Below are 144179 nucleotides of genomic sequence, written 5' to 3'. Positions count from 1 at the left end.
AAAGCAGTTATGGTATTTGGAATGTTTTGGCCATTGCATGCACCATTATATTGTTACTGAATGATTACAATCAAGTACTTTAAATCCGTACATAATATGCAATTAATTTCAATATACTGTATTTGATAAATCCCGTGTCATTTATATGAATCTGAAAAATGGGAGACCACACAGAAGCTGGCACTGCTTTGACACTGGGTTCCGCCAGTTTGCAAAACCAAGCAGAAACTTGCGTACGCAAGAAGGTAGCCTGCCATGAAAATGTGCGTGGCTTTACACCAAGTTTAGTTTTTATACATCTCAAAGTGTGTGTGAAAACAGGTGTATGCAACATTTTTGTGCCTATGCACCGTTTATACAGTACATGAAGCCCCTGGTCCAATGATGAAACACAGCAGACTGCAAAAATCCCAGTTAAATGAAACAATTCCAAAGACAGTTATCATTGAACATACTGTAGGTCAAACTGTTTTTGAAGGATAGGAGGATAAGTGCTGTTTTTTGCTGTTGACTACTGACACTCTATGCATACCAGCCTGACCTTCCAGGCAGGCTCTTTGATCGTGGGGCTGAATACTCCAGGAGATACCACTCTTAAATCCCCCAACATCAAATTACAGTACTTAAACTGAGCAATATGCCAGCATTGGCCTTAAACCATAGTGAGTGAATTTCTAACAGGGAAGTCACAAATATTATATTGTGACTCTACAGCTCTGTAGCTCCTTGCTCCTCATCTTAATTCATCCTTGTAACACAAAGGGTCCCTGCACTTATATATATTCACTTCATTTCTTCTTTCAAAAGAAATTATGTACTTGAGTAAAAATGTAAACAAATGAAAATCGTAAACAGCTAATAATGATAAGATATATTCAAATTTCACATTATTCCTACTGATTACTTCTTTTAATCTAAAACATACACTTTCCTGTAAAATTGTTTTTCAATGATCATCAACAAAAGCAAAGTCACTAAGAAAACATCTAATGCAGGAAAGTTGTACTCATGTAAAACTAGGTATAGCATGTTGAAAATCACTTATTATTTGACTGATGCCTTTACTCGAGGTGACATACAATACCTGAGATGCAACTGGTTACATTTTCTTTGATTTTCAATTGGAGCAGGCAGGTGAAGTGGCATGCTCATTGTCACACAGTTTCAGTAGCAAGATTTAAACCAACAACCTAAGGTTTGAAGTCCAAAGCCTGAACCAGAACACCACCCTGCCTGTCAATATTAGCCCTTGCTAGAAACAAAGAAAAAACTACCAAAGGTGTGCGTGGAAAAACAGTTACTTAGTAATTCTGATACACCCAAATAAATCTATCTATCTATCTATCTATCTGAACCGGAGAGTGATTTTTCCTTTACTCATCTGTGACGATGCAGGTTCGATAAATGCTCCCATTATCTGTCCGGGAGCCCTTCAACCCGTCACCGTCGGTAATGTTACTGATGAGCTAAGCAGTGAGGCAACAACACAGCAAGGGGATGGCGAAAAAGTGCAAAAGTGCTTTTATTTAAAACAATCAACAAAACAGTGTTCAAATAAATAAGTTGCAGTGATTCAAAAATCTTCTTTAAATAAATAATCCATAAAACACACGTGGAGGTTTAAAAATCAATAAATAGAACAAAATAATAATCCTTTAAAAGACGATGAGGTTAAAACTCTTCTAAACACAAAGCCCAGTGTGTTTGTCTTACTAGTGACTCCCCTGCTTCTCCCTATTCAGGCTTTACAACAGGGGGAGCCACTCTACCTGCAGCTGACCTTCTTTCTCTCATTCGCACAGGTCTGGAGGCCTCCTGATCCCTGGCTTCAGTTGTGCACTCAACCCAGACCGGGACTTAGCTTCTCTCCAACTAGGGGGCTCTGCCCCCTGCTCGCTTCGCTCGCCAACCCCTGGTGTTGGGAATGACAAAGAGCGTGATGTATGAATGAGATATAGAATAGTGTGACGGTGTAGATGATGCACATAGAAAGCAAACAATAAAGTGTGTGGCACAGTGTAAAGGTTTATTGGAAAATTTCTTTGTACACGCCGTTTAAGTGTAAAAGGTAATTCCAGCTCAGAACTTGTAAGGTCAATGAAGATGGTTATTGTTGTGATCAGAGTCAAGTTTGTCAGAGCTTAGAAAGAGTTGTGTCTCTCCAGGAAGTAATGGAATGACTTGGGTATTTATGTTTTGCACATTCATATTTTTTGGACCTAATATAGTGCGTTGTGTTAAAAGGGGCATTTGGTCTAATGAGATTGCTGTTCCAAATCTCTCTGTAACTAAGTTGTCGCAGATAAAGGCTTGAGGAATTGTAATAATATGTGGCTGAAGTCCATCTGTATTGGTGAGTGTACCATCTCTCAGTTGTAATAAGCAATTGTTATGATCTTGTTCTGGACATCGTATCTTTTTTACTACCTGTATCTTTTGAAAGCAATGCCAATTGTCTGCGTATTTTAAGGTGCACTGAACAATAGCTGAGTGCATGGCATCTGGAAGAATAGCTAATCACTGTCTAAAATCTCCTCCTCATAAAAGTACCTTTCATCCAAATCGAATATTATTATTCATAAACGTTTGTAGAAGTTTATGAATGGTGTTGAGTAAGTGACTTCATGCCATTGTACATTCATCAATAATTAACATTTTTTCAAGACGGATGTCACGTGCAGTGCCACCGTTAATGTTCATAGTGGATACCGATTTGTAGGATCTAATGCAGTTGATAAAGATTTCACTTTCAGGTACATCGTTAGTTAGAAGCTTTTGTAGATATTCAGGATATGAATGTAAAGAAGGCAGTCTAATTTGACCCTTTTGACAACAACATGTAAATGTATTACTTGTATTGCCAGTTGTTTCTTCAGGGAAGTGAACTGAATGACAATGATTGCAAATGACATTCATTAATCCGAATGAATTTTCCTGGTGTATGTTTTGCTTGTGCCGTTTGAGAGGCGCGTTGTTGCATGTGTAGTATTTGGGACGTGTTGTTTTGGAGCTGTAATCGATTTGCCTGTGCTGTGTGAGAAGCCTGTTGTAGCCTTCCTTGCCGTTAACGTATGTCTGAGACGGGAGGTGTTTCGTTTTGAATCCGTGACTGTTGCGATGCAGCACTTTGATTGATAGCTTGCGTCATGTGGATCTAGGATGTAGATTTGTGCATATTTGCGTTGTTGATTTGTTTCAGGGTGCACTGTTCCAATGCGATGCAGTATTTGTGCACATATGGGAAAGCAGTACGGGCCATTGCCTTTTGGTGGCCTGATATTTACTCCGGTAGATGCAAAAGCAAATGAACTATTGTAGGATCTAATGCAGTTCATAAAGTTTTTACTTTTAGGTACATCGTTAGTTAGAAGCTTTAGTTGAGCTTTGCGTTTTTGGAGTCGAGACATTTTTTCTTTTAGAAATATGGATAAGTAATAAGGAGTATTGCACTCACTGTTAATATGGAGCCTTTTCTGCAGTTGAATGGTTAATAGTGCCTTATTGTAATGAGATCCACTTATGCTGCATAGCCGTCTATTTTGTTGTTTCTTTTGTGTTCGTGTGTTTGTTCCTGTTATCCTTTCCTTTTCGTTTTGTACCCGTGACCGTGTATTCATGACTTGTTTCTTTCTCAGCATGCGAAATATGGATAAGTAATAAGGAGGATCGCAGTCACTGTTAATATGTTTCCTTTTCTGCAGTTGAACGGTTAATAGTGCTTTATTGTAAGGAGATCCACCAATGCTGACACCTATGCTGTCTAGTGTGAAGGTGTTGACGTTCACTTTAGAATATGTGGCTTTGGGTGTCACTTCTTATGGATGTGTGTGTGGGGGGGGGGGAGGATTGTTGTTGCGCGAGCGTCTTCTTTCTTTTTGTGTTCCTGTGTCTTGTTGAATCCCCCTCTTTGTGTGTGTCCCGTCCCTTGCTTGTAGGGTCTGTGGGGTGGTTTTGTGTTCTTTTTTTTGTGTTCCATGGGCTTGTTGAATCCCCCTCTTGGTGTGTGTCCTGTCCGGTACCCGTAGGGGTGGGGTGGGGTCACCTTGCTGTTGTGCGCGAGCCTCTTTTTTTTTTTTTTTTTTTTTTTGGGTCTAGTTTCGTGTGCAATGTGTTTCGTGCTTTGCCTGCGTTTGACTACTTTTTTATGTGCCTTTTCCTTTTTTCGGTGCTCGTTGCGCGTCATTTCTCCTTTTTTGTCTTTTTTCTGTGCTCACTCCTTTTTTCTGTGGTCTTGTCCGTCTCTCGCGGCCCCTCATCCGCCTCTCGCGGCCTCTTTTGTCCCCCTCTCGCGGCTCCTCATCCGCCTCTCGCGGACTCTTTTTGCGCCTGCGCAGTACGTCTTTTTGCAGCTACGGCCCATGGCCAGATGTGCCTGCGTCCATCATCCGGTTTAGCATTCTCGGTTAGTAATATGGATGGCCAAGACTCTCACACTGGAGATTATCTTCCTAAGTATCCTGACTCCCACTGTCTTCCACAGCGAGTCACCCCCCTCGCTAGTCACTCCCGCTCCTCTCTAATTGCTCAGCGGGAGTGACCACAATCAACTGCCCTAGGTGTTACATAAACACCTCGCTAGGACCCACAGTCCAGCTGCACTCAAGCCTGCTCTCGCTCATTTGCTCGATCTCCATCGCTCTCTCTCTCACACTGGCTTTCTCCTCACTTCCTTCCAGCAACCTCCGTCTTTTTTTCTCTTTCCGTTCATTTTTTTTTCCTCTAGCCGACTCACGCTTCTATATATCGAGAGGGCATAGCAGCTGCGGCACGTTAGCAGCCCCAGGATCAATCACGGATGTGGGCAGTCTCTCACCTGTGCACTTAAGTGAGAAACGCCCACACCGCAAATCGCCCTGAGAACTGCTTCAGCCACACAACCACCATGCCCCCTCGCTAAGCCGCGAGCGCGGTGATTATTTATTTTAAAAACTGGCCTTTGCTGAGAGCTGTGGACCCACTATACCACATCGTTTAGTTTGAATACATTCTTGTTAACACTATTGTAAGCACAGTTACCATTTTTGAAAATAAACTGCCTATTTTTTGATTATATGTGTACGGGACACCAGCCCATCTCAAAAAACACGTCCAAGTAAAATCTGTTATAATAGTGTACAGTAACATTACATAACAGCATAGAGATTGATGGTTTTTGGCAAGGATTATGGCATTTCTTGTAAAATGTATACTGTTCTCAGAAGTCAGTGTTCCCCGAGTTTTAACTTATTCTGATGCCTGAGTTTCCAGCCTCTTAACTAGTAAATCTAACCTCAGATCAACACCAAATGTCTGCACATTTTTGCCAAAAAAACTATCTTTCTATATTCTGTATTCTAGTCACATAGCCTGTTTTATGGATAAGCCTCAGTTCCTTAGGAGCATTAATATGCGCCTTACCGGTAGTAATAAAATGTTGCAAACTACAGTACCGATTGAGTTGGTAGTTCATGAATTTAGGAAAAATCTGTAAACTTGGCCAATTCTTCGACATCTCCAGCACCCATCGCTTATAGCAGTGGCGTTTTTTGTTGGCAGTCGGGGCATCACCAAATTATCAGTGCAAACAATCACACATTTTATTTTGCTAAAATATTCATTTGTTGAGACATTATTCACAGTTAAATTGACGTGTTCATGTTTCCACGGTCTAAAGTGGCCCCTTTAGCATGCGTCACATGTTTAATTTTCTGCCGCTTGCACCTCATGGCCACCGTGTTTCCCTCCAACAGAGCATAACTGTATAACCTAACTAGTTCATTCTTTAAGATACTGGTTGATAGTCTGTTGTTAATGTTGAATGATATTAAGCAACCGTGACTTGGTCAAATTTAAAAATCATTCTTATTTTTAAACATCAGTAGTAAAAATACATCCATAAACTATATACGCCTTCTAAATACTCTTAAAGAGTTAACACTTATGGTGACAAAGTAACATTGGTGATTTTGCCATCTAGGCTTATAATTAATTGATTTTGTATTCAAGGATGATGTATGCAGCATAGGTTCATTTTCATTAAAAATATTTTGTAAAAGTCACGTTGCAAAACAGGGCGTGCTAATGAGAAAAGCAAAGGGGCATAGGCGCAGGTGTCATTTCAATTCATGCATTAATGTTTTAACACAAATACATTCAATTATTTGAAGAGTTACAACTGACGTTTCACACCAGAATTGTTTCATAAGAACCAGCAAGTGACCCAAAGTAAGGTAAAAGCCACTGGTACTCAGCATTTAATTACATTACCAAATAATTTGTTTTTACTACTACTGAACTGGCTGTTATTAACTCTTACTTCGGGATAACAACTTACTGTGTCCATGTTTAATTTCTGGTACTTTTTTTTGTCCTCTTTAGGTAACACCTATGAAATCAGACAGCTTGTTACCCCTTCGGAGCAGCCCGCGCAGTTGGGGAAACCTTCTTCATGGGTGTGGTGATGTCGTAGCCACTGATTGGCTGGACCCTGGTAGTCAAACAGTTTGCATTTTTTTTGTTAAGCATTAATGGGGGAGTCTAACGAGTGTTTTTATCCGAAGTTTTATCCGAGGTTTGAAAGGCATATTCATAGTGCTGCCATCTTTTCTATAAACTGTGCAATAATGAATGTAGTAATTGTAAACAGAGGGCTGCAGAAATGCTATTACAAAATTGTGCCACGATGATGTTACTGTTACACTGATAACAATAAACATCAGCAAAATAATGAATGAGTGGTGAAATGAAATCAACATTAAAAAATGTACAGAAACAAATCCAGAGGACCGAAACCCAACATCGGGACAACCAATGTCAGCTGTAAAAGCCATCCTTTAATTTTAAAACAGTAACATTGTCATGAAAGGATGAAGGGTTTGGGTTTGCTTGATTATTGCCAGATATAATTGCCCTAAATTTTGCCCCTATCCAATTTTTCCTCTACTTTTATACATATTGCCATACATCACTTCTACTCCTGTTGTTTTTCTGCAGTCATTTTGTTCATAACCAACATTAGCCATAGTGTTCAGGCATTCTCGTACCTGTACCCATGGGAGTACTGGGAATACCATTGAGCTGTACTCATGACCATACAAATGCAACACTCTAAACACTAGTGAGATGCCCATGTTGAAACAAGTCTGGGTGCTGTTTTGTTTAATGTGTTAATGGATTTTATGTGCAATCTGTTATAATAGATCATGCTGTTGAGAGATTGTGGTAGGAATTGACATTTTAATTAAAGAAAGAAACACATCCTCTAACAGGACAAATCTGATAATCCTTTTAGTCAGTAATCAGACAGGAGAAAAGCTTGTCCATCAGGGTCATTTATTGCACTGCAGTACCAGGCTGAGGAGGAAGCATCTCTCACAGCAGTCTATTAAAGTAGGATGAGAACGGTCACAGAAACAAAAGATAGAGGTTCATTTTATAAACTATTGAATTTACATACAGTGTCAATCAGTGTATACGATGTATACATACAAGAGAAAAAGAGGAAGGCCTAAGAGAAGGTTTAGATAGATAGATAGATAGATAGATAGATAGATAGATAGATAGATAGATAGATAGATAGATAGATAGATAGATAGATAGATAGATAGATAGATAGATAGATAGATAGATAGATAGATAGATAGATAGATAGATAGATAGATAGATAGATAGATAGATAGATAGATACTTTATTAATCTCAAGGGGAAATTCACATACTCCAGCAGCAGCATACTGATACAAAAAAAAAACTATATTAAATTAAAGAGTAATAAAAATACAGGTAAAAACAGACAATAACTTTGAATACTGTTAACATTTACCCCCCCCAGGTGGAACTGAAGAGTCGCATAGTTTGGGGGAGGAACAATCTTCTCAGTCTGTCAGTGGAGCAGGACATTGACAGCAGTCTGTCAGTGAAGCTGCTCCTTTGTCTGGAGATGATGCTGTTCAGTGGATACAGTGAATTCTCCATAATTGATAGGAGCCTGCTGAGCGCCCGTCGCTCTGCCACAGATGTCAAACTGTTCAGCTCCATGCCAACAATAGAGCCTGCCTTCCCCACCAGTTTATCCAGGCGTGAGGTGTCCTTCCTCTTTATGCTGCCTCCCCAGCACACCACTGCGTAGAAGAGGGCGCTCGCCACAACCATCTGATAGAACATCTGCAGCATCTTATTGCAGATGTTGAAGGACGCCAGTCTTCTAAGGAAGTATAGCCGTATACTTTATAAAGTATAAAGTATAGTTTATGGATGTGGTGAAAGAGGACATGCAGGTGATGGGTGCAACAGAACAAGATGTAGAGCACAGGAAGATATGGAAGAAGATGATCCACTGTGGCAACCCCTAACAGGAGCAACCGAAAGAAGAAGAAGTCAATCAATGTATACATTTCATACAAAGATTAGTTAAAACACATGAGATGTTCAGCACAGAGCACAACCAGCCTCAATAACAGTCTTTCTCCATTATATCCTTGTTCTTCAATATCTTTAATTTATTTATTACCTTTGAAATCTCCATATATGTGACAACTGTCCAGTTGTATTGTTTACAGCATATTTGTTGATTTCTAAGATTTACATTTGGTCTATGTGGTGAACCAGGATGTGGTGGTCTGTGTCATTGAAGATACCTGGTGTTCTGATGAGGACATAGAATGAAAGGGGTACCTCTTAGCTGGGATGATTGGATTTATCTATTTATATGCACCCAAAGACACAGTCTGCTTTTAAGGTACAATTTTATCAAATACATTTTATTGAATTATTTGTGAATTGTTCACACATTTTGAAGTACTGTACTTCAGTTGTCATTGTTTTATTAAACTGCTAATTTTTTTAACATAAAGTCTTTCATGTCTATCCTCGATTCATGGCTATCTATTTAAGTTCAAAGGTAGGCAGCTTTTCACATTTTCACTAATTTCACTGAGGTATATTTTGGAATTGGGGATGCGGAGACACTTATGGCCTCCAGATGGAATTCTGGTATGAAGGCCGAAAGACTTTCAAGTTTTATTCCTCACCCTGGAAGTTAGAAGATAGTTACTATACTGGTTACCTATGTTATTTAGAATTGACTTTAAAATACTGCTTATGGTTTACAAAGCCTTGAATAATCTCGCTCCATCTTATATTTCGGAATGTCTGACACCTTACACTCCAAATCGTAACCTTAGATCTTCAAATGAGTGTCTACTTAGAATTCCAAGAGCTAAACTTAAAAGAAGTGGTGAGGCGGCCTTCTGCTGTTATGTACCTAAAATCTGGAATAGCCTGCCAATAGGAATTCGCCAGGCTAATACAGTGGAGCACTTTAAAACACTGCTGAAAACACATTACTTTAACATGGCTTTCTCATAGCTTCATCTTAGTTAAATCCTGATGCTGTGTATATTCAATTAATTATCATTATTATTCATGGTGGCTCCAAAATTCGTACTAACCCCTACTTTCTCTTCTGTTCTTTTTCCGGTTTTCTGTGGTGGCGATCTGTGCCACCACCACCTGATCAAAGCACCGTGATGTCCTTACATTGATGAATTAAAGGCCAGAAGTCCACATGACCGTCATCATCAAGTCCTTCCATGAGAACCCTGAATATCATGAAGACTGATTGAGGTCATTTATGTTAAGTAGAATGCCTAGAGGGGGCTGGGTGGTCTCATGGCCTGGAATCCCTGCAGATTTAATTTTTTTCTCCAGCCATCTGGAGTTTTTTTTTTGTTTTTTCTGTCCTCCCTGGCCATCGGACCTTACTTTTATTCTATGTTAATTAGTGTTCCCTAATTTTAATGATTTATTTTGTCTTTTTTCTCTTTCTTCGTCATGTAAAGCACTTTGAGCTACATTGTTTGTATGAAAATGTGCTATAGAAATAAATGTTGTTATTGATATCTCCTCATTGAGGACTGTGCTTAAGGCTGCCAGCATGGGCTATCACAACCTAAAGTACTTCACCAGAACATTAGGTGGCAGCAGAGAGTTCTTATTTAGATCGGTTTTGGCACAGTTGTGTATATTATAATGAAAGGTAGGCAACTTTTCACAGTTTCACTAATTTCACTGAGGTATATTTTGGAATTGGGAATGCAGAGACACCTATGGCCTCCAGATGGAATTCTGGTATGAAGGCCAAAAGACTTTCAAGTTTTATTCCTCACCCTGGAAGTTTTGATGATTGTCCCAAATCTCAAGATGGGAGTTTAAAGTAAATTTGTTACTAGTAGCAAATTAAATTTGGTTGGAAGCTGAGTTGAGGTAAAAATGTGAATGATGGAAGTAATCAATATCAGAACATAAAAGACAGAGAGAAAGAAGCAGGAGGTGGAATAATAGAGATTGGTTGTGTGCCGCACAGTGTTTGGTAAATGAACACGCCGTGCCTCCAGGTAGACAGGCACTTGAACCTATGTAAACAGGCCCATAGAGGCAGGAGGGCTTTTCTTCTCTTTTGTTCATTGCTTGTCACTTCATTCTTTTTTCATATATTTCTTGTGGGTTTTTGTTGTTTCGTATATTTGGCCTCCTTCTTATCATTTTGGGTTGGAGGTTCAGTATAATTCTTGAGATATTCTCTGATGATATCTCTGCAATATTTAAAAAACAAAATGTTTCCGAGCCTGTATTACAATGTTTATTTTTTCATCTTCTTTGCAATTCCTTATGGTTATTCATTATAGTGACGCAGAAAACTAGAGTAATAGCATCACTGAGTTAATCTTACCGGCATATCTCAAAACACCATTAACAATCTGCAAAGCTTTGTTTATGTATTTATTTATTTGTTTTGTTTTAAGCTAGTAGTGTTCTGAAGGCATTGTTGATATGAAACAAGGAAGCACTGATGTTAACTTAACATTGAAAAAGGAACGACAAAGATGTCATTTTGAAATGCTAGTGTTGTCTTTGGATTTAATTAAATATCCTCAGTATCCATATATCCTCAACTCCTTACGTGAGTTACACTGAGTAACACAGACATGCTTTCTGTGGTTTAAAAAAGTCTAATTTTTCTACAATAACAAACTGTTCTTGGTTAGTCCAAAATAAACAGGAAATAGCCTTGCCCATAGTTGGCACCGTTGTTTTTGTTATAGCCCTGCTCTCACTGGTATACATGGAATAGTCATGTAATTTATTTTAAGGAGTCTTTGTTGCCCATCTTTACCATGACAGCTCAGTGTCCTTTCATGATGGAGGGTTACTTATATTACTTATACCTTATATATATATATATATATCTTGTGACAGACATCTGGGGACATTGCCCCACCGGGACACCAGAAGAAGCAGAGGAACCGAAAATGGGGCAGTACTTCCCCCAGAGCGCCTCCCTGGACTGTATGGAGGTCGCGGAACTGAGAAGCTCAACCCTGTCAGAGGACGCCCGGACATTTATGGAAGCCTGGATGGCAGCACTTCCACCACACCAGATAATGCTGCCAGAAGAAATCCCAGGGGCATTTATTATAAAAGGGGCCGCCTCCCTCCAGTAGACGAGCCATAGTTGGGAGGAAGGGGACGAAGCTTGTGAGGAGGGGAGTAGAGGCAAGAGAGAAAGAGAGAGAAGAGAAACAGTGTTGGTGCTTTTATACCTTGTGAAAAGAGAAAAGGAGAATAAACGTGTGTTTCGGACATTCTGGTGTCTGGAGGCTGACCTTCCACAATATATATATATATATATATATATATATATATATATATATATATATTCACGGCATTCGTAGTCTGTGTCACAATCTGATTGTATGGGTGGTTACCTACCAGGTAACGCTTGTGGTTGGCCAGCAATCTGCTAACATCCGCCACGGTGCCCTCAGTTGTGAGAAGCAGATCATAGAATGGTTGAAATAGTTTACTGTCAAATAAATGCAAAGAGTACGCGACACGGGGTAATTACATTCACGGCATTCCCCGATCTACATGCTGTCAAATAAACAAACCACACACCGTGGCGCAACGTTAGGGGCATCGCCTCTGGCGCTGACGTCCGAGGTTCGATTCCCGAGAGGGAGTGCAGTGGAGTGTGTACGCCTGATGAGCCCAGAATGAGGGCGAAACACGTGTCGCGTACTCTTTGCATTTATTTGACAGTAAACTATTTCAACCATATATATATATATATATATATATATATATATATATATATATATATGACTACTGTTATGGACTCCAGCATATTTGTGTTATCTGTGAATCATCAAAAAGATTTATTTTCCACAATATCACTAATGTACTTATTTTTTTGTTTTCCTCTTCTCAGTGTCAATTGTCTGGTTGGTCATTTAGATTGATCTGTATTAAATTTTACTTAAAACTTACAGATTTTTCATTTAAATAGATATATACTTACTATATGCATGTAAACATTGCCCAAAGTGTAAGTTTCGATTACTGTTTGGCATTGTAACTCAGAATAAGTGCTCTGAAGCTTTCTACAGTGAAGACATATGGAAGAATACATTAAATTTTGCTGAACAGGGATAATAATCTGAAATTACTCTATGGAAGCATAGTTGTAGCAACGCTGGTTAAAGTTCTTACAGCTCCCAGCAGCCCTGGTAGTATTACAATACAATACAATACAATTTATTTTTGTATAGCCCAAAATCACACAGGAAGTGCCGCAATGGGCTTTAACAGGCCCTGCCTCTTGACAGCCCCCCAGCCTTGACTCTCTAAGAAGACAAGGAAAACTCCCAAAAAAACCTTGTAGGAAAAAATGGAAGAAACCTTGGGAAAGGCAGTTCAAAGAGAGACCCCTTTCCGGGTAGGTTGGGTGTGCAGTGGGTGAAAAAACAAAGGTGTCAATACAATACAATACAATACACAGAACACAACAAATTCTCAATAAAAAATAAAAAATTTTTTAGAAGTAAAAAAAAAATAAACATTTTAGAAGTACAGAGCAGAATTTAACAGTCGATGATATCACATAAGATTTGGATATTTTTACAGTCCTGGAGACATCCATCAAGCAGCCTCCCCCATTTGGCCATTCCACGGCTGAAACAGCGCTGGGCCAGCCAATCCGATGAAAGGACCCCTCCTTCCCATGATTCCTGCGATCCTCCATCAGGGATGACTTTATCTTAGGCAGGCAAAATAACTTGGCAGGTGGGCTGTGGCACCAAGTGCCACATTTGAGTACCGAGAAGAGAAACAGAATAGATGAGGGTTAGTATCCAATTATAACTATCATGTTACTTATGTTTTAGTGCTAATGACTAACAACAGAGATGCAGTCTGTACAGTTAATCAGCAGCTCTAGTCAGGATATGCTAAACTGAAGCAGTGAGTCTTCAGCTGGGATTTAAAAGCTGAGACCGAAGGGGCATCTCTTATAGTAGCAGACAGACCATTCCACAGTTTAGGGGCCCTGTAACTAAAAGCTCGACCTCTCATTGTTATTTTATTAATCCTTGGAACCATAAGCAGACCGGCATCTTGAGATCTTAATGTGCGCTCTGGTTTGTAAGTCACGATAAGTTCAGACAAGTAAGCCGGACCATGGCCATTTAATGCTTTATATGTTAAAAGGAGGATTTTGAAATCTGCCCTAAACTTAACTGGGAGCCAGTGTAAGGATTTAAGGACTGGAGTTATGTGTTTGTATTTTCTTGTTCTTGTAATAATTTTTGCAGCCGCATTTTGTATTAACTGGAGGTTGTATATAGAACAGTTTGAACATCCAGTGAACACCGCATTGCAGTAGTCAATCCTACTAGAGATAAATGCATGAATTATTTTCTCAGAATCCTGTTCATTTAGAAAGCGCCTTAATTTCCTAACATTTTTAAGATGGAAGAAACATGATTTGGACAACTTTGTAATATGTGCTTTAAATGACATGCTAGAGTCAAAGATAATTCCTAGATGGCGGGCTGATTCAGTAAAATTAATTGGGATTCCAACTGAGTTAAATGATGACAAAATAATTAACATCTCTGTTTTATCTGTATTTAAAGACAAGTAGTTCTCATTCATCCACTCTTTAATTCGCTAACACAACTAATTAAAGACAACATTGGAGAAACTTCATTTGATTTAAATGAAAGGTATAACTGGGTGTCATCTGCATACGAGTGAAAATTAACATTGTTTCCTAATGATAGATCCCAGTGGAAGCATGTAAAGTGAAAACAGTAAAGGTCCCAGTACTGAGCCCTGCGGGACACCATATTGAACTTCTGTGTATAATAATGGAGTACTGTCAGCACATTTCTGTACATATTGGAATCGATTTGATAAATAAGAACTAAACCAAGTGAGCACGGTGCCTGTAAGCCCAACATCATTTTCTAGCCTGTGCAGTAAAATAGAATGGTCGATGGTGTCAAATGCTGCACTTAAGTCCAACAACATAATTATAGTGGAGTTTCCTTCATCAGAGGATATCAGAATGTCATTTACAACCCGTGTTAGTGCCGTTTCTGTACTATGACCAGTGCGGAAACCAGATTGAAATTTCTCAAATAAATTGTAATGTGTAAGGTGTGACTGAAGCTGATTGGCGACTACTTTTTCTAGTATTTTAGAGAGAAACGGTAAATTTGAAATAGGCCTATAATTATTTAGTATGTGTGGGTCTGTGTCTGACTTTTTAAGTAATGGTTTAATGACTGACACTTTGAGTGTATCAGGTACTGTGCCATGCAATAATGAACTATTGATAATGTTTAGGATAGGCGCTGCAAGAACATCCATTGCACTTTTTACTAGTTTTGTTGGCACTGGATCTGGGGAACAAGTAGTGGGCTTCATTTTAGAAATTAAAGTTAAGACTTCCTGCTCAGTTACAGGATTAAAATTACTAAAGTGCTGAGTGCAATGTGAGGCAGGGTCTGCTAAGCTAGTATTTGGTTTGTACTGTGATGCTGAGATCTGGGATCTTATATTTTTAATTTTCTCATTGAAGAAGTTCATAAAGTCTGTACTGCTAATATCTGTTGGTATTTTGCACTGTTGATCTGAATTTCCATTTGTTAATTCAGCCACTGTTCTAAACAGCACCCGAGGACTTTTATTATTGCTATCTATTATTGTAGAATAGTATTCTCAGCGAGCTTTAAAGAGAGCTTTTTTATATTTATTAACACTCTCTGTCCATGCAATTTGAAAGACATGTAGCTTTGGTGTTCTCCATCTGCGCTCCAATTTTCGACACTCTAATTTAAGAGCTTGAGTGTTGTCATTAAACCAGGGAGAGTGTCACCCTTGGGAAGCTTCAGTGTGGCTGGGGTTGCTGGAAAAGAAGCTAATAAGGTGTTCTCTTTAAAAAGGAATCAAAAAGACGCAGAGAGAATCACAATCATCTGTGTTTATTCATTTCTACACTTCTCGCCCCACCTCTGGAATACAATCACCATTGGATTACAGTTTCATTCTGGATTTATATGCTTGTCCTGTGCTTGCTTGTTTGTGCAATTTCATTTAGGTTGATAAATGTATTTGTTCAAAAAGTCTTAAAATCTTCTACAGATCTTCACACAACAACTGGAACATGGTAGGACAAAACTTTCATAGAGTTCAGGGAACTGTTCCCTTGGCATTTCAATTCATTCTCACCATCATCCTCACTTGTTGTACCAGACTGTGCTTTGGACTGTGTCATGGGTGTTGATTGTTTATCATCTAGTGCAACATTTCTCAAACTTGGAGTTGTGACCCCAAGTATGGTCACCTGATATGCTAATGGGGTTGTGAGAAAACATTTTAAAATTGAAAAAAAACATTAAACAATGTATTGGATAGGAAGTGAATGTCAATATTTCAAACAGCTGGGGTCACAAACTCAGATTTAAAAATGGGGTCACAAACCAAAAAATCTTGGAAATGTCTGCTATATTGCATAGTGTTCAGTTCAATTTGTGCAGTGTTTGTAAATTATTATTGCCATCAGGGTACTGGGGAGGGTTTTTGCTTGTGTGTTGTTTATTTAACATTGTTTTATTTTTCCCTCTTTATTCAGCCTCTTTATAAGTGTCTCTGTGGCAGAGTGTGTACATCCCAGGTCAAGATTGAATGTGTTCCTGGGGCCCCCATAATAAAAGAAACATATCGCTGTCATCAGGCATTATGAATCTTAGCATTCTTGCAACTGCTACATAATTTTATGTCTTCTTTTCTTTGGAGATCAAAGGCAGTTGATAGTGGAGTTGCAGTCATTGGAATTGTATTCAGCTCGGAATGGTAGTTCCTTGGGAATTGAGTTAATTAAAATAGTAGTGAAATTACTCCCTCTCCCCCACCAAGCATAAACCGAAATAGAAAGCTATAAACATATCCTTTAGTGATATTTTTTATTAGAATAAATTGAAAAAGAAACATCCAATTTAATGCAAATTAAAACTCATATACTGATCCTCCCCCACACAGCCCTATGAATAGACAAGAAAGAGAGGGATAGGGAAAGTTAGAAAATGTACACTTGCCATAACATTCAGGTGTTTCAAGGGCTGTGCGAACACTGTAGCCTGTCAATGGACTGAGTTCAGTAGCAAGGTTCTAGGACCTTTTCAATCCATTTTATGGTGGCAGGAGCCATAGGCTGTCTTACCAGGATTGGGAAGAAATGGCTGAAAACGGGCCTGGATAGGACTCTAGGCTATCACAAAGGCTGCTGTCACTCACACACACATAAACACATACATACACGCACACACACACACCCCATATTCACACACAGTGACAGTTTGCAATTGGCAATTAACATAACTTGAAAAAATAAAAAACTTTTTCCTTGTTTGCTTGAGCGTGTCTGACTATAGTCATTTTCATGAAGAGGGACTTGCAAAGCTATTCAGTAGTGACAAATGTTTGTGAATAATGTAAGTAAAAGGCAAACGTTAATACAGAGACTGGTCACTATGATGTTAAATTATAAGGTAACTAGATTTCTGAGACACTTGTGTAGCATGTATGCCTATGCATAAAGCTCATTCATTTAATAGCTGCTTAAAAACATCATCAACAGCGAAAAAAAAACACTTTCACAAATGAACACATATAGTTCCACACAAATTTAAAACACGCTTTCCCCTTTGTAGTTTTTGACAGCGCTATTAAACCTATCATCAAACTGGAGGCGGAGCAATGTTTTATAAAAAGGGCAGCCTGATATTCTTTAGTTATTTTTTGGGAAGCATAGCCTGAAATCTCTGTCACCTGGGGCCTCATGTATAAATGGTACGTACGCACAAAAATGTTGCATAAGAACATTTCCATGTTCAAATCACGATGTATAAAACCTAAACTTGGCATAAAGCCATGCACATTTCCACGGTAGCTCATACCCTGTCATATGCAAGTTCTCCGTTTGGTTTTGCAGACTGGCGGCACCCAACGTCAAAGCAGTGCTACTGTTCCTGTGTGGTTACCCTTTGTTTTTTAGATCCACATCCCTGACGCAGCTTTATAAATACACTGAAATTAACCGCATATTGTTTATTAGTTTAATGCATCTGATTGTAATTAACCAGTAACAATATAATGGTCCACAGAATGGTCAAACTATTCCAAATACCATAACTGCTTTAGCGTTGTTACTCTCACTGCACCTTCTTCTTCTTCTTTCAGCTGCTCCCGTTAGGGGTTGTCCCAGCGGATCATCTTTTTCCATATTTCTCTCACTGCACCACTCGGAGTATTTATATCATATTACTCTCACTGTACTACTTGGAGTATTTATATCACTGTATCTGAGTGTGACTCACAGCTGTACAGCAGCTTATCGGAAAGAGAATTATCGGTATACAGCATCAAGCACACACTGCCTCAGCCATGCTGTCTATTTGAGCTGCTCTCATGCTTCAGAGCCTTTCCTGTACTGACCTCGCGGTTCAGAAACAGTTTCATCCCAAGAACTCTAAACGCACTCAATCAGTCCATCAAGTGCTCCTTGTAGAACTGTTCATACTTATAAGTACAATTACCTCACTGTAAACTTGTGATACAGTTATAATATTGCACAACCTGAGCCACTTTATAAAGTGCGTATTTATTTATATTCTTGCTGGTGCTGGTGCGACACTGGAAGGATAGATGGATAGAATAATTAAACATGTACTACGAAAATATTTCAATGTTCCTTAAACGTTTTGAAGAATCGGCGTTCTAAGCTTACAGATGGCTTAATGTCTATTACAGAGCTGATTGTGTGGCGATTGGGTATTTGGAGAAAGAAAAGTAAGGACAGAAATTGTGGGTTAGTACGTTTGAAAGAGACAGTAGTGCTACAATAAATTATTTCATCGAGGGTCACACCTGGCGCAGCAAGCATCTTGCGTGAGACATGAACAATCACTGCGCCACCGTGTTCCCATGTTTAATAACACGCTTTAACTCCTATCAGAATGAAAATGACATCACGTACACATCTCAGTATTTGAATTATTCAGAGAGCTATAATATTACGAATGTAATGGATTCAGTGTCCTGTCGTGATTCTGTGTGCCTTTTTTTTCTCTGTACCCTAATAAGCTTCCATATGACACTCAGACGGTGGGCTACGACTCGCCTTTTCACTGCGACTTTGATATGCGACAACTTTTTTATTTCGGGCACTCTGCAACTTTGTGAACGTGAGCTTTCGAGTTTCTCCGACATGCTATGTCACTCGATCAACTTCCTTTTGTTTTTATACCACTGTTCAAACCTACAAATAATCATTTTTTCTTTGCCTCTACTTGGTATTCGCTGAAATTCTTCAATTTTCCCTCTTGCTTTTGCCATTGCCTTTTCACAGAAGGCTGAGCTTAAGGGATATTTATATTGATTTGCATATTCAAAGAGGCGTAATTCTGTGAGGAGTTGGGGCGGGACAGAAGGCGCATGCACGTGCGTTACTTTTCACGCTGACTGGGATTTATGGAGAGGAAGAATGTGGGACTTGGCATTCGCACAGATTTATGCATCTGGATTTTTTTGTGAGTAAGCACATTTCTGCTTTTGTGCTTACGTCATGTTATAGTGCAAATTCTATGCATGGCGTTATGCATGAGGCCCCTGGACATCTAGCCACCCTATCAAATTATAGTGACAATGAAATAGTGAATCATTTGAACATGTGAGGATGGTTTAGTGTAATGTAAGTATTACTGCCTAAATGTTTATTTTCTCCGTGTACAATGGCACACACCACAGGGTACTTCATTTATATGGATAACCGTTTGTTCTCTTTGCTTGCATTTTATACTTTTACGGTTAGTAAGATCACTTAATTTACCTATTAAAACTTAAATCATTGGCAGGATGAAGATAGATGCAGCAGTTTCTGCACATTGCGAGCTGGACTTGCTGCATACCCACGCACACAATCTGCTGGCTTTTCATTAACATGTATTGGGGATCTGTTTGCCATTAGTAGTGGCTATCAAGGTAAAAAAGAGGAAACTATACAAAATATACAAGTAGGTGTAACCACTCTCAAGAGAAAACTGAAACAATTAATTCATTTATAATTGAAGTTGTACAGAATGTTTCTCCATTTTAAAATGGATAATTTCACCTATTCACAGATGGTTTTCAAGCGGAGATTTTGAAATTGTAAAAGTTTGTGCATTGCAGTCTATTCAAGATATCACCGCAAAAATGGAAAGGTCTTGACGAATTTCCTTGTAGAATAAATATGCCACATTAGGGGCAGGCTTGTTTCATATGGAGAGACAGACAGATGGACATGGCTATCGCACTAGGTGCTTTGCACATTAAATGCGAGCACACCTAAAAAACAGTAATTAAATCACAGCTATCCAGTTTTTCCAAAGATGTATAAAATCAAGCCTTTCTTTGATCACTGCATTTGAAAATTTTCTGGAAGTTACATTCCAGAGGGAGAGCTTTTGATCGATGGAAGTTTACTGCTATGGAAAGGCTGTCTAGGGTGGAACGTATACATTTAGAAAAAAAGATTACGTTTTGGGATGTAATCCTTCCCCTTGGAAATATCTTTCGTAAATATAACATTAGCTTCCACTGTTATGCTGATGACACCAGCTCTATCTCAATAGCAAACCTACTGCTTCCTTTCCACCCTCCTCGCTTTTTGATTGCATTGCAGAAATCAAATCCTGGTTTTCTTCAAATTTTCTTAAATTAAGTAGTGACAAAACTGAGGTTCTCCTCATTGGTACAAAATCAACATTATCTAAAACTGATCATTTTTCATTTGTTATTGATAATTCCTTTGTCTCCCCTTCCCCACAGGTTAAGAGTCTGGGTGTCATCTTTGACAGTACTTTATCCTTTCAGTCCCACATCAATAACATCTCCCGGTCTGCATATTTCCACTTGTGTAACATTTAATCGTATTCGCCTCCCTCACTCCCCACACCACTGCTATCCTTGTTCATAGCCTTGTCACTTCTCGTCTGGATTATTGCAATTCCCTTTTCTTTGGTCTTTCTCACAAATCTCTTTATAAACTTCAGCTGGTCCAGAATTCAGCTGCCCACATCATTACTGGAACCCCCTCTATTCACCATATCACTCCCGTTTTACAACAGCTTCATTGACTTCCAGTTAAGTTCCGCATTCAATTCAAAATTCTTCTGCTAACTTTTAAGGCTATCCACAACCTTGCCCCTCCATATCTGTCTGACCTCGTTCATGTTGCCATTCCATTCCGTACCCTTAGATCCTCTTCCTCCATCCACTTGACTGTTCCCTTCATCCGTCTTACCACTATGGGGAGCAGAGCATTCAGTTGCACTGCTCCCCAGGGGCCTTATGTATAACGCCGTGCGTAGAACTCACACTATAACATGGTGTAAGCACAAAAGCGTGATTGTGTGTACGCACAGAAAAATCCAGATGCAGGAATCTGTGCGCACGCATACTTTCACGTTCTTCCACTACATAAATCCCGACCAACGTGAAAAGTAACGCACGTGCACGCGCCTTCTGTCCCGCCCCAACTCCTCCCAGAATTACGCCTCTTTGAATATGCAAATCAATATAAATAGCCTTCTGTGAAAAGACAATGGGAAAAGCACAGGGGAAAATATAAGAATTTCAGCGAATACCAAGTGGAGGCAAAGGAAAAACCTACTATTTGTTGGTTTCAACAGTGGTATAATCAACAAAAGAAAGTTGATCGAGTGACAGAGTGTCGGAAAAACTCGAAAGATCAAATTCACAAAGTCGCTCAGTGCCCGAAATAAAAAAGAAATCACATATCAAAGTCGCCGTGAAAAGGCAACTCGTAGCCCACTGTCTTAGTGTCATATGAAAGCGTATTAGGGTACAAACAAAAAACATAGGCACACAGTGGGAAAAAAGCACGAAATGTCAACTTTAATCTCAAAATTTCCACTTTAATCACGTAGTTTATTTTGCCATTAAAGTAGAACATCATAAACTTCATCTTAAAATCATTTATTTTACTAGTTTCTCAAGTAGCAGGTTAAATGCTTTGTTCTGTGTTTTATCTTCTATGTGCTCTGTGTGTGTGAATCACTACGTGCTTCCGTTCTTTCTCTTTCTCCGACAGGACACAGAATGCATTACATTCGAGATATTACAGCTCTCTGAATAATTAAAATACTGAGATGTATACGTGATATCATTTTCATGATGATAGGAATGAAAGCATGTTATTAAACATGGGAACACGGTGGCGCAGTGATTGTTCATATCTCACGCAAGAGGCTTGCTGCACCATGTGCGACCTTCGATGAAATAATTTATTACAGAAGTACTGTCTCTTTCAAACGTACTAACCTCCAATTCCTGTCCATACTTTTCTTTCTCCAATCGCCACACAATCAGCTCTGTAATAGACGTTAAGCCATTTGTAAGCTTAGAACGCCGATTCTTCAAAACTTTTAAGGAACATTGAAATATCTTCGTAGTACATGTTTAATTATTCTATTCGTCTATCCTTCCAGTGTCGCGTCAGCACCAGCAAGAATACAGCGCAAGGCAGGAGCTATCCGTGAACTAAGCTATACGCTGCGGCACCATGTCTTCACATGTTTAATTATTAACAATACAGATTATTTAAATGAGGTTAAAGTTTTATCTGTATACTATAAGCAACATATTTTGCTGCATTTCATCTTAAAAATGATATTGTCATCATACGCGCTTTATAAAGTAGCGCAGGTTGTGCAATATTATAACTGTAGTGTAAGTTTACAGTGAGGTGATTGTACTTATAAGTACAAACAGTTCTACAAGGAGCACTTGATGGACTGATTGAGTGCGTTTATAGTTCTTGGGATGAAACTGTTTCTGAAACGCGAGGTCCGTACAGGAAAGGCTTTGACGCTTTTTTGAAACTGTATACCGATAATTCTCTTTCCGATCATCTGCTGCTGTGATTCACACTCAGATACAGTGATATAAATACTCCGAGTGGTGCAGTGAGAGTAATATGGAAAAAGATGATCCGCAGTGGCAACCCTTAACAGGAGCAGCTGAAAGATGAAGAAGATGCAGTGAGCGTAACAACGCTAAAGCAGTTATGGTATTTGGAATACTATGGCTATTCCCTCTCCCGTTATATTGTTACAGGTTAATTACAATCAGATGCATTAAATTTATGAACGATATGCGGTTAATTTCAGTGTATTTGATAAAGCCGCCGCCGTGGATGTGGATCTAAGAAAGAGTAACCACACAGGAACAGTAGCACTGCTTTGACGCTGGGTGCCGCCAGTCTGCAAAACCGAGCTGAGAAATTGCGTACGCCAAGGTATGAGTTACCGTGGAAATGTGCGTGGCTTTACGCCAAGTTTAGGTTTTATACATCGCGATTTGAGCGTGGAAAGGTTCGTACGCAACATTTCTGTGCGTACGCACCGTTTATACATGAGGGCCCAGCTCTGGAACTCACTACCATCTGAGCTTAGAAATATTGAATCATTCTCAGTTTTCAAATCTAAACTTAAAACTCATTTGTTTAAGACTGCTTTTTCTCTTTGATTACAATTGTTCTGTCTGATTTTAATTTTTGTATTTTAGTTTTGTTTATAATCTGTGTTTTGTCTATTGTTCTGTGTCCTTAAGTATTTAGATAGATAGATAGATAGATAGATAGATAGATAGATAGATAGATAGATAGATAGATAGATAGATAGATAGATAGATAGATAGATAGATAGATAGATACTTTATTAATCCCAATGGGAAATTCACATTCTTCAGCAGCAGCATACTAATACAATAAATAATATTAAATTAAAGAATGATAATAATACAGGTGAAAAAAAAAAAAAAAAAAAAAACAGACAATAACTTTGTATAATGTTAAATATTAACGTTTACCCCCCCTGGTGGAATTAAAGAGTCGCATAGTTTGGGGGAGGAACGATCTCCTCAATCTGTCTGTGGAGCAGGACAGTGACAGTAGTCTGTCGCTGAAGCTGCTCTTCTGTCTGGAGATGACATTATTTAGTGGATTCTCCATAATTGATAGGAGCCTGCTGAGCGCCCTTCGCTCTGCCACAGATGTTAAACTGTCCAGCTCCATGCCAACAATAGAGCCTGCCTTCCTCACCAGTTTGTCCAGGCGTGAGGCGTCTTTCCTCTTAATGCTGCCTCCCCAGCACACCACTGCGTAGAAGAGGGCGCTCGCCACAACTGTTTGATAGAACATCTGCAGCATCTTATTGCAGATGTTGAAGGAAGCCAGCCTTCTAAGGAAGTATAACCGGCTTTGTCCTTTCTTGCACAGCGCATCAGTATTGGCAGTCCAGTCTAATTTATCATTTAGAAAGGTGCCTTCAAATAAATAAAATGTATTATTATTAAAAAGTGGATATGTGTGGAATATGATGATGTACACGGGAAAAGATACAGATCTTGTAAACGATATAGGACAGGTTGATGTGCATAATTTTACAAAACTGTCGTGGATTGTGCTAACACTTGCGGGGAAGCTAGGGAATCAAGGTTATATGATAGGACTATGCAATTACTATAGCAGTCCCGAGATCTATGAATTTTTGAATTGGAAAAATTCAAAATGGAAACTGACTCGGTACGAACAGTAAGAGCAAACAGAAAGGACCTACCAAAATCTGTGATGACAAAAAAAATTGAAACCGGGAGAAGTTGCCACTACATTCGGAAATAAGTTGATAGCTTTGAAGTGGAAGGATAAGAGAGATATTTGCATTCTGAGCAGACATCACTACACATCGTAAGAGATGTGTAGTGTGTTTGTCACACAAGCAGATGAGGGAAACAATATACTACTGCAGAGACTGCAATGTTTCACTCTGTGCTGCTCCGTGCTCCTGCGCTTACCACATGCAAGTGGAGTACTAAGTGAAAAATATGTACATAGTATAAATAAATCTACAAAAAAGAGCATGAAATTAGATTATTGTTGCTAACAAGAAATTGTTTTGTTTGTAGTTAAAAATGTTTTTCTTCCAACAATTTAACTCACATGTCAATTAGATAATATTTCAGCAAAATTCAACCATTTCTATCTCAGATAAAAAACTCCCACCAGTGGAGTGACTACTGAACAAAGGCCCCCCATTAAAGGGGTTAATCTGGGACACAGAAAGTTTCAAAAGGATCTCATTGGTAAAGTTTTTGTGCCAGCAGTTTGTTGGGCCTGGCATTAGATACATAATGACCAGCCCTTGTGCAGTTGACAACAAACTCAGCTGAAGGAGAAGAGAATTTAGTTCCATCCTAGTATGTAAAATTAATAGCTCATGTTTTTTTGTGTGTAATTAATAGCTTGTTTCATATGACTAAACTGAAAATATGCACTTATTATGATTTAATCCATCCATCCATCCATCCATCCATCCATCCATCCATCCATCCATCCATCCATCCATCATCCAACCCACTATATTCTAACTACAGGGTCACGGGGCTCTGCTGGAGCCAATTATTATGATTTAACATCCATGATTTTAGATTCTCACTCAGAGGATCTGTGCAGAACTTTTTCAGAACCTGGCAGGATCTAATCAATAATATTTTAGAATAAGCTCTTAAAGCACTGAGGAAGCAGATTCTCTCCCCATTTCCTTTTCTTCTCCATTTATCTTTATCTGCTTATTAATTCATCAATTTACTTATTTTTACCAAGTTTTAGTCCGTTGGCCATGCTCTCTTTTTCAGGGATGGGGGTTGATTTGTTTTCAATCCTATTTTTTTGTAAAAATTGATCTATTTGTAATGGAATGATGACAATAAAATCCATCCATCCATCCATTATCCAACCCACTACATCCTAACACAGGGTCACGGGGGTCTGCTGGAGCCAATTATTATGATTTAATTCAGATAGTAAATGAGTACATCTGGAATAAGTACGTTTTCAAACCTAAGAAATCTGCAGATTTGTTCTAGCCATTTCATAAAGTAAGAAAGGAATTTAGAACTTTTCTTTGTAAAATATTAGTTATATTCATTCTGTGTTAGCCGTTTTAAAGTTCTCTCAGAAATTCCTTTATCTTTTAGTTTTGGTAGTCCTTTGTAACACAGTTAACCGCTCGGGTAAATATAGTACATATTTTACAATTAGCATTAGGTGTATTCTGTCTTATTGATAAAAGATTGCAGTTTCTTTTCTCATAAAAATGTAGATTTTAAGAATGTTGCTGAAAACATCTAACCAGCCCAGACCTTATGAAATTCAATGTATAGTTCTAAAAGCATCTGCACAACATATTAAACGCATTTAGCTGAACTAGCTGAACCCCCATCATGTTTGTCCGCTTATGGTAAAGTCATCTCTGATAAAGGAGCACTGGAATCATTGGGAAGAAGGGTCATTTCATCAGATTGGCTGGCCCAGCTCTGTCTCGGCTGTAGAATGGCCATTGGGGAGAGGTGGTTTGTTGGTTGAGATCTCCAGGACTCTGACTGTGTCTGTCTTATCTGACTCCTTTTTTGCAATCTGGCAGAAGTTCTACAATTAACTGATGGGCAGATATTTCCTTGATGTTAATTAGTTTCTACTTTGTTTTTGATGTGTTTTAACAAATCTGTATCCTTACATGTGGTAGTTCTGCATTTAGTTAGTGGTATAATCTGTTCTTGCATTTTGCCTTATAGTTTGTACTATTATATTGTATTTCTGAAGTGGCAGTGATAGGTTGGCCATCTTGCTCTGTGAAGAGGATTACTTTGTGTTCTGTTTTGTGTGTTGTATTTACCCCATTTTCTGACTTCCACTGTATTTACAACTTTCCTGGAAGTGGATGTGTCTCTCTGATTCGCCTTTCCCAAGATTTCTTCCTTTTAATCCCTGAAGGGTTTTTTTTTTTTTTTAAGATGGAAGCCCTTGTCTTCTTAGGGAGTCATTTGTTGTGTGATTTGGGGCATTACAAGAAATAAATTGTTGTTATGGGCTTGAAATGGCTTCTCTGGCCAAGCAGCATTGGGGTTTGCTTTCCAAAGTATTCCTTACAGGTTAAAATCTAGGTGGGCAGCACTTGTGCTTCACAGCTCCTGTTTTCTTTAGATAGGATAATTCCTTAGATAAATAGATAGTTACTTTCTTGATATAGAGTATTTATAAAATGTTCTCTTGGTACATTACATCTCACATAGCTCTATTGTATACAGGTCAGATTAACTGATCAGTGTGAGGGCGAGTGTACCCCTTTGGGCTTTGTGTTACCAGAACATGATTTAGTTTCCTATGACACTGTTATAGAATAACCAGGATTAGAAAATGCATAGCTGGATTAAATAATCCAAGGCATTGGTTCAATAAAATAACTTCATATTGAAAGTTGATTCATTTTTTATGTTCATTAATTCAATCCTCAGTCAGAAAAATGGGAAAATTCTTTTAAAACCATCAGAACCTCTTTCACTATCTTCCTCTATGTTGGAAAAAATATTGCTGAGTTTCGAGAACTCAGACAGCAGCATCTCTATAATATATAAAACCATTTTACAGTCCCTCCCTTTCAAAAATCCAAGAGGACAGTGGGAAAAGGATCTCTCACTCAACATTTCAGAAAAGGAGTGGAAGGGAGCAATGCAGAGAATTCATTCGAGCTCCATATGTGCAAAGCATACAATTATTCAACTAAAAATTATATAGCGAGCACATCTGTCTCACTTGAAACTGTCCAAAATGTTTCCAGGGCAAGATCCAACCAGCAGACACTACAATGAAGCTCCAGCCTCACTGGGTCACATGTTTTGGGCCTGCACCAAATTAACATCATTTTGGACCAAAATCTTTCAATGCCTTTCAGACAGCCTTCGTGTCACAATCCCTCCTAACCCACTAACAGCTGTGTTTGGTGTTCTTCCAGATGGGCTTAAAGTGGAGAAGGACAAACAAACTGTGATTGCCTTTACTTCACTATTGGCACGCAGACTTATCTTGCTCAACTGGAAGAATCCTAACTCTCCTCTTTTAAGTCAGTGGGTAACTGATGTTTTATATTATTTGAAATTGGTAAAAATCTAATTCTCACTTAAAGGATCCATGCAGAACTTTTTCAGAACCTGGCAGGATCTAATCAAAAATATTTTAGAATAAGCTCTTAAAGCACTGAAGAAGCAGATTCTCTCCCCATTTCTTTTTCTTCTCCATTTATCTTTATCCGCTTATTAATTCATCGATTTACTTATTTTTACTATCTAAGTTTTAGTCCGTTGGCCATGCTCTCTTTTTCAGGGGTGGGGGTTGATTTGTTTTCAATCCTATTTTTTTTATAAAAATTGATCTATTTGTATGGAATGATGACAATAAAATCCATCCATTATCCAACCCGCTATATCCTAACACAGGGTCACAGGGGTCTGCTGGAGCCAATCCCATCCAACACAGGGCACAAGGCAGGAAACAAACCCTGGGCAGGGCGCCAGCCCACCACAGGGTGCGCGCACACACACACACACACCAAGCACACACTACAGACAATTTAGGATCACCAATGCACCTAACCTGCATGTCTTTGGACTGTGGGAGGAAACGCATGCAGACATGGGGAGAACATGCAAACCACTGTGCCACCGTGCCGCCCTGACAATAAAATCAATAAAGTTAAAAAAAAAATAAACCCATCAGTACTAAATACTACACAATACTAATACCACCAAGACTAAATGCTGCTCAACAGGTGAGATTGCCTATTTAAAATTTAGACAGTGGTACCAGCCTGGATGTCTGCAGCACACAGTGAACAACACTGGCATGTTATTTTAGAGGTACAGAAAAGCAACTTACAATTCTCTTAGTTTAGACTACTAGGTCCAGAAAAACCTTTCCATCCTCTTGCTGTATGATTCCCTTGTGTATAAAATTTAAGGGTACAAAAGCTGAGTTTCATGTGAATCAGGTACCAGTGATATTTGTAGCACAGCAGCCAATGTTTAATAGGTGTGGAGCCTACATACGCAAGAAAACCGGAATTTGAGAAAGTGAGGGAAAGGATGACAACAGAAACATTTGCAAAGAGGAAATGCCTTAATTGCATGTAATGGCGGTGACAGAGACTTGACCTCGGGGCTTGTTTTCATTGCTCCATTCATAAGATGCGTTTTTTGCTTGAGATCTGTTAGATAGTGCACGGCTGTTTAAAAGATATGTTCACTTCTTAGTATGAAGATGTGGCAGAACTTCCTTGGTTCACAATAGAGAATGAACTTTGGTACGTGTACATTGGCACACAAACTGTCTTATCTATCTTAAAGCAGATGATCTAGCAAGGGGAACTGAGGATAACAATTTAGCATATAATGCCTTCAGTGTTATTTTTTAGTCAGGAGTGCAGCCCTTAACTGCTTTTGTTCTTTGTTTATTTAAAGGTTTTGTTGCTTTTCAAATGTTATTTGTCCTTTTTATATCATTAATGAAGTTGATATTAGTGTTTTCGTAATCTATGTAAAATTATGTTTTTCTCTGATTTTGTTTTCTTACATGTTTTAAATTTACAACTTTTGTGTTTCTATGTGTAAGTTAATGTCCTCTTAAGAAGTCTTAACATATGCCAGTCTCAAGTAAGCTTCAAGTTCTGACCTTCAAGTTTTATGTTATAAAGATTTCATTCAAGTCAAGTCAAGTCATAGTTGAGAGGACTTGAGTGAAAATGTACTTACATTTTCACCAGTGTCTGAGTTAATCTAATTATGGTAATGTATACTAACATCTAGGTTGGGAATAAGTTGCACTTTCTCAGAGGAAACAATTCTTAATAAGAAATAGTATCGACTGGTATGTAAATGTGTTTTACTTTGAATTCATTTACATATTTATCATCAATGATACACAGTTTTATCATAAATACATTGTGTATAATACGCACGGTATTTAAAGAAAATAATTTTTGACGGGCTGTGCCACTTCAGAGTATAGTTATATAATCAATTCTCATTTTAAAGTAATGTCTTTACATAAGCTTGGATATTTATTAATTAACTAAACATATTGAAAATCCTCAATGCATTTAGAATGCATTAGAGTTTCAGAAAATCAAGTTTGATCACTTATTTGTGAACAATGTGGCCACATTATCACCCCTTCATGACTAAACACCTGCTCAGCAAGGCAACTGGATGAAGGAGCTCCTAGTATTCTCATTGCCATTTTAAAAAATGAGGGAGAGTCAGTTCACTTACAGCCCATAATAGTACTGTAGGGGTGTTTTTTTTGCTTTTTATGGTAGTCCTGATTCTCTGTTCCCCTGGCTTGGGGTCATGTTCTTTATTTAGCCACATTCATTAATGTTAAATAAAACAATACACCTTAAATTATAAAAGTGCAATACCATACAAAATGTACATTTTACTGCACACCTCCGGCAGTGATTAGTATAATGTTTGTTTTTAAGTAGGCAATTTCTTTCTCATCTTCCATGAAACAAATCACTTACGCCACGTTACAATACAACAGCATAAGAGTGGCGAGTGCAAGCTCTATACACTGGAATGGAGCCAATGAATTAAAGACTTAAAGCAAATTTAACTCTGAAATCACTTCATTTACGTTAAGCATTTAAACATCTTAGCCATCTAAACATTATCTAATTCATGAAAAAAATCTAATAGCTGCAAGCTACAGACAGGGCTTCAATTTCATCCATAACACCAATAGCTTTGCACAGCACTTATTGAATAGCACTTACGGGACTTACTGTATATGATAAAGAACTTGTGACGCTCTCCTCTGCAGCATCCCTTTGTGTGCCTTTGCTCACTTGGATCAGTAGTTCACAGAGATGGGGAAACAAGTACCCTGTGCACCAGACTCGCCCCCATTGTGAGATCAGGGTTAGAGAGGGGCACTGTGAATTGTGGTCCACATAGCTGAAGTACCGCTGAGGAACGGCATATTCATTGAAACATTGACACACCATTCACAGTACCTGCTCTCTAGGTAGTGTGCATTTCTTATGAGTCTTGAAATGATCAAGTTGAAAGATGTTGTTGTTTAACAAGTACATATTCTTCATTTACAAAGATTACCTGGTGGATTGTTCAGCTTCATGTAGAGATTGTCATTTTACTTTTAAAAGTACTGTTTTAAAGCAAAACTGAAATGAGACCGCCAGATGCATGGAGTCGTGAATATCAAGGAAGCAAGCAGTGTATCCTGTGCGACCTCATAAAATCTTTTGGAAATAAATACTTACCGGTTTTAAATTGACTAGTTAAGGAAAGAGAGGTTAAAGCTTTTAGAATTTATTAATACTTGTTTGAAATATTGATTTTTATAAAGATTACAGGCACAGTGTAAGAGACTGTTGGCATCTTTTTATTTTATTATATCACTTCTTTACCAACCAATAAAAGTCTGTACATTTTTCATTAATTTATGGCCTTTAGATAGATAGATAGATAGATAGATAGATAGATAGATAGATAGATAGATAGATAGATAGATAGATAGATAGATAGATAGATAGATAGATAGATAGATACTTTATTAATCCCAATGGGAAATTTAATTTTAATTATAACCTCTTATATTAACTTTTATTAACTTTTATTAACTTTAATTATTATTATTATTATATTAACTTTTATTAACTTTAATTATAACCTCTGGTTTATTTTTAAATAGATATCTGTATGAGTCCATAAAATACCTTTACTTATGATTCTGCCTGTTGTCTGCATCCAAAATAATAATTAACTTTTGTCTGGTGATCTGTGCCACCACCACCTAATCAAAGCACTGTGATGTCCCTACATTGATGGATTAAAGACCAGACGTCCACATGACCGTCATCATCAAGTCCTTCCATGATAACCCTGAATACCATAAAAGGAGCCAGCAACCACCACTCAGGGCCAGAATCGGGAGGAAGAGGACGAGATTACCTGGAAGGATTGTTGGTGGTGCCAGAGGAAGAGTGGGTCTGTGACTTATTTGTGTTTTGGGACTGTGTTGGGCCTGTGGGACACGGAGAAGACTTGCCCCACGGCTGAAGAAAAATAAAAGATTTCTGTTCCTTTGACACGTGCCTCTGTGTAAGTCTGTGCCGGGTCGGGGTATACAGCCCAATACCACAATATGAATTTATATATTTTATTTTTCTTGAAGTATTCCTCCATAATATTGTGGTCACTTCATCAATTCAGGGGATAATTGGTTCTGAGAGACAACAGAAGAAATATAAGTGGACATAAAGTCTTTAGCTTCATTTAATAGATTTTAAAAAAACCTGTACACAAACATGGACAAAAATGCATAGACCTAGTAGTCTATTCCTGTTGACAGAAGGTAAATCCGTGACATGTTCTTAGGCATCATTAGATATGTTCTAGGTAGCAAATACATGGCAGACGTGCATAAAAAGACTTAAAGAGATAAAATTAACTTAAAGGAAAAGTACAGAGTAAAAAAAATCAAATGAGTTCTCAAAGGAATTCAGAAGGCCTTAACCTTTGTGCACATGCTTAGAACTTTCAAAAATATCTGTGTGTGTGTGCAAGACTGTAACTGTGTGAACTGCTTTTAATATGAAAGAAACAGTAGAAGCTGCTATAGTGTATGGCCCACTGACAGTACAAATTAAATCATCCAGTATTACGTTTCAGTGCTGAACTCATGATATTCAATGCCATTAAAGGATTAAAAATAGATTAACAATTCAAAAAGGAATGTTGTGCACAAATTACCGTATATACTCGCGTTTAAGTTTAAGTCGGGACTTGATTTTACCGTATAATTTCCGGTATTTTATAATGTCGGTCGTATAAGTCGAATGCGGAAAACTCACGCTATTGGTCCAAGAGATTATGACATGCTGACAGAGTATCCACGGAGCACATGGCCTTATTTTCTATGTGGGTGTGGCAATGCGCTGTATCAGCGTGCGCTCCTAACCTCTCTCTCTCTATCTTTCTCTATTGTGCCTACGTGACCACACGGTAATACCCAAACGATTCCAAAGCGACATTTGCACTGATTTGTGTTTTTTGTGTCTCACACCCTTATACACCCAACTCTGTGCTATAAGAAATTACTACCATATATACTTGCAGATAAGTCGAGACTTGATTTTATCATATAATTTCTGGTATTTTATAATGTCGGTCATATAAGTCGAATGCAGAAAACTCACGCTATTGGTCCAAGAGATTATGATATGCTAACACCCACCTGAGAGAGTAACCACGGAGCACACTGCCTTTTTTTTCTTAAGTATTGTGCCTACGTAACCACACGGTAATACCTGAACTATTCCGAAGTGATGTTTGCACTGATTTGTGTTTTTTGGTGTCTCATACCCTCATACACCTTTATCATAAGAGCATCCCTTATCTATGATGGAGTGTTCGATCAGAAGAAAATATGAAGCTGGTTTTAAATTAAACGTCATTGAAGTGGGTGAAAGAAATTGGTAACTGTGCTGCTGCAACAAAATTTAATGTGTCTGAGAAACTGATGTGAGATTGGAGGAAACAAAAAGATGTAAAAAAAAAAAATTAGAGTTGCATTTTTGAACAGGCGTATAAGTCGGGGTCTGATTTTATGATCGATTTTTCGGGTTTCAAGACCCGACTTATACACGAGTATATACAGTACAAGACATTTTGATCCTTTTACTGCACCTGCGGCTCGGTCTATAACATATTGTAAAATAGTCTGTTGCCCAACAAAGCTAAAATGAATACATATTTATTACACTGAATACACTCCAAGAAACAGTGATTTTAAAATTAATTAAACAAAGGAGAATCTTGCATATGAGCAAGTAGTGTCTCTGCATTAACAATAGAGGGCTCTGTTGTGGAAAAAATTGAATAAAATAAGTAAGCTGTAAACTTGCCTTAATATCCATCTGTGATTTCTCCTTCCTAACTAGCCCATCTAAAGCAGGATCATGAGGAAGCTGGAGTCCATCCTATAAAGCATCAATACATTAATACATTACGGTTTTAATGGATATAATATCCTCCAACACTGCTGATCCGTCTCTGATCTACCAATGGCTCCAATGATCTTATTTTCTTCCACAACCCCTGCCTGCATGTTCATGGTGATCCTTCTGCCTCATACCACTCATCTGCATTCACTTACCCCATCTCTGTGAGCTGATTCAAACCAGGATTCTTCCTGGGGCTCACCAGTGGCCACATAAGCAAGTCAACGGAATTAAGCAGATGAATGGATGTCATAGGTTCTGATTTTTAAATGCTTGATCATCTCTCTCTCTCTCTCATACACGCACTCTCTGCATAGGCTCATTTTATGGCCAGCTTCTCAGGATGGCTCCATCCCTTCTGACAACATCCTCATTCTCAGGCCAGAGCCGTCCCAGCAGAATTTTCATGAGAAAAACGCCACTGCATTTCATTGTGGCTAATACGTGATTATTAAAGAAAAAAAATGAAACTAGTATTTACAGTAAACACAAAAGTGAGTAAAAGGGGTGTACTAATAGTACTAGTGGGCTATATTATAAAGAGGATTCTTAATAATTCAATTGAGTTTTGAAATCAGTGATATTAAGAATTCTCTTTCTGTGAAGGTTTGCGTGTAACATCACATTGCAAATCAATAGCCTGTTCCTGACTGACAACTTGGTATGAGTGAATGTGGATATTAATGTCCAGATGTTCTGCAATTAGGGTGGCACAGTGGTAGCGCTGCTGTCTCGCAGTAAGGAGACCTTGGTTTGCTTCCCGGGTCCTCCTTGCGTGGAATTTAATGCTCTCCCTGTGTCTGCGTGGGTTTCCTCTGGGTGCTCCAGTTTCCTCCCACAGTCCAAAGACAAGCAGGTTCGGTGCATTGGTGATCCTAAATTGTGTGTGTGTGTGTGTGCCCTGCGGTGGGATTGGCTCCAGCAGACCCCCATGACCCTGTGTTAGGATATAGCGGGTTGGAAAATGGCTGACTTACTGTTCTGCAATTAACTGCAGGATTGTTTCCCATTTTGTGTTCTTTGTTGCTCTGTGCAAATCAGATTTCCTTGTACTTTGCGTGCATTTCATGTGGCTGTAATTTTTTTCACTGCAACTAGTATATGCTTCTGCTGGAGAACTGGACAAAGTGAATATCAAAGATGGAACTGTGTGCGCAGTTTACTTTAAAATGAATGCAATTAATGACTGGGTATATGTCTGCAAAACATTCACTATTTGTTAAAGTGTAATTACTTCACATATTTAATTTATGTTGGAAGCACTGTCTCCGTTTCTCTGGAAAAGTGACAACAGATCCTAAAATCAAAACATCGTGATACTAAGCATTTTACCTGTTTATTAGTTTATGGGATTTTTGGCTGATCCTGAATGTAACAAGTCAAAAGTGACTTTGCTTCCCTCCTAGCAGTGCTGTGGTCGGAAATGAGCAGTTGCTTCTGTGTGGGAGCAGGGAATATTAGAAGAGTCCTGAATTTAATCCTTGATTAGATCTGGATGGAAGATAATGACTCAGCAATGCTTGTCATTACATCTCAGTACAACATTGGCTTTAATTAATGTGTCCTGATTAGATTAGTCATTAAAATTCTTTTGGGAAACAATCAACTTTTTTGAGATAGAACAGGGAAAAGAAAAACGTGAAACTAATAAAATAGTTTGTTTTTTATTTGTGTAATGTCTATGGAACAGCCCTGAGAGACACAAATCCTCAGGAGTCAGTGAACTTTCAAATGGGAATGCATTCTGTGCTGAATGAAATTAGTAAAATTTTCATGTGCTATAGTCTTCAGAGTTTATTGAAAATGTTGCACTGGAGAAGAGATGTGTAGTGTTATGAGTGACGTTTTTTTAATGATAGAGAAGAGAAGCAAATGGCCACAGTCACAGTAAGAGTGAAGCTAACAGAAAGACTACTGATACTTAAACTTTACAGTTGCGGTGTGCAGAAGGGTGTGGGTCTTTAACAGAACAATCATGAAAGCAAGCTCTAACATTGTGGAATGTAGCTTTTAAAAGAGAAGCTCTCCTTTTTAAATAGGCAAAACCCAAAATGTCAGTCCAAGAATTTCCTCTATTGTGCATTACAAGCATGTGCCACGACTAAAATGCAAATGAGGAACCTTTGGGTTACAAAGACAAAAAGAATGTGTTTGCTTTGCAGAGAGCAAGAGAACAACCTTCCACCTCCCTGCAGATGGCTGCAGGGTTTAAGCTGCAAGAAATGTGCTTCAATGTGTGTGGCATCAGGCTAAGCTCTCTCCAAGCCATCCACTTAATATGCATCACACCCATTTTGGGTATTTATCTCTTGTCATGACATAGGTGGTTGCACATAAAGAGCTGAACTGTTGGTCCATAAACCTACAACAATTTAAAGTTAAACTCAAAAAAGGGACTCACCACTTTAATACAGATGAACTCTTTTGTTTCTGTAATCTCATTGTCAAATACATCCAGATCCCTGGTTCAGGGTTTGGGAGTTGAGGGAAGCTGCTGGCATCATGTCACAAGCAAAAGAGAAACCTGCCTCTTGTAGGATGTGACCACAGTAATACATGTTGGTAGGAGTTTAAGGTGACACAGCTGACTAAACAACCTCCAGTTTTCACCAGCAGCAGAGGTAACTTCAACCAACTGGAAAAGCTGAAATGTCTTTAAGCCACAACTTGACCCTCATCTGTCCAGATCCCAGCGCTCCTCAAACAGTGGCCTTACTAGCTAAGACAGTCACATTTTAGACCAGATTTGAAAGCAGGCAAGAGGTATCTGCAAGCTACTTGAAGAAGAATCCTGACCATTAGGTATTTTTGTTCTCCTTTTATTTTCATTGCAATAATGAAACAGGGAGGTCCGTGGCACACCAGTCCCTTTTATGACATTCTTATATTTTATTTCCCAGGGCTCAAAAAATGTGTGTGTATTGTATACATACACAGATAATTGGGTGAATGTCTGTGTATGTATTTATATATACACAGCATGGATATCTATTTATCTATCTATATGTATATTTAGTGTCACACACGTGCGCATGGGAGGCAGCTAAAGGGCTTGAGTGACGGCAGTTCTGAGATATGCCGGGAGGTGGCAGAGTGCACGGACTCTTTTTCTTTCTTGCCTGCAGACCATTCCCGGGAGATTCCACCTGACTCTCGTGACATCATTTCCGGGACCGAGCCAATTGAAGGAGTCCTTACTGGCTCCGGCTCCTCTGACGTCACGTCCGGGTCCGAACCAATGGAGAACGAACACATCCCTGATCCTTATGACCTCACTTCCTGTCTCCCCCTTTAAAACCCTGCCCTTTGTCCTTATTCCTCAGTCTTGTTTTGGACTCGATTGTTTGCACACCAGTGCTATTTATTTCCAGAAAACGACTTTTGCAGCCAGGATACCAGAATATACAGGTGGCTGCCCCAACCCTTTATCTGTGTATGTCTTGTGTTTATGACACTGGCGTAGTCGGCAGGATGGCGAAGTCCTGGAAGAGAAGGGGACAGGATCTGCAACACATCCAGGTGGGAGTGTACCGGGACCGAGTTTCCAGGCAGGGAGGTTGTCCCGTAGTGCGGGGTGACCCGGTGCGTGCTCTGCCTCCGGCAGGCTCCATTAGGCAACCAAAGCAGGCCGGGGAGTGTGCAGGAGGGGCTCACAGAATTGGGCTGCTTCGGAAGCGGGACGCAAAGAGGGCTGTTTGTGCTCTCTTGGGAGAGAGTGCTCGCCTCCCTGTAAAGCCAGAGCCCCAATTTCCACCTAGGGGTGCCCCAGACCGGCAGGTGAAAAGAGTGAAAGCCTGGCGGTTTGACCCAGAGAGGCCGACCCCTCAACAGACCTTGAACCTATGGATGAAGGTAGGGCTGTGGCTACGGCCACATGAAAACACGCCCTACCAAATGCTTGAACAGGTGGCTTGCTACCTGTTTTTAAACTCACTACCTCAGCGCTTCACCCAGCCGGTTTGGGGTAGAGATTTCATAGATATGGCAGGGCTCATAGAGCTCGTGGAACAACAAAGGGGGGCCTCCCGACCTGGGAGAGCCGAGCCGCCCCTGGACCGACCTCGACCGGAGTACGTCCCAAACCCTAGCCTCCCTCTGTACAACCCAGAGCTTGCACCGACGTCCCCGGCGCCGCGGGCGCACAAACCACTTGGGAATAAGGTGGAATGCGGGTGGAGGGGGAAGAGGGGTTGGTGTGCTCTGACAAACCCGTTGGCGGTCCCGCATACAGACATGGTGATCGTTAACGGATATAAAACATCTGTATTACTAGATACCGGCAGCAACATATCCATTGTTGCCTGCCGATTTGTGCTACCGCAACAGTGGTTAAAATATAAGACTGGTATAACCTGTGTCCACGGAGACATCCGCTGGTACAGGACCGCCGTTTGTGTCATCAGCTACGGAGGTTCAGTTCGGAAGTTAACCATGGCTGTCCATCCTGGGCCTCCACACCCGGTGATACTGGGGCGGGACTGGTCTAAAATAAACAGCGGTGAGTCACATACAACTCCTGGGGATAACTTGGGCCTAATTATAGACGGGGACGAGCCTTCTCAAGCTGCCTCCACGCAGTGTAATCAGCCGGCAAAGAGAGATGAAGCAGTCGGCCTGAGTGACGTGGCAACTCCCGGGCCGTCGCGTGCCAATACGTCATCCACCAGTGCCGCGGCGGAGCGGGAGGAAACCACGACCCTCTCTCCCTTTTACGGTTTCAATTTAGAGAGACGCCGGCTTCCTTTAAAAGGGAGCAGTGGAGTGACGAATCCCTGAAATTTGCAAAAAATGCAGTAGTCCATGTTAACGGTCAACGCACAAACCAGTCCATACCACAATGTCCTCACTTTGTGTTGGAAAACGACCTTCTATACCGTGTAGCATTGCATGACGGGCAGGAGAGAAAGCAACTGTTAATTCCATGGACCTTCCGGCGGCAGGACTGTGAGTTAGCACACGGCCATCTACTAGGTGGCCACTTAGGCACCGAAAAAACCCTGGAGCGGATTAAGCTCCGTTTCTACTGGCTGGGAGTCAATGAGGAGGTTCGTCGTTTTTGCGCTTCCTGTCCAGAGTGTCAATTGCAACAAATTCCAAGAAAGGACCGTGCTCCTCTCATTCCCATTCCCCTGATTGATGTTCCCTTCCAGAGAATTGGGGTCGATATAGTCGGACCTCTAGAGCCCTCAGCCCAAGGACACAAATACATCTTAGTCCTCGTGGATTATGCTACGAAATACCCCGAAGCTGTTCCTTTGCGCTCAGCCACTTCTAAAGCAATCGCACAGGAATTACTAGGGGTCTTTTCGCGCGTGGGTGTCCCCAAGGAAGTCTTGACAGACCAGGGGACACCTTTCACCTCGGAGACGTTCAAGGAGACTGCTAAGTTACTGAGAATAAAGCATTTAAAGACTGCGGTGTACCATCCTCAAACCGACGGTTTAGTGGAGAGGTTCAATCAGACTCTCAAACAGATGCTATGTAAGGTGGTCAGCGAGGACGGATGGAACTGGGATCAGCTCCTCCCCCTCGTCCTTTTTGCCTATCGGGAAGTCCCTCAAGCCTCCACAGGGTTCTCCCCTTTTGAATTACTGTATGGGCGACAACCCCGGGGCATATTGGATATTTTAAAAGAAGGATGGGAAGAAGAGGCTCTTCCCTCTACAAACATATTAGAGTATATCGCGCAGTTACGCGATAGATTTGGAAAGATACGGCCCCTCCTTAAAAGTCACATGGAGGAGGCTCAAACAGCACATGCCCGTTATTATAACTGCGGCACGTCTCTCCGGGAGTTCCGCCCAGGAGATCGAGTCATGGTCCTAGTGCCTACCTTCCACTCGAAGTTGCTTGCCCATTGGCAAGGCCCCTATGAAGTTAAGGAGAGGAAGGGACTGGTCGACTACTTGGTGAGTCAACCGAATCGTAGACCAAAAGAGCGGGTTTATCATGTGAATCTGCTGAAACTGTGGAAGGACGGGGATCCCGATCCCTCCTCCGGCCAGCCCCGCTCGCTCTTCGCTCACACCCACAGCCTTAACTTCGGGGCGGACTTGAGTCCCCGCCAACGGCAGGAGCTGGAAACAGTTATCCGGGCCATTCAGGAGGTAGTCAGTGAGAACCCCGGACGGACCTCTCTGGTTGAGCATAACATCATGACAGAGCCCGGGGTTATTGTCCGAGAATGCCCATATCGTCTTCCCGAGGCAAAAAGGGCTGAAGTGGAGCTTGAGATCAAGCGCATGCTGGAACTAGGAGTGATTGAGGAAAGTTATAGTCCCTGGTCCAGTCCCATTGTGCTGGTCGGTGAGCCTGACAGGAGTTGGAGGTTTTGCAACAACTTCCGTCGGCTTAATCAAGTCTCCCAATTTGATGCCTATCCAATGCCACGAGTGGACGACCTCCTTGAGAGACTTGGACAGGCTCGATATTTGACCACACTTGACATGACGAAAGGGTACTGGCAGGTTCCTTTAACGGACTCCGCTAAGGAAAAAACGGCGTTTAGTACCCCTAGCGGACACTGGCAGTATCGTGTCCTTCCATTTGGGTTACACGGGGCCCCTGCAACCTTCCAGCGTCTGGTGGACAAAGTGCTCCGGCCTCATAACTCATACAGTGCTGCCTACCTGGATGACGTGGTCATCTATTCCAGCACATGGAAGAAACACCTACAGCATGTCCAAGCGGTATTGCGGACACTTGGTGAGGCCGGGCTCAGGATTAATCCCAAGAAATGTTTCTTCGGATTAACCGAAGCCAAATATTTAGGCTACCTGGTGGGTCGGGGTACCGTAAGGCCACAGTGCTCCAAGGTAGACGCCATTTTGAAATGGCCCCGTCCGCGAACCAAGCGGCAGGTCCAAGCCTTTCTCGGGTTAGCGGGGTATTACCGCCGGTTTGTACCCCGGTTCTCAGAGAGAGCGGCGCCCTTGATTGATTTAACAAGGAAGAGGGCCCCGAACATTGTGGTATGGACTGAGAAGACAGGCGCTGCATTTAGTGACTTAAAACAGGCCCTTACGTCCGCACCTATTTTGATGGCACCTAACTTTTCTTTGCCTTTCATCCTCCAGACGGACGCTTTGGACACAGGCTTAGGAGCAGTGCTGAGCCAAAGCGTCGATGGTGTGGCGCACCCCATCATGTACCTGAGCCGGAAACTGTTAGACCGGGAGACCAGGTATGCAGCGGTGGAAAGGGAAGCCTTGGCGATCAAGTGGGCGATTACTCAGCTGAGGTACTACCTGTTGGGCCGGGAATTCACCCTTGTCACGGACCATGCACCCCTACAGTGGATGGCCCTGCACAAGGAGTCAAATCCACGGGTCACCAGGTGGTTTCTTGACCTGCAGCCATATAAGTTTTCGCTCGTTCATCGCTGAGGCTCTCTCCATGCCAAGACTGATGCTCTTTCCCAAGTTCACGACCTCTCGGTTAGGGTCGCCTGACCCGACGGGTCTGGGCTGAGGGGGGGCCTTGTCACACACGTGCGCATGGGAGGCAGCTAAAGGGCTTGAGTGACGGCAGTTCTGAGAGATGCCGGGAGGTGGCAGATTGCACTGACTCTTTTTCTTTCTTGCCTGCAGACCATTCCCGGGAGATTCCACCTGACTCTCGTGACATCATTTCCGGGACCGAGCCAATGGAAGGAGTCCTTACTGGCTACAGCTCCTCTGACGTCACGTCCGGGTCCGAACCAATGGAGAACGAACACATCCCTGATCCTTATGACCTCACTTCCTGTCTTCCCCTTTAAAACCCTGCCCTTTGTCCTTATTCCTCAGTCTGGTTTTGGACTCGATTGTTTGCACACCAGTGCTATTTATTTCCAGAAAACGACTTTTGCAGCCAGGATACCAGAATATACGGGTGGCTGCCCCAACCCTTTATCTGTGTATGTCTCGTGTTTATGACACTAGATATAGGAATATCTATAATATACTAGATATATAGGATATCTAGTATAGGAACCTAATCAAGGACTTTGTTAAATGGTGCGACTCAAACCACCTACAACTGAACACCAGCAAAACCAAGGAGCTGGTGGTGGATTTTTGGAGGACCAGGCCCCTCATGGACCCCGTGATCATCAGAGGTGACTGTGTGCAGAGGGTACACACCTATAAATACCTGGGAGTGCAGCTAGATGATAAATTGGACTGGACTGCCAATACTGATGCTGTGCGCAAGAGAGGACAGAGCCGACTATACTTCCATAAAAGACTGGAGTCCTTCAACATCTGCAATAAGATGCTGCAGATGTTCTATCAGACGGTTGTGGCGAGTGCCCTCTTCTACGCGGTGGTGTGCTGGGGAAGCAGCATAAAGAAGAGGGACACCTCATGCCTGGACAAACTGGTGAGGAAGGCAGGCTCTATTGTAGGCATGGAGCTGGACAGTTTGACATCCGTGGCAGAGTGACGGGCACTCAGCAGGCTCCTGTCAATAATGGAGAATCCACTGCATCCACTGAACAGGATCATCTCCAGACAGAGGAGCAGCTTCAGCGACAGACTGCTGTCACTGTCCTGCTCCACTGACAGACTGAGGAGATCATTCCTCCCCCACACTATGCGACTCTTCAATTCCGGGTAAACGTTAAACGTTAACATTATACAAAGTTATTGTCTGTCTGTATACCTGCACTGTTATCACTCTTTAATTTAATATTGTTTTTATCAGTATGATGCTGCTGGAGTATGTGAATTTCCCCTTGGGATTAATAAAGTATCTATCTATCTATCTATCTATCTATCTATCTATCTATCTATCTATCTATCTATCTATCTATCTATCTATCTATCTATCTATCTATCTATCTATCTATCTATCTATCTATCTATCTATCTATCTATCTATCTATCTATCTAACTTGGCAAGTGTGAGTAAGACCTACAATGGGTTAGTACCTTGTCCAGGATTAGTTTCTGTCTTGTACCCAGTGCTATTTGGATAACTGTCCTCTGTGATTCTAAATTTGATTTGATTGGTTTGAGAATGTTATACTGTATATATTATAGAGTTATAAATAATTAGTTGCAAGCAATTCTTTTTAAGGGCCTTTTCTATATCCAAGTTCTTGACTTTCAATTTTACTTGAGATTCTTGAGTTTTTGTCATTTGCAAAGTAAATGTTATAATATTTATAAAAGACACAGCCTTTTGTGATTAGAAAAACAGAATAAACTAATTTAATATTGATCAATATATACACTATACTTTTGCAAACATCAAGTAAAGTTAATTTCAGTACTTATTGTGCCCTTAGGCACATGCTCACAACCAACACTAATATATTCTAAATAATGCACATCCCAACCATATCTTCTCTTGCACTGCGAGCACCTAACATTGCTTCTTAGGTAAGGAAACTGAGCCAGGAGCTCAGAAAGTATTTTCCCCATTGAGCCTGGCAGATGTGCCATAGTGAGATGACAGATCTAAAGAATCTACCGGAAGAACATGCATGGCAAGCAGATAAAGCAAATAGTATTTTTTAATTTAATTTATGATTGAGTAGGTAGGTTTTAGGGTTAATCAGGCATTAGGTCAAATGTAGTCAGGGAAAAGTCAGGGAACATGTAATGGTAATCAAAAAGACACAGTAGAAAAACAGAATTCAAAATACTACAGAGCGATTCAAAAGCTTTTGCACATGTATTAAGTAAAATGCTAGAGTAAAGACTCATGCTCCTCCTGTCACATGATTGAAGATCTTTTAACGTTGCTTAATAACAGGGAAATATGGAATCTCTAAGTTCCATTGCAACATTTTCAGAAGGCAGGCGCTACCGGAATCTGAGTATGTGTGGATGTCTGGGCCACTTACCCTGCTCAGCAATATCTGTCTCTTTCCTCATCATCTAGGTCTATGCCTCCCATTCCAGGTTTATGTTCCTCTTGTCTGGAGAGAAATCTCTAGACTCACTGCTCTATTTGCATTCTCAGTTAGGTGAGATAGATGGGCAGATAACAAGACAAGGAGATGATATAAGGAACATTAATAGCAAACAACGAGGAGACTATAATATTTATATTTGTTTTTTTGATGTCTGTACAAATGTCTGAAATAGTCTGTCCCAGTGGGTGAAATAAGGAGCATAATTGCACTTAAACTGTTGATGATGCAGATTGTGAAAAGGAGCCCCTCCCAAAAGTCCCAGCGGTACCATGCGGTGAGATGCCCAAGGGAAGTCATAGCCAGAATGAACCTCTACCGAGAGCCAAATGTTCAATAGGTGAAAGCTCATCTCACTCAGTGGGTGACAGTGCAACAAGGCGGTACAGGAGAAAGCAGTCATTTGTAAGATGACTGCATCCCAAGGGCTGGAGTACTGGGCCACTAGAGCAAAGGTCTCCTGGTATTGATGGTGCACACTGTGAACCTTCTGATACAGGTAAGGTACTCTATAAAAAGAAACAAGACATAAGATGAGTTATACATACAAATGTGCAAAAGGCATATAAAACCATCTACATTAATCAAAGTTTATGTAGCTACCACTTCAGTGCAAGCTGAGTTAAAAATCAAAAGTGCCTATGAAAACCATTTCCATTGGAGTACGTGTAGAGGATGTGACTTACTCAGGGTCACATATAGAGATAGTAGCAGCAAAGGAGTTGATGGTAAAGCTTCATCCTAGCATTCTACAATGAACCTCTGATAAGACACCATTTGGACACAGTTGGCTTCCACGAATAAAGACGAAGGGGGGATGAGCAGGGGGATGGGGGATTTGGTCTTCTCTATTTGCCAAAAACGGAAGCTTCAGACACCTGTTTACTAAAAAATCATATTTTACTGTGTTTTAATTTTTTTCCAGGATAGCCTGTGCTTTAATATCTTACATGGAGATCCCCATAGTACCATAGCACACAACACATGATGTACCTGCCAAAAGAGCAACTATAGCTGAAAACTGATTCTCTATATGGCCTACTGAAGATGTGGGAATATGAACTAAAGAGCTCTGCATCTGCAACTAGTCATGCAAATTGCATGAACTACAGAGGGGATTTCATGCACTTGGCTTGCTCAACCAAAACTACTCGTCCAAAATCTCTTCCTTCTCCAGTAACATTAAGCAGTTATAGCACATCGCCAGAGGTGTATGAATGTGACAATATTTGCTTACTGGTCTGGGAGCAGGGACATGTACATAGGCTATAGTGATTCAAGACCCTGCCCTTTTACCCTGATCGGCCAAATTGCCCTGTCCATCCATTCGGACCTATTTGATCACTTCTGAGTGCAAGTGTGCCTCCTTTTTATTGTCCATCCATCCATCCATCCTCTTCCGCTTATCCGAGGTCGGGTCGCGGGGGCAGCAGCTTAAGCAGAGATGCCCAGACTTCCCTCTCCCCGGCCACTTCTTCTAGCTCTTCCGGGGGAATCCCAAGGCGTTCCCAGGCCAGCTGGGAGACATAGTACCTCCAGCGTGTCCTGGGTCTTCCCCGGGGCCTCCTCCCGGTTGGACGTGCCCGGAACACCTCACCAGGGAGGCATCCAGGAGGCATCCTGATCAGATGCCCGAGCCACCTCATCTGACTCCTCTCGATGCGGAGGAGCAGCGGCTCTACTCTGAGCCCCTCCCGGATGATTGAGCTTCTCACCCTGTCTTTAAGGGAGAGCCCAGACACCCTGCGGAGAAAACTCATTTCATCCGCTTGCATTCGCGATCTCGTTCTTTCGGTCACTACCCATAGCTCATGACCATAGATGAGGGTAGGAACATAGATCGACTGGTAAATTGAGAGCTTTGCCTTATGGTTCAGCTCCTTTTTCACCATGACAGACCGATGCAGAGCCCGCATCACTGCGGATGCCGCACCGATCCGCCTGTCGATCTTATGCTCCATTCTTCCCTCACTCGTGAACAAGACCCCGAGATACTTGAACTCCTCCACTTGGGGCAGGATCTCGCTCCCAACCCTGAGAGGGCACTCCACCCTTTTCCGGCTGAGGACCATGGTCTCGGATTTGGAGGTGCTGATTCCCAACCCAGCCGCTTTACACTCAGCTGCGAACCAATCCAGAGAGAGCTGAAGATCACGGTCTGATGAAGCAAACTGTTCCTCCTGAATCCGAGGCTCGACTATCCGACGGACCCTCCTCTCCAGGACTTCCGAATAGACTTTTCCAGGGAGGCTGAGGAGTGTGATCCCTCTGTAGTTGGAACACACCCTCCGGTCCCCCTTCTTAAAGAGGGGGACCACCACCCCAGTCTGCCAATCTAGAGGCACTGTCCCTGATGTCCATGCGATGTTGCAGAGACGTGTCAACCAAGACAGCCCTACAACATCTAGAGCCTTGAGGAACTCCGGGCGTATCTCATCCACCCCCGGGGCCCTGCCACCAAAGAGTTTTTTGACCACCTCGGTGACCTCAGTCCCAGAGATGGGGGAGCCCACCTCCGAGTCCCCAGGCTCTGCTTCCTCATTGGAAGGCATGTTAGTGGGATTGAGGAGGTCTTTGAAGTACTCCCCCCACCGACCCACAACGTCCCGAGTCAAGGTCAGCAGCGCACCATCCCCACCATACACAGTGTTGACACTGCACTACTTCCCCCTCCTGAGACACCGGACGGTGGACCAGAATCTCCTCGAAGCCGTCCAAAAGTCATTCTCCATGGCCTCCCCAAACTCCTCCCATGCCCGAGTTTTTGCCTCAGCAACCACCGAAGCCGCATTCCGCTTGGCCTGCCGGTACCTATCAGCTGCCTCCAGAGTTCCACAGGACAAAAGTGATCGGTAGGACTCCTTCTTTAGCTTGACGGCATCCTTCACCGCCGGTGTCCACCAACGGGTTCGGGGATTGCTGCCACGACAGGCACCGACTACCTTACGGCCACAGCTCCAGTCAGCCGCCTCAACAATAGAGGCACGGAACAAGGCCCATTCGGACTCAATGTCCCTCACCTCCCTCGGGACATGGTCGAAGTTCTGCCGGAGGTGGGAGTTGAAGCTACTTCTGACAGGGGGCTCTGCCAGACGTTCCCAGCAGACCCTCACAACACGTTTGGGCCTACCAGGCCTGACCGGCATCCTCCCCCACCATCAAAGCCAACTCACCACCAGGTGGTGATCAGTTGACAGCTCCGCCCCTCTCTTCACCCGAGTGTCCAAGATATGTGGCCGCAAGTCCGATGACACGACCACAAAGTCGATCATCGAACTGAGACCTAGGGTGTCCTGGTGCCAAGTGCACATATGAACACCCCTATGCTTGAACATGGTGTTCGTTATGGACAATCCGTGATGAGCACAGAAGTCCAATAACAAAACACCGCTCGGGTTCAGATCGGGGGGGCCATTCCTCCCAATCACGCCTCTCTCACTGTCATTGCCCACGTAAGCATTGAAGTCTCCTAGCAGTACGAGGGAGTCCCCAAAATTTATGCCCTCTAGCACGTCCTCCAGGGAACTCCAAAAAGGGTGGGTACTCCAAACGGCTGTTTGGTGCATAAGCACAAACAACAGTTAGGACCCGTCCCCCCACCTGAAGGCGGAGGGAGGCTACCCTCTCGTCCACCGGGGTAAACCCGAATGAACAGGCTCCAAGTCGGGGGGCAATAAGTATGCCCACACCCGCTCGGCGCCTCTCACCGGGGGCAACTCCAGAGTGGTAGAAAGTCCAGCCCCTCTCAAGGAGATTGGTTCCAGAGTCCAAGCTGTGTGTCGAGGTGAGCCTGACTATATCCTATAGTCCTATATCTCGACCTCGCACACTAGCTCAGGCTCCTTCCCCTTCAGAGAGGTGACATTCCACGTCTCAAGAGCCAGCTTCTGTAGCCGAGGATCGGACCGCCAAGGTCCCCACCTTTGGCCACCACCCAACTCACACTGCATCCCATCTACTTGGCCCCTTCCATAGGTGGTGAGCCCATGGAAAATGTAACTAACTAAATTCTTTTCTTTATACAGTTTTTTGGTTTAAATCCATCCATCCATCCATTTACCAACCCGCTGAATCCGAACACAGGGTCACGGGGGTCTGCTGGAGCCAATCCCAGCCAACACAGGGCACAAGGCAGGGAACCAATCCTGGGCAGGGTGCCAACCCACCGCAGGATTGGTTTAAATCAAAGGCTAATATTATTGGCAAGCAGTGTGGTGCAGTGGTTAAGGCTTTGTACCTAGGACTTCAATCCCTGAGGTTGTGGGTTGAAATCCTGCTACTTACACTGTAACCACGAGCAAGTCACTTCACCTGCTTGTGCTCCAAAACAAATGAAATGCAACCAATTGTATCTCGAATGTTATGTCACCGTGAATACAGGTCTTAGTTCAAATAATAGGTAATAATATTAGGTGACTGGATCTGCTTACTGTTGAACAAGCTATATAAAATTGCACATGAGTAAAACATTCTTGTATTAGATCAATTCCTGTATTTCCTCATGACTTGACTTTTGTTGATGGTTATTGCAAACCACAATTTTGCAGGAAAGTGCACTCTTTTGAATTGAAATGGGTTATCAGTTGGAATGATGCGAAATTTGAGTATATATTATCCATCCATCCATTATCCAACCTACTATATCCTAACTACAGGGTCACGGGGGTCACAGGGCTGGGATTGGCTCCAGCAGACCCCCGTGACCCTGTAGTTAGGATATAGCGGGTTGGATAAAGAATGGATGGTATATATTATTATTTTAATTATTATTATTATTATTATATATATTTTTTTTTTTCTCTTTTTTAACCCAGCCACAGAGGATGCACAAACCAGTGTGTTTCTTTGTGCCGGTCCCAAGCCTGGATAAATGGGGAAGGTTACATCAGGAAGGGCATCTGGTGTAAAATTTTGCCAGATCAACATGCGGACAACAATAGAGGTGGAGATATACTCTAGAGAGGAGAGGAATGAAGGTCAGTAGGAACAAGAAAGAATACATGTGTGTAAATGAGAGAGAGGTCAGTGGAATGGTGAGGATGTAGGGAGTAGAGTTGGCAAAGGTGGATGAGTTTAAATACTTGGGATCAACAGTACAGAGTAATGGAGATTGTGGAAGAGATGTGAAAAAGAGAGTGCAGGCAGGGTGGAATGAGTGGAGAAGAGTGTCAGGAGTAATTTGTGACAGACGGATATCAGCAAAAGTGAAAGGGAAGGTCTACAGCAGGGGTCCCCAACACCTGGTCCGCGGCCCACTACCGGTCCGCAGCCGTCTGACAGCCGGGCCACGAGAGAACTGCCGGCAACGGCGACTCACTCAGACTTTTCAGAACGCTTGGCGGGCGGGGCTTTGCAGCGGCGCAGAGAGAGGAGAGAGACCGAGGTGAGAGAGTATTACAACAAAGTATTGTTACGGTCCCGACAGTTTCCCCATATGACACGAGTCTATAGAAATCACGTTACTACGAAGTACATTCAACAGATGCTTTCATTACAACGAAGTGAGCTTGAAATGCTTGAACGAATCATCCACAGAGCAGTTAGATCTGTGGTCGCAGCTCAGTTGTGCACGCTTGCATAACGATCCCCAAACAGAAACACTAAAAAAATCTCTTTCTTCGAACTTTCCTCGTACTGTTTTTTTTTTTTTTTTGGCAGTTTTTGTTGTCTGTGGTTTTCATTGATTCCTTTTGCTTATTGCTTGTCAACATTTGAAAAACATCCATTGGAATTTAACTCATTGTCACCCTCCTATTTAAACGGCAGACACGAAAAAAAGATAGCAGTGTTAATGTTTCTGATGTGCAATCTGTTGGATTGGCAAATGTAAAGCATATGTTTTTGTTATATGCAAAAAAAGAAGAAAAATCTCAGATTGCAAACGTATGCGAACTGCTTAATAACTTTAATAATAATAGAAATGTTATGTAAATTGTGTATAAAACATAGAGTCTCAGGGCGATCTGTGGTGTGGGCGTTTCTCACCTAAGTGCACAGGTGGGAGACTGCCCACATCCGTGATTGTTCCTGGGGCTGCAGCTGTCGTGCTGCAGCTGCCATGTCCTCTCTGCATATATAGAGAAGCCCGAGACGGTTAGAGGATGATAAAGAAGAAAAAGATAACAAGGTGAAAAAAAGAAAGACGGAGGTTACGGGAGGAAGCAAGCAAACAAAAGAGAGAGAGAGAGAGCGTCCGCCGGTACGAGTGAGTGAGCGAGCGAAAGCAGGCTCGCGGCAGCTGAGCAGACAGCCTGGGGTTAGGCCGACACCCAGGGCGTAGTAGTGGTTGTCGCTCCCGCAGAGTTTGTTTCGGGAAGGACGGGAGTGACCGGGAGACAGGTGACTCTCCGCATGATGCCGCGGATGGCAGCGGGAGTCTGGACATGGGATATGATGTCCTCCATGTGAGAGCCTTGGCTGTGGGAAGAAGTCCCTAGTCGTTGTCTGGAGGAGCCGACCAGAGCCAAGAATCGGTGAGGCAAGTCTGACAACAGTAGCAGGAGGAGTAGGCAGAAGGTCAGCTGCAATGAGAGCGTCTCGCCTGTTGCAGGGTCCGCATGGGAGAAGCAGGTGAGACGCTAACGCTAACGAAAAGAAGCACCGGTCTTGTTATTTGTTTTTAAAGACTGCTTCCTGATGAACATTTTAACCTCATTTTAAAGGATTGTTGTTTTTGTGTATTTTAACCTCCACACGATTCTTTTATTGGATTATTTATTGAAACTTTGAATGAACTGCACAGCACTTTACTTTGAACACTGTTTTGATTGTCTTTTAATAAAAGCACTTTGCACATTTATTACATCATCCCCTTGCTCATTGTTATTGCCTCACTGTCTAGCTCATCAGTGACATTACCGACGGTGTTGGGTTCAAGGGCTCCCTAACAGCCGATGGGAGCACGGAGCTGAACCCACATCGTCACAGTCAGCTCAAGTTGGACGGTTGGGAGACAAAGTCAGAGAGGCGAGATTACATTGGTTTGGACATGTGCAGAGGGGAGATGCTGGGTATATTGGGAGAAGGATGCTAAGGAAGGAGCTGCCAGGCAGGAGAAAAAGAGGAAGGCCTAAGCGAAGGTTTATGGATGTGGTGAGAGAAGACATGCAGGTGATAGTGTGACAGAACAAGATGCAAAGGATAGAAAGATATGGAAGAGGATAATCCGCTGTGGCAACCCCTAACGGGAGCAGCCGAAAGAAGAAAAAGAAGATATAATTTTCTCTATTTTGGATCCGAGGACAGCACTTCCTCCTCTACTTCTAGCAAAGCAACACTAATGCTCACAGCCACAGTGTCTGGCTCTGGCATTAAAAGCTGTATAGTGCTCTTGCTAACCATTGAGTTTGCATTTTTCTTGATCTTCGCCAAACTTTTTTTTTTCAATTTATACATGACTGTACACTGCAAACGTGATCATGTCTGGTTTTTCCTGTCCAGGTTAGTGCAGCTGTCAATCATTTCTGCTGCATCATTCATTATTTTGTTTTTCTTTTATAGGAGCTATTTTTACCCCTAAGTATTGATATATGGAAATGTCCTGTATTAGCGGATACGTACTGACTTAGATGTGCAATCATGCCAAATTTAAGCTTTTTAACTAAATGGGAAATAATGTTGTTGTTGATGAGTAATTTAGTGAATGAATGAGTCAGTCAACTTTCAATTTTAAGCATATATATTAGAGGGAGAGAGAGATTCCATTTTTTTTTTACTTTATTATGTTAATATTAGGTATTTTAGTTGTGGTTATCTACCCTTTCTACTTAAAGTGGATCCTGAGGAAGCAGGGCCACCTAATAGTGCAGCTTGGGGAACTATCTCAGCGGTTTGAACAGAAAGTTCAGCATTGCGTTTTGATTTTGATTAACGATTTTGAGTTTCTAGTTTTGATTGTTGATTTCTTGCATTTTTGACCCCTGCTCTTGTTAAAGGTACTCTCTTTGTTTTCTAAAATTGGATTTCTTTGCAGCAGAGGCAAAACCTTTATTTTTGAATTTTTCACATATATTCTTTAATTATAAAGAAACTTTGTTCTATTATTGTGGGCCTGAGGTTTGACAGTGATCTTCCTGCCTTTTCTAATAATATATTTAGGTATTTTTGAACTTCTAAAGCCGGTGTCCCATTTTAAGCTTAGGCACAACTGATCCCTACCATTTCTGTTGAGGCCTGGTGTAAGGGCAACCCAGTGGGCCCAGATCTGAAAATAGGGCGGGTCTGGAGTTTTTGGCGGCCTACAACAGTTTTTGGCTTTGTTGTGGCAATTCACAAGTTGGACCTTGCTTATCAGTCATTTTAACTTACCGTATATACTTGCGTATAAGTCGGGTCTGGAAAACCGAAAAATCGATCATAAAATCAGACCCCGACTTATACACCCATTCAAAAATGCGACATTTAAATTTTTTTTTTACTACATCTTCTTACCTCCTCCAATCTCACATCAGTTTCTTAGAGGCATCGAATTTTGCTGCAGCAACGCAATTACCAATTTCTAAATTAAACCAACAACATTTAATTTTAAACCGGCTTCATATTTTCTTCTGCTCGAATGCTCCATCGTAGATAAGGGATGCTCTTATGATAAAGGTGTATGAGGGTGTGAGATACAAAAAACAACAAATCAGTGCAAACATCACTTCAGAATAGTTTGGGTATTACCGTTTGGTCATGTAGGCACAATACATAAGAAAGAAAAGGCAGTGTACTCCGTGGGTACTCTTTCAGGTGGGCGTTAGCATATCATAATCTCTTGTGCCAATAGCGTGAGTTTTCCACATTCGACTTATATGACCAACATTATGAAATACCAGAAATTATAGGGTAAATCAAGTCTCGACTTATCTGCAAGTATATACGGTAGTAATTTCTTATAGCACAGAGTTAAAAATGCCACACCAGAACAAGATGTACAACGTTTTTCACTTGCTTCATTCACAATGTTACCCTGATCAAGTTATTATGCTGCATATGCTCCCAATTTTTGCAACCCTCTGCATATCTACATGTAGTACAATATATATGTATAAGCGCCTTGAGCATGGGAAAGGCGCCCTATAAATAAAATGTATTATTATTATTATTATTATTAGTGAGATCAAACAGCTATGTTCCCTTTTTTAATTTGGGGTCAGCTCGGGACCACATACAAAATAAAATTGATATTGTACAATAATGAATCATGTTATAAATTACTTTTTAAGACAAAATTTACCAAAAACAATTCCTAAAGAGTACAAAAAAGTTGCTTTACCTATGTAGTAGAAAATGACAGCAGAAATAGAGGGCATCGAACAGCAGCAGGCACTGCACAACCTCAAATGCCAGGCAAAAACATGAAGGGGCCTTGTCAGGCAGTCTCTGTGGGCGTAGATAGGTGCAGAGCAGAGAGACCGATGGGATACACACCACCTGGTTGCTGGCAGTCTTCCACAGGCATTCCCATAGTGCTTTTGTGTTTCTGGAATCTTGACTACTTAATTTATAGCGCCAAAGACAGGGAACATGAGGTTCCATGAAGTCCAACAAAATGAAGTACAAGCAAGCCACCAAATGAGCAAAGAAGACAAAACATGTAGGAAAGAGCTTGGAAAGCAGCAAGTCCTCGTGACTTCGGATAGCTGCCCAGATGGGTTGCAGGAGGAAATTATCACCGGGTTGACAGGTGCCATTCATTGCAGAGCTTTTGAGTGAGTAAGATGTTTCCAGAGTGCCCTTAGAAGAACTTTTGTTTCAAACTACATGTGCGCTGACAGGTTCTGTCTTTCTGCTTTAAATTCACATCTGAAAAATGCTGTCCTCTTTTTTTGTCTCTGGTCGTCTTGAAGCACTAATAATCTCCCTGAACCCACCAGTTATAGTCTTCCATCTGACATAATGGGACTTTCCTAGTTTCCTATGAAAGCCAGATAACTAGGGAAAAAGAAACAGAGAGAAACAAAACATTTAACAAACCATATGCTGACTCACAGAAATTCATTCCAGTAGTTTCTTTTAATTACAGCCTTATTAGAGATACATAAAAGCAAATTAGACTTTTGCCTTATTGTATAATTCAAATTAAAATACAATTTGCTCTGTTGCAAATTCAGATCCGGTTACTAAGTTTCAGCACACACTATTTTATGGTTCCAATCATACGTTACCTGAACCCACTTTAACCAATACTGTGGTCCAGGGAGCTTGCATTTATCCTACATTATTTGGCCGTAGGCCCTCTTACACCCACCAATTTGCAATGCCAATTTACAATCAAAAACATGCCTTGAGAGTCCACTCATTCACTGTCTCATGTAACCTAACAGGACAGACTACTGCACATGCACAAACGAGCACAAAGACATTCACGGTCAGCACACCAGATGTACGGAGCCTCGTAGGTGTCAGGCAAAAGAAAAAAAAGTCTGAACAAATTATTTTTATTTCCGTAAGAAGCATATGCCTATTGGACGCATTTTATTTTGCAAGCCATCTTGGTTAGGGGTCTTTGATTCCAAAGCCCTTTTTTTTTTCTTTCATTATTTAAAACTCTCATACAGAAAGTATGTACAATAATGACAACAAGGTTAAAGCAATGATAAAGCGGGACAAAGACGCTGTACCTGCATGTACATTGCAACCATTCTATTCATACATACATCTGAACTGACCACTGTTGGGTGAAAAAGAAAAAAGAAAAGTCTTTTGGCAGCTATTTTAAAAAAACACAGGAATTCAGACAAGGCAAGTCTCTGCACTCTGCCATTGAAAGAGATCAAGAGCTACCTGATGATACCTGAGGTGGAAATTGATGTAAATCCACTTGAGTGATGGAAAATACAAGAAGTACCGTATACTGTATACTCGCGTATAAGTTGGGTCTTGAAACCTGAAAAATCGATCATAAAATCAGACTCCGTTCAAAAATGCGACACTTAATTTTTTCTTTTTTACATTTTCTTGCCTTCTCCAATCTCACACCAGTTTCTCAGACACATCTAATTTTGTTGCAGTACCACAGTTACCTTTCGCTACTTCAACAACGTTTCATTTAAAACCAGCTTCATATTTTCTTCTGATCAAACACTCCATTGTAGATAAGGAATGCTCTTACGATAAAGGTGTATGAGGGTGCAAGACACAAAAAACATCACTTCGGAATAGTTTGGGTATTACCGTGTGGTCACGTAGGCACAATACATAGAAAAAAAAGGCAGTGTGCTCCGTGGTTACTCTCTCAGGTTGGCGTTAGCATATCATAATCTCTTAGATCTATAGTGTGAGTTTTCCACATTCAACTTATACGACCGACATTATAAAATACCGGAAATTTTACGGTAAAATCAAGTCCTGACTTATCCGCAAGTATATACGGTACATTTCCCTAAATTGGGAAAACTTGCAAAAAATTACCTGTGCATCCCTGCCTCAAACATCCTTTCTGAGAGGGCTTTCAGCACCGGAGGAAATATTCTAACATGTAACTATGCTGCTCTGAATCCAGATGCTGTGGACAGACTGGCGATTCTGTTGCACAACTTGAAGTTTCCTCAGTAGAATTTTACAATTGTTTAATTTTTTATGCTATCCATCCATCCATCCATTATCCAAACACATATCTTTGTGCAATATTGGACAGAACTTGAAGTTAGTAATTTGTTTAAAAATGTTATAGGTTTGATTTTTTTGTGTAATTCACCTTAAAGCAGAGCAGTTTATGTTTATCCAAACTGTGATGTTCATGCCCTGTAGTTCAGTTTTGATTAGTATTTGTTCCTTTTGGATTCATATCTTGTTTTCATTAAGGGTATGAGTCTGTTTAAAATGCTTTAATTATAATAGTTTTGTTAGTCTTAGTGTATTTTTTGTGTAAATCCTGTAGACCAGGGGTAGGCAACGTTGGTCCTGGAGTGCCACAGTATGTGCAGGTTTTTGTTCCAACCCAGTTCCTTAACGAGAACTCAATTATTGCTGATGAAGCACATATTGCTTAAGTGACATTTTAATGCTTCATTTTAGTGGTCTCGCTTGTTAAGGTTGTCCAACCTTAATTGCTTATTTCAATCTTAAACTGCTGCATTCAGTGTTTTAATTGCTCCTTATTAGCAATAAGATGTAAAAGACAAAGCAGCCAGCAGTTCTCCAGCTAACTTTTTCCAATTACATCTGTGTGTGTTCATCATGCACGGTTTGATTTAATAAAACACTTAATAGAAAAATGTGACAGACTGAAAATGATCTGTTTTAGGCTTCAAATCATTTGGATGATATCCTTGGAAAGGAAAAAAATCTACGATATAAAAGCCTTACATTGCTCAGACTAACAAGCCATAAAATTAAATAAGGTCTGAGATTGGCAATGATTGGTTTCTAAGTAAGCAATTGGGTTGGAATGAAAACCTGTAGCCACTGCGGCTCACCAGGACCGACATTGCCTACCCCTGTTTTACATCTTATTGCTAATAAGGAGCAATTAAAACACTGAATGCAGCAGTTTAAGATTGAAATAAGCAATTAAGGTTGGAGAACCTTAACAAGCGAGACCACTAAAATGAAGCATTAAAATGTCACTTAAGCAATATGTGCTTCATCAGCAATAATTGAGTTCTCGTTAAGGAACTGGGTTGGAACAAAAACCTGCACATACTGCGGCTCACCAGGACCGACGTTGCCTACCCCTGCTGTAGACCACTTTGAAATGGTTTACTCATGATTGTACTGTTTGATCTCAATAATACTTTGACTCGTGATTTTAATATTTTTGTGTTATTTTACTTCGGTTTAAAGTAAATAAATAAGACCTGTTTTCCTCAACTGTTGCTTCTATTAATCTCATTACTAAGCTACAGTTAATATCTTATTAACAAGATCAAGCTAGATCAACAAGACTTTTACAAACACAGTTTTAAAGGATGCAAAATATTGTCAAAGTCCTAGAAAATATCAAGATATCATTGTTTGCCAATATCGCACACCCCTACTAACCAGTGTACCACCCTATTATTGAACACTTTAAATTAGTACATCAGATTATTATTGTTTTATATAGGAACTAGCAAAATACCTGTGCTTCGCAGCAGCGAAGTACTGCTTTAAAATTTTTATTAAGAAGAAAAGTAAACCTTTTTAAGCTGAGGGAAAATATACCAATAATTATTTGTTAAGGATCTCTTTGTATACCACGTTGTCAGTTTGGCCCTCCGGTTGTAATATGACCAAGCTGTGCGCTGAGCTTACTCTTGAGCATGCAACGTATAGTTGGCCATGTGAAAAGCAATCTTGCCTCAAATCAATGCCAACCTTTTGTAGGGTCTGTCCCTGAGACTTATTAATTGTCATTGTGAAGCAGAGCCTTACTGGAAATTGGAGGCGTTTGAATTGAAATGGGTTTCATCGATAACTTCGCATCCAGCTTTTGAGAGTTTAAACATTCATAAACATCAAAGTGTCCACTACTCAAATCGTCACCTGTGAATCTAAGATGTTTAAGAGGCATTGGCGGTTGTCCAAAGGTGTAAAATATTTGGCCATTTCGGTACACTTGAAAGCGACAACCAAACAATTCAGCGGCAGCCATCAACTCACATGCAGAACCACAGGTGAAGGGCTTAAGCATTTCACTCTTATAGTGCTCCTGTGTAGTATAATGATCTCCTGTACCGTCATCAGTCATTCAATACATAAGACACAATGTTCCTCCGGATATCAAGAGTGAGCCTGATATGGCCATGCAGTATGTAACACAGAGAATGGAAAAGGCAGTTGCCATCTCCGGGCATGGAAACCACTCGGTAAGTGACAGTTGTTTGAACCAATGGTGATCACCTCCATAAACATGTTAATGGGAATACGGTTAGAATGATAAAGGAAATGAGTACCTGAACAATGTAAACTAAGTCTAAAATACCTACACAATAACTATAATCGTAATAAACGAACAATAAAACAGCAGAGAAGCCGTGGATTAAATAAAAAGGCTGCAGTTATCAGCAGGGAGACGTGAATACTGTGGCGAAGCAAGGAAGGGAATGAAGAGACCGGAGCGACGGACGGCCTATTAGCGCACCGCATTTCTGCTTCCTTTTCATTGTCCCGACGAAATAAAGTTGCAAAAATGTGTGTTCCTCAGTCGGCATAGGTAAAAGACTGCCAATCAAGTGATACACTTGTTCCTGGACTTTAAATGAAGGCATAAAATTTCCCTCAACGATTTAGTTAGCACCAAATGATGTCATTTGAAATGTGCTGTTGTACTTTCGACTGTTGTTCAAGAAATGCTCACTTTGAGGATGTTCGCCATTTAACAGGCCCTCAAGAAGGTCAGGAAGCTTACGTAAAGGAGTGAGAGAGACTTTACCACCGTTACAGCACAGACCAGGAGACTCTCATTTCCACCTATGAGCTTGAGAATACTCACAGTCAACATCCATGGATCCAATGTGTACTGTTTTGTTGTTTTCGTATGAGCCACTTTTCATTATTGGGATCATACCTAGAAACCGAAGCTCTATTAACTTGTGGATTTGCCTGCGAGTATTTAGCGACAGCGTGTCTATGAACTTGTGAATTTGCTTGCGAGTATTTAGCGACAGCGTGTCTATGAACTTGTGGATTTTTCTGCGAGTATTTGGTGGCAGCGTCACAAAGTTGTTTCCGTCTAGCTGCATCAGAAAATGTACCACGACGTCTGACACACCTCCTTTTTACTGTTTTCTCACAGCTTCCGAAATAAGTACGTACATCGGTTTCGGTTAGCGCAGGGAAGCCGCCTACTACATTTCGTGAAGATGGGGCCATAAATACGAAAGTTTAACATGGCGGACGTTGTTGACCGTTATGACCGTTATCCGTAGAATTTCGAAATGAATCCTGCTTAACTTTTGTAAGTAAGCTGTAAGGAATGAGCCTGCCAAATTTAGACTTCTACCTACACAGGAAGTTGGAGAATTAGTGATGAGTGATTCAGTGAGGGCTTTGCCTTTTATTAGTATAGATTCTGTTTATTCAAATTTCCTATTATGCAATGTGGTACTCAATTTTTTGGTCATACTGGAAAGGTAAAACAAAATGAAATAAGAATGAAACATACACGTTTAGACAAAGACGTGCATAATTTATATACAGCCCCACTTCCAAAAGAAGCCTGTGGTTACACTGGGTTACATTACATTTTCTTTTAATAACATTCAGTAATCACTGGGAGACTGAAGGCACTAATTGTTATAATGTTGAATGGAGGATTTTTTCCCATTCTTGTATGATGCCCTAACCCCAACACAGACAGGCAGGACACCGGTTCTGAACGCAACACACACCTTTATTTACAGCTGGGGAGTATTTTTCTCTGTTCCCCACAGCACAACACAGTACAGCAAAGCACCAACACAGTCCCTTTGCCGCCCCTTCGGTCCTCCACACAGGCTTTGTCCTCTTTCTACCGACTCTAGCCCCTCAAATGGAGTGAGTCGGCCCCTTTTATAGGACACCCGGAAGTGCTCCAGGTGCTCCCAGATCATCTTCTGGCAGCACTTCCGGGTGTGGTGGAAGTGCTGCAACCCAGGGTTCAGAAACTGTCTAGGTGCCCCATGGTGGTGGCTACGGGCCCCAGCAGGGTTGAGCTAAGCTGTGAGCCAGGAGGGTTGCCCTCTCGTGTTCTGGGGAAGGTATTGCCCTGAATATGGCATCTCCCCTGGTAATTCCATTACAGGGGCAAGGGCCCTGGCCATCTGGCACACTTCTTACAAGACTTCAGCTTCTCAAAAGTCCTTGGTCTCTGCAGTTTACAGTTAATAATGCGTCATACATTTTCAATGGAAGACATGTCAGTCAGTCTAGCACCTGCACTCTCTGACTGCACAGCCATACTGCCTTGTTGAAACAACCAAGGGTGTGTCTGAAAATGACATAATGTCCATTTTCCCCAAAAACATTAACAGGTAGATTTATCAGACTGCAGCACTTATTTCCACTTCCAGTTTCAGCCCATCTCAGATGAACTTTAGCCCAAACGAATTGCTGGTATTTCTATGTTTTGCTGATATATGGCTTCCACTTTGCATATTATAGTTTTAGCTTACATTAGTAGGTACTGCGAGAAACTACTGACAATGGTTTTTCGAAGTACTCCCAAGTCCATATAGTTACATTCATCACAGGAGAATGAAGGCTCAAAGATCATAGGCTTCAGTATTGGTTTGTGACCTTTACTCACACTGATGTCCCTGGATTCTCTGAATCTTTCAATGATTTTATGGAACTTACATTTTGAAATCCCTAAATTCTTGCAATTGTTAGTTGAGAAATGATTGTTTTCATTTGCATTGTATTTTATTCGAGTGGTAGAGAGTCCAGCCCCTCGTCACAGATTGTCCATAACGAACACCATATTCAGGCATAGGGGTGTTCATATGTGCACTTGGCACCAGGACACCCTAGGCCTCAGTTCAATGATCGACTTCATGATCGTGTTGTCGGACTTGCGGCCACATGTCTTGGACACTCAGGTGAAGAGAGGGGCGGAGCTGTCAACTGATTACCACCTAGTGGTGAGTTGGCTTTGATCGTGGGGGAGGATGCCGGTCAGGCCTGGTAAGCCCAAACGTGTTGTTAGGGTCTGTAATGAACATCTGGCAGAGTCCCCTGTCAGAAGTAGCTTCAACTTCCCCATTCCGGCAGAAGTTCGAACACGTCCCGAGGGAGGTGGGGGACATTGAGTCCGAATGGGCCATGTTCCATGCCTCTATTGTTGAGGCGGATGACTGGAGCTGTGGCCAAAAGGTGGTCGGTGCCTGTCGTGGCGGCAATCGTCGAACCCGTTGGTGGACACTGGCGGTGAGGGATGCCGTCAAGCTGAAGAAGGAGTCCTATAGGACCCTTTTGTCCTGTGGGACTCTGGAGGCAGCTGATAGGTACCGGCAGGCCAAGCAGAATGCGGCTTCGGTGGTTGCTGAGGCAAAAACTTGGGCATGGGAGGAGTTTGGGGAGGCCATGGAGAACGACTTTCGGACGGCTTCGAGGAGATTCTGATCCACCATCCGGAGTCTCAGGACGGGGAAGCAGTGCAGTGTCAACACTGTATAGTGGGGATGGTGCACTGCTGACCTCGACTCGGGACGTTGTGGGTTGAGGGGGAGTACTTTAAAGACCTCCTCAATCCCACTAACATGCCTTCCAATGAGGAAGCAGAGCCTGGGTGAAGAGGTCACCGAGGTGGTCAAAAAACTCCTTGCTGGCAGGGCCCTGGGGGTGGATGAGATACGCCCGGAGTTAGTCAAGGCTCTGGATGTTGTAGGACTGTCTTGGTTGACACGTCTCTGCAACATCGCATGGACATCAGGGACAGTGCCTCTGAATTGGCAGACTGGGATGGTGGTCCCCCTCTTTAAGAAGGGGGACTGGAGGGTGTGTTCCAACTACAGAAGGATCACACTCCTCAGCCTCCCTGGAAAAGTCTATTCGTGGGTCCTGGAGAGGAGGGCCCGTCAGATAATCAAACCTTGCATTCAGGAGGAACAGTGTGGTTTTCGTCCTGATCGCGGAACAGTGGACCAGCTCTACACCCTTAGCAGAGTCCTGGAGGGTGCATGGGAGTTTGCACAACCAGTCTACATGTGTTTTGTGGACTTGCGGATAAGCGGAAGAGGATGGATGGATGGATGGATTTTATTTGAATTTTACATACTGTTCCAACTTTTTGGGAAATCTGTACTGCAAACAAGTAAAGGCAGATTTGCAAGTGTTATTTTATATACTATTTCAGAGCACTGCACATGATGTGTACAACATGAAATACATTTTTGTTGGTAACACATAAAATATAAATGACCTGAGAGGGTCGCTGGGCAGTGACACAACTTTGTCCAGCTCCTTTGTCTCTAGACTTGGTGGACAGTGTGAAAGTTCAGTAATATTACCTCAATTTCAACCTGATATGTCTGATGAGGGCTGCGGTATATTACTGTTTTGAGCATACAGTTAAATGGAGTTACGTGAATTGCTAATGATGACTGATAAAATTTGTGACATAAGGCGTAATTCTGTCAAATTTATAATAGCTGAAGTGAAGCCAAGTTTTAAGAAGAATGTGCAGTTAAATATCAGAGAGCTGCTGTGGCCAAGTAGGTAGAGCAGGGGTGCCTGACTCCAGTCCTGGAACTAATTTTAATTGACTTGCTCTTGAAGACTCAGACCCCTCGATTGTTTCTTTTTCCTAAATTAGCAGCCAAACAATAATGAGATACAAAATGAGCCAAAACAGGGCCAGCAAACTGTGACCATCATACAATATCTGAAAATAAAGAAAGGTGAAGGTCTCAGGAATGCTGATCTGCTCTTAGAAAAGAGAAAGTCCACAATTTCGGAAATGTCTGCTATTGCACAATGAGAGCAGCAACAAGCCATGGAATTAAAGAACGGATTTAATTAACGACAAGACTCAGCGCCTCATTAAGCAACTGGTTGAAGTGAAATTGGTTGGAGTTTGAGGCCCTGAATTAGTTGGTCTTCAGTTGGCTCACTCACTTCACATTTCACTTCTGTTTGGGTGCCATTTAGGGAAAGAAATGAAGCAATTCAGAGGAATGATGAAGAAATTCAGGGAAACATTTTTTAAAAACCAAGTTAATTAAAATTAATTCAAAAGAAGCTAATTAGCAGCAAAAACAAGATCACTAATTAAGGAAAGGGTTAGAATGAAAACCTGCAGCCACAGCAGCCCTTCAGGACTGGAGTTGGGCACCCCTGAGGTAGAGTATTGAACTTTAAACTAGAAGGTTTCCAGTTTAGTCTCTACCTCTAACTCACTTAAAGTTCTGCCATTCCAGCTGTAAAAATATACCAATTATACTCTGCATTCATACTTGTGAGGTGTTTAAAAGATGGAAATGGTACTCTTTAAGTAAAATGTATCATTATCCTTATGATCATATCCACTTTTGTGTGCTGACTGACATCAAATTAAACGAGTGACTTAATTCCTTTGTGTTGTTACTTATGGTATTCATAGTTCTAAGGATTTCGAATAATACTACACTGAAGATTATTTCTTCTTTTTATAACAGAGGTCACTTGGAGGGACGCAAAAGCAATACTCACTCATCCTCACAAAGATTTTCTGAGAAAACAGATGGAAAACGAAACTCAAAGAAGCCAGGGCTTTCATATGCCTTTGTGTTGTTAATTGTGGTATACACAGCATTTGTAGTGACGATTGTTAGTTTTCATCAGGGAGGTCACATGAAAGGATTAAAGCAATACTCACACATCCACACAAAGAGTTTCTGAGAAAATGTAAGGTGAGCCAAACATAAAAAAGCCATGGCTTTCATATTTCACATGGAACAATATCAAGTGTCTCCTGACTTTGTTATGTTCAGCACTTTCAAAGCAAGAAAACACGGCAGCAGACGCTTACTCACCTCAACACGGAATGTCACTTACATCAATCACTCCAGCATTTATCACAGAAATCCGACCCCCTTCAGGAACTTAGCACGATGATTTTATTGTAGCCTCTGGAGGTGAAGTTTGAGTGGGAAAAAATAAATTGTAAATTATAATGAATGTCAGCGTGGTGTAGTGAAATATCCGTTCAAACAAATGTGACCACTGTTTGCTGAAGGTCTCGTCCGCTAAAAGATCCTTAAATGATTTTCTGTGCATGGAATTAGACACAGGCAAATTTTGGCAACCAACTGTCTCCCACGCTTTTACTTTGTATAGTTACTTAATACTCTGATTTACAGCTCTCCTCACTGGTGATTCACTGTACATTTCAGAGAAGGAATTCCGAGGAAAAAGAATGGCACTGTTGAAGAATCAAGTCAAAGGGACAAAGGCCTGAAATAACTTGCACAGAAAATGGTAGTTCCATTAGGATTGCTACAACAAGATGCAATAGAAGGAAATCTTGGCCTGGAAGGAAGCAACACCAGAAAAACTCAATTGGGAGCTCCTGGGCTATTAGATCTCTGTGCCTCCTACCCTCACCCAGGCTTGGTGAAACAGCACAAAAGAGTTGGAAAAATAATATAATGGCATAAATAAAATAATCAACCAAGTAACAGTGATATCACAAATGAAATTGAAGCACAGAAATTGTCAAGCTTAAACCTGAACAAAACCAAACATTTAAATGTATCAAAGCAGAGTCTCATAAATAAACGTAGCTGAGCAGACCCTCGTTTTCATTGACGCGTTTAATCAGCTGACCTTTAATGTCTCATAGCAGGTCATCAAGGTGTCTCAAATTCGTATCACAAACCGGTGGATTTTTTTTCATGACGGTGAACAAACTTATCGCCGCATTTGCAACTTTACTTATTATTGCTACAGATGTACAAACGAGGCTCTCACCAGCTGTGTGAGGCTTTTATCACTTGGCGATTAAATACACCATTTGTGCTTTATTAGAAATTTTCCTATTCTTAGTTCTGATTTCCCTGCAGACTGTGCAAGTTGCTGTCCTTGAGATAAGAGAATTCTGTTATTTTTTTAATGTGTCTCAGATGTTTTTTCCCTAAATAGCTCTCAAAGTTATCATATTTTAAACTGTCATTGGTGAGTATAATGCACACAGCGGATAAACCTCACCTTCAATAAGTAAGCTTGTTATTCCATGGTGCAGAAAATAAGCTTGACTTTTGAGCTTTTCACTTTTGTCCAGTAAGTGCTTGCTTTATTAATTATTATATCCTTCTGCAAACCATTTCAATCAATCTATTAGATCTGTCACTTAAAGATGACATGTAATCTTTTATTAATTTAACAGAAGCCACTTTGCTGGGTATTTATAAAAGAATTGTTGCAAGAATGTGTGAATGTCTATAATGAGTGTACCACCACTATATATGAGCTGCCATAATAAAAGTCTTAAAGAAACAAAGTGTTACTGAACCACTGTCTGCTGTTGCATCACACTACTCCATCCGCTTGAACAGAAGAATAAAACCACTTCAGGCCCCCTCACAAAATTTCCCTCATGCTTCTTATTTTGAGAACCACCAAGTTGGACTACAACATGAGTAATGTGTTGGTGGATCTGTAGATACAAAAGTGAATGGGGTTTGCGTGAGTTTTCACATTCAAATTGATCTGAAATGGTTAAACCAATGCAATAGTTCTGTGTTATTCTTCTTTGTTTTGTTTCTTCTTATATACATGGGTCAGTTATTGTATGGTCTCTGTCCACATGTAGTAAAGAGAGAAGGGACCAAGAGGATATAGTATAAAGGCTACTCTGTTACTAACAATTCTGCAAAAACTGGAACATGCCAAGAGGTTATGAGACATATTTACTTCAGTGACTATTTTAAGTATAGAAATTATTTGGGAGTAGGTGTGATGCCTTTAACCCAGCCACAGGGATGCACAAACCAGTGTGTTTCTTCGTGACGGTCCCAAGCCTAGATAAATGGGGAGCATTACATCAGGAAGGGCATCCAGTGTAAAATTTTGGCAAATCAATATGCGGACAACAATACAAATTTCCATACCGGATCAGTCGAGCCCCAGGTTAATAACAACCGTTACCAGTACTGTTAGCCAACAGGGTGCTGGTGGAAATTGGGCAACTGTTTCCTGAAGAAGAAGAAGGAGAAGAAGATGTGGAGGGAGATGTGGCAGGAGGAGAGGAGGAGAGAAGGAAGGTAAAGAGAGTGGAACTGAGGGTAGGAACTTTGAACTAAGGGTGGCAGTATGACTGGTAAGGGGAGAGAGTTAGCAGATATGATGGAGAGAAGGAAGGTTGACATATTGTGTGTGCAACAGACTAAATGGAAGGGGAGTAAGGCTAGGTGGATTGGAGGTGGATTCAAATTGTTCTATCGTGGTGTGGATAGGAGGAGAAATGGAGTAGGAGTTATTCTAAAGGAACAGTATGTCAAGAGTGTTTTGGAGGTGAAGACAGTGTCAGACAGGGTAGTGATTATGAAGCTGTAAATTGGAGGTGTGATGATGAATGTTGTTAGTGCATATGCCCCGCAGGCTTGGTGTGCAATGGATGAGAAAGAAGATTTTTGGAGTGAGTTGGAAGAAGTGATGAACAGTGTAACCAAGGAACAGAAAGTGGTAATTGGAGTGAATTTCAATGGACATGTTGGTGAAAGGAACAGATGAGATGAGGAGGTGATGGGTAGGTATGGTGTCAAGGGAATGAAGAAGGTCAGAGGATAGTGGATTTTGCCAAAAGGATGGACATGGCTGTGGTGAATATGTATTTTAAGAAGAGAGAGGAACATAGGGTTAGGTACAAGAGTGGAGGAAGATGCACACAGGTAGATTACATCCTATGCAGAAGAGTCAATCTGAAGGAGATTGAAGACCGTAAAGTGGTGGCAGGGGAAAGTGTAGTTAAGCAGCATAGGATGGTGGTCTGTAGGATGACGTTGCAGATCAAGAAGAGGAAGAGAGTGAGGGCAGAACCAAGGATCTAATGGTGAAAGTTGAAAAAGGAAGACTGTAAGGTTGGGTTTAGGGAGGAGATGAGACAGGCACTGGGTGGTAGTGAAGAGTTACCAGACAGTTGGGAAACTACAGCAGTAGTAAGCATGACAGCAAGAAGGGTGCTTGGCGTGACATCTGGACAGAGGAAGGAGGAAAAGGAAAACTGGTGGTGGAATGGGGAAGTACAGGAGAGTATACAGAGGAAGAGGATGGCAAAGAAGAAGTGGGATAGTCAGAGAGATGCAGAAAGTAGACAAGAGTACAAGGAGATAAGTCGCAAGGTGAAGAGAGAGGTGGCGAAGGCTAAAGAAAAGGCGTATGATGAGTTGTATGAGAGGTTGGACACTAAAGAGGGAGAAAAGGACCTGTACTGATTGGCTAGACAGAGGGACCAAGCTGGGAAAGATGTGCAGCAGGTTAGGGTGATAAAGGATAAAGATGGAAACATACTAACAAGCGAGGAGAGTGTGTTGAGCAGATGGAAAGAGTATTTTGAGAGGGTGATGAATGTAGAGAACGAAGGAGAGAAGAGGTTGGATGATGTGAATCAGGAAGTGCAACGGATTAGCAAGGAGGAAGTAAGGACAGCTATGAAGAGGATGAAGAATGGAAAAGTCGTTGGTCCAGATGTCATACCTGTGGAAGCATGGTGTTGCTTAGGAGAGATGGCAGTGGAGTTTTTAACCAAATTGTTTAATGGAATCTTGGAAAGTGAGAGTAGCTTGAAGTGTGGAGAAGAAGTGTAATGGTGCCGATATTTAAGAATACGGGGGATGTGCAGGACTGTAGTAACTACAGGGGGATAAAATTGATGAGCCACAGTATGAAATTATGGGAAAGAGTAGTGGAAGCTAGGTTAAGAAGTGAGGTGATGATTAGTGAGCAGCAGTATGGTTTCATGCCAAGAAAGAGCACCGCGATGTTTGCTCTGAGGATGTTGATAGAGACGTTTAGAGAAGGCCAGAAGGAGTTGCATTGCGTCTTTGTGGACCTGGAGAAAGCATATGACAGCGTGCCTTGAGAGGAGCTGTTGTATTGTATGAGGAAGTCGGGAGTGGCAGAGAAGTATGTAAAAGTTGTACAGGATATGTGCGACGGATGTGTGACCGTGGTGAGGTCTGCGGATAGGAGTGATGGATGAATTCAAGGTGGAGGTGGGATTATATCGGGGATCAGCTCTGATCCCTTTCTTATTTGCAATGGTGATGGACAGGTTGACAGACGAGATTAGACAGGAGTCCCCATGGACTATGATGTTTGCTGATGACATTGTGATCTGTAGAGATAGTAGGGAGAAGGTTGAGGAGACCCTGGAGAGGTGGAGATATGCTCTAGAGAGGAAAGGAATGAAGGTCAGTAGGAACAAGACAGAATACATGTATGTAAATGACAGGGAGGTCAGTGGAATGGTGAAGATGCAAGGAGTAGAGTTGGCGAAGGTGGATGAGTTTAAATACTTGGGATAAACAGTACAGAGTAATGGGGATTGTGGAAGAGAGTTGAAATAGAGAGTGCAGGCAGGGTGGAATGAGTGGAGAAGATTGTCAGGAGTGATTTGTGACAGACGGATATCAGCATGAGTGAAAGGGAAGGTCTACAGGACGGTAGTGAGACCAGCCATGTTATATGGGTTGGAGACGGTGGCACATCAGAAAGCAGGAGACAGAGCTGGAAGTAGCAGCGTTAAAGATGTTAAGATTTGCACTGGGTGTGACAAGGATGGAGTACATTAGAGGGTCAGCTCAAGTTGGACGGTTGGGAGACAAAGTCAGAAAGGCGAGATTACGTTGGTTTGGACATGTGCAGAGGAGAGATGCTGGGTATATTGGAAGAAGGATGCTAAGGATAGAGCTGCCAGGCAAGAGAAAAAGAGGAAGGCCTAAGAGAAGGTTTATGGATGTGGTGAGAGAGGACATGCAGGTGATGAGTGTAACAGAACAAGATGCAGAGGACAGAAAGATATGGAAGAAGATAATCCGCTGTGGTGACCCCTAATGGGAGCAGCCGAAAGAAGAAGAAGAGTCGTGATACCTTTGTAAAAAAATGAATGGGCTACCTTGAGTGCAGACGCCATATGTGAGGAAATGTACTTTTAAGAAGTTCTGGATTACTGGAGAAAAACCAACTGAAATGTAAATCTGAACTCACATATGTGGAAAAGAAGAAAAAAAGTTGGATATAAATTTAATGTCTGCCTAATGTGAGTTTATAGAGTAACTAGAGCCAGCAGAGTTTCACGTACGTTTTCAAATTCTGTTGCATGGTGTTATGTCAATGGTGAAGCAATCACCAAGAAAAATAGTGATAAAATCTGTAACTGTGAGCCAAGCCAAAAAATGTAGTTAACAAAAAATACATTCTATCTTAAAAAAAAGCCAAGAATTGTATTCAAAGTCAAAAAAATAATGCAAGTATGTTTTTATTCAAGAAACATGAAAACACACACAAATGAAAAAGGCTTTTCTTTCCAAAACCAGTTACTAGAACAGTGAGTAGTGCTGACCTTTATACTGTTGACATGTTGACAGGTTCATGATCTCCAGTCATCACATGGTGGCAACAGCACACCAAGATCCTAGAAAATGGCATCTCCCTAGAAAAGCAAAATGGCGTAGGAAAAAACATAAAACAAAATCAGCATTGCCACATGCTAATGTCATGTGAAGTTCAAGCGCATAAATGAATTCTGTAGTGCTGAAATGCCCTGATGGAAAAAAGAAAATTCCAAAGAGAGATATAACCAAGAACAAATTAAATATGAAACCCTATCATGTCACCTTGTTGTGTGTCAATATCACAGCTTCCCGAGTTCTGGAGTGGTAAATAGAAAGGAACATCTGCCTTACATATACTGCCATCTTCGCCTCTTCAGTTTAAAGGGATCTTCTACACAATTTCCATATCTACCTTAAGATTGCTGAGATGTATTAGCACATTGCATTGTACTCCTTTTAAAATCTAAATGAAGAAGTTTAATCAGCAGTCAACATGTGTAAAGCTGTGTAGGCTAGACACTTGGTCAACAATATTCCACCATACCTTGGCTTGGATACCAAGATCGTTGCTTTAAATAAATAATTTGTTTATGCCCGTAAAAACCTCCACAAGGAGACATCCAGGAGGCATCTATATCAGATGCCTGATCCACCTCAATTGGCACCTTTCTATGTGGAGAATCAGTGGCTCTACCCTATCCTCTCCTGGATGTCTGTGCTTCTAACCCTGTCTCTAAGGGAGAACCCAGCTACTTTGCAGAGTAAGCTCATTTTGGCTAGTTGTACAAATGATCTTGTTCTTTTGTCATTACCCAAAGCTCATGATCATATGGGTGGGTAGCGATATACATCAACTGGTAAAGCAAGAACTTCACATTCTGACTCTGCTCCTCCTTCCCCACTACAGATCAGCATAGTGACCGCATAACTGTGTTCGTTGCCCCAGTCTGTTGATTTAACCTTCCCTTTTCCCCTCACTTGTGAACAAGACCCCAAGATATTTAAACTCCTCCAACTTAGGCAGTAACTCATCTCCCACTTTGAGAGAACAGTCCACCTTTTTCCTACCAAGGACCATGACCTCAGATTTGGAGGTACTGATCCTCATACCTGCTGCTTCACTCTTGGTCTCAAAATGCCCCAGGGCATGTAGGAGCTCTCAGTCCGTTGAAGCCAACAGAACCACTTCATCTGCAAAGAGCAGTGATGTAATTCTAAGGTCACCAAACTGGACCCCCTCCCCTCCCCAACTGCACCTTGATATCCTGTCCATGAAAATCACAAACAGGATAGGAGACAAAGCACAACCCTGGTGGATTCCCACACCCACTAGAAACAGTGCTGATGTTTTTCCAAGTATGCAGACACAGCTCTCACTGTGATTATACAGGGACCGAATAGACTGTATTAGGGGCCCAGCACCCCCACAGCATTCCAAGCAACACTGTCATATGCCTTCTCTAAGTCCACAAAACACATGTAGACTGATTAGTCATACTCCCATGCCCCCTCCAGAATCCTCATGAGGATAAACAGGTGATCCACCGTTCCAAGGCTTGGACGGAATCCACATTGCTCCTCCTGGATCTGCGGTTCCACCACTGAGGGGGAGTCTCCTTTCTAGTACCCCAGCATAAGCTTTCCCAGGGAGGCTGAGGAGTGCAGCCAATAGTTGAAGAATACCCTTGAAGGCAAAGGTTTTAAGTGTGCCACTGTGATCTGCGAAGGTTATTCATAAACATTCAACCTATGGGGTGAATCTGACAGGGAGATGAGATGAGTCAAGTATTACAATGCTGATGTGCCATGATCGATATTTTAGTCAGGGTCGACAGCTATTTCAAGGTTGCCTAAGCAAGCAACCTCTGCAGTAACCGTGCAATACTTCTTAATCATGCTTGTCAGCAAACACATTGTACCCATGTTTGGAGGTTGCATGTTCAAAGAGAAAGTATTAAAATGCAGACAACTGTACGGGACCCCAGAGTTCACCTATGATTGGATGGAAGACATCACTCCAGCCTGTGCCTAGGACCAAAATTCTTTCCCACAGTCTGTTTCGAAGTTGGACAAGCACTGATTGCAGGAAACCCCAACTGCATCTTCTTTAGCTGAGTATTGCTCTTCTTCGACTATTATTTTATTGTGTTAAAATGATATTAAACCAAAGCTAAAGTATTATCTTCCTTTCATGTTGCTGATTCTTTGTTCTGCTTAGAATTACTGCCGTACCACTAGGGAAAGATATAAAATATATATGTATATTGTTCAGTTAGTAATGGCTGCAATCTCTAATGAGCCTCTTCCCAGGCAGCATGCATTCCCTGCTGGATACAACACTCTTGTCCCCCTTTTAAAAATGGGAACAATCGCCCCAGTCTGCCATTCCAAAGGTACACCTCCTGATGACCACGCAATACTGAACAAGCGTGTCAGCCATGACAGTCCAACAATGTCCAGAATGTCCAGAACCTTCAGCATTTCTGGGAGAATCTCATCCACCCCTGGGACATTGTTTCTGTGGAGCTGCTTAACTACCTCAGTGACCTCATCCTCACTTTTTTCCCATCAGCTTCTGGCTTTGCCTCCTCCACAAATGTATATCTGTTAGGTTCAGGAGCTCCTCATAGAGAGGCACCTATGACTTTCAGGCCATAGCTCTATGCAACCGCTTCCACAATGGAGGCTTTGAACCAGGGCTGTGGAGTCGGTAGATACATCCTTCGACACCTTAATTTCTGATACTTCTGACTCCGACTCCTCTGTATTTAATATGCTAATGTATTTTCCATGTTGATTAAAGGAAGGCAACATACACGTCATTTAACCACCGAACTACTGGCTAGGAAGCTGATTCTCTACCGTATTGGCCAGTTTAAACAAAAGACAAGAACCCCTGAACACACATCAGGCCATAGAACAGACCTACACCTACATCATTACACTTGCTTACACTCAAATGAACTTGTTAAAAAACATTATATCTGAAATAAAATGAAAAAAAAACACTTTTTGTAATGTATCATAATCCAGATTACAATATATGAATGTCAAGTTGTATAATAGCTCATCTGAACTTTACACTAGTAGTAACACAACTATGCACTGAGCTTAATCCTACATCAGAGAAGTACTTAATTATGACTATTGTTTGTGAAATGGGACATTTGAACTTGCGGTATTTTTTTCTTCATTACAATTTAAACTTATTAGGAGTTGGAGTCGGTACAATTTTGCTGACTCCGACCCCGACTCCAGGTACCCAAAATTGTCTCCGACTCCACAGCCCTGCCTTGAACAAGGCCCATTCAGACTCTATGTCCGCAGCTTCCCCTGGAATGTGGGAAAAGCTGTTTCGGAGGTTATAGCTGTCTTCTGGACACGGTCCTCTCCCAAACCTTCCCAGGCCACCCTCACTACTCACTTGGGCTTTACAAGCAGGTCTCCCACCACCTGACCCAACTCACCACCAGGTGATGATCAGTTGACAACTTTGCCCCTTCTTTATCCGAGCTTCTTGAACATACGGCTGCAAATCTGATGGTACAATTATGAAACTGATCATAGATCTTTAGCCCAAGGTGCTCTGCTAACAGGTACACTTTTGAGCCATCTTATGTTTGAACATTTTGTTCATTATGGACAAACCATGCCAAGCACAGAAGTCCAATAACAAAACACCACTTGGTTTTATATCAGGGAGGCCATTCCTTCCAATCATGCCTCTCCAGATGTCTCCATCATTACCCATGTGGGCACTGAAATCACTCAGCAGAACTATGGAATCCCTGCTGGGACTCTTTCCAGGATACCCTCCAGTGACTCCAAGAAGGCCTGGTACTCCAAACCGACATTTTGTGCATAGACACATATACAGAGTCCTACTGTGTGTGACCTTCAGCCACACAGAGGCAGCCCTCTTGTTCTCTGGGACAAATTCCAACATGGCATAAACCAAGCAGGGACTCAATAAGAAGCCACCTTCCACTTGATGCCTCACCCACCAACTGCAGCTCCCATGTGTTTACCAAGACCTCTGCATTCAACTGCCACCCAGATCACATTGCACCCAGCCCCTATTCCTCCTGCCGGTGGTTAGTCCACAGGAGGGCAGTCCCATGTACCATTTTCAGGCTGTGCCCAACTAGGTCCCATGGTAGGTACAGCCGCCAGGTGCTCGCCTGCATGCACTCCAGGAGGAAGCCCGGTAAACCCATACTAGGCAGAATGCTTTTTTTTTTTAATTTACAGGTCTGTAATATTAGGGGCTTTGAATCTGTCTTTGTCTGATCCTTCACCTCGGATCACTTTGTCTTGGAAGGACTTACTAAGAGCTTCTGCTCCAGACAAAATTGCTTGCAGGGTCACCCAAACCTCTCCACTATGATAAGGTTGTGATTCCACCTCAATAAATGTGAACATGTGCCATGAAACATTCTTTTGTTGCCTATTTGTGTATTTAATTATTTCTTTATTTATTTCAATGACAGCATAAACTTTAAATGAAAAGTTATTTTCACCCTTCAAAATTGAGAGGGTGGGCTCTAGCAAGTTCTGTTTTGACTGATGTATCATCAGAAGAGTGGACACAAATCTTCTGCCATGACAGGCTACACATATAGCAGGCACTCAGAAGCAGACTCCTGATAATGAACTCAGAGATTCTTGAATTAAAGTATCCACCCCATGCAGTAATTATGGATTGATGTAGATACATAAAGTCACAGCTTCGAGCTTGAGCTTCACTGATGATTCACCATTCAAAAACACAGTACTTGCTACAGCCCACTGACTCAACTTTGATGGGTGAAAATGACAGTTTTCATTTCAAAGCATCTTTCATGTTGTGTGCAGTGTCACTGAAATAAATAAAGCAGTAAATAAGTACCAAAATAAATAATCAACAAAAGCATTTCATAACACATTTAGTTATGCTCACATATCCTTTTATTATTATTTATTGTTACATTTCACAAATTATTTTCCTCCATAATTATTACTCTTTAATGAAAGCTCCAGCTATTTCTATTTTCTAGATCCACTTTTCCAGTGGAGAGTTGCAGGAAGCCATGACCTATCTCAGCAGCTTCATGCGCAATGCAGGAACCAGTTTGTGGAAAAGACACCAGGCCATTACAGATTATGCATGCACAATCACTCACACCCTAGAGCAATTTACCCAATATGATGATCAAGTAAACAATCTTTATTTTAAATAGTACCTTTTTAAAGTGAACTCCATTACAAGATGCTTTACAATTACAGATACATAGTATAACTGTTTGTATTTTTTTTTCTCTATTTTATACTGGGGGCAGAATCATATTAACTGACTTGCACAGAGTCACAAAACAAGGCAAAGACAAAACTGGTCACCTTGTGGTTTAGAATCCAGTGCCTTAAGCCAGTAGAGCCCTAAGACAACAAACATCCTATGGATCCTTGCAGTTGCTTTTTCTTACCCAGTGTCCCTTATTTATAAAACTGTCATAAAAGTGTCTCGATGCATGCTCAATAATCCAGGTAAGGAAATTCTAGAAAGTTGATTCAGTTTATCTGGACATAGTTCTTTTCCAGGGAGATACGTTACATCACTCATCCAAGTGACTTTCCTCAGTATCTCCCTGGAAAAGAACTAGGTCCAGATGAACTGAATCAACTTTTTAGAATGTAATAAAATGATTTTGTGTGCAAGACATTCATTCTTGTGTTATATATTGTGTACTACAATTTATATTTTATATTTAAACACATGCTGCTAGTCAGTATTTCTCTTTTCCACTTGCCTTTGTTGTCCACACCCTGTAGAGTCCCAGGACACCTACTGTACACAATAATGAGTACATGAAGGCAGTGAGTTAATACACTTTCAGTGCCTGCACTTTCAATCATGCCTCATCTGTGTGGTTCCCCAACATTACGTAAAAACAGAATAGTTCTGAGCTGTTCCAACATTTGCACAATTAGAAATCATAGAAATAATTTCTCAACAAACCACCTTTAGGCTCATTTCTTGTAGATGTTTTTATTTCTAATAACTTTCTTTATGAAAACATTCAAGTCTTTTTATATTAAGCAGTTGAAAGAATCATTGGTAAATATTCATAATTTCTGAATCAGTTTCCTTATATTTTCTATATAAAAACAAAACAGTGCATCTTACAAAAAAAATAAATATTACATAAATATCTCAAAGGATATTTATTAAGTGATTAAAAATAACTCCAGACTTGGTCCCGATACCTAAACTGAGTACCATGTTACTGAATATTAGGAAATGTCCAAAATTATCAATACTTCCACTCAGAGCCAGCACTGTTCATTTATATGAAAAACAGGTTTTAAAATATTTTAATAATATAGCAAAATGCAGAATCATTCAATTTTTAATTCCTGGGAAACTTGACTAATTTCTACATTGTGACTGAAGAGGGGAAAAAAATCCATAATTAACTGTGACATTCCGTAAATGACATTCTGAGGCCAGCCTGGAAAGTACCAATATAACTGTGCCTATTCTTTGGAAATCAAATGTTTGGAACTGCAAATGAAAGATGAAAAGTTCTGTTATTGGTACAAACAGATAGTTTGAACATTAACTAAATCAGATTTGAAATAAACAACACAGTTAACATTTAAATTCTGTTACCCAGAATAAACAGATTTTCAAAAACAGCTTATTGGGATGCAGTATGTAAAATTCAAAATAAACGTGAAGTGTGGATGATCATGAATATGAAGACATTATTTAGAGGAGGAAGTTGGACTTAATAACTGGACAGTGTATGAAGTGTGGTGGTTTTACATTCTGAGCTTAGACAATTAAATTATGCTGAATCATCTAATCATGTGAGTAGGAGCCCAGCACAAATGAGGTAATTTAGGTTATTGAAAGCAGTTGACAGTTTAAAGAACAGAATACAGAATTCACTGGAATTTCTGCTGGCATGATAATATTAATTTGGAACAGGCCAGGTACAACGTATAGAGAAAGTGGATTTTGAATGAAGGCCTTGCAGCATCCTAGAGAACTGACATATCCTACTTGTTTCCTTTTGCAGTATATAGTCTTATAGTTTCTATATATAGTGTTTAAAGATCTAGACTGCTTTATAGTTGAATTCTAAATCTGTACAGTCTACTAATACTACGCATTTGGATCTTGACTTAAAAACACAATAAAATGTACTATGGTCACTGTCACTATTACTACTAGGGGGTATACATTTTATGTTAAAAACAAGCTGAATCTGTACACTTCACTTACCTCCTTTGCAAGCCTCAAACTTCTACAAAGAAGTGACATATGCATCATATTACATTCAACAGTTACAGCATTTTCTTAAGGGAATTTGAGACGTGTTGCTTTCACACAGATTCTCATTGATTTCAAGTATAATCTTGGTCAAACATAACACAAAGAAACTAATGAATAAAAAGCATATTGGACTAAAGATATCATAACCGCACTTCATATTTTTCTTATTTTCATTATCTTGAATGTGAATATCTATCTATCTATCTATCAGTGTCTTTCAAACACTGTTAAGTCTGCATTTGTAATGAACCAAAAGTGGGCATATTTTTCATTTTACAGACAACAGTCTGCTTTATTTTTACACTGGCATATGAGCTATTTGTGGAAAATTTCCTTCTTTTTATGAAATGTTTTTCTGTTAATCTCACTGTTTTGGCATTAGTTTCAGTCTGTCTTTCTCATCATTTGCTTTAATTCCAAACTGGGAACAAAGTTGTGTTTATTAGTTGGTATATTTTTCTCAGAAGTGTGTGGCCTAATCAGATCACCACTGGTGACTGTTCAGCTCAGAGCACAATGGACTATTCAATATATGCCTATTTTCTTCCTGGAAGACAGTAAAAATACTGATCTTGTACTCTTGAAAAATAACAATTCTGGTCTTGTTTCTCTGAAGATATCCTCTGAAAAAAAACAGATGAAGCAGTCCTGTACACTTATGTTGTTGAATTATTTAATGCTGTCAGTTGCTGCTGACTCAGGGATGCTATCTGCAGCAGGAATCTGTTGACATGGGGAAATTGTGTCAAGAAACACATTAGGGATGTCACTCCCAAAGTAGATCTTGGAATTTGCCGCTACTGCCTTGAACTTCATTAGCTGCAAGTACTCAGGAGTCAGCTTCAGCTATAGTGGGAAAGAAAAGATAAAGACCGGAGAAATATTCAGAGTGTGAACTTCAACATAAATGATTTCACTGAAAGTGGACAATATAAGTGTAAAACAAACTATTAATCTCAATTTATTCCTTCCATTGTCAGATCAAAGTTTACCTAGTTTTGTGTTTGGATTCAGCAATAGCACCTTATATGTCATCTGTGCAACCCATAAAAACATTGTAAAATTCATCTGTTCTCTGAAAATTAGGGTTAATCGGTATGACAGGTTAAGATGATCAATCAATATAAAATATTTTGGATTGAAAATTTCATGTCCAGAGTACCTAAAGGGAAGTTTTAGAATTGGGTCAAAAAAGACCAGTGAGGCACAGCACTGGGTCAGCAAATGAACACAGTGTAAGGATTAAGCTTCATGCAGATTTCATTATCTGTCTAGATACACACAGTAAATAAAAGTGTTGTCCAATTTACTGGGAAATATGCGTTTTAATTGGAAATATGTGTTTACAGTAACTGAATTCCTGTAGGTGTAGCACTGTTGTTCAGTGGTTAATATTGCTGCATCACAGTATCAGTGGCCCCAAATTTGAACCCAAGCACTTTGTATGTGAAGACTTCAAATTCCTCTGTTTCTATCTTGTTTACTTTCACATTCCCAAAAATTTACAGATCGGCAAATGTAAAGATTGGCTGGTATGAGACGGTAAGAGTGTGGATGGTTTAAACCTATAAATACTGAAATAAATATACTGTCATATATAGCTTGTGCCTCCACATTCATCAGTATGGATATGGCTTTATGGTAAGATCTGACAAACACTATGACAGCTCATAAACTGGCTACAGTAATTTCTGGAGTCTGGAAAGATACAAATTTACTCTTTATAGCAAGGAGTTAAATAAGTAATTAACAATAATAAGTAATAATTAATAAACAATTAACATTTAATTTCCAAAGTTTGGAATATCCTCATCATGGGCAAAAAAAAAAAAAAAAAAAAGTATTTGGGAATATAACTGGAAACTTCAAGCAACACATGCCATCTTGCTGTACTTAAAGCAACTAAAGTATCATATATGTTTCATTTTTTATGAGTTTATGAGTATGCCATACAACTGACTGGCATCCCACATGGGCTGGTTTTTACCTTGCACCTCATGCTCCCTGGACAGTCTCTCTCTTAGCAACACTCTATTAGATTAAGCAGGCTTGATGATAAATGCAGAACATGAGGTGCTCACATAATTGAATGGTACCTGCTTCAATGAACTTCCATCCTGGTTCTCATTTATTTGCAGCAGAGATATGTTTGCTGTCTAACTATCTATGTATATTTTTCATAGGGATACTCTACTGACCTAAATCAGCCAATTTTCACTAAAAAGGTCTCGATCAGTGATCATTTCAGCCCTTGCTTTTCTAAACTTTATGGTAATTTAGATGCAGTGCTCTTTTATGCAAGTTTTTTTTTTGTAAACCTCCTGTAGTGTAAACAAACAGCAGCAAGTGTTTTAGCAGTACAGTCTCTTCAGCCTTTAGTTTAAAGAAAGTGGAGTCATAAACTGAGACAAAGGAATTGAAGGAGTCATCATGTGCAGTTAGACAAATGTCAATTGTTAATCAATTCAGACCTTTTTATTTTGTCCTTTAAATTAAAATGGACACTGTTTCAGTTTGGTCAGCGAGATAAGTGTGACTGTAACAGCTTACATTTTTAATTGGAAAAAGTAAAGGTAAAGAAAAATTTGAAATTGCTGCTTAGTAAATAATAGGCTTGTTAGCTTAACAGCAAAATGTATCTTATACTTATAAACCAGTTAAGCATGTTAGTCTTGTGTCTTCTTGATAAATAACTTAAGAATATTTGTTACATTTGCAGCTTTTTAAAAGATTTGTACTGTTTGTTATTTGTTGCTGTGTGTCATACAGCTTAAGTTTTGGTAAGAAACAAGTTCTACATAATTAAAATGATAATCCATATTTATAACAACACCTTAAGAATTACCATGTCTAGCTGATACACTGAAGAAAAAACACACCTGCCTAAATATAGTAAATGTATATTTTAACAGCAAAAAAGATGTAGTGCAATTAAATGATTTAAAATAATTAAAATCTATAAGTGCAATCAATTATTTGATTGTGTCAGAATATATATAATTTTTTGTTGTTAGAGTAATGGTGAAAACTGCTTTTTTAATTAAGCCTTGTTTCAGATAGGTACATTATAGAAAAATTAAACAGTATGACAGCTTGTAAGTAATGAGAAGCATTTTATTTTCTTTTATGCCATATTATATATATATATTATACAGTGTATGTATAGATATATATATATATATATATATATATATATATATATATATATATATATATTGTGGTACCCGGATGGGGGTGGTACCCAGCTGGGACACCCGAGAAGATTGGAGGAGGGCTTGTGCCTCCTCCAGACCTCAAGGGGGCGACCGCCCTGGGGGCTGTGGGTACAGAGCTGGGAAGCTCGACCCTGTAGGGGCCCGTGGTCACCGCCAGGGGGGGCCCTAATACCTGGAGGATCCTGGACCACACCAGGAAGTGCTGGGGGGAAGAGGAACAGGGACACCTGGAGTGCTTCCGGGGAGACAGCTGGCACTTCCGCCACACTGGAGCGTGTCGGTGGGAGATTGCCGGGAACACACCTGGAGCACATCCGGGTGCTTATTTAAAGGGGCCGCCTCCCTTCAGAGATGGACTTGAGTCGGGTGGAAGAGTGGACAAGGTCTCTGGAGGAGAGAAGGAGGCGGTCTGAAGAGACAGACAGACAGAAAGAGAGAGAGAGAGAGAGAGAGGAGGCATTGTGATAAGGCCTGGACTGTGGGGTATTGGGGCTTGTGTGAGTAACTTATTGTAATGTAGACCCTAAATAAATGTGTGTGGGGTAATTTAAACGTGTCTGCCACTATATATATATATATATATATATATATATATATATATATATATATATATATATGCTTAACACTTATTTTATTAGTTAAAATATGTATTTGAAGGAAACTTTATTTATTTTAGTATTTTTATGGTAACTGAGCAATAAGCCTAAAGAATTTCATTTTGTTAATAAAAAGTGAACAGTTACCACCTATGGTTTATAGTTTAATTCTAGAAAAATACACTTCTGTACAGCACATAAGCCTTCTATGTGTCTGGTTATGAGGGCCTTAGTGTAAAATGTTTTTTAAAGGGATAAGGGGAAAAAAATCAGAATCGCTCAATCAAGTAACATGAAGTCGGTGATCAGTATCAGCCTTAAAAAACCTGATTGAAGCATCCCTAATTTTTCATATTTGTTGTGTGTATACATTATATATATCCCCACCTCAATTATTGGCACCCCTGGTAAAGAGGATTAAGAAAGGTTCTAAAAATTTACACCTTTTGGTGAATTACCTTAATCTCATACTGAAAGAAATGAGAGAAGCCAACCTTTCACTGAAGTAAATGTATTCTGAGAACAAATAATGTATCATCAAGAAATGGCTTCAAAACATGTATAACATCTTATAAGGGTGGAGACTATAGAGGGAATCTGTGACAATTTCCCTTTACAGAATCTCTCCATATCATCCAGGGTCCTAGGTTGTCTCTTGTGAACTCTCCTCTTCAGCTCTCCCCACAGGTTTCCAATGGGGCTTATGTCCAGAGACTGAGACAGGCATAGCAGAAGCTTGCTTGGTTTTGTGTCCTTTTAACCATTGTTGCAGTGACTTGGACATATGTTATAGATAACTGTCCTGGAAGATCCAACAACGACACAGTTTTAGTTTCTTGGCAGAGGCATCAGATGTATATTTAAAATCTATAGGAATTTCATGGAGTCCATGATGCCAAGTACCCTAACAGGGTTCCCAGGGACTTTGGAAGAAAAACAGCCCTACAACACCACAGAACGTCCACCACTCTTGAAGGTGAGAATCTGGTTCTTTATGCCCAACCAACTTTGAGCGATTGTTGCCAAAAAGCTCAATTTTTGTTATGTTTGACCATAGGATATGGTTCAAATCAAAGTTCCAGTAGCTTTTAGCAAATTACAAGTGTTTATGTTTGTGGTTAAATGGCAGGGAAGGCTTTTTCCTGGAATGCCTTTCAAATAATCTGTTGGCATGGAAATGACAAAATGTTACTTTTTTCTGCATTTCCCAAAAATGGTCCTGCAGGATTTTTTTTAACCTCTTCCTTCAATGTGCATGGAGGCAAAATAAACCTCGATCTTCTTCCAGGTAAGCTAGTAACAACAGTTCCAGTTGATTTGAACTGTAGATACAGGCATTTTCAAGCGAGTAACAACTCTTTATTTTATAACCATTCCCTGACTTATGAAGGTCAACACTATTTTCTCTTATTTGAATTGTGTGTTCTCTTGTCTTTCCCATATTGATGATTGAATAAGGGAATTTCACCTCTGTGCCACCACATTATTTATACCCCAGTGAAACAGGAAATCATCAATTACTGCTTCAAAGTCTTACCATACTCTTATCAACTTTAAAGAGTAAGATATAAATGGAAAAATGCTTCAGTTACACTTTGTTCATAAGAATTTTTAGTGTGCCAATAATCATGGCATGTGATTTTGTTAAAAAAAATAATTACTTCTTGGTGAGAGATTATGTTTTCTTAGGATAAATTAATTCATATTACACCCAATACAGTGCAAAACTCTTAAGCCACCTAAAAATATATATTTTCAAAAACTAATCATCTAATGGACTGGCACCTTGTCCAGGGTTTGTTCTTGCCTTGCGCTCCAGCCAACAACAAACCAACCCTCCCCCCTGCCTCCCGCGACCCTGGTCTGAATTAAGCAGGTTAGAAATTGATACGACTAGTCAATGTGGGAGTATGTGCATATGTTCTCATGAAATACTTTACAACATTAGAATAAATAGAAATAAACATTGATACGATAAAAAGAAAAAAACAGTTGCTTGTGTTTCCAAAAATTATATCAGCTTATAATGAGACTTGATATACCCTTGGTTCCTAAATCTATCCTTAAGGCACCATAAATATTCTGTGTATTTGTTAAATACCAACAACACCACATAGACATATAAACAATATTTTATCAACAAGCACATAGTCAACAAGCAACAACATATAAAATTCTTATTTTCAAGACTTGTTGTGCAAGCTGTTATAAAATAATCTGAAAAAACTGGGCAAGTGAAAGACAGAATACAGTGAAAGATCCACAAGTTTTAAAATAAATGAATTCCATTCACCATGCAAAAAATAATATAAAGTAACTAGAAATGAAGAAAAATATATATACATATGCTGAAAAAGATCCAATCACATGCTTGTGAGGGCTATACCTTGTTTGCCTCAGCTGTTCGGTGAGCTGTGTAATATTCTGCATCAGCCCGTGCCTTCTCCCTTGCTACATAGGCAGCATCTGAAAATAAAGAGTTGGGCAATTATTGTGAATAACTATTTTAAATATCTTGTTCTGACATATTTACCTTTTATTTTATAAAGCTTACTTTTTCCAGTATTTAAGCTATATCCAAATTCAGCTTCGACTCTTTTTTTTTTTTACTAGTAAGGGATATGAAACCCTATCATCTCCTTATTTGTTAAGTAGACATTCAGCCTGGGAATCAGCTAACATCAATTGTTAAGTAAACTTTGGAAAATGCCCTGAAAGTCACTATATGAATTTGATGTTAAAGTAATAAAACAAAAACACCCACTTTCACATTGACATAGTGGTAGAGTGGGTAGTGTAACTACTTTCCTGCACCTAGTCAACAAATGCCAAAGTTGCTAGTGTGAGAAACTTTTATGTTTCTTTTTTTGGGGGATTTTATTAATCTGTGCTTCTCCCTCTCCAGGTGCTCCGGTTTCCTCCCACAGTCAAAAGACATGCAGGTTAGGTGCATAAATTGTTCCTAGTGTGTGCTTGGTGTGTGGGTGGGTGTGTGCATGTGCCCTGCGGTGGGCTGGCTCTCTGCCTGGGATTTGTTCCTGCCTTGCACCCTGTGTTGGCTGGGATTGGCTCCAGCAGACCCCCGTGACCCTGTGTTAGGATATAGAGGGTTAGAGAATGACTAACTGACTGATTGGTATTCTGTTAAACACTCTATGACTGCTAGACCAGAGTAGTTCAAAAGTATGGTGGTATAGTTAATCAAATTTAAATAATGAGCAAACAACTTACAAAAGCAGTGGTCCACATATTTAAAAATTACTAGCTTTCAATTGTCATGTAGTCTTTTTCTTGTAATATTACTATAAATCTAATATCTGCCAAGTACTTGAAACCACACTTTTGTTCACTGTCTGCACCAAAACTAGACCTCAGCTACTGATACTTGCTGCAGATGACATTTCTGTTTGCCATTCAGTTCCTGTAGCTTGCAGCAGCAGAGATTTAATTCCTTGTTGTTCTCAGAACAAAAAATATGGCACACCTTCAATCTCTGAGATTTTCTTCTCTGTCTCCTTCTCCATGACTTTCTGGCTGAACTTGATTTCTGCTACCTGAGCAAGTTTCTCAGCCTCTGAAAAATTTTTGAAGATATTTGATTAGTTAATCTAGTAGCCCAAACAATTTAAAAAATGTAGAATGAAACAGTAATTATAATCCTTCAACTCTACAATGAGAGCGAACATAAATGAAAGCACAGTACCATTTTAATGCAAGGAGTGCATAAGGCAGTTACGTGTGTACTGTATGGTTGGAGTGATTTACTTTTTCTAGAACATTTTAGTGATAGAAAGTGCCTTTTTTAAATACAACAAACAACCTGGTGAAGTGAAATGTCAGTATTATAGTACAATAGTACCACAGAAGCTGCTGAATTGGACTCTGGAGATTTGAAAATGATTGAATCGATATTTGCATTAAATATTCAGAAAAACACAAAAGAGTCTAGTGGTGTATTTGTTGCAGTCTCATTGAAGAAAAAAAGAAAGACTGTATCTGTAAATGTATCTACCCATCCATTGATGACAGTAAAAAACAAAATTAGTGTTTTTTCCCTTTAGTTTTATGGAAAAACCTCTTGCTATGGGTCCCCTAAGTTGCAGAAATTTCCATTAGAAAACATCCTCATTTGCCTGTAAAATATCAAGATTCCATTAAATTTAGCCTAGCTAAATGTCAGCCATTTCATGACTGTTAGTTTCCCTCTATACTCCTTGAAATCTACCTGTCAAATAAATTATGCAGTTACAAAAAATAATCATTTTAACATGTGAAATAGAGTATCTACCTCATCTGGACTGAAAAAAAATAGTAGGATACCCTTATATGTAATATTTGAGTTATTAAATTATTACTGTTCACAAATGACTAACTTTATAGATTTCAACAAGTACAATTCAGTTGAAGAAGACTCTAATACAAACACAAAAACACCTGCTTAGTCTACCACATTTTGACATGCTGTAACAACTGAAAACGTTTCTCAAATTTCAAACAGTAATATTATTAATGTGTTACAAAGTAACTCAATAGGACATACATTATTTTAAATACTATCATTATTTTCAAATGATTATTTTTTTTTTACAGTGGTAGTATTTTAGGAACAATCTGTGCCCTTTTACAGAAAAGATGCCAAATACCACAACTGTAGAACAAGACCTCACCCTAACGATAAAGAGAACCCTCTCTTGTCCTGCAGTGATACAAAATTAAGTTAACATATCTGATAGACAGACAGACATTCATACATACATACATACATACATACATAATCCCAAGGGGAAATTCACATATCTGGAGGATCTACTTACTCTGTATAGCAGATGACTGAAAGTTATTGACTCAAAATTATGCAAGGCCTTTGTTTCAGAAGAAATCTGAATACATTTAAGTACATTTTATACAATCATTCAGAGCCACACACATAATGACTTAACGCTCATCATTTCAAGCACATATACACACAACTACATCTGTTAGTGGTATTTTCAACTATTTAACTTCTTTTTTAAATGTACTAAGTATATTGTTTGTCCGGCAGTAGATCTGTCAGATTTGTTTATTGTTTAAGCTGGTATGACAAAAATTATAGGAGTACAGAACAGTTGTTTTTTCCAATGAAAATAAAAGAAGCCATGGTCTAACCATTCAGCAACTGGCACATGGTAAGAAGCATCATTTACATACACATTATATTGTACCCTGAAGTAAATTATAGGTATTTATCTGTAAGCACATCTATACCTTAACCAGTAAAGACTGATATATACAATATTAATTTAACTCCCAATCTCAAAATAATGTGTGAATTAACTTTGTTTTTAACATTTCCCATTGCTCAAAAATTAACCACTGATCGAGTCAGTGCACTCCCTGCCTTCCATTATTTCAATCTGCTTTTTTCAGCAAGCAGGTGCATATCTACTTTGTTCATAAACAAGGGTGGTTTTATTTATGTATAAAATATTGCAGCTGTCAGTATTTGTATGTTTCACAAACATTTTGTGTTTTCATTTACATCAAAAGTAGCATCACTGCTTTTGTTCAGTTCATATGTTTTATACTTTCAAGGACAAATAAAACTACTGTCAAAGGCTGAGCCTTCAGCTACAGTGCAGCAGAGTTGTGTAATAATTGGTCTGCTTGTGTACGGAATGCATCATCAATCACAGCATAACAACTAGACTGGCAATCCCTAATTAGAGCAAAATATTGAAGCCTGGTAATAAATATGAACTGTTACTGACACTCCTCTGTTCTGTTTTTACTACTGGTATCTTGCTGTTCCCCTTGTTGTCACTAGAACACTGCCAAATTAAACTACCCATAAGAAACGGCATTTGAGATATTAATATCATTGTGATCAATACAAAATGATTTAATCGTCTTTTTACCTTTGGCTGAGTTTACTTATGATATTGAAATAATGTTTGGAGGCGTGGGGTACATAGCCAATTGGCTTAGATTATCAGAGGTATGACTGCCATTAACTGTAAATTACTGTAAACTGTAAATTTTCTGTTATAATGAACCATAGAATCCCTACCTCATAGGTTTATTTTTGTCTAGGAATGCAATCAGGTTTTGTTTTCCTCTATCCTATTGTTTCTCATTTAAAATGGACTTTATATTGATGTACATCAATATAAAGTCAATTTTAAATTGCTATGTTTACACTGTTTAAAAGTAATTTGTGTGTTTCATGTATATTAATGTTGCAAGACTGCATCATAAATGTAAATTTCTACACACTCTCTGAACTTATAATCAGTGAAGGACACTACACAAAAAAAAAATCTAAAAAATTGAAAGCACACATATTTTATAGGATGTCTTATTTTCTTCTTTGATTTTCTTTTTATGCAAGACAGTAACTGACATATGACTAGAAATGTTCTTACATTTATGGCATAAAATGAGTTTTCACAGAATACTATCAAATGGTGGGGCTAAATACAATTGCGCCCTGCTCCAGATTGCTGGAGCTTGATACACAAGAAAGACAGAAACTGTTTATAAAACCCTAAGCCAAGAATGAACTCTTATCATCATCTTGAAGTAAGGAATGAATATAAGAATATGGGGTCACAATGCAGGTTCTCAAGTTTATTTGCATTAGAAATATTTTCATGTTCTGCTTAACTCACCAATCACAGCTCTTTTCCTTTCTGTTTCAGCTTCCTTTTCTACAACCTTCTGGGTCTGTGCAGCTATCAGCAATTTGGTTTTCTCACTCTCCCTAGATGGAGGCCAGGACACAAGAGTTCATCAGAAATGTGACAAGCCAACAATAGCTTGTGCTTCTGAAAACAGAAAATAAAACATTGCAGAGATTGTGATGGAGTGCAGCCCCATGAGCATGAGACCACTCGATTTTTGGCTGTATTTATATTTCTGCATACCTCCCCACATCAGTAATATATTTAACCTATAATGTAACTTTGTTTTTTTATGATATACACATTATTTTACATATTTGTTTATGCCAACTCTAACTTACATTCACCACTCTAGTTATTTGAATTGCATTACCATTAACACTGTCAAGATTGAATTATCCACATCTTTTAATCAATCGAGACAAGCACACCATGGGAGGATACTAGGTATTAACCCAATTCAGGCTTACTCTAAAATGGCAACAGAATAAAATAAATGCAACAGAAACACTCACATAATTTCATAGTTTCTGCGAATTGCCTCAGGAATGTTAGGCTTTGTGACTCGAACTGCCTGTAAGAAAAAGAAGGGCTGGATCTGTGTATTCAATGTGCTATAATGCACTAGCTTAAATTAAGAGGTGGTCAGTTTATTTCAGAAGAACCTTTTGTGCCAAATTTTAAAAACCTGCCCAGGGGGACCCACCTAAAATGAGAACAAGCTGAAAATATAAAGATGGCTGATGCTTAAAAAAAAAAACAAGCAAAAAATTGTAACAAAAATTCTAGCCAATGCATAGGCCGAAAATTATGCACATTCACAATTTGGTTTTGCATTTTATATTTAGGTAAAACTAAACAAACAGATAAATAAAGCAAAACAAAAAATTATCAATGCGTATTTTTAGCAACAACCCTGGTTATAGTGCTGTCATTTAAATGTATGAAATTAGACATAGTTTATTACATAGTAAGTGTCACGAGTAAAACATTCCTGATATAGATGAATTCTTGCTTTTCCTACTTACTGACCTTTGGGTTCTGTTGATGGTCATTGCAAAACTCAATTTTTAAGGCAACTGCATTCCTTTGAATTGAAAGAGGTATTCAGAAGGAATAATGTTAATTTTGGGCATATGTTACTATCATTATTAACTATTTACAATTTTCATTTGCTTCACTCAGGAATATCTTTTTGTGTTTTTAATCAGTAGTTCATGCTTCAATTTTATACATTTTTTTTTTATTTGTTTTTTAAATTTTATTATTATGGATTTACTCATAAAGCCATAGCCAAACACTAGCTCTAATACTGAATTATATTTTACCTTAACCTATTACAAACAGCAATAACGTTTGCAGGTTGCACATTCAAGCGGCCCATTCAATGCATTGAAAGCTTTTAATTTTGAGGTTGTTTTTTCACTTTGAATATACTGTAGTGACAACCCAGGGAAGAACTTTTACTAAAGGCGTGAGGCTGAAAAACAGAAGAGAAGTAAGGACTAATCAGAAAAGAGCAAGTGAAAACAAGTAATATCGTGAACTATGTATAGTGTCCACCCCCTCTCTCTTCTGGCCGTAGGCTAAGGGAATCATTAACTGAGCTGCTGTAGCATTTAAACTGAACAGGGGATGCCATTGCTCCAGGCCTCTTTTGGACCCAAGGATTCCACATCCCCCACTACTTCTTTCTGCCTTCTTTTTAACTTCTGGTGAAGCAACACCTGCAGTCACAGTCACAGTGCTTGGCATCTGTACTTGAGATTTGTAGCACATTTACTAAGCAGATCTTCTTTGAGCTTCACCACACTTTCCTCCTCCTATTTCACAACTCACTCTAAATGCCAAACTGATCTCTTTTTCCTGACCAGGAGACTTCCCCTTCTGCCATATTGGTGAGTGCCATCCTTTGTGTACCCTGCCCAGCACTTTTGCTGGCAATATTAAGGAAACCAATATTACAGGACCTTGTCCAGTTATATTTGGGTGGTAAATTCTGTTAATTTTCTTAAGTGAGTTTTTCATGTCTCAGTTTCATGCTGTACTGTAGTTGAATATATTCTGGGAGCAAAATGCTCCTGTTTATGGCAGGACACACAAATACACACATGTATAATGAGTAAAACTGGTCCAGTTTAATGTTGCCAGTGACTTAATAGCATTCCTTTTAAATTAATGCAAAAGAAACCCAATTTTCTCAGTCTCAGATTTAATTACATTCATATTAATTGCTTCACTAGCAAAAGTAGTAAATTTCAAGTGGAAAGGGGGGATTTATTCAAAAGATATATTCACCCTACAGATGTCATCACACTACCAAACTTGACATCAAGCCATGAGGTCATGTCATATTTAACTACTGCAGTTGCTTAATCTTGTTGCCTGTGTGGGTGTTAAATTATACCACTAGAAATAGCTGAGGGAGATTACTAGGAATTCTCCTATTGATTAGCCACCAATCAAAATCGGCCCATTTTCACTAAAAAAAGACTCGATCTGTGATAAGTAAAAAGGCTGATCACAAAAACTGATATTTTCAGCTCATGCTTTTCTAAGCTTTACGGTACTTTAGTTGTAGATTTTAGAATAGATTAGAAGCCTTTCTCGTCATTACACCATGTATAACAATTTACAGAGAAGTTACTCCTTTCAGATGCAATGAAAAAAAAATTGAACTTTTAAATAAGTAACAGCAAAGTAATACATATAAAAACATATGCAGTATGTCAGCATGCTCTCTATGGAGGAGCGGTAAAAGTTTATTAACAACTTTTAATACTGATTATTCTTGCTAAGCAGTCTCATGAAGTGAAGTTACTGCAGTGCCTTTTTAATGACTTCAAGATACCCAAGAATTTGCAGGCTGGAACCCTCTCTATGCAATCACCATTGATGTAGAGGGATTCAAGGTGTGCAGTGTCAGGTTATTCGTTGAGCTCCAAACTGACAGTTTCAGGATCTCCACTCTGGAGGCAGACTCATTTCATTCCCCTCTGAGATGAATCCAATCACTGTAGTGTCATAAGCAAACTTGATGGTGATCTTACTAGGGTGGGTTGGCCTGCAGTCATGGGTATAGAGGGCAATCAGCAATGGTCTTAGCACGCAATCTTGAGGGGAATCAGTGCTGAGTGAGCGAGTTGAGGAAAAGTGAGGGCCGAGATTCACCATCTGAGGTCAATTGATAACCTTTATGCAAGGTATTACTGTAGTTCAGCCAGTGACATTTTTTTTTTTTTGCGTCAGACTTCCCACAGTGTAAACAAAGAGCAACAAGAAGAAGCTTGTTTTATCAGTGAATGGGAGCAATTGGTGAATTAGCCTTTACGTTAAAGAAAGTGAAGTAATAAACTGAAAAAAGAAATCAGAGAAGTCATCCTTTGTAACTAGACAAATAGCAAGAAAAGATGCTTTAAGGAATTCAGACCTTTATTTTGTCCTTTAAATCAAAACAGATACCACTTAAGTTTGGACAGCGTAAAATGTTACACTTTTAATTGGAAAACTAAAAGATAAAGATGAATTTGAAATTGATGCTTAGTGAACAATAGGCTTTTTTAAAGATTTATGCCATGTTTATTATTTGTTGTTGTGTGTCATAAGGCACAAGTTTTGGTAAGAAGCAAGTACTGTATTAGAGTAGTAATCCATCTTTTATAATTACACTGCAAGAATTACAAATGTCTAGTTGATACAATGAAGAAAAAAAAACACCTGTATAAATGTGGAATATGTATATTTTAACAGCAAAAATCTGTAGTTCAATTAATGGTTTAAAATGATTAAAATGTATAAGTGCATGTATATTTACATTTTAAGTAGCGTTTAGTTGCCCATATCAATTTTATTTACTTCAGTATTTTTATGGTGACTGAAAAATAAGCCTACAGAATTTTATCTGTTAATAAAAAATGAATAATTAACACCTGTGGTCGATAGTTAAATTGAAAAAATATACTTTAATATGTGACATAAAACATCAAGTAACATGAAATTGGTGATCAGTATTGGTTTTAAAAAACTGGATCAGAGCTGTCTCTCATGTTGCATCCTAATGTTACTTCATTCTGGTAGCCGGTCTATATAGAGCACACTAGAATAAACCAGTGTCTTGATAGGTCTCTTTCCTTTTTCCACTCTATTGTGGTATGATCAACATGAAACATCAAACCTGGTGCCTCTCCTTTTTCTTGCACAGCCCAAAATGTTTGCTTGCCTCCTCTTACAGTTTTTATATTTGTCATTGTTTGTATGCAGTGTTGAATATTACTTTCAGGCAAGCAAACATGGGATGCTAACTCTCACAGACAAAACAGCCCTGCCCTTTATGACTTTCTACAAGAAAAATTAAACTAGTTTGATTTTGTTATAGTGAGTTTCAGAGACCTGTAGTGTCATGACCGAGTCATACCAAGCAAAACCAAGGAGCTGGTGGTGGATTTTAGGAGGCCCAGACCCCTCATAGACCCAGTGATCATCAAAGGTGACTGTGTGCAGATGGTGCAGACCTATAAATATCTGGGAGTGCAGCTGGATGATAAATTAGACTGGACTGCCAATACTGATGCGCTGTGCAAGAAAGGACAAAGCCGGTTATACTTCCTTAGAAGGCTGGCTTCCTTCAACATCTGCAATAAGATGCTGCAGATGTTCTATCAAACAGTTGTGGCGAGTGCCCTCTTCTACGCAGTGGTGTGCTGGGGAGGCAGCATTAAGAGGAAAGACGCCTCACGCCTGGACAAACTGGTGAGGAAGGCAGGCTCTATTGTTGGCATGGAGCTGGACAGTTTAACATCTGTTGCAGAGCGAAGGGCGCTCAGAAGGCTCCTATCAATTATGGAGAATCCACTGCATCCACTTAATAGTATCATCTCCAGACAGAAGAGCAGCTTCAGCGACAGACTGCTGTCACTGTCCTGCTCCACAGACAGATTGAGGAGATCGTTCCTCCCCCAAACTATGCGACTCTTTAATTCCACCAGGGGGGGTAAACGTTAATATTTAACATTATACATAGTTATTGTCTGTTTTTTTCACCTGTATTATTATCATTCTTTAATTTAATATTATTTATTGTATCAGTATGCTGCTGCTGAAGAATGTGAATTTCCCATTGGGATTAATAAAGTATCTATCTATCTAACTGTAATGGACTAACAAAAATTAAAGGTGTATGCTGTCCACAACTAAAAATTGTTAAAAATTAAAAAAAAAAAAAAAAAAAAAAGTTCTTCCATTAGCTTGGTCTAAGCCAGCCTATATTAATTAAACTTGCCCTTATTATTTCAATGGATATGAAAAGGCTAAAAGTAGGAAATAAAAAGATTAAATGAAAATAACACTTGTGCCTTACCTGGATAATAAGTCCTGGTGCCATTGTGGTGAGATCCTGCTGCAAAGCTGTCTTCAGGTTTTCATCAATTTGATCTGAAGAGTCAGCAAGGAGGAGCATCATTAAGACTCATCCTCATACCAACACGAAGATAGACAAATAGCACATATGCTTCAGTCTCCAACCAGAAGTTAAAATTTGCCTAAATATTAATTTTCCAGCTATAACAGTTCACTGCAGGATATGTTTAAGTACACTAAATAATAAAACAGTATGAATTGCTGTTTTTGGATTTGTTAGTAACTTAAGTAAATAGTTTGTTTTTCCTCTGTAGTTAGGGGTCAAATATATTTAATAAAATAAATCTGATAATAATAGTGTAACACATGTGACTCAATATGTAGCCTTATATTTTAATTATGAAACTTTGTAATTTTTTCCACAAAAATCCATGATAATGTTGGCTTATAAATGCAGTTTCTTATTTATGGTCAACAGGCTGTCCATTTATAAAACTGTAGTGCCCCCTACTTCTGTTCTGGAACACTGCTTACTTAAAAAATAATGCTTTCTTATACTTTATCATTATTGTTGTTAGATCTTTCTCACCTTAAATCTAGAATTTATGACATAGTACCACTGAACTAATTACAGATCTTACTGTAATTTAACTACCTTCATGCTTTGTTCAACAGATCAGACAAGTAGATGTAAAAGCTAAGTGGCAACTGTAGAATATAATCATCCTACAGCATCAACAAGTACAGTAACAAAAGTATCATCAATTAAATTTCATGTTTTTCAATATTGCATAGTTTCTCTTCTTTTTGATTATTTTCTCATTATTGCAGTTTAGGTTAATCTAAAACTTCTAGAGTATTCTTTGCAAATATATATACTCATTTTATGTGTTTTTTGAAAGGTCCTATCTTCCTTAATATTTTTAAAATATTCTACTTCATATGTTTTTTTCTGTATTGAGTATAAAAGCACCATATACTATATGCAAGCTAAATGTTTACAATTATAATATGTTGTATAGCCTATTTTGTAGTTTATCCCAAAAAGTACTTTTTCATTGTAAGGCATTAAGCAGTAAACCAAGGTTTGGCCCTACAACTGAGATAACCTACAACAAGATATAATACAGAACACCAATTTATACATTTCAAAAATTAAGCAATGGCAGAATATAAACATAGAAAGTGCTCAGTTAAAAAAGGACTATAGATTATTATTATTATTATTTATTAATAAGTACTTAAATTTTCTGTGATGGAAAGGTGACATACTGCCCCAGAATCCTAGGCTTGAGTACCAAGTACCTTGAGTACCTAGGCCAATGTTGAGTTTCCATTTTCTCTCCATGGCTGTGTGGGTTTTTATTCTTCAACTGTGTTGTTCTTTCCAGATTTTCCTCCATGTTAGGCTAACTGGTAAGTCTAAACTGGCCTATTGAGCGAACATGTCGGATGATGAGCTGTTGTCTAGTCCCATGTTGGCTCATGTTTGTGACCAATTCTGCCAAAATAATGTACATCACCTGTCACTATCAATTGTCCTTTGGCTCTGCAGGTGGAGCCCCGACAATTCTCCTGGCTGCTAAAGTGTATTCTGAAGAGTGTGTTTCTCTCAGGTCAGTACCTAGGGGCACTACACTATTATTTCCACAGTGCACCAGTTGAAATACACTTGTATAGAGTATAATTATCAAGTCGTTGATAAAAATGAACAATTGAGGATAGTATTTGCACCGTTTTAATACAGTTTTAATGTATGCCCATTTCTGAGATGCTTACACTTCCAATTAAATCAGTCTTTAGCAGTGCATTCAAAATCTACAATCGTTTCGACCATTTAGTTTTACTTTGAGACGTCTGTGCTTTATATACTATGCCAGTTTGAGAATTAACACAAGATTATTTTGCTGTTATTTTTTGTAGGTGCTTATAATGCATTGGCCTCATTTTCTTATAACTTTTTTTTTTCCAACTTACCTTTTAGGAAGGCATTCAAATTCAGGTTGTACTTTCTCAAATAATATTTTGTTAAAGATTCAGGTTTAAGGTCATTATTCAAGTGTAAGCTATGCTGTTAATTTTTTCCTTGTGTTAATTATATATTATTTTTGTGACTTCCTTCATTATTTAAGTACTTATTTTATGATTACATGTTTTAATGTTAGATGCGATTAATCAGAATTAATTACGTACAATGTATGATTCATTTCATTTTTATCGATTCCCAGCTTTAATAAATATATATATACACAGTATATATATATATATATATATATCTAAGGAAGGTGTAAATGAAGTGTAATATCTTTAAATTTAATATATATATATATCTTTATATATAATCTTCATTTGGATCTTGATCTTTGTTTGTCCGCGAATTCACTGCCTTGTGTGGTGTTCCTGCTGTGTTCAGTAGAGGGCAATAGTGATGGAGGAGGAGAGGAAGTGAGGGGGAGGATCATTGGATGAGGTTGGAGTGTGGTGATTAAAGAGGACTGAACTAAAGGAGACTACGTGCTGTTTGTAATGGCTGAATACACAACACCTTGGATGTTACTTTGTTTACAAACACTGTCGATAGCACTCTTTGTGTTTAGATCTGGCGTCGACACCTGCTTCGTTGTCGAGACTGTGGTTTTTTATGTTTCTATCGACCGTCGTTGGCAGCACTTCGTCCAAATCGAATGTTCACCCACTTCTTGGAGTCGGCAGCCAGAGTATATAAGTCGCACACTTCTGTGATTTTCCATCAGTCGGCGTTTGGAGTTCAAGAAAGAAGCATTGCTTCTTCCTTACTCTTTGGATTGCCACACAGCAAACTGCGAGATTGGAGAAAGGTTGAGAAGAGATCGTGACAGGAAACGACAGCGTCATGAAAACGAGACGGACTGTGAACGGAGAGAAGCAGAAATGCTCCTCCATCACCACATAATTACTATTCGGACAGTGATTTTGAGTAGGCCATTCCTATCGAATCAATGTCCAAGGGTTTTGTTTTCTAATTTTGTTTCCCTTATAAAAAATCATAATGCTGTGCGACGAAGGGCCCAGTTCACAACTGGCAGCCGCGTTCAAACAGGGAGCCCTTCACAGACAACTTTAACACGCGCAACGTAGTTGGGCGCACATGGCTAGTATATATATATATATATATATATATATATTTATATATATGTAAAAACAATGGAATATTCTGTCCCACTTACAATGACAGCTTGACAAAGTGTCACATCAATAACTGTCTATAGCCAAAAAAATGAAATTTATATCTTCTCATGCTTTTCTTACCAAATAGACCAATATAGACTTCCTGAAGTGTATGCACACTGCAAAACTGATTCAGCTCATGATGAACCTTATTGAATATTAGTGACTTGTCATAATCCACTGTGTAATTCTTCACAATTTCATACACTGGACAGAAAAAAGAACGGGAGGGGTTTAACAGGCAAAACATAACAGGGAAGAATGTTTGTTTTATAAATATATGCATAAAAAAGATAATTACTAGCTATAGAGGAAACTCAAACAAGAAAACTATTACTAGCAACATAACAACATACTTCCAAAATTTAGAGATATTTCCTTTAAAAAAATGGCATTCTGGCATTTCTAAACTAAATGCTGCTATGGTAGAAGCAAGTTAGGAGATGAGAGATACATTTCAGTGCGGCTTATAGACTACAAAACTATGATTCTAGAATTAAAAGACATTAGATATTTATAGTAAGTATACATATATTAGTTGTTATTATTACAATTACTTTTTTATCTCTATTTTAATGCAGTATAACCATAACATACAGTACAACATCAATAGTACTCAAAATCAGCCATTCTTTATCATCAATATCTAGAAACATTAACATTGTAGTGTAACATTATCATACTTAATTCAGGAACACAGTGGTCACAGACTATTCAAAAATATAAATTATGTTTAAATTAAATAAATAAACAATGTAATCATTCTTTTTACACAAAGAATATTAAATTCTACTTAACATATTCAAAAAAGAAAGCAAATAATTTGTTGGTCTGAATGATCAATATCTGAAAAGTTAAAAAAAAAATGCATCCAAATTAATTTAATACATCATACAGTATAATTTTTCATTACAACAGTTTCAACTGTATTTCCAAAGTTTACATCAATACCAGAATTTGACAGAAATCTTTGCTAGCCAGTCTGATGAATGATTGGGTTGAAAAATATGCTAGTCCTTCTGTGAAATATATCAGACAAATATCAAGATGACTTTGTAGTTTGCATCACAGTTACTGTTTCAGAGGTTAGAATTAGAAATCTAAAAGACAAAATCAAAACGTCATCCCTACAGTAAAGTATGGTGGAGGAAACATCATGATTTGCACCTACTTTGCTGCATCAGAGCCTGGACAGCTTGCCATCATTGAGGGAAAAATGAATTCACAAGTTTATCAACAAATTCTCCAGGATAATGTGAGGCTGGGTAATGCAACAGGATAAATCCACAGCACAATGGCTTCAGAAGGACAAACTCCGCCTTTTGGAGTGGCACAGTCAGAGCCCAGATCTCAATCCTATTTTGATGCTGTGGAATGACTTGAAGAGAGCCACACACAGAAGACAACCAAATAATATGGAAGAGTTAAGGCACTTCTGCAGGGAAGAATGGGCTAAAATTCCCCCCTGACGATGTGCAGGTCTGATCTGCAGTTACAGGAGGCGCCTGGTTGAGGTCATTGCTGCCAAAGGAGGGTCAACCAGTTATTAAATCCCAAGGTTCACTTACTTTTTTCACTACCACTGTGAATGTTGAATGCGTTTGTAAAATAATGACATGAAAGAGTAGAATGTTGTGTGGGTCATTGGCTTATGCTCATTATGTGTATCAGTACCTGTGACTTAGATGAAGATCAGATCACTTTTTATGACCAATTCATGCAGTAAACCAGATAATTCCAAAGGGTTCACATACTTTTACTGTAATTTAAAATGTATTACAGGATACTGTCTGAGGAATTGAAGTTTAGAAAATTTTGTTTCTAACTCAAATTTACAAGCAGACTTGACATGTATCTGCATGTGTTTCTAACAAAAAGTGGTAAGTACTTAATGTATGATGTCTTGAAATTGCCTCCTCAAAATCCTCTAATTATAATCAGGACTAGAAAAGGTAAACTGTACATTTTAAGTTAATGAAGTGAAATAAATATAATTATATATCAATTACAGAATTTAATTTTACAACTAAAAAAACTCCACATTTTTTAATCTGTTTTATCTGGTACAGAGTAAAGTGGGGGTCAGTGGCTATTCCAACATCATCAAGTATAAGGTTGGCATAAGCTCTGGGCACATTCCCTAACAATTTGAAGCACACACCCTCACTAGACTAAGTTATATGACATGCACACCGCTGAAACATAGGACGAAACTGAAGTCCATACAATACTGACTGTGTCAGGAATCAGTCCTTCATACCTGAAGTTGTGAGACAGCACTAATAACCCCTTCACCATTAAAAGATGGTTAAAAACAAAACTGTCTACCAGTGATAAAAACCTCTTTCTTGAAAGTGCATACTTATGTATAATGTTGTAAATAGGAAGTAAAATAGACTAAAAAGTCACCAAAACAAGGCAAAGAAGGAAAGTTAAAAAGAAAATTACATTATATCTAACCATCAGACACATTCAATAATTATGTTATAAATGTAATGCAGTTTGAATGATCTTAATTTATCTTGCTATATATTTCTTTTAACCAAAGTCTGATGGTACTTGTGAACTCTAGGCATATTGGGTTGTAATAGGATATGACTTAAGTCGATATCTACTAGTACGGCTGCTGAGAAGTTGGGAGATTCTGAACTGTCTCAAAATTTTAATTAAGCAAAAAGTCTGAAAATCATTCTTCGAGAATAGCATAAGAGGGCAGTGTTATTAAATGTTACGAAAAATGTAAAAAACATGGTAAATCTAACATGATGAGACTAAAAATGTCATAAAGTCTTAATTTTTGCAGAAAGCCCTTATTATTAGCAAATCACAGAGGAATCACAGTTTTTCTGCAATACAAAATTAGACTAGTAACTTTTAATGAAGATTAACCAAGCCATCCAATATAAATATTTTAAAATTCTGAGGTTTAACAGTATATAATGCATCTTAAATACATTTAATAATAGTGCACTGTGTGAAAACACAAGAATTGTAGTTGACTTTCTATTTAAATCATCCTTTATCTTTACACTGTCTCTCTCATAGGCTTGTACCCTTGAAGGTTCCGAATTCTGTTAGCTTTGAAAAAAACCCTATTGATCTTGAATGACAAAACAAGGTCTTACCAGCAGATGGCACCAAAAAGTTTACAACTTCAATTCTGTCAAAATATATCATCACTCCACCACTGAAAGAAGAAAGGTGCATCAGAATGATTTGAAAAACGTAACATGAAACTTGGTCAAAATAAATACCAATTAGGTCAACTGTCAAATTATAATGTCACTGCTGCCATTTATAACCAAGTCTTTCTAAAAATGCAATCGTTATCACTTAAAGTAGTAGCAACATGCATTATAATATTGTTTGTCTCACAATGAAAAATAAAATGGGCTTAACTTATAAAAACACATGTATTTACCCCAATCAACAAAAGCACCATCAGCAAGAACACATTTAAGAGGACAGAGAGGGTTTACATAACTATGGTCTACTTTATTGGCCCACCTAAAAGTATGCTATGAATATAATTTTTGTAAAATAATAACCGATCCATAGATATTTCATAATAAGGTATTGATCATATCTCCAAAAATGCTTCCCTTCCTTCATTCTTTTATATTTTATACTGTCATCCAAGAATCTTAGTTCAGATTGTTATCAGAATCAAATGAGTTAAAGTAAGATTGCTTATTATTATTGAAGTAAGATTGAGTGTAATTGTGGTAAACCATTTAGATCAGTTAACATCAAATGTAAACATGGAAAACAATTTAGATCAGCTAACATCACATTATAATGTGACCTTAAGAAATGCTCTGGACACAGTGGCTCCCCTTAAAACAAAAGTGATCAAAGCACATAGAAACTCTCCCTGGTTTAATGAAAACACTCAAGCTCTTAAATTAGAGTGTCGAAAACTGAAGCGCAGATGGAGAACAACAAAGCTACATGTCTTTCAAATTGCATGGACAGAGAGTGTTAATAAATATAAAAAAGCCCTCTTTAAAGCTCGCTCAGAATACTATTCTACAATAATAGACAGCAATAATAAAAATCCTTGGGTACCGTTTAGAACAGTGGCTAAATTAACCAAATGGAAATTCAGATCAACCGTGCAAAATACCAACAGATATTAGCAGTACAGACTTTATGAACTTCTTCAATGAGAAAGTCTTAACTTTAATTTCTAAAATGAAGCTCACTACTTGTTCCCTAGATCCAGTGCCAACAAAACTAAAAAAGTGCAATGGATGTTCTTGCAGCGCCTATTCTAAACATTATCAATAGTTCATTATTGCATGGCACAGTACCTGATGCACTAAAAGTGTTAGTCATTAAACCATTACTTAAAAAGTCAGACCTAGACCCACACATACTAAATACAGTAATTATAGACCTATTTCAAATTTACTGTTTCTTTCTAAAATACTACAAAAAGTAGTCGCCAGTCAGCTTCAGTCACACCTTACGCATTACAATTTATTTGAGAAATTTCAATCTGGTTTCCGCACTGGTCATAGTACAGAAACGGCAAAAACACGGGTTGTAAAAGACATTCTGATATCCTCTGATGAAGGAAACTCCACTGTAATTATGTTGTTGGACTTAAGTGCAGCATTTGACACCATTGACCATTCTATTTTACTGCACAGGCTAGAAAATGATGTTGGGCTTACAGGCACCACGCTCGCTTGGTTTAGTTCTTATTTATCAAATCGATTCCAATAAGTACAGAAATGTGCTGACAGTACTCCATCATATACACAGAAGTTCAATATGGTGTCCCGCAGGGCTCAGTACTGGGACCTTTATTGTTTTCACTTTATATGCTTCCACCGGGATCTCTCATTAGGAAACATAATGTTAATTTTCACTCGTATGCAGATGACACCCAGTTATACCTTTCATTTAAATCAAATGAAGTTTCTCCAATGTTGTCTTTAATTAGTTGTGTTAGTGAATTAAAGGAGTGGATGAATGAGAACTACTTGTCTTTAAACACAGATAAAACAGAGATGTTAATTGTTGGAGGGAATAACGCTGATCATAACAATATTTTGTCATCATTTAACTCAGTTGGAATCCCCATTAATTATACTGAATCAGCCCGCAATCTAGGAGTTATCTTTGACTCTAGCATGTCATTTAAAGCGCATATTACAAAGTTGTCCAAATCATGTTTCTTCCATCTTAAAAATGTTAGGAAATTAAGGCGCTTTCTAAATAAACAGGATTCTGAGAAAATAATTCATGCATTTATCTCTAGTAGGATTGACTACTGCAATAATAATAATAATAATACATTTGTTTTATATAGTGCCTTTCAAGGCACTTACAGAATATAATAAAGAACGGCAGAATATACAGTATATAGCATTGTACAAACCAGATAAATAAATAAAGAAGATTAAGACAGTAAATTCTGAAAAAAACAGACAACATAATTGATGGTCTGGCACACACATACAGGTTACATTGGCATCTTGACAGAGAAGTAAACTGAGAGAAAGGTAATAAAGTCAAGTAGAGCTAAAAGCCTTCCTGAATAGATGAGTTTTGAGTTGTTTTTTAAAAGAATTCATGGAGTCAGCTGACCTGATTAATTTTGGTAGGTCATTCCAGAGTCTGGGTGCTATACAGCTGAAGGCTCTGTCACCCATAGAGTGTAGATTAGTGAGGGGCACAACAAGATTACCAGAATCAGAGGACCTTAGTGTTCTCTATACTGCTTCCAGTTAATCCAAAATGCGGCTGCAAGAATTATTACAAGAACAAGGAAATACGAACACATAACTCCAGTTCTTAAATCCTTACACTGGCTCCCAGTTAAGTTTAGGGCAGATTTCAAAATCCTCCTTTTAACATATAAAACATTAAATGGCCAAGGTCCGGTTTACTTGTCGGAACTTATCATGACTTACAAACCAGAGTGCACATTAAGATTTCAAGATGCTGGTCTGCTTATGATTCCAAGGATTAATAAAATAACACTGGGAGGTCGAGCTTTTAGTTACAGGGCCCCTAAACTGTGGAACGGTCTGCCTGCTACTATAAGAGATGCCCCTTCGGTCTCAGCTTTTAAATCCTGGCTGAAGACTCACTACTTCAGTTTAGCATATCCTGACTAGAGCTGCTGATTACCTGTACAGACAGCATCTCTGTTGTTAGTCATTAGCGCTAAAACATAAGTAACATGATAGTTATAATTGGATACTAACCCTCACCTATTCTGTTTCTCTTCTCGGTACTCAAATGTGGCACTTGGTGCCACGGCCCACCTGTCAAGTTGTTTTGCCTGCCTAAGGTAAAGTCATCCCTGATGGAGGATCGCATGAATCATGGGAAGGGGGGGTCCTTTCATCGGATTGGCTGGCCCAGCGCAGTTTCAGCCATGGAATGGCCAAATGGGGGAGGCAGCTTGATGGATGAGGTCTCCAGGACTCTAAATATATCCAAATCTTCTTATGTGATATCTACTGTTAAATTCTGCTCGTACTTCTAAAATTTTTATTTTTATACTGTATTGAGGATTTGTTCTGTTCTGTGTATTGTATTGTTTTGACCCCCTTCTTTTGACACCCACTGCACGCCCAACCTACCTGGAAAGGGGTCTCTCTTTGAACTGCCTTTCCCAAGGGGTCTTCCATTTTTCCCTATAAGGTTTTTTTTGGGGGAGTTTTTCCTTGTCTTCTTAGAGAGTCAAGGCTGGGGGGCTGTCAAGAGGCAGGGCCTGTTAAAGCCCATTGCGGCACTTCTTGTGTAATTTTGGGCTATACAAAAATAAATTGTATTGTATTGTATTGTATTATTCTGAAATGGTGCATTGTTTTCAAACACAAATGATTCTATGCATTTCCATTAAAAGATGACAAAGAAATTAATACAATTAAAATTGGTTCCAGATGACAGATTTAACTATTACTTACAAATAAAATTTTAAAGTAAATTACCACAAACAATCCAGCATAAGAAGTAACTGCAGATGATCTTACATTTTAGCATATTGTATTAGACTACTTGTAAAACTCTGGTAGGTACTTTATCACATTTTTAAAAAATCAAACAAGTTTTCTTTGTCTGTCTCTCAGTTTCCATTATATCTCTGCTCATATGATGAAAATAAAAACAAAACTGGTTGTTGTCTAGCTCCTGCTTTACCAGACAAACTCAACGGCTTGTGTTTACTCCCCTCAGATTCAATGAAGTTAATAGAAGGCAGCCACCGCCATTGTGGTTGAACACTGATTTTTTTTTTTTTATTATTACTAGCTTGTGTTGTAGCTGAAAAAGAAAAACAGTTTATTGTAAAATGAGATATAAACCATCCAATCAGCATTCAAATGTGGTTTAACTTGTACACGACACTCTACTGTAATGCTCAGTGAGTAAGGAAACTTGAAATGTGTAACATGCCCCTTAAAAGTGTGGTCCAAGTGCAACCTTTGCACAAAACACATACATAAAAACATTTATTTTCAATTAAAATATTAACTAAACATTGATTTGCTACTGTCCTTTTATTATTTTGTACCATACTTTATAATACATTAACAGTACTTAAAATATTGCAGTGGTAATTAAATTTAGGGTGGTTTTACAGTGGGAGATGCATATCTTCTCATTTTAAAAGCTTTGTTTTTCCATACACTGCTCTGTTTACATTTAATATTATTCCATCCCTCTCTTACCTTCACCAACCCATCTTTTGCATACAGTAGATACAAGGAACCCTAAAAAATAAAAGCTACTGATGTGGTGGGCCTGTTACCTTGTTCCACAGGGTACATTTTTTACTTCATCGGTCTGCAGGGTTGTCTGTGAATGAAATAATGCAAAAACAAAAATTTCATGAAGTGTAAAAAAAACAACAACAAAAAAACTTTACCTTTATTGCAAAACTGCTATCGATACAAAGGAGGACAAAGCAAATCAGATTTTCTTAAATGAAAAAAGGAAAAAGATAAACAAAAATATGGTTGCCATTAGTGTGCCCACGCCTTAATAATCAAGGATGTGGCTGCATTCAGAATCAACCAATCACCATATGTCTTGTCTCAAATAGTAGTTAGTACACACTGGACATGAGCTCAGATAATGTTTGACTGTTCCTGTAGGATTATTCTAATATCCTCTTATTTGCAACATACTCCAAAAGCCAAGATCCACAAAGAGCTTTCAAAACATGAATGAGATCTCATCATTGATATATCTATGAGATGCAGTATTCCTGTACATGTATTACCTGCACAGTCCTGAATGAGGTAATAAAAGGTAGCATGAGGTGAAAACCGGGCCCACTGATTGTAGTTAGCAGTGCACCACCCCTATGGAAAAAAAACAGGTAAATAATATGATGAACTTCTCTTAATAAATTCATAACATTACACCCATTTACAAATACAGCACAGTTAAAAATAAAAGCACCCAGAACACAAAAACATTACAATAAATATTCAGAAATGCTCAAAATAATTCCTGAAATCACGGAAATGTTTGCGATATTCGCTGAACTTGGCAAACTGCATTAAAGTCAATGGGGAATGACTAACTAAACTAGATTTGACTAGATTATGATGGTGCAGCCATCTTTGAAGTGTCCCTGAGGGCTAAGGAAACATCTGCCAGCTATACTAGACCAATTATTGTGGCCAAAAAAGTGACCTGAACTGTGTGTCAGCAGTGCCAACCATTGCACCACCGTGCCTCACTGATATCAAAGAAGAAACACAGTCAGAGATGTGCAATCAAAGATTTCATCAGAAAAAGAGGAAATATAAAAATTGTAGTCAAAATGTAGAAAAAAATATGTTTGCCTTTTAATGCAAGAAAATTCAAAGTGGCATGTCATGATTTTAGCTGCTGGCTCGTTCTATTTTTTGAAGTCGCGATGAAGGCTCTCCAAACTGTCTGTGCTGATGCATTGCACTTTTGCTTCTATCAAAAAGATAGAAATGTCATACAGTAATAAACCTTTCGTTATTATTATTTCATAGAGTCTCTTTCAAGGTTTCTTTTTTATTTGCTCGTAGCTATTTATTATGCGTGCCTTCTTCTCTTATACTGATGTGGGGCTCGAAGATCGACTTGCACATTGGTGAAAAACCTTGAACAAACTTTCTGGTTAATGACTCATAGCACTCCTTTTATCAGCATGAGTTATGCTTTTAGCATCTTGGTTCTGGTAATTACTTGTATTTGCCTAATGGCTTTTAACATTTCTCAGTCAGATGGTTTTACTGTCTAGTATTTGATAATTTCTGGCCCATTTAAAATCATCGTCATATTTGCTCACAAACCCAGTTAACGGCTGGCAAATCAAAGACGTCAGCTACAACTAAAAAAGTAGGTAGATCTGCTCTATGCAGCGGTCTAGCCAAGCACTTTGGATATTTGCAATCGACACAATTAATATTTCAAAATCATAAATGTTTATAATAATACATTACAACTTCAAAAGCAGAGATAACTCCTGTATATGTTTCATTACTGTGGCCAAAAAGGTAACCTGAGCTGTGCCGCAGCAGTACCAACCACTGCACCGCTGTGCCTCTGTGAGATCAAATGAAAAAGGAATGTAGTCAGAGACGCGCAATTATATATTTCATCAAAACAAATTGGAAATGCCAAAATTGTAGTTAAAATTCAGATAAAATATGTAGGTCTTTTAAAGACAGAATATTCAAAGTGGTGCGTCACGATTGAAACCGCTGGCTTGTTCTGCTTTTTGAAGTTGCACTGAAGGGTCTCTAAACTGTGCTGATGCTTTGCACTTTTTATTCTATCAAAAAGATAGAAATGTCTTGTAAATAGTAATAAACCTTTCGCTATAAATACTATTTCATTAAGTCTCTGTTTATGGGGTATCAGGCTCCTTCAAGGTTTGTTTTCACTCTCGCCCTGCCACGTGGTTAAATATTATGCATGCTAGGGCACACTCCTCTTTCTCTAATATTGATGTGGAACCCAGGGGCCAGTCCCATGAATGTTGACTATTACAACTCCCGAGGACATCGCACTGGCCTCGCAAAGCATTATGGGGCACCGGTATTTATAAATCATCAGTACATAATTTGACGAACAAGGGAGAACGTGAACACAGCAAGTTCGCTGCGAATAATGCTTTGGCGAAATTCGTTGATCAACACTACTGCTAATCCTTTTCAACAAAGTCCTAACACAACTCCATTTATGCAATGAAAAATGGCTGCTGGAAAAGTGTAGTATTTTGTTTACATAACATTCCTTGCGATAAACATTCATAATTAAACCGCCATGGTTACAACATTAAAAAGAGACTATGAACTCATCATCTGCAATGGATATATCCTTCAGGCGCTGTAATGCCATCTCAGCTCTAGTAAACGAACCAGCAAGCCCGCGATTCTCAAAAGAATCGCAAAACCAAGAATGGCAATCAGTTTCTGTTCCCTCCGATATTTGGATGGATGAAATACAATGGAGGGTGGGTGCGTCCGGGGAAACGTCATTTAATTAAATAAGCATATTTGTACTAAAGCAGTTTCGTGTTGTGGACTCGTGATTCCTTTGCCTCTGCTGACACCGACTGCTGGCACAGTGGATTACAGCAAGTGTAGTTTCCCGGTTGTGTTGTTCGGGTGCCACCCACTGACTGTGGAAAGCCGCATGGTTTGACTCTGGGGCGCTGAGGGGCTGTGCGCATGATATTTGTACTATAAATTGTAATTGTCACATCATGTAAGTCTATAATGTTGTTGTGTTGTTGCACTTATAAGTAAAACAAATGTCCACGCGTTGGAAGTTAGGGTGGTTGGTTCCATCAGGACGTAAATGCATGACAATATCGCGGTAAAACAGAGGCTCACCGTCTTTACTGTGAAACACAATTGCCACTTCATTAACGATGGGAACATTGTTGATAAACTGCGTCATCTAGATCTAACACACGTACATTTGGGCAAATGTGCGGTGGTGATTTGGCTCAGGGTGCACTGTTCCAGTCCGATGAAATATTTGTCCACACACGCGAAAGCAGTATGGGCCATTCCCAGGTGGTGGCTTGATATGTACCCTGGTAGATGCAAAAGCAAATGAATTATTGTAGGATCTAATGCATTCCATAAAGGTTTTACTTTCGGGTACATTGTTAGTCAAACGCATACGTAAATATTTAGGATATTCATCCAAAGGAGGCAGCTTAACCTGACCTCTTTGACAACCACGTGTAAAGTCATCAGTTGTAATGCCAGTTTTTACTTCAAGGAAGTTAATGACAATGGCATCCATTAATCCCAATGAATCCTCATGAATAGTGGACTCATTATAGAATGCGTTCTCAGCTAACTGTGGGAATTGTTCAGCGTCTGTCCGTCGTTCCTGTGTTTGGCGGGGTCTTTGTTGGAATACTGAACAACTGTGTAGCCCTTGTGCAGTTTCGTTTTGGATCTGTGCCTCTCTTGCATGTAGTGTTTTAGAAACGTGTTGTAGGCGCCTTTGAGCTCTGTGTTGTTGGAGCCGTGACTCCTTTGCGTCCGCTGTTTCAGAGGCGCGTTGTAGGCACCTTCGTTCATTTTGTTCATCCATACGGGCTCGTTTTTGTATTTCCGTTACTTGAGGTGTTTCGTTTTGGAGCCGTGACTTCTTTGCTTCTGGTGTTTGTGAAGCGCGTGGTAGGTGCCTCCGTGTATTGTCTGTATCCATGCGGTCTCGTTTTTGTTTCTCTGCTACTGAATTACCGTTATGTGATTCAAACATGCAACACAGGCTGCTGGCACATACATACTACTGACTCTGGGAGGCCGCTGCATTTGACTGTGGGTTGTGCTACTGAATTACTGTTATGTGATTCAAACATGCAACACAGACCGCTGGCACATACATACTACTGACTCTGGGAGGCCGCTGCGTTTGACTGTGGGTTGTGGTGTTTGGGCGGTGTTTGGGCACCACCTACTGACTCTGGGAAACGGCTGCGTTTGACTCTGGGGCGCCGCGGCATAGTGCGCATGCGTATCGGTGCCTCCGTGCATAAAAGAATAATCTGAGTCATATGTTAAATGTTTGAGCATATGAAAAAGTCTTTTAGATACGTGCAAGTTGGTCCACCTGTTAGGCTGACCACAGGTCTGAATTTTAAAGGGGTCTTGTGGATTTTTGGGAGGCCACAGAATTTCAGACAGACTGCATTATTCAATTTCATTTTATACTAATCTTGTAAGTTTAAACGGTTGTAATTTCGGAATTTACCTAGGGTGGTGTTGATTTTATTTAGGGTGGTTTTAATAGGGTCTCAGGTTAATTGTTCATAGGTAGTGGTGTCAGAGAACACTTCTTTTTTTGCGATGCTCTTTGTTCACTACGACTGTTGCACCTTCTTTGTTGGGTGGTGTAATAATAATAATGTAATGATCGCTGTCATTCTGTTCTTTTTTAAAAAATATGGACAGTCAGATGTCTTGTGCGTAACTGACTACCGCAGCACACCTTTAACCCTGTGCACTGTCTGCCGATATCTTTTTGGTTTGTTTGATGTGTTCCAGGGAGCCTAGGAAGTACATATTGAAGGCTTCTTTGTGATTAAAGTTTAAACCCATGTTTATCTGACAGATTAGCTAGTATCTACTAACCATACACATCTCTGAAAAGAACAGCTATAAGAACAACCATCCGTTAAATAAGGCATTTTCTTCAAATGCCATTTTACCCTGATGTCTGACATGCTGCTTTTCAATTCTTGCACCAATGCATTTACATACTAATTAACAGATAAATATCTTTGATAATTTTATGAATTATTATAATAAAGTGCCTAATAAAAATCTATGTGAGGCTAGAGAGAGAGAGAGACAGAGGAGGTTAGAAGCACGTGCTGATACAGCGCATTGCCGCACCCACCACACGACAAACTCAGGATCCAGATCAGGACTTGAGTGCAGCCATGCAAAAGGTGACACCTCAGCACCACACTAGTTCAGATGGAGTGGAACAGTGTGTGGTTTTTTTATGGTGGCTGGAGTGCCAATTCTGCCACCAACCACCAAGTTTTTCCCTGCAGGTTGGAGGGCCTACATGCAGGGATAGATGCAGTTTAACGTAATACCCAGGCTATAATTTACAAAAATTATATTAAACATGGAATTATATAATTTTCAATGTCCTCAAGCCAATAAAGTAGATTCATCTTAATTTAGAAAGATTTCTTCATGTTCTAGAAGTTAGAAGGCAAGGTGCAAGAGAAAGTGAGAGAAGTAAAGTTTTAGAAGACATTGTGGGCTATGGTTGAAACCAGTTTAGAAGAGGAGAAAAAGAAGTCATTGAATTTGCTCTTTTTTTGAACCAGCAGCGAAACAACATGTTTTAACGAAGTGTTTATTTATTCAAGCGGAAAGAAAATATGCATATATATGGGAAAAATATGCATATATAAAGCAAATGTTAAAAACAAGTGTTATTATTTATTAGAATATATATATATATATATATATATATATATATATATATATATATATAGTAAAAAAGCGCAACAGACAAGTGAAAGGTTTGGGGTTCCACCCCATATATTATTAACAATGGCTCAAAAATGAGAGGAATGCTGAGTAGTCTCAAATGATTGAGTCCAAGACGGGTCTGACTGGGAAAAGCAAGTAGCTGGCTTTACAAGCGGTGTAAAGGAAGAGGAGGGTCCAACGGTGAAACAGGTTGAAGTGAAGCCAGTGTGTGTATAACCATACTATAATTTAGATGAAACCTTCATGCGCAGGCTAAACAGTGGTACATGTTGAGAAAATGTGGCCATGAGCAAATGATCATCAGATCTGGAGATAAACTGATTAATGTGAAATACCTATTGAAAGTTCTTAGCTACACATGCTGCCAGTGTTTGCTTTGCTTATTTCCAATTTACAAAACTTCCTTTGCTTAATGTTTTTTTTTACCTAACCTGTCAGAGTTAATCTTCAAATATGTTGATTGCTACCTAGAACCCTAAACTAACCTGAATAAGCAATTTCAAACTATGTTTGGACATCCTGGTGTGAAAAAAAATATGATGCATGGCAGATTGAAGTATAAAAGGGCTTTAGGTTTCGCTTGTCATTAACCAGAATAAATAATTAAGGAAAGCCTTTCTGACAATGCCAAGGATAAGTTTCTGACAATGCCAAACTCAATATCACTGACCTGTAATAAACTCCAATGTGCCCCTCCTCAATTTTGTGCAAAGAAGAAAATAAAGCTGCAGCCAAAAATGCCAGAACAAGGGATGCAATAGCACCAAAGTGAGCCATAATTTGTGTTTCATATATCTACTAAAAGAAAGAAAAGGTTATACAATTGATGATTACTGTTGAAATTCAACTATAATTGTTTGAAAAAAATCATTAACTATAGTTGCCTTCTTGAAATTAATTTCAATCTAATATTAAATCACAAAGGGCTCAACATATCATAAAACATAACATAACATAAAGGGCTTGACATAATATAAAAGCAAAAACTTAAAAAAAAAAAAAAAATTAAGAAATTACATTAATATGAACTAGATCCAACATTACCACGGTCATTGTTTTCGCAAGTGATTAAAAAGAACAATCATGCGGAAACTATAATAGAACCAAATAAACAAATTGCGTGAAAAGCAATGAAATTATTTCATTTTCCAATGTTTTGTTACTGGCCTCATTATGTTTTCACACTTCCTTGAGCAGAATCATAGTTAGTATTATCAGACCTTGCTGAATTTAGGAGAACATTGCCAATATGTGCTTCATCATACAACAAAATTAAAATGTCGAACTCATACCTGAAGAATATACAGGCAGCTTGTTCTACTTACTTTGTGTCACAAAGCTAGCTAAGCATTTCAGAGGCAAGGCCATGAAACTTTCTAAATAGATAGCTGTCAGTACTATACAGTAGACATATAGTCCATTTTCAGAAAGATTCATGCTGGGTGAGCAATATGGATGGTGTTTAATTCAGTGTACTGAATACTGTAAATATTCACCTTTATCCTTTATGTTGTCATTACAAACACACTAAAGAAGAAAAACTTTCTTAGAAAGTGCCACAGTTACATTATAACACCTTAGCCATGTTCACAAACTGTGGAAGTGAAGATGAAAAATGTACAGATATACATATGTAGCTTATTAAGAGAGTTTATTATAAGTGAAGCCAAAAGTTGGTAGCCATCCACAAAGAAAATTATCATGATTGATCCATTAATGAGAAATAGGATATTCACTCACCTGCCTCCTTCACAGGTATATGAGAGCAAGGGCACTTGCTAGGTGGGTCACTCAAAGTAACCTTAGAAACATAAAGACATAATAAATAAAAATATCACTAAGCATGAATGTCAGCCCTCTCTTACCTTGTTCTCTCAGAAAAAGCCTTTCTTTACCATGCTCTCACTATTCTTTAGTCTTGATAAACTCTTCTACACATTTACTTTTTAGCTTTGAGTAGCTGTGAATTATACAACCCACATGATCTGAAGGGAGAATGTACAATGCTGTAGACTCCAAGGTATGAGCTGTCTAACCTAACATGAACCTTATATTTGCACATTTACACCTAAATGCTTTGGGATGCAGATCTTAGGAATAGAAGCAGCTTTAAGATGAGTATTTTTTTTTTTGAAAATGTAATGATATTGTAAAATAGTTTGCTATATGAGTGTCAGTGAAATAGCAAATGTAAAACAATATACAGCAAATGAGATGCCAGTAATCTTCATGCAGTTAGTGCGTATATAATAAAGATTGACTGAAGTATTTCATTTCATATTTGTGGACAAAATGGCCACTATTATTTTATAGCCCTGTTGTGATTTCTGGAAGTTATTATAAATCACATTTTGGGTAATTCCATGTCAAATCATCACACTTTTGGACCTCATCGTCAAAAATTTTAACTAAACTTGGCATACTGCTTTGGTAATATGAGCAACATATTGTATTTAGTCATATAAGTAACATATTGTAACATTCTTAGCTTAAATCTCCCTTAATATTGATCCAAGACATGTGCAGTTTCAGTTCCATGTGTTACTCATATGACCAAATCAACATTCCAAGTTTCATTAAAATCTGTGTTGATGAGGTCCAAAAGTGTGATGATTTGAAATGGAACTGCCCTTATTTAACCCAACACCATGGTATTAAAATTGTCCAAGATTGTGAATACTTTTGAAAGTCTCGTTGGGTTACTACTAGAAATCTTTTGAAGGCATGATTGCATGTTCACTCCATGTTCATATGGGTTTCCTCCCACGGTCCAAAACCATGCAGGTTAACTGAACTGCTGTCGCTAAACTGGCCCCTGATGTATGTATATCTGTGTATGTATATCCTGCTTCCCCACAATGCTGCTCTGGACAAGCAGGTTTGGAAAATGGATGGATGGAAGGATTGATATTGGGCTTTGGCATACAGCTACTTTGATTTTCTGGATTTTGACTATGTATGTCATTTTTAAATTTGAATTTTTCTATACGTCTCCATTTCTACTTTTCTTGTTCTTTTTTTTGTTAACCTTAGCAGAGCAGTCAATGAATGCCTCAGCTGGTTACTTATGCTCTTTGAGCTTCCCAATTCATATTTCTTCCCATTCTGACAAGAAAGCCTGTGCCTGCACCTGATAACCTTCTGGTGTCTACCAGTAATTAATTTCTTGCACCTGCTGGGTGTGTTAATTCAGATTATCAAACTGTTCAACTACTAACCAAGCCAGAGGGGATGCACAAACCAGTTTGTTTCTTTGTGCCAGTCCCAAGCCCGTATAAATGGGGAGGGTTATGTCAGGAAGGGCATCTGGTGTAAAATTTTGCCAGATCAATACGCAGACAAAAATACAAATTTCCATACCGGATCGGTTGGGCCCCGGGTTAACAACGACCGTCACCAGTACTGTTAGCCAACAGGGTGCTGGTGGAAATTGGGCTACTGTTGGCTGAAGAAGAAGAAGGAGAAGAAGAAGAGGGGACAGACGTGGCAGGAGGAGAGGAGAAAGGTAAAAAAGAGTGGAACTGAGGGTAGGAACTTTGAATGTTGGGAGTATGACTGGTAAGGGGAGAGAGTTAACATATGATGGAGAGAAGGAAGGTTGATATATTGTGCGTGCAAGAGACTAAATGGAAGGGGAGTAAGGTCAGGTGGATCGGAGGTGGATTCAAATTGTTCTATCATGGTGTGGATAGGAGTAGAAATGGAGTAGGGGTTATTCTGAAGGAACATTATGTCAAGAGTGTTTTGGAGGTAAAAAGCGTATCAGACAAAGTGATGATTATGAAGCTGAAAATTGGAGGTGTGATGAAGAATGTTGTAAGTGCATATGCCCCGCAAGTTGGGTGTACAATGGAGGAGAAAGAAGATTTTTGGAATGAGTTGGATGAAGTGATGAACAATGTACCCAAGGGACAGAAAGTGGTGATTGGAGCGGATTTCAATGTACATATTGGTGAAGGGAACAGAGGAAACGAGGAGGTGATGAGTAGGTATGGTGTCAAGGACAGGAATGAAGAAGGTCAAAGGATAGTGGATAGTTTGCCAAAAGGATGAACATGGCTGTGGTGAATACGTATTTTAAGAAGAGGGAGGAACATAGGGTTACATAAAAGAGTGAAGGAAGATGCACACAGGTAGATGACATCCTATGCAGAAGAGTCAACCGGAAGGAGACTGAAGACTGCAAAGTGGTGGCAGGGGAAAGTGTAGTTAAGCAGCACAGGATGGTGGTCTGTAGGATGATGTTGCAGATCAAGAACAGGAAGAGAGTGAGAGCACAGCCAAGCCTCTAATGGTGGAAGTTGAAAACGGAAGACTGCAAGGTTGAGTTTAGGGAGGAGGTGAGACAAGAGTGAAGAGTTACCAGACAGTTGGGAAACTACAGCAGATGTAGTAAGGGTGACAGCAAGAAGGGTGCGTGGCATGACATCTGGACAGAGGAAGGAGGAAAAGGAAACCTGGTGGTGGAATGGGGAAGTACAAGAGAGTATACAGAGGAAGAGGATGGCAAAGAAGATGTGGGATAGTCAGAGAGATGCAGAAAGTAGAAAAGAGTACAAGGAGTTAAGGAGCAAGGTGAAGAGAGGTGACAAAGGCTAAAGAAAACGCATACGATGAGTTGTATGAGAGGATGGACACTAAGGAGGGAGAAAAGGACCTGAAAAGGACATGGCTAGACAGAGGGACTGAGCTTGGAAAGATGTGTAGCAGGTTAGGGTAATAAAGGATAAGGATGGAAACGTACTCACAAGTGAGGAGAGTGTGTTGAGCAGATGGAAAGAGTACTTTGAGAGGCTGATGAATGAAGAGAATGAGAGAGAGAAGAGGTTGGATGATGTGGAGATAGTGAATCAAGAAGTGCAACGGATTAGCAAGGAGGAAGTAAGGACAGCTATGAAGAGGATGAAGAATGGAAAAGCCGATGGTCCAGATGACATACCTGTGGAAGTATGGAGGTGTTTAAGAGAGATGGCAGTGGAGTTTTTAACCAGATTGTTTAATGGAATCTTGGAAAGTGACAGGATGCCTGAGGAGTGGAGAAGAAGTGTACTGGTGTCGATATTTAAGAATAAGGGAGATGTGCAGGACTGTAGTAACTACAGGGGGATACAATTGATGAGCCACAGCATAAAGTTATGGGAAAGATTAGTGGAAGCTAGGTTAAGAAGTGAGGTGATGATTAGTGAGCAGCAGTATGGTTTCATGCCAAGAAAGAGCACCACAGATGCAATGTTTGCTCTGAGGGTGTTGATGGAGAAGTATAGAGAAGACCAGAAGGAGTTGCATTGCGTCTTTGTGGACATGGAGAAAGCATATGACAGGGTGCCTCGAGAGGAGCTGTGGTATTGTATGATGAAGTTGGGAGTGACAGAGAAGTATGTAAGAGTTGTACAGGATATGTACGAGGGATGTGTGACCGTGGTAAGGTCTGCGGTAAGAGTGATGGATGCATTTAAGGTGGAAGTGGGATTACATCAGGGATCGGCTCTGAGCCCTTTCTTATTTCCAATGGTGATGGACAGGTTGACAGACGAGATTAGACAGGAGTCCCCGTGGACTATGATGTTTGCTGATGACATTGTGATCTGTAGCGATAGTAGGGAGAAGGTTGAGGAGACCCTGGAGAGGTGGAGATATGCTCTAGAGAGGAGAGGAATGAAGGTCAGTAGGAACAAGACAGAATATATGTGTGTAAATGAGAGGGAGGTCAGTGGAATGGTGAGGATGCAAGGAGTAGAGTTGGCGAAGGTGGATGAGTTTAAATACTTGTAATCAACAGTACAGAGTAATGGGGATTGTGGAAGAGAGGTGAAAAAGAGAGTGCCGGCAGGGTGGAATGGGTGGAGAAGAGTGTCAGGAGTAATTTGTGACAGACGGATATCAGCAAGAGTGAAAGGGAACGTCTACAGGACGGTAGTGAGACCAGCTATGTTATATGGGTTGGAGACAGTGGCACTGACCAAAAAGCAGAAGACAGAGCTGGAGGTTGCAGACTTAAAGATGCTAAGATTTGCACTGGGTGTGACAAGGACGGGTAGGATTAGAAATGAGTACATTAGAGGGTCAGCTCAAGTTGGACGGTTGGGAGACAAAGTCAGAGAGACAAGATTGCGTTGGTTTGGACATGTGCAGAGGAGAGATGCTGAGTATATTGGGAGAAGGATGCTAAGGATAGAGCTGCCAGGCAAGAGAAAAAGAGGAAGGCCTAAGTGAAGGTTTATGGATGTGGTGAGAGAGGACATGCAGGTGATGGGTGTAACAGAGCAAGATACAGAGGACAGAAAGATATGGAAGAAGATGATCCGCTGTGGCGACCCCTAACGGGAGCAGCCAAAAGAAGAAGAAGAAGAAGATCAAACTGTTCAAGTGCTATGTTTTCTAAGTATATTGTAATATTGTTATTCCTATAAGTTGCCTCTTGATTGTCCATCCATCCATCCATTTTCCAACCCGCTGAATCCGAACACAGGGTCACAGGGGTCTGCTGGAGCCAATCCCAGCCAACACAGGGCACAAGGCAGGGAACCAATCCCGGGCAGGGTGCCAACCCACCGCAGGACACACACAAACACACCCACACACCAAGCACACACTAGGGCTAATTTAGAATCACCAATCCACCTAACCTGCATGTGTTTGGACTGTGGGAGGAAACCGGAGCGCCCGGAGGAAACCCACACAGACACGGGGAGAACATGCAAACTCCACGCAGGGTGGACCCGGGAAGCGAACCCGGGTCTCCTAAAGATTGTACATACCATTAATGATGCTATATAAAACAAAGATTAATGGTCTGTAACCAATCTTACAATTAGAGAAGACGTGTTAATTTTAAAACTCTAAACTCTATACCTTATTAGAATTCTGGTGTTTATGCAAATGGCTCTAGTATAGATGCATTTGTTACTTATATGTAGCAAACAAAATGAAACTTTTTTTGTTAATGTGTCATGTTAAATAAATGTTTATAAACTCATTAAAAACCTGGAAATTAAACTTGTTACCTTTAATAATACTGAATTTAGAATGCAGATACATCCTACATTGTGTTGTTACACCTGCATTGACTTTATTCTGCCAACACTTTGTCTCCTGCTGTTGCATCTCATTTCTGCCATGCATTTTAATTCCATCCATTTTCTAATTCTGTTTTATCTATTACAGGATTTTTGGAAGGTGGAGTCTGTCCTGATAGCAGCAGGCACAATACAGGAGCCAAACCTAAATGAGATGTTAGTTCTTGACAGGGCCAGTTTAGAGAAAACAATCAACTTTAAACATACACACCTTTGGGATGTGGGAGGAAAGTAAGAACCTGGAGGAAACTTAGCTGTGCATGGAGGAAATGTACAAACCCTACATAATGACCGAGTATGGATACAAACCCAGCTCAACAAATATGCTGTGCAAATGTTCAGGTAAAAATAAAGATGTCATATAGGACTTTCTGACATAAACACATACTGGGACTATCTTGACAATGATTAACAAGTAATTCCTGATGAGCTAAGTATTTGTGGTAATTGTACAAAACAGATCCTCTTTAACTCAACACAAGTTGTTAGAGGGTTTTGTTAATAAATATGAACTTTTACATGTTCTGAACCTGTCCACTAACCAACAAGGTACATAAGGATAAGTTGAACTCAATTCCCCCTACATAAAAAAGGATTTCCATTAAGCGCATCTCTACACTTGTAAAACTGTTTGAATCTCTCTTTACAAAATGAGTTCCAGCAAATAATTTGTTTACTTCACAAAGCATGTTATATGAAGGCATATAATAACCCATACCAGAACAAAAATCAAAACAAAAAGGCAACTACATTCAAAAGTCTATAAATACCCGACAGTCCTTATCTTAAGACATCAGAATATTATTCAAGTAGTGTGGCATGTCTGAAACACAAACTACTCCACCACATTCAGTTTTCACAATGAAAGCTTTCAATTTCTATCCAATAATTCTCTTTGGGGATCCCAATTCATATTTCTTCCCATTTTGACAAGATAGCCTGCGCCTGCTTTTGATAACCATCCCTGTCACAGGATGTTACCACAATACTTTAAAGTGCAGGTGTTGAGACCTGGCTAGAGTGCAGTGTTTAAATTCTGCTGAAAAAACTGCTTAACATTCAGGCCAACGTCTTCTTTATTCCTATTAGACCATATTATATTCCAGCACATAACTGCTGTATCCTGAAGATGTTATTTTATCACCTATTATGGACTTATTTTCAGCCAGGGCTTCTTCCATAGGACTTCATATAAAAGTCCTTCTTTGTGGAACATCTTGGAGTTTAATGATCCATGAACATAACCTTTGAACGCAGCCACTGATTTTTCTAACTCATTCAGAGACATTGTTATCTGGAGACTACAATTTACAAAGACAGTATCATGATAACTTAGGATCATTACACTCTTCTAAAATAGGCTGCACCAAACTCAGAGGGATGTCCATTGCTTTTGAAATGGCTTTGAACTCACCCTACATGAGGTTCAAGTTCTTCTGGATAATCAGGTCGCTTGCTTTGAACAACTTTTTGTTTTAATTTTGAAGCTAGCTTTTCAAAGTCTATACTAAACTGTGACATCTTACAGTGAAAGAATATGTATCCTTAAAGACTTAATTTATTATGTATGAATCCACTAATTACACATATAATAATTCAACTAATTTTATGACGTACTAAGTAGGAATGTGGAGGTGGAGTTAAAGTCATGGAGTGGAAAGCTGTAATTGGATTACTGGAGTTGGCAAAAATGTTCAGAATCTGACTAAACATAAACTTTAATATGTGTTAAAATTTCCATTTTCACATATACTAAACAGGGCTGTCAAATTAGCCAAAAAATAAGGTTTGAATATTTAAATTAAAAATAAGTAAACGTTTGAATAGTTTAATAATTCTGAATACTACATGAAAGTTTGTACTTCTTTAAACATTATTTTTATTACTATTTTTATTATTATTGTAACAACAACATCAGCCACAGCAAGAACAAAACTTAAAAGTAAAAAATTCTACCACTACTCAGGCAACATTTATTTTAATATAAGAGCCATTAAAATCCCATACAGGTGCACCCTATAAAAGGGAAGAATGTGCATCACCGTCTTACCTTCATTCTAGAACTGATGGCTGGGTGAGCAAACATTTGGTGTAACAGCGAGCAATAAAATCAGACACAAAAATGACCTTAAATTCTTGTGCATTAGCACCATGCTTTGCTACGTCAATATATTTTTATTTGGCCATGTTGTGCCTGCAAAGCCTAAAATGCTTATGACACTGTTGCAGGAATAATGAAGTCTTCAAAATGAAAGGAAGACTTGAAATGGACACACCTAGCTCATATGAAGCCCATAAAAAAATCACCCATGAAATGCTTAAACACACTAAATGCAGTCCTTATTTTATCCTTGCCCAGGTAAATAGCTGAAAAACTGTGAGTCTTATTTGTGTCTCTCAAAAGAAATAACAGAACGTACTAAATATTACCTCATAATGACCTTTAAGTGTTTAGTCCTCACAATTTTTATTCAGTAGACATTGTTAAAAGGTCAAATTTTTTTTAATTACGGTAATTTTATTGTAATCATTCGGTACATATAGATCAATTTTTTACAAAAAAATAGGATTGAAAACAAATCAAACCCCACCCCAGGACAAATTATGTTAAATGGGTTTGAATGTTTACTAGGAAACTACTAAGTTAACAGATAACACACAGAAATTTTTTTAAGAAAATCACAAGACATCTACAATGTAGTGAGTTAAAAGTACTAAAAACAAAATGCCAATGGTGCAAAGTTGAGTGGGTGGACTCCGACTTGGTAAGTTTATAGTGCTATACGCCAAATGAATGCTGTAGTGGTCAATGAATACCAGTCGGGATTAAAGTAAACTTTTTCTTTCTCTCCTTTGCGGATGCAGTGAAATCATAATAAAGTTGGTCTAAATGTCTTTAATAACACCACACTGTACATGCATTTTGAGTCAAACTTTTAAATCATTATAAAATAAAAGGAAGCAGTGTCAACACTGAAATGAAAATCCTGCCCCGTTGATCTCACATTTACGACGGTGTCAGTGCAGGCAAGTGACTTCTTAAACATTCAGACATACACATGGGAAAACATCAGTAAAACAAGCAATCCACATACCTGCTATGAGTTGTGAAAATCAACACCGATCTTTAAAGCATTAGGGCAGGGTTAAGTAAGCCTAACCAGGTTGTCTAATCACATGTTCCAACCCTTGGGTTCGACCACTACTGTGCTGTCACTTGTTGCTGTATCTGAAAGGTTGACAGGGTGACTAAACTACTATTTCACATGTCAAAGAGAGCTGACTAATCTGCTGCAAAGTAATCATCATCATCATTAACTGACTGCATGAAAAGCAAACTAGATACGTTTTTCTAATCGACCATGCAAATTTGGGGTTCCAAGAAAAAAAGGACACCCTAACCAACTGAAAAACGCTACCATTAAAAAGCCACTTTATCTAAATAACAATACTTTACATATTGCCACTCTGGAACAAGCCTCTGCTTTTCAATCATTTTTCTGATTTCCAAATACATAATGGAGGGGCACTTTAGGTCACCAACTCATCAACTAGTGACTGTAAACAAAGGATACCTTTGAATGCGTTCGTGAGGATATTGAAAAACCCGAGGGAAGCAAGTCAGCATTACACTCCAGCGGCGGCTTTACGAAATTCCACATACACGTTCTTGTCATACACACTTACTTCATGTAATATACTATACCATAATGCTAATGCTAACGGTTACCTGCCCGCTGCCCTTCGCTCGGTATCTTCTTGTCGTCGCGCGCATTATCGTCACCAAGCTGCGCCCGCTTGTCTCCTTCAGGTCCGCACACATCAGATTTCAGGCAATTGGCGGCAGAGGGCGTGCAAGACCTGCGAAAAAAGTTGAGTTTGCGCAGTGTTGGACTGATTGTCTTCTTCAAAGGAAACCAAGGAGCTGAAGTTGTGGAAGGAGCGCACGTCTGCATTTCCTGACAGCAAGCACATGAAACGCTAAGCTCTTTCTGCATTTACTTGCGTTTAGTTAGATGACACGTTAGACAAAAGCGAGTTATAAATCACAAGACACAATTCATGAGCAAATTAAGTGGGTTAGTTGTGTGAATTTAATATTCATATGTGTTAGTCTGTATTGTAACAACCAGCCATTGTACATATCGTGTGTTTTGACATTAAAAAGTCAAATTCCAGGGAACAGAGATTGGCCTTGTTGTAGTGTATTCACTACTGGCATACATTTTTATTCGTTTGTTTTTGTGCGGGTAGGTGGGGAAGAAACTTAAGGTTGCCTCTCGTTCCAAATTTTACGAAATCATTACGTATTTGACGTTGCGTTCCTTAACAAATCAATACGGACCGCAGTATTTTCTGTATTTTTACTCTATAAGTATGGAAATAAACTAAAATGCAAATAACAACTGTAATCAGTTTTTTTTCTTAATAAAATATGCAAGGGTATGTTAGCTAAATAAATACATCAAGGAGCAAAATGATCTTCCCGTCTAAAAACAAATAAAGCGGTGCCTCGTACTTCGAACTTGATTCGTTTCAGGAGGCCGTTTAAACTCTACATTGTTCGAAGTCCGAAACAAGTTTTTTGAAAAGCACATCTGTACTGTAAATAGGTGTGTTTCAGAAGGCAGGTCTTCCAAATATGCTCTCTGTACTGTTCATCCTGAGCATACCTTCATCTACAGAGATGGAGGAAAGGATATTTTTAAAGATGGTCCTAAACAGGACTGACACAAGAAACAGGTGTTCCCTAGAGCTCACCAAGAATGAACTTCTTGTCATTTTGAATTTTGACATGTCCTGTGCTGGTTTTAAATGACAAGCAACTTCTTCAGGCTGTCAGAACCAACTTGAAATGTATGTTGAAAAAAAGCCCAATAAAGACATAATTCTGCAACAAGGCTGTGGAATGCACTTGCTGTTGCAGAAGCTATTGTCACAATGTTTTAGGAGCTATGTGTTTGGAAAGCTCGATTTTGTTTACAACATTACAAAAACCCCTATTGTCATTACGCTAAGGTGTCTTTTAGTTTTGTTCAGGAAAAATGGCAACCCCAAAGAAACTGTACAGTATGTGGTGGCAATATGCATCTGCTAATTTGCAGCTACTTAATCATTACCAGCCAGCCACTTATAGGCTACACAGCATTTGTGCAAACTAATTAGTTTTCAACTTTAATAGCAAGACAAAATACTCTGCAACAAATATATCACATCTTACGATGAAGAGGTGTCCTGTCTAAGGATTGTTTCTAACAATCATCCTCTGTACTTGCTAAGAAAGGTTCATAACCATAACCAGGATAAAGCAGGTTTATAAATTATATAGATGTACAATTCATTTTAAAGTTGATATGTTGTTGTCAATAAGAATTACTTATGAACACTTTAAAATCACTTCAGTTTTATTTTATTTCTGGTGCCTTCTTGACTCACCAATATCAGAAAACCCCAACATATGATATACTTGTTCAGTACATCTTGATAGTTAGTTATGCAAGACATTAAGCTTTTTGGGGTTTACCACCTATTTTTGGCACTCTAAACCTGAAAAACCCACATCTTTTTATGCCATTTCTGAACCATATTTTACCATATACATGATAAAAAGTTAAACCAGCAGGTCATGTCATCATGTCATTTTCCAACCCACTGAATCCAGACGAGAGTCACAGGTCAGGCTGGAGCCTATCCCAGCTTCCATAGGGTGCAAGGCAGGAGCAAACCCTGGACAGGGTACAAGATCATCGCAAGGCAAACACTCACGACCACAAACCAGACATGCAGTAGGGACAATTTAGCTTTGCCAGTTCATGTAACCTGCATGTGTCTGGATAGTGGGAGAAAACCGGAGCACCTGAAGGAATCCCACACAGACACAAGGAAAGCACGATAACTCCATGCAAGGAAGACACAGGAGCAAACACTAGGCTCCTTACTCTGAGGCAGCAGCACTACCAGTGCACCATTATTCCATAAACCTATAGCTACAGAATCTTCAGCAAAACTGATCAGAAATGACTTGAGGTTTTTCATACCACATTTGGAAGTCCATGGAAACAAGTGAGTCATATCTTGTTGGGCCACTTTCAGTTTCAAAGTTTTGTGATTCCTTTGTTGAACTTCAGTTGAGTTTTGCCTGGCCTAATGCAGGTACCTGCCTCAAATTGCCTGGCAAAGTTGACATGTAACTATATTGAACAGGATTTACTTTAATGTTCAGTGGGCCCTGTAAAGGATTAAATTAATTGAGCCACACTAATTTTCACAGTCTTGAGATTAGACAAATGCCTTTGTTAAACTAAAGTTGAGTTTTGCCTGGCTCAACTTGGGTAACGTAATATGCTTCAGAATATTTTGTCTTGCTTTTAATGTTGAATAAATAACTGATTTATTCAGTTAAGAGTGTTCATGTCCTTTAGTATGCTACCCATGTATCTTTTTCCTGAAACCAGTGAAACTCAGCTGCTTTGTGGGTTTCACTGGATGCTCAAATCCTTCTTTATGTAGCATTCAGTTAATTCAAAATGCTGCTGCAAGAATTTTTACAAGAATATGAAAATACGAACACATAACTCCAGTTCTTAAATCCTTGCACTGGCTCCCAGTAAAATTAAGGGTATATTTCAAAATCCTCCTTTTAACATATAAAGCCTTAAATGGCCAAGGCCCTGCTAACGTATCTGAACTTATTATTACTTAAAAAACCAGAGGAGCACACATTAACAGCTCAAGATACCATCCTTCTTATGATTTCAAGGACTTATAAAATAAAAGTGGAAGGTTCAGCTTTTAGTTACAGGGCCCAGAAGCTGTGGAATGGTCTGCCTGCTACTATAAGAGATGCCCCTTCAGTCTCAGCTTTTAAATCCAAGCTGAAGACTCATTACTACAGTTTAGCATACTCTATGTAGAGCTGGTGATTACCTGTGCATACTGCATCTCTGTTCTTAGTCATTAGTACTAAAATATAAGTAATATGATTTTATAAACTGTTAACTAACCCTCTCCTGTTCTGTGTCTCTTCTCGGTATCCACATGTGGCACTGGGTACCACTGCTCTACTGCCACATTGTTTGCCAGCCAATAAAAAAGTAGTCTCTGATAAAGTAATCACTCAATCCTCAGATAGAAGGGTCACATCAGATTGGCCTGTCCAGCCCTGGCTCAACTGTAGAATGGCGAGTAGGGAGGAGGCAGCTTGTTGTTGTTGTTGCTTTGCTTGGAGTGTGTCTAAGCCCACTCATGAGAATATTTGGCAAGTTGTGTGCTGTAATATGTTTTTTCAGTACAATTGTTGTCAGTTATCCAAGCATAATCTTTCTTTTACTATGTATAACTTGCCTGTTTCATCCCTTTTCATTAATGGTCTGCTTCTGATCACTCTACTTTGATCAGAAGAAACTACTTTGATCACAGAAATATCTTTGGCTGCATGTTTTCTGGATGATGTCCCATATCAGTACTTCTGTAATACTGTCATTTATGCAAGGTTCTTGGTATACTCATAACAGAATATATGGTGAAAACTACATTTTGTATTAAAAATCACTTAGATCTTCAGTCTTGGTTGTTCTTACTCTGAATCACAAGCACATAATCCACAGATACTAGGCTGCCCACTTCAAATATTGTAAGTACACATGACTCTGCCAATTATTTAGTAGTCATATACTTGCAAAGAGCGGATGTGTTTAATAAATGTATATTTAACAATAAAAATGTGTTAGGTGTCAACAAACTAATAAGAAATTAAAAAGCACTTATGGGGTCTTCCCTAAGTACATGTGTATATGTGCTATTTGCCTCTGTAAAATAACCAGAATTATTACATGCCTTTTACAGTAACTGGGAAGTTTTTGATGATTTACTTTAAAAATGAACTATTTACTTCCATACATTTTATTAGATTGAAGTACATTTCCAAAATCCACTTCGTCCAGATAACATTAACATTTAAACTGACTTAACTGGGATGTCACTCCATTACAGTTCATAGGGAGCTTACTCCCTGCTCGCTTCACTCACCAACCCCCCTTGCCTCCGCTACGCGCCAGCCACTTCGCGTCTCTTCCGCTCGTGTTGTGAAGAGGGGGACTGAACGCACCCCAAGGAGTCGCGGTTGCTTGTCCGAAACCCGCTCTTAAACGCTGATACAATGGGAAACAAATACAGTTTTTTTTTTACCTCCTCTTTGCTCAATCAGCTGCTGGCTTGCTGCTGCTGCTCTCCCACGTGATCTGCATCTCACACAGCCCTTCGAACATTTAAAAGCCTGTACAGCAACTGTCTTTGTCATCTACTCTTTGTCTTTTATTTCCAGCCCCGGGCATGGTTAAATCTGTTGGCACAAAGTCTCGTCTTGCGGGACGTGAGTTCTTGATATTTTTTAGTTTATAATTTAAAAATGGAATAAGAATCTGAAAATCTAACAACATCACATTAAAGTTCAATACATTCTGAAAAGAAAGACACCAAACATATATATATAAAGTTTAAAATAAACCCGATTTAAAGTGTGACAAAAAAGTCACATTAAAACGTCAAATAAAATTGTTGCACTTTTAGGCTTAGGATTTTATATATATAGAGTAGATTAAATTTTAGGTTATTTTACAAAATTGTAACCGCTTGTAATGATAATTATTTGTTGTTAATATTTTTTGCAAACCATTTCTGAAAATTCATGTGTTAAAATTTAAAATGTACATTTTAAGTACAAAATGTTTTTCGAGTCATTGACAAAAAGAGCTTAGATTTGATTCAAATTATGGTATACGTCTGTACTCTCAAACTCAGTTCCTAGGGACCCCTTGTGGCTACAGGTTTTTTGTTCCAGCCAACTGTTGCTAGCTGTTAAGAAGTGATCCAGTTTGTTCCAATTCATTTTTTTGTTCCAGTTTATTTTTTCTGCTGCTAAATTTTGTGTCTTTTGAAAGCTTTAATCGCTGGTAATATTAATACGAGAGTGTTTTGCATTAATAATTTAGTTTGGGAGCAGTAAAATGTTTTATTGTGTATTTTTAAGTGCTCCATGCCACCATTTTGTAGTCTCAGCATTTTGTTGCTGTGTTACTGGGGCATATTGCACTTTTACTAGTGGTTGCCTTCCAGTGGCCACTATGGGCTATGTCACTGATGTTCAGCTTTATCAGTCCTTGCAGCACTCCAGATTCCAGATCCAGCAGTCAAACAACTTCAGCATGAGAACTCGAGGGCAAATGCCAAGTGATTTTTTTTGACTCACTGTGGTTTTTGTTTCAGCTTTTGTGGCAGTCATGTGTCTAGATTTTTGTGACAGCTCGCCTTCAGGTATTACATGGTTTTGAGTCAAGGTTTTGGCAAGAACTTGCTTTCAGGTTAGAGTACTTCTTCATGTCTGCATTTTTGTTGCAGCTCACCTTCAGGGTGGTGTGGTTTCAAGTCTGAATATATGTTTTAGTATGCCTACTGGTTTAAAATCTTCTGATAATTTACATTTTGGCTTTGCTCTCTAGTTTTAGACATGGGCATTTCAGAATTTTAAATATTGGTTCTTGTCACAGTTTCTCAAATACATGTGCATCACATGGTCTGTTTAAACACCATTCTCACTAACTCTGTCTTCACCAGGCAATTCAGTGTGAAGTTGGATGGAACTAAAAGGAGCAGGTGAACCTGGTCTATTCTGTGGACCAACTGAACCATTTGGAATTTGCTCTAACCAAGGTTATACACATTTGCCTTAATTTCTCATCTTTTTGTGCTTTATTTTATTTTGTCATTTTGTATTTGTATTTATATTCATGCCTTACCAGAATTTCCATAAGTTTACTATTTGGAAGTTCAATATAATTACATAATTACATCTGGCATCTCGGTTTTCTTTTGGTGGAGGCCTCTGTGGTCATTTTAAATACTTATTCTTATGTCAGCATGGGAGGAATTAAACATGATATATCTGTGATGACTTTGTGTGTGAGCCTCTATAAAATGCATTGAAAAGTGGATAAAAAGCACAGGCTGATGACAATGTACCATACTGCCTTTTCAAAATCTATTCATTTCAACTCAGTTTCATAAAATATTTTAAGACTTTGCCACTTGCATGCTTGCTTTGAAGATACCAATTTCCAGGAACTTTTAACTGAGAACCTGTAAGGTTTTGAATTTTCAAACTACAGCCTCCAAACTACTTATCCTCTTGTGCATCTGGGCCTTCCATCCGTTTCTTTTTCTGCCTGGTCTGCCCATTTCTTTCAAGATAGCTGTGGAGTCCTTTGTATGAAGTCTTTAGTTTCCTGTCAGTCTGTCACATGCAATAACCTTCATTTTGCAAAACAACTGAATGCTGACTTCCAGCCATGCTTATATGGCTCTGGCGTCAGAGGAAATGGGTCTTCCAGAGGCTGTCAGAGGTGTTGTCATCACTCCTTGTAGGATTCCACATTCACTCTCAAGCAGTCAGTGCATGAGCTTCATCATCATGCTCTGAGCCCCCAATACACGCCATCAGCATGCATACGTGACAATATATAACTGCGGATAACTACTGATAGTGCTAAAAGAACAGCCAGTCAACTCCTCGCTCCTCAGGTTACTGTAGGACTAATCACCTCAGCTATCCTGTTAGTCTGAACTATGAAGTTTACACAAATGTGGAAGAAACATACATACGCTGCAGGCTATTTCTGCACTTAGTATTTTTGTATATGTCTTCTCAAATTTTGAGACTACATTTATTAAAGACTTGTTTTTGTAGCTGCAGCAGCCATGGGCGGTCTTGGATATACCTACCAACTTTGTTCAGTGGGATGGTGTAGGTTTCATCCGTTGTTCTTGCCAGAGTTGTTCAAATGCTTTCAAGTTGGCAAAAGATTCTCTGCAGACTAGTCTTGAGGCTTTGCCACAGATTTCCTGCTTGATTCAGGTCTAGACTTTGCCTGACTTGGCCTCTTTAAGATATACTTTTTTATTTTTTTTGTGTTGTAACTGTACTTTTGCTTTGTATTTAGAATCATGTACCTACTCAAAAATACCCCCCCCCCCCCCCCCCTCCACACCATAGGTCATTACAGACTAGTTTCCTCACAGATCTGACTGCACTTGACAGCATCAATCTTTACTTCATGCATCAAAAAATGTCCACCTGGTAATTCACAGCACTCTCAAGCTCATGCCATCTAGTAATAATTATGTTATTGGGTGAATGCACTTTGCTTGGTTTTTGCCCTATACGTGTTGTTTCCATTAAGACCAATATGTTATAATTTATTTTCAGTCAGTAAGTCATTTTCTAACCCACATAGTCATGATCAGGGTTTGGCGGGGTGAGTGCCTGAGACTATCCCAGCTAGCATAAGACAGGAACAAACACTGGACAGAGTGCCAGTCTATCACAGAGTGAACACACATAAACCTCCACACAAACTTCAAACTAGGGCCAATTTAGTATTACCAGTCCAACTAGCCTGTATGTCTTTGGGCCATGGGAGGAAACCCAGGCAGACATGTGGAGAACTTGTAAACTCCACACAGGGAGGACCTGGGATGTGAACGCTGGTCACCTTATCGCAAGGCAGCAGCACTACCACTGTACCACCATGCAGCCCACTTTTAGTTTTATCAAAGTACAAATCATTCTCTTATTTTCTTTTCTCTCTGCCTTATCATACAGCTAATCAAATGCATAGAGCATGAAGTATACAATCATGCAGTTGTGGATCAGACGCTGCATAAAGGTCTTATCAAGTAATTTTAGACCACAGAGTGACATCCTTCACAGATGCTGACTTTACAGGGGCATTCGATTAAAGTGGTAGTGGAAAATTATTTACACCTGACATTGATGACTCAGATGGTGTCTCAGGAATGAGAAATACATTTTGTTATAACCAACTTCCATATTCTGAAACTTTATTCCAGAGTTTTTTTTTCACAATATCCTTTGGTTGCATATTTTGACTCTACTTTATATTTACATCATAAAACAGATTTAGCTTTATTCTTTATCGAAGAAGATTAGAAAAGGGCAGACTTCATCTAACTGATCATGTTATTTTCATACCTGAGATAATTAGACAAGACAAGACAATGTAATTCACATATTAATAACACATACGTTTCTTCAATTTGTGCAATGCATGGGGTAAAATTGTGTGTATTGAAAGCATTTTTCATAATTTAAATTATCTAAAGTATTTTGTGCTGTAAATAAGGACGGCCACCCCGTATAATGAAAAATGCAGCAAAAAAAAAAAACACGTGGTTACAATCGAGTTCAAAACAGCAATTATGGTGCATCTAGGAGAAAACATGAAAGTATGTAATTTTATAACTTTATTTTTTAGTGGTAGATGGAAAAGTAGAGGCATTTATATGGCGGATACAGGAAGGGGATGGACCAGGGTGACTGGAAGAGGAAGTGATGTCTTTGGTAGGTGGGTTCTGAAGCTGTCATCAGGAAAGGATGGAAGTGACTTCACCAGAGGGAGGGTTGTTGGTGACGTCACTGTTTGGCTGGTTCTTCTGTTGGTCTGCAGAAGGACAAAAGGAGAGAGGGTCAGGTGACCGTGCCAACCCCAGGTCTGGCTGAGAAACAACATTATTTGAGCCTACCGACCTTCTTCCAAGTGTACCTGTGAGACAGTGGGTAGGGCCTGACTACAAACAATGTCATCACATCTTTGTCAGAAATTGTTGCACTTGTGATTGCTTTTGTGACAAGCTTTTGCAATGATTGATCTACTAATGCTAGACTGCTCGCAAATTGACTTGTTTTTTGCTTACCTGGGAAAGTCCTAACCCACATTCTATAAATCTATACAAAAAGATATCTTATATTGTTTTAATGTAGAAAAAAAAATCATATTTTTCTTACAATTAAAAAACAAGGCCATTTGCTTTTAATTTGACAAAGAGTTAAGCATCATACTTGTTGATATAATTTTGCAATAACTGAGTTCCATAGCAATCATGGTCCACATGGGAGAAAAAATGAAAGTATATAACTTTATAACTTTTGAGTGGCAGACGTTGGGAGCCTAGGTAATATACAATATCATAATGGAAAACAAAGCCAAGAACCATAAGTAGTAAATCTCTTTATGCAAAATAGCAAAAGTTACGGGCTAAAAACAAAATAGCCAGCCTGGAAACTCAAAAAAGGTGACAGATGAATTTTAGAGCCAAACTTTCATGAGAGCTTCATGGCAAATCTCTGAAGAGGGCTGCTGACTAAATAGATAAGCAACTGCTATTCACAAAGTTCAGCAGGCTTGTAGAACACAGAATGAAAACAAGTCACAGATGGGTAAGTAGCTAGGCCATGACAAAGATCATGAGCCACCAATTTTATGTTGGTTGAGTGTGTTTTGTGCATTTGAATCATTATTTGTGAACATTTTTTATATCATTTAGTTTAGATTTTAGTTTCTCATTTTCCTTTCAGGTAAAAGATAGCCACAAAATCTAAAAAAAATATTATAGTTGGCATGATTACCCATCTTTCTCTGAGATTAAAAAAATGGCATGTCCAAAGAGAACAGTGTGGAAGGATTAGGAGTTAAGAGGTAAATCCAAAAGAGACAGCAGGTCAAACAGTCCAAAAGTTGATACCAAGAGGAGAAGAAATCCAGTAGCAAAAATCATAATGTCAGACAATAAATGTTATACATTGCACAATCAATTTAGCCTTAAAATATATTAGAGAAAATGAAAAAATGAATGGTAATTTCAAATAACTCTTCACAGGTGTCAGCATGAGATGTAACAGTGACTATTTTTCATATGAAATTATGTCTGATGTTAGATTCTCAGCTCTTCTGATTCTCCCTTAAAAGCCTGATTCCATTAGTTTGACTTTCACTTACTATCACATTTCTGTAGTCAAGGCCTTCTTTGTTTATCTATTCACACTTTTTTTTCCAGTTTTTATCATCATTGATTTCCATTGAGCAGAGTCATTTCACTTCACAAGGTGAATGGCCAGACAGAAATAAGACAGCTTCTCTATTTTGCCATGTACCCAATTGGATGGAAACAAGACAGTCATTTCTCTTTGCTGGGTGATTGATTGAATAGTGACAAGGCAGCTGCTGCCTTATATTGGTAGCAACAAAACAAAGTAGAGAGATAGATAGATACTTTATTAATCCCAAGGGAAATTCACATACTCCAGCAGCAGCATACTGATACAAAAAACAATATTAAATTAAACAGTATATTAAAAATACAGGTAAAAACAGACAATAACTTTGAATAATGTAAACATTTACCCCCCCGGGGGGAATTAAAGAGTCGCATAGTTTGGAGGAGGAACGATCTTCTCAGTCTGTCTGTGGAGCAGAACAGTGACAGCAGTCTGTCGCTGAAGCTGCTCCTCTGTCTGGAGATGACACTGTTTAGTGGATGCGGTGGATTGTCCATGATTGATAGGAGCCTGCTGAGCGCCCGTCGCTCTGCCACGGATGTCAAACTGTCCAGCTCCATGCCTACAATAGAGCCTGCTTTCCTCACCATTTTGTCCAGGAGTGAGACGTCCTTCTTCTTAATGCTGCCTCCCCAGCACACCACCGCGTAGAAGAGGGCGCTCGCCACAACCGTCTGATAGAATATCTGCAGCATCTTATTGCAGATGTTGAAGGATGCCAGTCTTCTAAGGAAGTATAGCCGGCTCTGTCCTCTCTTGCACAGAGCATCAGTATTGGCAGTCCAGTCCAATTTATCATCCAGCTGCACTCCGAGGTATTTATAGGTCTGTACCCTCTGCACACAGTCACCTCTGATGATCACGGGGTCCATGAGGGGCCTGGGCCTCTTAAAATCCACCACCAGCTCCTTGGTTTTGCTTGGTTCAGGTGTAGGTGGTTTTAGTCGCATCATTTAACAAAGTCCTTGATGAGGTTCCTATACTCCTCCTCCTGCCCACTCCTGATGCAGCCCACGATAGCAGTGTCGTCAGCGAACTTTTGCACGTGGCAGGACTCCGAGTTGTATTGGAAGTCCAATGTATATAGGCTGAACAGGACTGGAGAAAGTACAGTCCCCTGTGGCGCTCCTGTGTTGCTGACCACAATGTCAGACCTGCAGTTCCCGAGACGCACATACTGAGGTCTATTTGTAAGATAGTCCATGATCCATGCTACTAGGTATGAATCTACTCCCATCTCTGTCAGCTTGTCCCTAAGGAGCAGAGGTTGGATGGTGTTGAAGGTGCTAGAGAAGTCTAGAAACATAATTCTTACAGCACCACTGCCTCTGTCCAAGTGGGATACTGATTGGTGTAGCATATAGATGATGGCATCCTCCGCTCCCACCTTCTCCTGGTATGCGAACTGCTAAAGTAAGTAAGAGGCAGCTGTTATTTTTTACAGATGTGCAAAAGAGAGAACAGAAGCTATCAACAAGCACCTTTTGCTGAGCGCAAAACAAAATGCTGTTTGTACCTTTTGCTGGATGAAATGGTTGACAGACAAGATATCGTAGCTACTGGTTATGTTGTAGCTAGACTGACCAGACATAAACATCTCTATCACCTTGATGGTGAGCTGGCTGGACAAACAGTAAAGCCATCACCTTGTTAGGTGTTTTTTGCAGAACATCCGTTTTGAATTATGAGAAGGTCAGCTAGTGTGGGGTGAAAATCCTTCATCTGTTTTCTGAGCTGTCGTATACACGCACAAAGTCAATGTCCACAAGCATAACAAACAAGAATCAAAGCAGGACTTGCCTCTGTTCTGAAGCTTTGCACCACATTATCCCATGCCTGATGGTTTCATCAACACATAACATCACAGGCACAAAGACATTAACATTAATTTGTTTAAGCTTCACATTTCCACTGCCTGTCAGTTCTTTGAATAGTCACTTTGTTCCCTTTTCCTAACAGTTTCTGTAGTTGCTTCCTTTAATTTGAATCTTACGCTTGATTTTTCTGACTGTAGTTTTTTGTTTTGTTTTCTGGAGCTGTAGATATGGTGGGAGGGAGGAAGTATATGTCAAAATAGGTAAAAGGGAGAATTTGCACTGGTTCTCGTGTGCTGCTTCTAAGGAGGTTTTAGAGCAAAAATGATCCTGACATTGCGCTAATCAGATATTAGTCATGTCTTTACCCATGACTACTTAAATAATAAAACATAAATAGGAGTGGCCATTAAAAGAAAATTTGGAAATAGGGGGATGTGAAGAGACGTGGCAAATTTTTCAGAAATATGAGAGCACAGATATTAAATTTTGACATATAAAATGTTTAGCTATATACCATTACCAGTGTCCATATAACAATTACAAAAGGTTAGAGACATGTTCCCCATTGGAATTGTACCATTTGTACTGTATGCCTCTCTTTCCAGTCTCCAGTCTTCAGATATATTTTTTCTTCTTTGAAATTGCTCTATATTTGAGTTTAGCATGGCGTCACTTTTGCCAAAAGACAAAATAGGAATACTGTGCAAGTCACAAACTGTAAGGAACTGCTATAGTTGAAAGCCCAAGACAGTGGGTTCATATTCCATCAATGAATCATTCCATGATATTAAAAAATAATTTAAGCAACCTGGGTTCTCGCCGAATAAAAACTTATGTGATGATCATGAGCATGAGGCAGTCAGTCACTGGCTTTTATGATAACATTTGTTTAATTTGTTATTGCTTTTTTGTTTAACAAAGCATTATCACTTCCCCAATTAAAATGCATAGTGCATTTCTCCCTCTTCATTTCCTTTTTTTTTTTTTGAACACAGTCCTGCATTTTTTATACATGCATGCAACATTGATTAGTCCCATGAATTTTCATTCAGTTTGAACCCAAGCTGTTTAGGTAAGTCTTAAGATCATAGAGTGACTTGGTGACTTTCAAGTCCAGTTCTTTACAGTGTACACTACACAGAAAACGATTGTCTTATACTTCAGCATAAACAGTACACCTGTAATTAGAGTTAATTCTACATGACATAAGAATGAGAACAGGCTATTTAATCTGGCAAAACTTGTCAGTTTCCATTCTCCTTATGGTTCAATTATATTAAGTCAAGAATTTAAACACTATTCTCAGCTACCTTCTAATGCCATTATATATTTATTATATCAAATCTAGTATCTGTCTTTCTGTCTGTTTGTCTGTCCGCTTTTCATAAGAGAACTACTTAACAGATTTAGGTTGGGTTTTTTTCTATAATTTGCTTGAACATTCCTGTTGATTTTGCGACTTCTCTCATTGCGCTATGTATAATAGTTCTGAGAGACATGCAGTGGGCCAAGGGGAGGGGAACGGGGCCCTCCTCACTCACATACCCGCCTTGGGGTGTACCTTACATCCGCTTAGCTAGTGAATGAGAGACCTAGTTAAACGGATTTAGATCGGGTTTTTTTTCTAGATCTTGCTTGAACATTCTGGTTGATTTTGCAACTTCTCCCATCGTGCTAAGAATCATAGTTCGCTTGCAGGAGTGATATATTCACGCTAATCCGAGACAGAGGCTGCGGGCTGAGGGGAGGGGGATGGATGACATCAGGAGTGGGGAGTCAGTCTACCTCTGCGTTTTGGAGCATACCTTGCCTCTGCTTAGCTAGCTATACCTTTTTGTTTATTGATTTTTAAAGTTTGTCCTGTTTCAGAATTATGGGGTTGATCCACGTGGGATGGCTAGTATTATATATATATATATATATATATATATATATATATATATATATATATATATATATATATATTGTGACGGATGGCCAGGGCCCATGCCTGGGCTGATTGCTGTGACTGGGTGTCAGCATTGAGTGATCTCTAAACTGTCATCTACTGTTATTTTTGTGATACTTATGTTAAACTACTGCTGGGTTGACTGGCTGTGTGGAGTTTATATTTTCTGTCCATGTCTACATGGGTTTTTTTTCCAGTTATTCTGGTTATCTTCTGACAGCCAGATTTGGGAGCTTCACTGAACACACTGACAATATAAGCACACTACTATATAAGCAAACTGTCACTGCTTTATCAGTAACTTGGACAGCATGCATTTACAGTAGACTGTGAAAGCAAAACTAGCAACTTTTAGAAGGAAATGTACACATTGTGCATAAAAGACAAGACAATTGGACAAATGATTATGTTAGACAGGTAGTGTATGGGAGATACTTTAAACTTTTCAGCTTGAAAGTCTCGTTGTGCTGACTAGACGTGCAGTGAATTCTGGGAAACCTGCAAGGCAAAGCAGGATTCAGTGTATTTTGCCTAGTTCAAAACTGCAGCTTTTCATTCCCATGGGAATCAACCTTGACTTGCTTGACCACAAATGTTTGCAATGCACCATCTGTTGGAATGCCCATCTACTATTATTACTTGCATGACAAAGTACATTCCAATAGATGCTACACGTTGATTACTTAGGTTTCAACCCATACTAGACAGGTGGCATAGACAGTAAACACATAAATGGGTAACACCAAAAAAGCCGCCTTTTATTATTCAGTGTTGCTTGCCCTGGTGTCTACTATGTTTGTAATTAATTGTCCGTATTTGGACACAATTAGAAAAAATAAATTAAAGAGAAAATGACAGAGTTAAGCATCAAAGGATATGGCAAAAGAAATAGAAATAGTTCTTAATTTCCTCGTATTGCACTATTTCTGAATGATAAATATGAGAAGTCAAAAAGACAGCTAATTAGAAAATGATATCAATTAACCAAAAAATGAGTCACAGATTATGAAACTTGTTGAAACAAAAACCTGTAGCCTCTCAGAACTGAACTTGAGAACCACTGCTGTAGACCATTTGCAAGATGAGCACCTTTCCCAAGTTTTACATTGTGTCACGCATGGGAGCCTGAGGATCACCTTCCTGGCTCAGCTGAGGTAAGCGGTACCATGGTGAGACGAGAAGGGGGTTACTCACACTAACGGTTTCTTTCTTTCCATCTGCAGCTCTGACATGCCACCATTAGAGGGCAACTGACTTGACAATAGCACGCAGAGCCAGTCTATAAAAAAAGCAGGTCACCTGCTTTTTGGCACTGAAAGTGGTGTGGCGCAAACTCCAAAATGATACCTGTAGCAGTAGAGGGCACTATCGTCCTCTTGAACCCTCAGGTACCACGACAAACACCAGGTAAAAGTCCAAGACTTGTTCTTTTTATTATAATAATGTGCACCAAGCACCCTCCACTCCACACTACTCATAAACAATATACAATACTCTAATTAATCAACAATAATACAATTCTCACTCCTCCCACCCTTCCTCCCAGCTCAGCTCAGCGTCTGGGCTTTCCCAAGGTCCTTTTATATCTCCTGACCCGGAAGTGGTTCCAACCCTGCAGTCCATGATTCCTTATCACTTCCGGGTCAGATAAAAAGTCCTTTTCTTCATCCCAGAAGCACGTCGTTCCTTCTGGCCATATGATCAGGACGTACTTCCGGGTTATAGGGCACGTAGTACTCCCCAAGCCTCCCTATAGCGGCTCCTGGTGGTCCCCATGGTATCCAGCAGGGCTGTTTGTAAAAACTACAAGGTCCATGAGGCCCTGCTGGAATTCGGGGAGCCTCCATACTGCTGGGAGGGCTCCACCTGGCGGTTTGGAGGTGTGGGCCGGAATATATGGCCGGCCATCCCTCACATACCTTAATTTCCCCTTAGAGGAGCCTTTTCTGTTAAGCCGGCCAACAGACCATAATTTTCTGTTATTGGTGCTGTCGAGCACAGTTTGTTTTGTTATTTTGTGCCAATCAAACAGGGATAACTGGTTGGTATAACCCAACATTTCGAAATGGCTTGTGCAATTCTGTCCACCCAGTCACAATGTCCAGTTAGTAGAACCACTTAGCACCATTATAGGTTGTCAGAGAAACTCATGATATGCTTGTGGGCAGTCATCTTTTAAATTTATTTATGTAGGTGGGAACTAACAACACTTCAGGGTTTTGAAGTCATTTTTATATTGTTTGTTTAGACAAGCCAACTTGTTTAGTTCTGCTTCTCCTTAATAGAGCCACAATGGGATCTTTATCTCTATATTTGTCTTAAAAATGAACATTTCAGGTTTTTAAATAGCACCATTGAATAGTTCATGCATTTGTTTTCAATTTCATTCATTTCGTCCTTGATTTTTGAGAGCTGAGCCATTTAAATACTTTTGGAAAGGCTTGCTTTGATGGATGTTTAGGCGTTTATGTGTATCATACATTTATCTGCACTGTGTTACATAAACTGTTGTGTCAGTGTGTGTGTGTGTATATGATGAGAGTTTCCTTATGGATTTTGCCAACTTTAAGACAGGCCTCCCGTGTTCTAGAATACATTTGGCTTTTTCCATGTTATAATCACAGGAAAACTCGTGATATTATGTCAACATCATTAATATACCCAATATTAATAACAACCTTGAGCTTAAGACCCTGTGGCTTTCTCTTCTGGTGAGGCACAATTTTCGTCTTATTTTTTTAACAAGTAATAGAAGTTTCTCCAGATCTGTGGCTTCCTGCTCTGTCTCTGGCTCTTCCTGCCCTTCTGTTTGCCCATATCAGGCTGAAGAGGTTCTTACTATTGGCTAAGCCAGGCTGATTTGTCAGTGCTAGTTAAGAGCTTGAAGAGAGAACACAGTGGTGTGAAGCTGGCAACAGAGGCAGCTCTGATTTGTGGCATTCATTAATCACCTTTGACAGGTCGGGTCAGCAACGGGACTCTGGGGCGAATCATAAATACACACTTCCAAAAGCAGGCCGCTGCTTTCTCCACCCTCACTCCCTGGACACCAGCGGCAGATGAATTGACAGCGTCAGATGTGATTCACAGTTTGAACTGAGTCTTTTTATTCACTAAGAGTAAAAAACCAAGAGCACCTGAACTGCAGTCAAAAACTGAAATGCCTTTAGCTATTACATATATTAATGGGTAGCTCTGCTATCTTCATATTCCAGGGTCTGGGTTCAAATTTCAGCCCAGGCAGTTTCTCCATGGAATGTGTGTGTTCTCCGCAGGAGCTCTGGTCTGCTGCTCACATTTCTAAGATATGGATGTTAGATTGATTGGTGACACTAACATTATTTAATTTAGATATATTGTTAGAATCCATTCACATCATTCAATTTGAAATGTTGTATTTTACGGTGTGCTTCAGCTACTCGGTGTCAACAGATAGATAGATAGATAGATAGATAGATAGATAGATAGATAGATAGATAGATAGATAGATAGATAGATAGATAGATAGATAGATAGATAGATAAGAAAGGCACTATATGATAGATAGACAGAAATTTATTGGTCCCCAAAGGGAAATCAAGTCAAGTCAAGTAGGCTTTATTGTCACTTCAACCATATACAGTTAGTACACAGTGAAACGAAACAACGTTCCTCCAGGACCAAGGTGCTACATGCAACATAAATTTACAACATAAATTAACAGAAAAACTAAACTAGCTAACTAAGAGGCCTAGTTAGCTGGCTAGCAGAGACAAGACAGATTGACCTAACATAAATTACCTAACATGAATTACCTAACATGAATTACAACATAAATCAACAAAAACTAACTAACTATCTAAAGAAGACTTTTTTAACCAGACAGCAGACAACAAAGTGCACGTGCAATGTGCAAACAAAAGCAACAAGTGACAGTGCGACAAAAAAACATAAACGTAACATAATAATATGGTGTTGTGGTGATGAGTTGAGGTAGTGGAGAAACAGTAAACATTCCTTAGTTTAGCAGCAAAAAAAAAAAAAAAAAAAAAAATTAGGAAGTAAAGAAGTTAGTGCAAAAAGTAGTCCAGTAATGGATATTGTGCAAAAAAAGAAAGCATTTTCAGGTTGGTGTGTACGATAGTTTGGTAGTGCAGGTCAGTGTGTTTGCGCTTGTGTTGATTAGTCAGTCCAATCTCAATGTTTTGAGGTAGTTGAGTTAAGCTAAGTGATAATGTTTGTGTGTGTGTGTGTGTGCGTGCGTGTGTGTGTGTTTATCAGTCCAGTCCCTTTTTGTTGAGGAGACGGATGGCTTGTGGAAAAAAGCTGTTGCACAGTCTGGATGTGTGTGCCCGAATGCTTCGGTACCTTTTTCCAGATGGCAGGAGGATGAAGTGTGTGTGAGAGGGGTGTGTCCGATCAGCCACAATGCTGGTGGCTTTGCGGATGCAGCGTGTGGTGTAGATGTCTTCAATAGAGGGGAGAGAGACCCCGATGATCTTCTCTGCTGTCCTCACTATCCGCTGTAGGGTCTTGCGGTCCGATATGGCACAATTCCCAAACCAGACAGTGATGCAGCCGCTCAGGATGCTCTCGATAGTTCCTCTATAGAAGGTGGTCAGGATCGGTGGTGGGAGCTGGGCCTTTCTCAGTCTTCTCAGAAAGAAGAGACGCTGTTGGGCTTTCTTGTGTAGGGAGCTGGTGTTGAGGGACCAGCTGAGGTCCTTCTCCAGGTGGACGCCCAGGAATTTGGTGCTGTCGACGATCTCCACAGAGGAGCCGTTGATGCTCAGCGGAGAATGGTCGCCTCGTGTCCTCCTAAAGTCAACAACCATCTCCTTTGTCTTGTCAACATTCAGAGACAGGTTGTTGTCTTTACACCAGTCCGTTAGCCCCTGCACTTCCTCTCTGTACGCTGACTCGTCGTTCTTGCTAATGAGACCCACCACGGTCGTGTCATCAGCGAACTTAATGATGTGATTTGAACTGTGTGTTGCTACACAGTCGTGGGTCAGCAGTGTGAACAGCAGGGGACTGAGCACACAGCCTTGTGGGGCACCAGTGCTCAGTGTGGTGGTGCTGGAGGTGCAGTTCCTGATCCGTACTGACTGAGGCCTTCCGGTCAGAAAGTCCAGGATCCAGTTGCAGAGGGAGGTGTTCAGGCCCAACAGGCTCAGCTTCCCGATCAGTTGTTGGGGGATGATCGTGTTGAATGCTGAGCTGAAATCTATGTACAGCATTCGAACGTATGTGTCCTTCTTGTCCAAGTGTGTGAGGGCAAGATGGAGTGCAGTGGAGATGGCGTCGTCCGTTGAGCGGTTAGGACGGTACGCAAATTGCAGTGGGTCCAGTGAGGGGCAGCAGGGTCTTGATGTGTCTCATGACGAGCCGCTCGAAGCACTTCATGATGGTGGGTGTAAGTGCAACAGGATGGTAGTCATTGAGACAGGACACAGAAGACTTCTTGGGCACGGGTACGATGGTGGTGGCCTTGAAGCACGTGGGAACGACGGCGCTGCTCAGAGAGATGTTGAAGATGTCGGTAAGAACATCTGCCAGCTGTTCTGCACATTCTCTGAGCACTCTGCCTGGGATATTGTCTGGTCCAGCAGCTTTACGTGGGTTGACTCTGCGTAGAGTTTTCCTCACATCCGCTGTAGTGAGACACAGCACCTGGTCGTTCAGAGGAGGGGTGGTCTTCCTCGCCGCCACGTCGTTCTGCCTGTCGAACCGAGCGTAGAAGTTGCTCAGCGCATCTGGGAGGGAGCCGTCACCGTCACAGGCAGGTGATGTCGTCCTGTAGTGTGTGATGGCTTGTAAGCCCTGCCACATGCGCCGTGTGTCGCCGCTGTCTATGAAGTGATTGTGGATTCTCTGGGCGTGTGCGCGCTTCGCCTCTCTGATGGCCCGAGAGAGTTTGGCCCTTGCTCTTCTAAGGGCCACCTTGTCTCCCGCTTTGAAGGCAGAGTCTCGGGTCCTCAGAAGTGCACGCACTTCCGCAGTAATCCACGGTTTCTGGTTGGGTCGTGAGATGATGTTCTTGGAGACAGTGATGTCATCGGTGCACTTACTGATGTAGCTGGTCACTGATGAAGTGTACTCCTCCAAGTCAGTGAAGTCGCCGTAAGTTGCAGCCTCCCTAAACATGTTCTAGTCAGTGCTCTCGAAACAATCCTGAAGAGCAGAGATGGCTCCTGCTGGCCAGGTTTTCACTTGCTTCAGAACCGGTTTTGAACGCCTGACGAGTGGTCTGTATGCTGGAATTAGCATAACAGAGATGTGGTCTGAGTAGCCGAGGTGGGGGCGGGGCTCAGCCCGATATGCGCCGGGGATGTTTGTGTAAACAAGGTCCAGCGTGTTTTCCCCTCTCGTTGCAAAGTCCACATATTGATTGAATCTAGGAAGCACTGACTTGAGATTTGCATGGTTGAAATCTCCAGCAACAATAAACAGTCCATCCGGGTGTGTATTTTGCAGTTCACTGATCTTTGTATACAGTTCCCATAGCGATTCCTTAGCATTAGCGCCAGGTGGAATGTACACTCCGATAATGAAAACGGTGGTGAATTCCCGTGGTAAATAAAAAGGTCTGCATCTAACAGTCACAAACTCCACTAACGATGAGCAATAACTAGAAACTAGTACAGAGTTCTTGCACCATTTCGCGTTAATGTAAACACACAAGCCGCCACCGCGAGACTTACCGCACAGAGCTGCATTTCTGTCGGCGCGAAACGAGGCTAGCCCATCTAGCTGAATAGCGGCGTCTGGTACTTTGTCGCTGAGCCATGTCTCCGTGAAAACAAAGACACAGCAGTCTCTAACCTCACGCTGTGTAGCCTGCTGGAGTCGGATGTAGTCCAGTTTATTGTCCAGGGAGCAGACGTTGGATAGGATGATGGACGGGAGAGCCGGCCGGCTAGGGTTTGTTTTTAGCCTAGCACAGACTCCCGCCCGCTTTCCACGCTTCCGCTTCCTCGCGCACCGCTTCCGATGTCCCCTTCTCATGCCGCCGGCATCAGGCAATGCCGAGGCTTCGAGGCCTGGTTCGCGCAGCAAGCCGAGGTCGCGTAGCATTTCCCGCAGCTCATCATGGATGTCGTTAACCGGTTTGTTTAGGTAGAAGAGTGTCTGGCGGTTGTATGTACGAACACCAGTCGCGACGATATCCATACATAGAGTAAAATAAACACGTTACACATAAAAACGTAAACGTAGCACCGTTTCTGCTCCGGAGCGGCCGCTGCGTGCTACTGCCGCGCCGCCTTTTTACAGAAGCTTTTTGAATAAATAAATACAAAAATAGATAGATTACAAAGAACATTAGAAATTTGACAAATGTGAGGAGACCAATCAGTTCATCAAGCGTGTTGGTTTAGCTAATAGCTAAAGTGTCCCCATATCTCATCCAGATTATTCTTAAAGGTTTTCAAGGTTTCTGCTGTAACTACAGCACATCTCTCAGTAGTTTGTTCCAGAGTTCCACAACTCTTTCTTTCAAGAAGTGTTTCCTAGCTTCAGTTTTAAACACACGTCCCCTTAATTTCCATTGATGTCCTTGACTACTATTTATTAATAAATATATATACACTGTAATAAGGTGCTATATAGGCGCCTGACCCGACACAGACTCACAGCAGAGGTACGTATAAAAACCAAGACGTTTTACTTTTCTTCACCTGTGGGGCACGTCTTCCCTGTGATCCCCACAGGCACAACACAGTCCCAAGTACAGAAAGACACCCAAAACACAAACTCTCTTCTTCAGCACCACCACTCCTCCTCCTCCCGACTCTAACCATTGAGTGGTGGCTGCTGGCCCCTTTTATAGTCCACAAGGTGGTTGACTGCCGAGTTCTAGCTGCACCTCCGGGTGTGGCAAATATACAGCCCATACAGGCTCAGGAGTCCCAGCTGCAGCACCCCCTGGTGGTGCCTGCGGGACCCAACAGGGCTGCACCCAACTCCAATTCCCATGGAGCCCTGCGGGAAACTGAGGCACTGCTCCAACCCATGCATCTAGCATCCAGGGGGAGGTATTGCACAGTCCATGGCTGCTCCTCCTGAACATATAAGGAAGGGGCGTTCCGGCCGGGCATGGACCCTGGCCGTCCGCCACAACACACACAATTCTATATTCTGAGAACACACCAGAATGACTAAAAGGTTGGAAATTTCAAAAGAACAAAAACCTCTGACTTGACGCTTACATCGTCAGTGAGGCATTATACAGCCATATTGTCGTTGGTGTGACAGACCTCCAGTAGTGTTTCTTCACACACTTCTGATGAATAATTCGTTGGCTGGAAGTCGTCAGTGTTAGTGTGTCAGAGACAAGATGTGCAGCATTGTTCATGGAACTCAGTTTTGTCTTCATTCTCTCGTTTGCTATGACCTCCAGGGGGTCCAGAGTGTGTCCTATAACTGAGCCTGCCCTTTTAATTTGGTGGGCTTCTCTTGATGTGATGTTACCAGCCCAGCACACAACAGTGTAGAAAATCACACTAGTCATCACAGAGTGTAGAAGGTGTGCAGGTTGTCACTACTCACTTTAAATAAATGCAGTCTCGTAAGGAAAAAGAGACTGTTCTGTCCTTTCTTATATTAATGTGGGCCCAAGTACTTGTAGGAGTTGACCACCTGTACATCCACTTTCTGAATAGTGACTGGACATGGAGGCTCTATGGTGTGGTGAAAGTCAATAACCAGTTACTTGGTTTTGCTGATGCTAAGATGCAGACAGTTCTCTTTACACTAAGAAGCAAAGTTCTCCACCTGACTCCTATACTTTGTTTCACCTTCCTTATCGATACACCCCATCTGAGAATTTCTGCAGGTGACATGGCCTTGTGTTATATTTATAGTCTGAGGTGTACAGAGTAAATAGAAAGGGAGGACTGTTCCTTGTGGTGCTCCAGTGCTTTTCACGTCCATATCAGAAACACAGTCCCTGAGTCTTACAAGCGTTGGTCTGCCCAACAGGTAGACAGGACACCATGGGCTCATCCACCTCCATATCTCTGACATTACCCCTTAACAGAGATGGCTAGATGGTATTAAAGGCACTGGATAACTCAAAAATATAATTGTTTCAGTGCCGTCAGCTTTGTCCAGGTGAGAATAAGCCTTGTGGAACAGGTGGATAATTGCATGCTACACTCCAATTTTTGTCTGATAGGTAAACAGCAGTGGGCTCTGCTCACCAACCCCTGGGTTTGGTTATCCGGATATACAATTTAAAGAGATTTTTATTTTCATTTCATTCATTTTCATTCATTTTTTATTTTTTGATATTTGCCAGTAATAAAGCTATAGTGAATGAGGTCTTCTACCTAACATAAATGTTTTTAAATCAGTCCTCTTTGTTTCTAGGCTTGATTGAAGTTGGTCTCATGGACAGCTGAGATACACTCCTTCACTCCTGCATCAGAATTGTCGGCATGGCACCTTGATCACGTGGTGGTTGCACAAAACGCTGCTACAGAAGAACTGGAAAAGAAAGCAAAGATTAGTAAAGATAGCAGATCCCTGAAGAATTTGATAATTCTATTCCCATAAAGTCTAAACCAGGGGTGTCCAACTCTGGTCCTGGAGGGCCGCAGTGGCTGCAGGTTTTCATTCTAACCCTTTTCATAATTAGTGACCAGTTTTCACTGCTAATTAACTCCTTTTCCCTTAATTTGTAATAGCCCTATTTTTAAGGATTCAGTCCTCTGAATTGATTCATTTCTTCATCAAATGGCAGCCAAACAGAAATGAGATGTGAAACGAGTCAACAGATGACCAACTAAATTGGAACATCAAACTCCAGCCAATTTCACTCCAACCAGTTTCTTAATGAGAAGCCAATTCTTACTGTTAATTAAAGCCGTTATTGAATATCATGAGTTGTTGCTGCTCTCATTCTGCCACAGCAGACTGTTGGTTTTCTGTTTTTTCTAAGACCACCATCAAGATGTTTTGGTGACCTGAGTAGACCAACACCTACTCAGACCTTCACCTTTCTTTATTTTCAAGTTAGGTGGTCATGTGGCGGCTTGTTTTGTATCTCATTATTGTTTGGCTGCTCATTAAGGTAAATAAAACAACTAAGGGATCTGACTCATGTCAATTAAAACTAAGGCAAAACAAGTTAGTCAGCAGCAAAAACAGCTCACTAATTAAGAAGATGGACAGAAAGAAAACCTGCAGCCACTTTAAAAAAGGCAAATTAAAATAATGGATTTTTAGCAGTTTTTTAAAATGTTCCACAGAACTAGCCTGGTGATTTTCTATCTGTAAAATATTTCAGATACAGTACATAACAGCAAAAGGTCTCCTCACCACTTCTTTTAAGCTTGTTTTTTTGAATTATAAGCAGACCACCATTCAAAGATCTAAGGTTACGACTTGGAGTGTAGGGGGACTGGCATTTCAAAATATAGGATGGAGCGAGATTATTTAATGCTTTATAAGCATTTATAAGAATGGTGTGGTCTATGGTATCAAATGCTGCACTCAAGTCTAAGAGACGAAGAATAGATACATGGGCTTTGTCCACATTAAGCCATAAATCATTTACTACTTTAGTCAGTGTGTTTTCTGTACTATGATTTGTTCTAAAACCTGACTGAAACTTCTCAAGAATATAATGTTTAATCAATTAATCATTTAGCTATTTATTATGGCCTTTTCCAGAATTTTACGTAAGAAAGGCAGGTTAGAAATTGGTTTAAAGCTGTCAAAAACAGAGGAATTGAGATTATTTTTCTTGAGCAGAAGTTTAACAACTGCAGTCTTAAGACAGTCAAGAAAGACCCCCGCATCTAATGATGAGCTCACTATGTCAAATATGCTATCAATTAGCATATTGGAGACTATTTTTTAAAAGCCTGTTGGTACTGCATCAAAGGTGCAGGTGAAGAGCTTAAATTGAGAAACTATGCTACATAGTTCGTTGAAAAGGGGATGCTGGCATTCAACAGGATTAACTTTGGGGGATGTACCATATTATGTCTAATATCATTTATTTTGTATTTAAAAAATATAGTAAAAGCCTCACAAGCTTCACTAGTAGTTGTTTTAGGAGGAATTCCATTGCGTGAGCTGGGTTTAGAAGAAGATCAATAGTTGAAAATAAAACTCTTGGATTATTAGCATTTTCATTTATAATTTTATAGAAATCAGACTGACTGTCAAGGCAGACTGTGTTGTTATATTCAGTTATTTTTGCCTTCAATATTTCATAGCGGACTATCAGTTTAGTTTTTATCCATTCTCTCATGTTCTCTTTAAATAAGACACTCTTTGGGTCTTCCAAGGTTTAATAGTGCTGAAGGATTTCTTAACAGTCTTTTCAGGGGCTACTATGTGATTAAGTAATAGATAAATTAATAGTAATTAATTCAAATAGACATTAATAAATAATTTAGTAGTAACCAACAACTAATAATAGACACGACAGTAGTAATAGATTTACTGTAAATAGACAGACTACTAGGAGCAGGTCTGA

General features: G+C 39.7%; 2 protein-coding genes across 3 annotated transcripts; both read right to left on the bottom strand.

Moving 5' to 3' along the window:
• Positions 1-43123: 43123 nt before the first annotated feature.
• LOC127525933 (cholesterol 25-hydroxylase-like protein) lies at positions 43124-53069 on the bottom strand. The gene is made up of 2 exons (XM_051919265.1): positions 52456-53069; positions 43124-43708 (listed from the first exon to the last, which is right to left on the bottom strand). Exons 1-2 carry the CDS (start codon positions 52875-52877, stop codon positions 43333-43335), a joined length of 798 nt encoding a protein of 265 aa, XP_051775225.1. The 5' UTR covers positions 52878-53069; the 3' UTR covers positions 43124-43332.
• A 22590-nt stretch (positions 53070-75659) lies between these two features.
• On the bottom strand, positions 75660-118857 carry LOC114649308 (erlin-2-B-like). Of its 2 annotated transcripts, none has more exons than XM_028798815.2 (13): positions 118766-118857; positions 109700-109760; positions 108630-108757; positions 102715-102796; positions 102241-102287; positions 97595-97656; positions 94551-94676; positions 91264-91337; positions 86423-86481; positions 85896-85987; positions 82730-82819; positions 81632-81711; positions 75660-76280 (listed from the first exon to the last, which is right to left on the bottom strand). In XM_028798815.2, the coding sequence occupies exons 3-13, from the start codon at positions 108734-108736 to the stop codon at positions 76104-76106; spliced, it is 996 nt and encodes a 331-aa protein (XP_028654648.1). In that variant the 5' UTR covers positions 108737-108757; positions 109700-109760; positions 118766-118857; the 3' UTR covers positions 75660-76103. The 2 variants fall into 2 exon arrangements, with proteins under 2 accessions (XP_028654648.1, XP_028654655.1); XM_028798822.2 differs by having other exon boundaries at positions 108630-108754.
• Positions 118858-144179: the final 25322 nt, after the last annotated feature.

The sequence above is a fragment of the Erpetoichthys calabaricus genome, chromosome 1 (assembly GCF_900747795.2).
Source record: "Erpetoichthys calabaricus chromosome 1, fErpCal1.3, whole genome shotgun sequence".
Lineage (NCBI taxonomy): Eukaryota > Metazoa > Chordata > Cladistia > Polypteriformes > Polypteridae > Erpetoichthys > Erpetoichthys calabaricus.
This window is presented reverse-complemented; position numbering and strand designations above follow the sequence as displayed.

Excerpts from the sequence above, each read along its gene's own strand:
- LOC127525933 (XM_051919265.1), bottom strand. The coding sequence starts at position 52,877 with ATGAATGGCACCTGTCAACCCGGTGATAATTTCCTCCTGCAACCCATC. Across the intron at positions 43,709-52,455 it reads TGTCATTTTCTACTACATAG|AGTACCTTACCTGTATCAGA; the intron begins GTAAAGCAACTT and ends TTCTTTTTATAG.
- LOC114649308 (XM_028798815.2), bottom strand. The coding sequence starts at position 108,736 with ATGGCTCACTTTGGTGCTATTGCATCCCTTGTTCTGGCATTTTTGGCT. Across the intron at positions 102,797-108,629 it reads CACATTGGAGTTTATTACAG|GGGTGGTGCACTGCTAACTA; the intron begins GTCAGTGATATT and ends TTTTTTCCATAG. Across the intron at positions 81,712-82,729 it reads GAAAATCTCAGAGATTGAAG|ATGCTGCCTATGTAGCAAGG; the intron begins GTGTGCCATATT and ends CTTTATTTTCAG.